We start from the raw sequence: 144179 nt of genomic DNA, 5'->3' as shown, positions 1-144179 counted from the left end.
CCATCTTGACAACTAGTCCGAAGCAGAGAACAACAGCCACCATTTATCGAGTGCTTACGATGGGCCTTTCTGAGCTCTTTTCCTATATGACCTCATTGAACCCTCCACCAACTCCAAGAGGTGTACTTTGTCACTCTCCACAGATTAGAGAAGGGGAAACTGAGGCAAGAAAATTTCAGTGATTTGCCGGAGGTCACACAGCTGCAAGTGGCAGAAATCCAAGAAAAGCCAAAGACGGTTGACTCTGGAATCACAATACCTGACTTCCGATCTAACCCCGCCTTTAAGACTGGCCAAATACGCTATCTCTTTAGAACGTTTCCAATTTTGTAATCTCGCTTCTGTTTGATTACCTGGTTCGGTTCTGGCCTCACAAGTTTTTCTCACCTTATGGACATGCACATTGTACCTACAGGTCCATACTATACTATAAATAATGAATTTCAGTGTAATACATTGCATAAGCCACATGTTATATGTCTATTAGCAGGGGTATATATATATACACACACACACACACACACATATATATACACATATATATCAAATATTTATTCATCTGTTCAAACTCTGAGGGTCCTAAAGGAGCAGAAGAGCTAAGCTACAGACACTGGCAGCCGTTGGGTGGAAATGAGCCATGGCTTGTTGCACGAGGCGGTGGCTGTGAAGGCCCTGGGGCGGGATGGATGTAGCTGTCCCAGGCAGACAAGCTCCTAAACCTCACAGGCTGCTTGGCCAAGACTGTGCTCGGGCCCAAACCACACACTAAGTCAAGCTTCTCAGATTCCTCTCAGAACCTTCTTTCTCTGCTCTGTTTCCTGGCGCTCATTTCAGGCCAGTTCCTCCCAGACCATCTTCCATAGTATCTGCTACATCCAAGCTTGGATTTACGCCCCCCCCCCGGAACAGCAGCTCCCTTGGGTTCACTGCCTCCTTCCTGCTTCTTCCGCAATATCTTTTTTTCTGACGGCTCCTTTATTAACAAGGCCTGAAGGCTGGAACGATTTTTGTGGGTTCTTTTTCAATCAGATAAACTACTTCCATGTTATTTATTTTATTTTGTTTCTGAATACTCCCACTTCAGCGGTGGTTTCTGTTGGTGTTTTCAGAGTAGGTTTTGGTTATTGTTTGTTTAAGGAAACCTAGGCTGAAGACACTGTGGTGTCCCCCAGGCCCTGCCTCTGGGCTCTGGAATTTTCCTTCAGCCCTGGCCAGCCACGCCCTCGGCTTCCTGTGGGCCCTGGCCTGGCCGGAGACGTGCAGCTGGAGCCTCCCGCTCTGCAGGCCTCTCTGGGAACCTTGAATACCCAAATTCCCATGCCCCTCCCCAGCCACGCTCAGGTCCCCAGCCTCCTCAGAGAATTTCCTATCTTTATTTTCCAGCACTTCATAATTTAAAGAGGTCGTTTTTCAGGGGAGGTGCAATTGATATCTTCCAAAATCAAAACCTTCTGGGGGAAGTCTATAAAATGAACACTCCTATAATACGGTACTTCCCCCTAAAATTTATTTTTTCCTTTAAGGACAAGGTACTGTTAACAGCACTAAAAACCCTTAACGATGGGGAAATCCTCTGGATTTCAATATGCTGGAATGAAGTACCACAAAAGCAGGGCCCTCTGCTTTCTACTGATATATCCCCAGTGCTTCACATTTAATAGACACTCAGGACGAAGTTTCCCGAAGGGAGGAAAGAACTCATTATTTAAGAGCCATTAATATAGACTAGGAAATATATGAGAGACCCACTGATATAGCTCATTAAGTATAAACACTGAAATGGTATAATCTATACCAAAGTCCTTGCCAAAAAAATAGAATTTTCTCTTCAACCTGTTGTCACACTGTGAATTTTGGTTATTTTAAGATCTATCCCACTCCTTAGTGGACTGAATTCCAACCAAGATGCCCCAACAAGGAAAAAACCCACAAGAATACAAATTTTAAGGGTGCTAATTATGAATCTGAACATTAAATTCTTATTATATACATACTCTTATAGTGCAAAAGTTACCTGAGTTTTCAAGATGAAGGCTTTTGTCAATGTTTAGGTCAGGTATATACATAATAAAATATGTTATTTGCTTAATGTCACTAATTCCAAGTCACTCCTGGAAAGTTTTCTGGCAATAAAGTTCTCTTCTTTCTTCTAGTAAAGCTGATGTTTACACAAAAATGTTGTGTTTAATATCTTTATGTTTATAGAACCTGGTACATAACAGATACTCAATAAATGTTTGTTAAGGGAATGACTTTAGTCATACTTTGCCATAGGGTTAAAAGTACGATCTTTTGAAGGCTAAATTTGACCAAATGGTCAGTAACATTGGCATACAAACACCATGGAGCTATAATCTGTCCCTGAAGCACCCCATATTTCAAAAAAGAACTAAAAAGATAGGCCTAGTTTATCTTATTTTGCAGAAAATGGGTTATAAGTCTTTGCCTACTTCAACATCTTAGAGAGGGAAGAGGTTGTGGGTGAGATGGAGTAGACTAGAAAGTTCCCTAGGTTTTCTGAAAGCACTGGATGGGAGTGGTGTTAAATAGGATTGACAAGCTCACTTGGTCTTAAGAGGGACAATGATACCTGGGGGAGGGACCTGGGAATCTACATTTTTAAACATGTTCCCTGAGGTGGATTTTTTTTTTTTTAATTTGCACAGGTGGCCAAAATTCTCCACCTTTCCCTGTACGCATGCCACTTGCCATCTTGCAAAGCGGTACTGAAGCTCCTCCCATGAAGACGTGAAGTCTATTTCCCCACCTTGAATTTGGGCTACTCGTTTGACTTGCTTTGACCAAAACAATAGACTTGCTTTGACTTGCTTTTTCCTTGTGGCAGAAGGAACAATGGGCCAGTTCTGAGCCTAAGCCTCCAGAGGTCTTGCTTGTTTCCACTCGTTCTCTTGTTTGCTGCTACCATGTGTGCAAGCCCAGTCTGGTCAGCTGGGTTATTAGAGACACGTGGCCCCTGTCACCCCAGTTGAAAACCACCAACCGTCAGACATAGGAGTGAGAACATGCAGTCTACCTGAGAGCTGACTGCACACGCACAAGTGAGCCTCCCCAAGATCAGCCCAGCTGATCTGACTGGCGGAACCACCCACCAGCCCACAGATTTGCAGGAGTTAAGGGATGACTGGTTTAAGCAACTGAGTTTGAGGGTAGCTAACCTATGCACATCTCTGCTTCTTATAATCAAGCAAGCTTGGAAATGTTAGTCTGCAAGATCTGCAGCTTTCTTGGAATAAAGAGATAAGTCTGAACGCCAACCTCTGTAAATCCCTTGATATTTGCCCATTAATTGAACACAAATGAAAATATAATTAGGAAAAGCCTACATTAACTTTAAATAGTATAAAACTATCCACTGAAAGTTGTCAAAAAAATAGCCAAGAATTATGACCTCCTGGGGAGGCTTAGGGTTAGGTTATGGAAATAACCACTGGTATTCAGGTGTATGATCTATGATCATCACAAACCCTCTAAAAATATATATTTCAGTTTCTCTATCCCCTGACCAGAAATGAAGGGCAGAATTGATATCAAAGCAAGTAATGGTTCTTAATTGTGTTAATCCTAGAGTGACAGGCTATGGTGCAATCATGATTTTTCAAGTGCAGAATATGAGCATCTGGAAATAGGTACTGAATTCTTTGTTTTCTAGCAATGGACACATTCTGCACTCCTTCTGATCCCTGGTCTAATAACAACACTGTGTATTAGTATAATGATGAATGCTTATTGTGGTGTATGCAGCTTGATGGCTTGATAACTGGATGGGAAATCCTGTGCATGTCGACAGGCAAGTTGCCTTAGTTTGTTATTAATCATCAAAAAGTGAACTGCACTGAGTCACAGCAGCAAATGAGAAAGAATAAAGGCTTAGTTATATTGATCATTTTTAATTTACCTTTAGGTCAGCTAGAACGCATAGGGCAAGGCATTATGAGTAAGTTATATCTAGTGAGGATACCAGGAGTCGAGATACCAGCCCACGTTTCCTTCTTCTTTGGAGGCTGATGAATGAGCTACAACATGATCCTAACGACCTGACAACAACAAGGAAATAGAACTACTTTTTCAATTAGCACATGGATTAAAGATTTCACATGTACTTTTATTCTCCTTTTATCTGCTAATAGGTTTGCTTATTGGAGAAAAAGGCAGCCTGGCGTAGGCTTGCCTACTACAGTATTTCACTAAGACCAGTGACATTTTGAAATAATAAAAAGAAAATAGCACCATAAAGGTGATCCAAAAAGTAATCCCCTTTAAAACAAATTTGCTTAACCATTAAAAAATCATATTATGTTTTGTTTAGCATAAAATAGGTTTAGAAGAGAAAGAGTCTATATTCTTTGAGAAACCTCCTTTATGAGCCAGGTTATGAGCTGAAATAACTATATTTCAAGTGGAAGAAGACTAAGGAAATAAAAGAAACCCTGGCTGTGTGTAACTTTTGGCTTTGTAAAGTCCTTTTTCATGCATATGATAATTTCCTTTGATCCCATCTAAAAAGTAGATAGGACATGTTTTATTACACTCATTGTACAGATGAATAAATTGATATTAACTTGCTAAGTACGCACGCTACAACCAATAACCAAGCATATTTAAAACAAGTAGGTTAAAATATACACATTACTATATATAAAATACATAACCAACAAGGACCTATTATATAGCACAGGGAACTATACTCAATATCTTGTAATAACCTATAATGGCAAAGAATCTAAAAAAGAATACATAGGGACTTCCCTGGTGGTCCAGTGGTTAAGACTCCATGCTTCCACTGCAGGGGCATGGGTTCGATCCCTGGTTGGGGAGCTAAGATCCTTCACGCCACATGGCGCAACCTAAAAAATAAAAAATAAATAAAAAATAATATATATTTATGTATATATACATATATATATGTACAATTGAATCATTTTGCTGTACACCTGAAACTAACACAACATTGTAAATCAACTATATTTCAATAAAATTTTAAAAAATAAAATAAAATTTAAAAATAAATAAAACAAGTAGGTAACTACCAGCTCAAAGTGGTGTATTAGACAGGTGCATCTGTCTCCTTTCTCATCTGTGCCTACACTAAATGTATTGCAATGGAATAATAACAATAAAAACAACAGGTGTAACAGTATAATAACAGGTATTTGTGTGTTCTTCTCACAACAAAGAGAAAGGGGAGACCATCAGTAGATTTAAGATTTGAATAAATTTCTAGAAAAATAGAAAGCAGATGCAGGAGTTGTGGATGATCCCAGTGGAGGAACTTGGAGTCAATAACAGGTAGAGATGGGTGAGCATCTGAAAAGGGAAATGATTGGCCCTGATTTCAAGAAGCACAGGAAAGCTTGAATTTGGGGATTCAAGGTACAATAGAGGGTCAGGGTGGGTCATGACAGGGGAACAATTGAAGTCTATAGACTAACAGGTCAAGCCAACCTTCACCCCAGGAGCAGGTGCCCAGTAGACAGGCATTTACCTACCCTTCCAGTAAGGAGTTCTTTTCTTAAAGATTGAATGGAAGAGTCAAGAGAACTAAGACCTTTATGTGGAAGATGGTACCCTAGAGAAATGTTCTGTACATTCTAACATTAGGGCTTCCAAAGCAAAAGAGCTGGCTCACCACTCTTCTACCCTAACTTAGACAGCAAACAAGCTTCACCCTTCTTCATAGAGCTGGTTAGAAACCCCTCTGGGCTATTTGACTTTTTAACTATATACAGTTATTTCTTTAACATTTTTGAAAGTTGGTTTCATAAATTTAGAAGTTAAAAACTAAAGTGACTTTCTTACTAAATTCTCTATCATCTTAGAGTTCATTTCCCATTTATGTTTACAATTTCATATGAATTATAAATCATAACATTTTATATTTTCCTGCCTTCAAAAAAATACCCTAAAGTAACTTTTTAAGAATGTGAGTTAGTTATCAGATTGATCTTCACAGCATTAAATATTAGAGAAAAAGAAAAAGTTTAAAAAGAAGACAATATTCAAATGATTAAATAAATCACTTGCATAAAATGAAATGCTCTGCAGCTAGTCAAATTTTTAGAATAAATTTTTTTCATAAAAATATGTTTATCATATATTATTGAATGAAAATAAGTTACAAAATATAGTATAAGGCATTATTATAGTTTTTATTTAAAAGTTATTCTTACATATGGGTACATACATTGAAAAAAGTCTAAAAAGGTATTTGACAAAATGGTAGCAGTGTTTGGCCCTGGGTGGTGAGATTATGCATAGTTTTTTCTTTTTCTTTTTTTCTTAATATGTTTTCTAAATTTTCTGTGTAAACATGTTATATTTAAGTAACTTAATAGTTTTTTCTTGTTTTTCTATTTAACATCATAGTATAACTTAGTCAGTGCTTTTAGTAAAAATGTTCTGCCTAATGTACTCAGACTCTTTTTTTTAAAAAAAAGTAGTATGTGTACATACTACTATATTACTATATCAAAATTTATTTAAACATTTCTCTATTGTTTAATATTTTTGGAATTATAAAAAATGCTAAAAGAAAAATTCTTATTTGAAAATCTTTAATTTCTGAGTTTCCTGAGAATGCTTTCCTAGAAGTAGAATTACTAGATCTAGGAATATGAATTTTACTAGGGCACATGGTATATGTCACCATATTTTACACTTGCAAATCTTTCTGCAGCTCTGTTTTTTTTCATAATTTCACTTCTTAGATTTAACTCTTTAACATTTTTGTCATAGCTGTAAGGTAAGATTATAAATTTAATTTTACCCCCAGATATTTAGTCAATTTTCCCAAGTGTTGTTAAAAACCATTTCCTTATGTTAGGTGCCATATCTTTATATGTACATGCTCAGTTGGTTACAGAACTACTTATACTTTTCTTGTGATCTTTTCATCAACTTTTGTTGCTAAGAATGACACAGTTTTGATGATCAAACTTTTAAAGTGAATTTTAATATCTCATATAATAAGTCCTTTCTTAATACTCTTTCAAAATTTTCTTCTTACTGTCTTCATTTTCTATGGCTGCATAACAAATGAACACAAGCTTAATGTCTTCAAACAACACAAATATATTATCTTACAGTTTTTATGTGTCAGCATTTCACAAAGCTGAGTGGGTTTCAAAGTGTCAGTTGGGATGTGATTCTCATCTGAGGCTTGGAATCCTCTTCCAGGTTCACTAGCTGTTACAGAATTGAATTCCTTGTGGTTGTATGACTCTATTTCCAGTTGTAAATTGAGCACTAATCATCCATGATGTGCCCTGGCAATGAAGACCTGCAAAATATCACCATCCGATACTCCTAATCAATGATTTATTACAAGCAAGGATCTGAGTGACTGCGGAGAGTCGGTCACCCAGACATTTTTGCCCTTTCAAACATTTGAACATTTTCAAATACTTTAGAACATTTTGGGCAAACTAATGAATATAATGAGATTGGCTGGTTGCTCCTAATTTTCAGGGACAAAGTGAGGAAAGAAAAGCATAAGCTCAGTGATTTGAATTCCCAGCTCTAGTGCCATGTAAGTGACCGGAAAGCTTCTGTATGTGCCCTGAAGGAGACCCCAACCTGCAGCTGCAGGGATGAGATTTAAAATGATGAGGTTCCAGTGTTATTTAAAACCCACTCAACCACACTGGGAGGGTCCAGAAGACATGCCTTTCACCACTACTGTAAGAAGTGTTCATGAGGGGAGCATCCTTTTTTTTTTTTTAATTGACGTATAATTGATTTACAAAGTTGTGTTTGCATTTCAGGTATACAGCAAATTGATTTAGCTATATATATTAATTTATATATATTTTGTATATATTTTATATATAGATATAAGACTGTGCTATACAGTAGGTCCTTGTTGTTTATCTATTTTATATATAGTAGTGTGTATCTGTTACTCCCAAATTCCTAATTTATCCCTCCCCCTGACCTTTCCCCTTTGGTAACCGTAAGTTTGTTTTCTATGTCTGTGAGTCTGTTTCTGTTTTGTAAATAGTTCATTTGTATCATTTTTTTAGATTCCACATGTAAGTGATATCGTATGATATTTGTCTTTCTCTTCCTGACTTATTTCACTTAGTTTGATAATCTGTAGGTCCATCCATATTGCTGCAAATGGAATTATTTCATTCTTTTTTTATGGTTGATTAGTATTCCATTGTGTGTGTGTGTGTGTGTGTGTGTATACACATATATATATACACACACACATACATATATATATATATATATATATATATACCATGTCTTCTTTATCCATTCATCTGTCCATGGACATCTAGGTTGCTTCCATGTCTTGGCTATTGTAAAAAATGCTGCAATGAACATTGGGGTGCATGTGTCTTTTTGAATTATGGTTTTCTCCAGATATATGCCCAGGAGTGGGATTGCAGGATCATATGGTAGTTCTATTTTTAGTTTTTTGAGGAACCTCCATACTGTTCTCCATAGTGGCTGCACCAATTTACATTCCCTCCAACAGTGTAGGAGGGCTCCCAGGGGCGCATCCTTGAAGAGCTCTGGGATCACACTTCTCAGTTACAATGGGAACTGTGATCACTTAGTTGGGAAATCTAAATGCAGTGAGAGTAATTGTATGGCAGGGGTCAAGTGTCAGCACTCGACTGACAAGGGCAAGGTGGAAGTGGTTGCTGTATTGACCTCAGAGTGAAAGCAGCATTCAGAATGGTCTGACTCATACAGACCTATGGTGTTGGCAGTTAATCATGGCATTTCTAGAAATAAAATAGATAGGAAGGCTTCTAAATTCTTATTTGATCTGTATAAGCAGAAAAGTTCTAGGTTAGGAGAACAAAAGTCTAACCTGAATCATAAAAATATAGAGTTACAGCCCCTCAATCAATTCCCAGACTTGAGCCAGTTTACAGACCCAGAACCCCTTGAATGAGGGAGAGGCTGCATCCCCCTGGGGAAAGACCCTGGTACACTGCCAAAAATTTATACTGTTAACTTTTCCCCAGCCTACTTGGAAGGGAGCAATGGGTTTTTACCAGGGTAATGGTACATTGGGGAAATAGAAATAATCAGATCTTTTGGGGGACTGCTGGACACTGGCTCTGAACTAACACTGATCCCAGGAGACCCAAAATGTCACTGTGGTCCACAAGTTAGAGTAAGGGCTTAAGGAGGTCACATCATCAATGGAGGTTTAAGTTCAGGTATGTTTCACAGTGGGACCAGGGCATTTCTGAACCCATTCTGTGGTTATTCCCCAGTTCCAAAATGCATAATTGCAGTAGACATAATCAGCAGCTGGCAGAATCTCCACATTGGTTCCCTGACTTGGGGAGTGAGGGCCATTATGGTGGGGAAGGCCAAGTAGAAGCCACTAGAACTGCCTCTACTTAGGAAAATAATAAACCAATAGCAATACCACATCCCTAGAGGGATTACAGAGATCTGTGCCACCATCAAGGACGTGAAAGATGCAGAGGAGGTGATTCCCACCACATCCTCATTCAACTCGCCTATTTGGTTTGTGCAGAAGACAGATCTTAGAGAATGACAGTGGATTACTGTAAGCTTAACCAGGTGGTGACTCCAATTGCAACTGTTATACCAGACATAATTTCATTGCTTAAGCAAATTAACACATCCCCTGGTAGTATCTGGTATGCAGCTATTGATCTGGCAAATGCTTTTTCTCCCATCCCTCTCCATATGTTTGCTTTCAGCTGTCAAGGCCAGCAATACACAACCATTGTCCTACCTCAGGGGTATATCAACTCTCCAGCCCTATATTATAATTTACTCTGATCACCTTTTTCTTCCACAAGACATCACAGTGGTCCATTACATTGATGACATTATGCTGATTGGATCTAGTGAACAAGAATTAGCAACTACTCTAGACACATTGGTAAGACATTTGCATGTCAAAGGGTGGGAAATAAATCCAAAGAAAATTTGGAAGCCTTCTATCTCAGTGAAATTGCTAGGGGTCCCGTGGTGAGGACTATGTCAAGATATCCCTTCTAAGGTAAAGAATAATTTGTTTCCTCTGACCCCTCTTACATCCAAAAAAGAAGCACAACACTTAGTGGGCCCCTTTGGATTTTGGAGGCAGCATATTTCCATGATACTCAGGCTCATTTACTGAGTGACCCAAAAGCTGCTGGTTTGGGAAAGGGCCCAGAACCAGAGAAGACTCTGCAACAGGTTTAGACTTTTATGCAAGCTATGTTGCCACTTGAGCTATAGGATCTAGCAGATCCAATGGTGCTTGAAGTATCAGTGGCAGAGAGGATACTTAGGCAGGCCTCTATAGGTGAATCACAGCTCAAGCCCTCAAAATTTTGGAGCAAAGTCCTGCCATCCTTTGCAAATAACTACTCCCCCCCCCCGTTTTTTTTTTTTGTCACATTCTAAGATAACTGGGTGTTAGGGCTTCAACATAAACATTTTGGGAGGGGGCACAATTCTACCCTTAACAGTGGCATGTACTCTGCTCTGTGCTGCTGATGTCTTAGCAGTTCTCACATTTGAGCCATCCCATTTATTTTATTTATTTATTTTTGGCTGTGTTGGGTCTTCGTTTCTGCGTGAGGGCTTTCTCCAGTTGCGGTGAGCGGGGGCCACTCCTCATCGCGGTGCGCGGGCCTCTCACTATCGCGGCCTCTCTTGTTGCGGAGCACAGGCTCCAGACGCGCAGGCTCAGTAGTCGTGGCTCACAGGCCCAGTTGCTCCGCGGCATGTGGGATCTTCCCAGACCAGGGCTCGAACCCCTGTCCCCTGCATTGGCAGGCAGATTCTCAACCACTGCGCCACCAGGGAAGCTCAACTACTCCCCTTTTGAGAAACATCTTGTGCCCTGCTATTGGTCCTTAGCAGAGACTGAACACTTAACCATGGGCCACCAAGTTACCATGTGACCTGCCCTCCCCATCATGAACTAGGTTTTATGTGAGCCACTAAGCCATAAAGTTGGGTGTACACAGCAACACTCCATCATCAAATGGAAGTGGCATAGATGTGATGGGGCCTGAGCATGCCCTAAATGCATAAGTAAGTTACATGAAGAAGTGACCAAAATTCCCATGGTCCCCACTCTTGCTATGCTGTCTTCTCTCTCCCAGCCTGCACCTCATGGTGAGTCCTATCAGCTGGCAGAGGAAGAGAAGATTCGGGCCTGTTTTACAGGTGGTTCTGCATAGTATGCAGGCACCACCCCAAAGTGGACATCTGCAGCATTACAGCCCCTCTCTGGGACATCCAGGAAGGAAGGTAGTAAAGGGAAACCCTCCCAGTGGGCAGAACTTTGAGCAGTGCACTTGGTTGTTCACTTTGCTTGGAAGGAGAAATGGCCAGATGTGGGACTGTATTCCAATCCGTGGGCTGTAGGCATTGGTTTGGCTGGATGGTCAGGGACACAGAAGGAACATGGTGGGAAAACTGATGACAAGGAAATTTGGGGAAGATGTTTGTGGATAGTCTTCTCTGAATGAGCAAAAAAATGTGAAGATGTTTGTGTCCTATGTGAATGCTCCCCAAAGGGTACCTCAGCAGAGGAGCATTTTAATAATGCAGTGGAAAGGACGAGCCATGCTGTGACTCCCATCAGCCTCACTCCCCAGCTACCCCTGTCATGACTTAACGGGTTCATGAGAAAAGCGGCCATGTTAGCAAGGAAAGAGGAAATGTATGGGCTTAGAAACATGGGCTTCCACTCACCACAGCTGATCTGGCTTTGGCCACTGCTGACTGCCCAATCTGCCAGCAGCAGAGACCAGCTCTTTACCCAATATGGTACCATTCCCTGGGATGATCAGCCAGCTACCTGGTGACGGGTTGATTATATTGGACTACTTCCATCATAGAGGGGACATTTTTTTGTGTTCTTAATGGAATAGACTTTTACTCTGGATGTAGATTCCCTACATGCAATACTTCTGCCAAACTACCATCTGTGAACTTATAGAATGCCTTTTCTACTGTCATGGTACTCCACACAATGTTGCTTCTGATCAAAGAAGACACTTCACAGCAACTGCAGTGCATCAGTGGGCCCAGGCTCACAGAATTCATTGGTTTAACCATGTTCCTCACCATCCTGAAGCAGCTGACTTGATGGAAATGTTGTAAGGTTTTTGAAGATGCAGTTACAGCACTAGCTAGGTGGCAATCCCTAGCCACCTAGTTATCCAGAAGGCTGTGTATGCTCTGAACCAACACTCAATATATGGTGCTGTTTCTCCCATAACCGGGGTTCAAGAGTCCAGGAATTAAGAGGTGGAAATGCGAGTGGCACAACTCACTATTACCCTTAGTGACACACCAGCAAAATTTTTGTTCCCTGTCCCTGTGATGTTATGCTCTTTTGGCCTAGAGGCCTTAATTCCAAAGAGAGGAGTGCTTCCACCAGTAGACAAAACAATTATTTCATTGAACTGGAAGTTAAGACTGCCACCTGGTCACTTTGGGCTCCTTGTACTTCTGAATCATCAAGCAAAGAAGGGAGTTACTGTTGGTTGGGGAGACTGATCCTGAGTGCCAAGGGGAAATTGGACTGAAACTCCACATGGAGGTGAGGAAGAGTATGTCTGGAATACAGGAGCTCTCTGAGGACATCTCTTAGGATTACCATGCCCAGCGATTAAAGTCAATGGAAAACTACAACAATCTACTCTAGGTAGGACTACCATTGGCTCAGACCCTTCAGGAATGAAGAGCTGGGTCACCCCTCCAGGTAAAGAACCATGACCAGCTGAGGTGTTTGCTGATGGCAAAAGGAATACAGAATGGATAGTGGAAGAAGGCAGTACAAATACCAGCTATGATCACATGACCAGTTTCAGAAACTAGTACATAATTGTCATGAGTATTTTCTCCTTACTTTGTTATGAATATGTTTGTGTGTATATACTAATATTTCTTTGTTTTCTTCCCTCTCTTATTCTCTTATCATGTAACATACGATGTATTGACTCTATATCATAATACTTAAGTATACTTATCATTGTAATTATTAATAGACAAACTTATCATTGTAATTTTCCAAATAAACTTCAGAAGAGTTTGGTTAAGCTCTAAAGCAAAGTCCCATGGAAATGTTTCTTTGCTTGCAGATGGTGTAAACATCTTATTAGTGTATACCATTCACACAGAAAAGTATACAAATCACAAGCATACACTCAAATTTTCACAAAATTAGTACTTCCCCAACCAGTTCCCAAATCAAGAGCCCCTAAAAGCATAGATTGGTTTTGCCTGATTGCAAACTTTATACATATGGAGCCATACAGTATGTACTATTTTATGTCTGGCTTATTTTATGTAGCATTATGTCTGCAAAATCCATCCGTGTTGTAATTTACAGTTGCTGATTCTCATTGCTGTATAGTATTCCATTGTGTGAATCCACAATTTATTTATACATTCTGCAGGATCATTTCCAGATTTTAGTTATAGTGAGTTGTGTGGCTATAATCATTCTTGAAGACGTGCTTTGGAGAACATATAGCCATGAGGATTTTAATTAGAATTTTTATAAACTCCATACATAACTTCAGCAAGAATTGAATACTTACTTTCCTTGATCCAGGAACTTGATAGATCTATCCATTTATTAAAAATTCAAGTCTCTTTCAGTAATGCTTCTTCTACACTCACCTAGTTTGTTGTCCATTGGCCCTGGTCAAAGAGATGGAAAGAAGAGAGGGGCAAGGAAATTCTGACCTCTCTTTTACCTGCTAATGATCACTGTCTTGCCAAAACATTGTTCTGGGCCATTTTTCTCATGTTCTGTTCTGGGAATAGATATTATGCCTTTTGTTTCCTTTACTTTTCACAAGTGTTCATTGAGGCCAGTCATTCACTTTCACAACATCCTCTTCACTTTCAGTCTTGGTTATCTCTTGCTCATTCAATTTTTTGTACATGACCTTTTAAAATGTACACTCACTGGAGAGCTCCCTGGGGGACTGTTTGGGTTGTTTTAAAGACTTCCTTTTCTGCCTCCTGCACTTTTAGAAATGCCCTTCCCTCTTGAGTCATACTCCTGTTTAGAATCTTTTCTTCACATTTAAAAAATATCTGCTACAGTAAAATCTTGGACACATGTCTTACTATGTCTATAATTCCTTCCAGATAATGAAGTAGTCATCAAGAAATGCCAGAAATTGACCAGATATCCTGCTTTAGGCAAACAAAGCTTCTAGCTGATGGTGTAGTACTAAAACCTACTGTCACTATCATATCTTACTTTGAGCTGAGCTGGTTTCATAAATCTTTGTTAGGAAAACATCTGCTAGACCAAATAGTCTGTAAGTGATGGGGTCTCGACATGAACTGTGGGCATGTGTTTTGGGACACTCAGACCCTTCCAACATTCTCCAGGTGGGCATCACCTCCCTTGTCACCTGGTCAGGAATGCAACTCTGTTCTTTCCTCCAACCTCTGTGCTCCTTGACCTGGAGCAACAAGAACCCCCGTGATCCTCTTCCGGGCCCTTTAAGAGCCACGGGAAATACGACTTCTCCCAGGTACACCAGACCACAGCCCAAACTCACCCCTTGGGCCCAATCTGCTCCATTAAGCATCCTACCTTCATATAATTCCAGGTGAGAAGTAGTTAATACCCTCCACGTTTTCTGATGACCCCAGGCTCCCCAGAACACTTATTAAATGTGTACAGTATCTCCCTCACCACACTCCGCTCCACTCAGACAGCTGCACTAGGGTGAACCACTCTGCAGCTCTGTCAGTCATCTCTCCAGGGAGCCAGTTTCCCCTCAGATAAAACCCCCAATTCTAGAAATAAGTCTCTTGGAGATTCCAGGGTCACTTGTTCAGGCAAGATGGTGGTGGGGGTGGACGAAGTAACCTCCCATCATTAACACAAGACCAGTGGTCCCTGACTCTCTCTCTGCCTCTCTCCCCCTCCCCTTCCTTTTCCAGAACCTCCTCCCACCATCTCCTGAGGGTAACAGGGCCGTATCTGCAGCTATTTAGTTAGACCCGGGGGAGGGACCGGCCCTGATTTTTTATGGCAATTTTTAGAATTCAGGTGTATATAACAAATGATTTGTCCTCAGCTTTGAACCTTAGTCAGCTATTTAAAAATAATATAAAAGGTCTCACTCAACGACAGGTTACAAAGGAAACATATAACAATGATCTTGGATGGTTATAAGTGCTATGAAGAAAATGAAATAAGGCAACATGACAAACAGCGACAGGGAATCACTTTAGATATGAAGGTCAAGGACAGCCTCTTTGAGAAGGTGGTACCCGAGTACCCACCAGAATAATGGAAATCACTGAGCCCTTTAGAGATATGAGAAAAGATGATTTCAGGCAAAGGAAACAGCATGTGCCAAGACTCTGAGGTGGGAGTAAGCTTAACGATTTTGAGAAACAAAGAGAAAGCCAATGTGCTTTACAATATGAATTTTGCCTGGACTGGGCAAGACTACACCTCCATCCTTAGTCTCCTACCCAATGACACAATTTTCTTTTCAACAAGAGCACATGGCAGTGCTTCTCGCAATAATAAAGACAGGGGATAGGTGATGTTCAGTGAAGCTGTTCTTAGAAAGAATGACCAAGAAGCAAGTTTGACATAAACACATCATTAACACTTGGACCCTTAGATATCACTAATGCAAAAATTATTCTTGTCTACTTTTAGGTAATATGTCTACTACTGGAAAGACTACACTGGAGTAATTATCCTCTGTTGATGTCTGGACGTTCTTTAAAATAAAGAAACTAATTGAAGTCTTCAGAAAGGTCCCTGGTACATGGGAAGCAGCCGTCTGCAACTCAGTAATATCATCAGGATGGCTTTAAACAGCTGGATGAACAAGACAAAGAAATGTGTTTCTTAGGATGCAATTTATCAGCAATAAAGCAAAATAAGCTGGTGAACATTTCATTACAACTTCTAGGAAGGAAACTGATAAAAATATTTCCAGGAGTAAAAGGTGGTAAAATAGAAATTAATTTCACAATTCCCATTCTTAGCTGGGATTATAAAATGTCATTGATAAGTCCTTAAAAATAAAATTTTTATTTAAAAAGAAGATTTTTAAAAAGCCACTCAAACTTATCTCCCGAATGTGGAGCTATCACCAGGATTCACAGTCAATTCACAGTGGTGGTGATGGGAAGCACAAGCTGAATCGTTCTTTTAGTCTCTTCCTCCACTCTTGGACACCCACTGACAAAGACAAATGAAAACAAAAGCTCTCTTCTTTCCTCCTTCAGTCAAAACAACAAGTCTCTGAGCCTATCAGCTTGTAGTCAAGTAATTCTCAAGCATAGTCCAAGTAGACTGCTTAATTGTCTAGCCTTCCTGCTCCACAAAGAGCAAAGTCTTTCAAAACTCGAATACTTACAAAGTTGTGGTACTGTTCACCACAATTCTAAGACAGTCCCCAAGGTCCTCTCCCCCAAGCCCTGTGTGCACCCTTTGCCTAGTTCCTGGGACTGTGAATACGATGGATTTTACCCTCATGATTAGATTACGTTATATGGCATAGTTGACCTTAAGGTAGGGAGATTATCTGAGTGGGCTTGACCTAATCACATGAGCCCTCTGAAAGCAGAGAGTTTCTCCAGCTCATCACAGAAGAGAAAGTAAGAGGTTGGAAACTGGAAAAGGATTCCATGCACCCTTGCCAACAGGCAGATGGCGGAGATCATGAGGCAAGGAATGTGGGCAGCTTGTAGGAACTGAGAGAAGCCTTTGGCTGAAAAAGCCAGCAGGGAAATGGGGACCTCAGTCCCACAACTGTAAGGACCTGAATTCTGCCAATAATCTGAATGAGCTTGGAAGTGGATTCTTCCCTGGAGCCCACAGATTAGAGCTCAACCTGACTGATGCATCGATTTCAGCCCTGAGACTCTTAGCAGAAACCCCAGCTGCACCGTGCCTTCTGTCCTATATAGCACTGTGGGCTAATAAGTGGGTGCTGTTATATGTCAATTATATCTCAGTTTTTTTTTAAAAAAAAAAGAAACAAATACATTATTTAAATGTTTATATTTTTCTCAAACATTTTTCCTTCTATTCTCTGATATGTAGGTAGGTATCTCTCTCATGGTCTAATTAGATATTTCCCTCACTTATTAAATATTTCCTTAGACATAAGAATCTAGCCTGTATTCCTTCTATGTGGGCTCAATATAGGAGGACAGAATGAACTGTGATGTTGTACGGCAGAGAAGAGGAAAGAAAGATAAGAGAGAAAAGAGAAAGAATAAAAGATAGTAGGAAAGGAAGGAAGGAAGAAGAAAGAGAAGGGAAGGAGGGAAGGGAGGAAAGAAGGAAGGGGAGAGGAATGAAAGAGGGAATGTTCTGGTTATCTCTAGCTGCATAACAAATCACTCTAAAACTTGCGACTTAAAACAACAGTTATTGTATTATTATCTCATGAGTCTGTGGATTGACTGGCTCTGGTGGGTGGCTCTTCAGCTCCGTATGATACTGGCTAGGGTTGCAGACATCTAGGGACTTGGCTGGGCTGGAAAGTCCAAGATGGCGCTGACGCGTCTCCATGCCAACTGCTGTCTGGGAGCTCAGCTGGGGCTGTAGACGGCAGCCTCATGGTTTTCCTCCTTGTAGTGTCTCCATGTGCGTTGGGTTCCTCATAGCATGGCTGCTGAGTTTCAAGAGGCTGGAAGCAGAAATGATCCATCTTGTTTAGGTCTGGGAGCAGCAGTCCAATAATGTCACATCCCCTGCATTCTACCCTGCACTAGTTATTCTTCATATTCCATTGTATATATGTGCCACATCTTCTTTATCCATTCATCTGTTGATGGACACTTAGGTTGCTTCCATGTCCTGGCTATTGTAAATAGAGCTGCAATGAACATTGTGGTACATGACTCTTTTTGAATTATGGTTTTCTCAGGGTATATGCCCAGGAGTGGGATTGCTGGGTCGTATGGTAGTTCTATTTTTAGTTTTTTAAGGAACCTCCACACTGTTCTCCATAGTGGCTGTGTCAGTTTACATTCCCACCAACAGTGCAAGAGTGTTCCCTTTTCTCCACACCCTCTCCAGCATTTATTGTTTATAGATTTTTTGATGGTGGCCATTATGACTGGTGTGAGGTGATACCTCATTGTAGTTTTGATTTGCATTTCTCTAATGATTAGTGATATTGAGCATCCTTTCACGTGTTTGTTGGCAATCTTAATATCTTCTTTGGAGAAATGTCTATTTAGGTCTTCTGCCCATTTTTGAATTGGATTGTTTGTTTTTTTCATATTGAGCTGTATGAGCTGCTTGTAAATTTTGGAGGTTAATCCTTTGTCAGTTGCTTCATTTGCAAATATTTTCTCCCATTCTGAGGGTTGTCTTTTCGTCTTGTTTATGATTTCCTTTGTTGTGCAAAAGCTTTTAAGTTTCATTAGGTCCCTTTTTTTTTTTTTTTATTTCCATTTCTCTAGGAGGTGGGTCAAAAAGGATCTTGCTGTGATTTATGTCATAAAGTGTTCTGCCTAGGTTTTCCTCTAAGAGTTTTATTGTGTCTGGCCTTACATTTAGGTCTTTAATCCATTTTGAGTTTATTTTTGTGTATGGTGTTAGGGAGTGTTCTAATTTCATTCTTTTACATGTAGCTGTCCAGTTTTCCCAGCACCACTTATTGAAGAGGCTGTCTTTTCTCCATTGTATATTCTTGCCTCCTTTATCAAAGATAAGATCCTTTATCAAAGATAAGGTGACCATATGTGTGTGGGTTTATCTCTGGGCTTTCTATACTGTTCCATTGTTCTATATTTCTATTTTTGTGCTTGGAAATTCTTACAAACTAGGTAAGCCCATCTCCTCCTCTTCCATGTTATTACTCCTTTTCAACCTTTCAGTCACTTTTGAGCAATCTTCTCTTGTTCTAAGTTGTGGTGTTTTGATTCGGCCAACAAATTCTAAAGGTCTAATCTAATCATAGCAAATTCCCTGTGAGCACTTGTACTATCAAATGAGAAATCCCTCCTTGTGTCCCCCTTTGAGTTTCCCTGATACAATAAGACTGCTGCTCAAAGCATCGCCAGGCTCTTCTAGAGTCTTCTGAATCATTAAGAGAATCAATAATGATCAGTCAAGTTTAGATGCTAAATACATTTCCCCCCTGCCAATTTCACAGAAATGGCAAGTCTGCATGTTGTTGGTAAGATAAAGCTCATGGATTGTAACCATGAATCATAAATCATGATGTTGATAAGCTCATTTGCTCTGTTCCCTAGTCCTTCTAGATAGATGAATGCCACTATTTTCTAGGATCATTCTAGTTGCTATTACTTAAATCTTGCCTCTCAGTTTAGGGTCAAGACAGGGGCTGCACACTGATATCTCATGTAACTAATGCAGCTCCCCATCTCCCCAGTTAGTTTTGTTTGGAAGACATAGTATAAAAACCTTTTTTTTTTTTTTTTTGCTTTTAAGTGATCAAGTGCTCCCCAGTTCAACATGGTTCCTACCACTCTCCTTTTCATTTTTATCCACTTATGCCACTGCCTGAGGCATCTGAATTGTTGAGCCCTGGAGAGATGTAGCAATTTCACTGGAAGATGTTCAATAGTGTTGGCTAATAGATCCACTGAGGGTTCTTAACGACTCCTAGTCTGCTAGGCACACCCATGCAGAGCTGGCTTGGTCATCCTGACTCATGGATTCATATTTCAAGTTTACTCAGTTAATTGACAGATTGTTTGACTCCAAGAACCAGACGCTAAATTGCATTGAGTTATGGCACGTTGACATTTCCTAAGTTGTGCCATAAAAACACCAGAAACAACATGTTTGAAATTTTCCCTCAGTAGAATATTTATTTTTTTAATTTAACATTTTAAACAAAATCTAAGCAGGCCCAATAAATCCCAGGACAAAGTGAAAAATGTACGCAGGAGCTTGAGTTCTTGTGGCAGAGCAAACACTAAACCAATATATCAGTCTTTCCCACGTGGGAAACTTGGTCTCAAGTTGGTGGGTGTTCTACAGAGCAAGGGTTCCTTGGTCAAATATACTGGGCAAACTGTCTCATAAATATAGGCAACTAATTTTTTTTTAGTGTAGGACCTGTGTTGTTAGTATGTTCCAAGAAAAGTTACAGTACATGTTATTTCCTAAATTTATTTGTCTAGCAAAATCTATGCACAGAACATCTGTTCACCAGTATTGCAAGGAACATCATTTTAAAAAGGCCAGGGAAGGCTAGTGGGCAGAATTTGTTACAAATACTTAATACTTCAGCATCATCCCTGTGACTGAGCCACCCCCCAAAAGTATAAGACCTTTATGAGACCTTGAGCAAGTCTCAAAACGCCTGTGAGTCACTCTTTCTTCATCTGGAAAGTGAATAGTTTAACTTCTCTTCCAGCTCGAATAGTTTCTGATTTGCCCCAGAACTTCATGATGTTGTATTTGGTCATTTTCACTAAATGACTAAAGGGGATGAAAAAAAGGAAAGCTATTCTATAAAACAGAGTTCTAGGACTTCCCAGACCCACCTGACTTCACAGAAATACAGTTAGGATTCCGAGGTTAAACAGGTTTTATTTTCCCAGAGAGCCACTGCACTGCTCCTTAAGTGGCATTTCAAACCTTTGAGTGTTAAGAACACCAAAAATGTCTGCTGATGGCTGCTTCAATAGTCCAAGACTTTTTATGGAATTATCACTAGAACTCTTACTCATTTGAGTAAGGAAAATGAGAGAGGCTAAAAGACTTTATTATTCAGTTTCTTAAATGTGATAGAAGTAGGTCTGAAGTTAGGACCCCTCCAGTGTTTCCAGTTTACCCATGTGTTGGGTTTTCTTTCTTCAGTACAGTGAACAGGGATGGAAAAGGAGGTCACAGGCCCATCTCCTCTCCCTCTGAGTCTTCACTTCCTGGGGTTTAAATCTAATGACTCATCTTCAGGATTGGTTTAAGTGGCCTGGCAACAGCCACACTATTTTCAACATTGATTTGTCTTTTGATGGTTCAGGAAGAAGTAGAAGCAGTTTGTGCAAATCACAAATACAGGCCACCAACCTCTCCAATTTATGACTCTTCTTTCTAAATCCAGGAAATAGAAACAACTATTTCTGCTTGTTTCTCAACCTAAGAAAAAAAATTGGTTTCTGGTTATGGATGAGAACAGAGCTTTTGCCTAATGTCTAATTAGGTAATAAGGTTGTAACAAAGTACATTCAAAAGGGAAATTAATTCCCATTATGCGACTCATTCTTAGCACTGTTTGTTCTTATCACAGATGCAAACACATGCTGTGATTTTTCTACTAGATGATAATCTGTACTTGAAGAGTTGAAAGTCTTCTGTTACAAATTTGAATGAGTCCAGGAAAGCTACCTAACTGTCCTACATGAGAAATTGCCAATGTTTGGTGGTGGATGGAACACATGCATGAATGTACACCTAATTTTTCTATCAGGGTTTGGTGAAAATGAAAAAAAAAATTTCAGAAGTCCTATTAATCCCTATCTTTTGGCTGCAGGAGATGGAAATCCAACTCAAACTAGCACTTCAGCCAAAAAGACAATGTGTTGGCTGGGAAGTCTGAGACATGTATCTTGCTTCAAGTATAGTGAGGTCTGGGACTCAGTTTGTCACACCTGAACTCTCTCCCTCTTCATCTCTCCACTCATCTTTGCTGGGTTTTAATCTCAGGTTCTTTCTCCATCGGACAGCAAGACATCTGTTCATAGCCCCAAGCACAGTTTGTCCTTCTATCTCCTGATTCTGGAAGAAGAAAGAGACTCTCTTCCAGTTTTCTCAGTATCAAACCTCATGGAAATGCTCTGGTGGGACTTGCCTGAGTCATGTGCTTATAGCTGAACCAATCACCATGACCAAAGTAAAAAGCTACTCTGATTGGACAATCGTAGGTCACGTGCCCACACTAAAGTCAAGGCAAACAGAGCTGATGTTCTACCACCATGGTGGGAGGGACAGTTTTCCAAAAGAAGAGAGGCTGGCAGGCACCCAAGGATGACTAGCACAAAAGACACTCACTTCCTGAAAACCATAGCACTGGAGAGCTGAAGGGAGCTTCAGAGCTCAGCTAGCCTCCTCTTCCTACACAAGACACTGCTAAGGACTCCTAGCAGTTGTGATATCCTATAGCTATGTGATAACCTATAGGTTTTACATTTGTAAAACCTCTTCCCCAACTATCTCCCCTCTCTGAGATGCCTGCTGATAGGAGACTTGAGACCCAGACACTCAAAAATGTAATAAGAATGAAAAGAAGTTTAGTGAGACAAAGTGCCTAGAATTGAAAGAAAACATTTTTTAGATATACTTATTGAAAAATTATGTTTCATTTAGACTTCAGGAATTTCCTTTATCCCCCCACCCTCTAGTTTTTGATTGCTTAAAATAAGGTTAAAGAAAATATTTTAAAAACACTATCCTCCTGTCCTACTCAAATGTCCCCCAGCCCAGGAAATAGTCAACTGGTATGAGAACTATAAATCACTTGAGAGTGAACACTCAATGCCTGAAAGCATGTGCTGAAGATTTTAGATAGTGTCAATGATTCATGGTTTAACATTCTTCTTAAAATTCCAACTTGCCCTCTGAGTCATGGTTTTCACACTTCCTATTTCCCTGCCTGGAACACCCATCTCCCTTCTCCCTTTCCTTTTCACCTCCACAAAGAAGCTCTCCTGCCTGATCTATAATAATAGATCACTCATCAGTTATTCTCTATCACAGAGCTTCATTTGCTTCCCTCATGGAGCTCATCACACCTGATTACAGTTTTATTTATTTGCCTGTTTCCTGTTGGTCCTAGATTTTAAGACCCATGAAGGCAGGGGCATGCTTTATTTGCTAACACCTATCCATCAACTAGCACAGTGCCTGGCACATTGTAGAAAAATAACTGAATAAAGTAAAAACCAGAAGAAAGAAGTAACTTAGGACTCCTCGGTTGTTGTCCAGGCTGAGAAAAGTAGGGGGAGGCTAACCTAGAAGGCACCAATCATTTCTTTCTGGCAGAAATTGAGAAGGTGATGAGATGGAGAATAGGGAGGGGACTGGAGGCTCTGCCTTATCCATCGTGTATGATTCCTCCCATCTCCCATTTCCCATTTCAGTATATATTCTCCACTCTCTGCACCAGCAAAACTTGCTCTTAGGAAGGAGTAAATAAACTCCTTCACTGTATTGCATGACTAAGAACAGCTTAACGTCAGAACTTTTTAATACAAATTAAGCCTCAAACTCTTATCTATAGATTTCAGCCATGGAGGCAGGGGAAGGTAGGCAATACATGAGGTGTCCTTGATTCCGACTCTGAATTGTTCCTAAGATGAGTCTCCCTTGCCCTTTGAGAAGTGGAAAAGTTGAGGGCCGGGTTAGCATTGAAGTGAAAGCCGCCCTGAGCAGGCTTCTGATCACAGCTTTCCCATCTCCAAGCTCCTCTACATCCTCCTCCAGCAGTTAACAGTGATACTGGCTTTGGAGCCAGACCACAAGCTTGGAAAACAGCATCATTCCCAGGAGGTCAACAAAATGTATACGTCAATCGACATAACTGAAAGCAGCATTAGTCACTCCTGGCAAATGCAAGATGACAAATAATTTTTGATAAATTTTTTATTTTGGAAAAGCTCTTTCTGCTCATTGCAACTGTTACTGGAGCTTTATAGGTTATAGCAACATTGAGATAAATTTGTGATAAACTTTAAAAATATAAATTTTGGGTTGTTTGGCCTGAGGCAATCCAGCAATGGAGGCTACAGGCTCTTTCTTGGGGCTAACGGTGGACTCTGGGAGGGCTCATGCCAAGGAGTACTTCCCAGAACTTCTGCTGCCAGTGTCCTTGTCCCCATGGTGAGCCACAGAAAACCCCACCTCTGCAGGAGACCCTCCAACATTAGAGCTGTGTGGCTGACAGGGTCTTGGTGCTCTGGCCGGGTGTTAGGCCTGAGCCTCTAAGGTGGGAGAGACGAGTTCAGGACATTGGACCACCAGAGACCCCCTGGCCACACAAAATATCAATTGGTGAGAGCTCTTCCAGAGATCTCTGTCTCAAAGCTAAGACCCAGCTCCACTCAACAACCAGCAAGCTCCAGAGCTGGACACCCCATGCCAAACAACTAGCAAGACAGGAACACAACCCCACCCATTAGCAGAGAGGCTGCCTAAAATCATAATAAGTTCACAAACACCCCAAAACACACCACCGGACACAGTCCTGTCCACCAGAAAGACAAGATCCAGCCTCATCCACCAGAACACAGGCACCAGTGCCCTCCAACAGGAAGCCTACACAACTCACTGAACCAACCTTACCCACTGGGGGCAGACACCAAAAACAACGGGAACTACCAACTGCAGGCTGGAAAAAGGAGACCCCAAACACAGTAAGTTAAACAAAATGAGATGACAGAGAAATACGCAGCAGATGAAGGAGCAAGGTAGAAAACCACCAGACCAAACAAATGAAGAGGAAATAGGCAGTCTACCTGAAAAAGAATTCAGAGTAATGATAGTAAAGATGATGCAAAATCTTGGAAATAGAATGGAGAAAATACAAGAAACATTTAACAAGGACCTAGAAGAACTAAAGAGCAAACAAACAAGGGTGAACAACACAATAAATGAAATTAAAAATTCTCCAGAAGGAATCAATAGCAGAATAACTGAGGCAGAAGAACGGATAAGTGACCTGGAAGATAAAATAGTGGAAATAACTACCACAGACCATAATAAAGAAAAAAGAATGAAAAGAATTGAGGACAGCCTCAGAGACCTCAGGGACAACATTAAACGCACCAACATTTGAATTATAGGGGTCCCAGAAGAAGAAGAGAAAAAGAAAGGGTCTGAGAAAATATTTGAAGAGATTAGAGTTGAAAACTTCCCAAATATGTGAAAGGAAAGTCAATCAAGTCCAGGAAGTGCAGAGAGTCCCATATAGGATAAATCCAAGGAGAAACACGCCAAAACACATATTAATCAAACTATCAAAAATTAAATACAAAGAAAAATATTGACAGCAGCAAGATAAAAGCAACAAATAACAAACAAGGGAATCCCCATAAGGTTAACAGCTGATCTTTCAGCAGAAACTCTGCAAGCCAGAAGGGAGTGGCAAGACATATTTGAAGTGATGAAAGGGAACAACCTACAACCAAGATTACTTTACACAGCAAGCATCTCATTCAGATATGACAGAGAAATTAAAACCTTTACAGACAAGCAAAAGCTAAGACAATTCAGCACCACCAAACCAGCTTTACAACAAATGCTAAAGGAACTTCTCTAGTCAGGAAACACAAGAGAAGAAAAAGACTTACAATAACAAATGCAAAACAATTAAGAAAATGGTAATAGGAACATATATATCGATAATTACCTTAAATGTAAATGGATTATTAAATGCTCCAACCAAAAGACATAGACGGGCTGAATGGATCCAAAAACAAGACCCATATATATGCTGTCTACAAGAGACTCACTTCAGACCTAGGGATACATACAGACTGAAAGTGAGGGGATGGAAAAAGATATTCCATGCAAATCGAAATCAAAAAGAAGCTGGAGTAGCAATACTCATATCAGACAAAATAGACTTTAAAATAAAGACTATTACAAGAGACAAAGAAGGACACTACATAATGATCCAGGGATCAATCCAAGAAGAAGATATAACAATTGTAAAAATTTATGCACCCAACATAGGAGCACCTAAACAATATGCTACTAAATCACCAAGAGATCACTGAAGAAATCAAAGAGGAAAGAAAAAATACCTAGAAAAAAATGACAATGAAAACACGATGACCCAAAACTTCTGGGATGCAGCAAAAGCAGTTCTAAGAGGGAAGTTTATAGCAATACAATCCTACCTCAGAAACAAGAAACATCTCAAATAAACAACCCAACCTTACACCTAAAGCAATAAGAGAAAGAAAAACAAAAAACCCCAAAGTTAGCAGAAGGAAAGAAATCATAAAGATCACATTGGAAATAAATGAAAAAGAAATGAAGGAAATGATATCAAAGATCAATAAAACTAAAAGCTGGTTCTTTGAGAAGATAAACAAAATTGATAAACCATTAGCCAGATTCATCAAGAAAAGAAGGGAGAAGACTCAAATCAATAGAATTAGAAATGAAAAAGGAGACGTAACAACTGACACTGCAGAAATACAAAGGATCATGAGAGATTACTACAAGCAACTATATTTCAATAAAATGGACAACCTGGAAGAAGTGGACAAATACTTAGAAAAGCACAACCTTCCGAGACTGAACCAGGAAAAAATAGAAAATATAAACAGAACAATCACAAGCACTGAAATTGAAACTGTGATGAAAAATCTTCCAACAAACAAAAGCCCAGGACAAGATGGCTTCACAGGTGAATTCTATCAAACATTTACAGAAGAGCTAACACCTATCCTTCTCAAACTCTTCCAAAATATAACAGAGGGAAGAACACTCCCAAACTCATGCTACGAGGCCACCATCACCCTGATACCAAAATGAGACAAAGATGTCACAAAGAAAGAAAACTACAGGCCAATATCACTGATGAACATAGATGCAAAAATCCTCAACAAAATACTAGCAAACAGAATCCAACAGCCCATTAAAAGGATCATACACCATGATCAAGTGGGGTTTATCCCAGGAGTGCAAGGATTCTTCAATATACACAAATCAATCAATGTGATAAACCATACGAACAAACTGAAGGAGAAAAACAATATGATCATCTCAATAGATGCAGAAAAAGCTTTCGACAAAATTCAACACCCATTTATGATAAAAGCCCTCCAGAAAGTAGGCATAGAGGGAACTTACCTCAACATAATAAAGGCCATATATGACAAACCCACAGCAAACATCATTGTTAACGGTGAAAAACTGAAACCATTTCCACTAAGATCAGGAACAAGACAAGGTTGCCCACTCTCACCACTATTATTCAACATAGTTTTGGAAGTTTTAGCCACAGCAATCAGGGAAGAAAAATAAATAAAAAGAATCCAAATTGGAAAAGAAGAAGTAAAGCTGTCACTGTTTGCAGATGACATGATACTATACATAGAGAATCCTAAAAATGCTACCAGAAAACTACTAGAGCTAATCAATGAATTTGGTAAAGTAGCAGGATACAAAGTTAATGCACAGAAATCTCTTGCATTCATATACACTAATGATGAAAAATCTGAAAGAGAAATTAAGGAAACACTCCCATTTACCATTGTAACAGAAAGAATAAAATACCTAGGAATAAACCTACCTAAGGAGACAAAAGACCTGTATGCAGAAAACTATAAGACACTGATGAAAGAAATTAAAGATGATACAAACAGATGGAGAGGAGATAAACCATGTTCTTGCATTGGAAGAATCAACATTGTGAAAATGACTATGCTACCCAAAGCAATCTACAGATTCAATGCAATCCCTATCAATCTACCACTGGCTTTTTCCACAGAACTAGAACAAAAAATCTTAAAATTTTTATGGAGACACAAAAGACCCCGAATAGCCAAAGCAATCTTGAGAAACAAAAACGGAGTTGGAAGAATCAGGCTCCCTGACTTCAGACTATACTACAAAGTTACAGTAATCAAGACAGTATGGTACTGGCACAAAAACAGATATATAGATAAATGGAACAGAATAGAAAGCCCAGAGATAAAGCCACGCACATATGGTCACCTTATCTTTGATGAAGGAGGCAAGAATATACAATGAAGAAAAGGCAGCCTCTTCAATAAGTGGTGCTGGGAAAACTGGACAGCTACATGTAAACGAATGAAATTAGAACACTCCCTAACACCATACACAAAAATAAATTTAAAATAGATTAAAGACCTAAATGTAAGGCCAGACACTATAAAACTCTTAAAGGAAAACATAGGCAGAACACTCTATGACATAAACCACAGCAAGATCCTTTTTGACCCACCTCCTAGAGAAATGGAAATAAAAACAAAAATAAACAAATGGACCTAATGAAACTTAAAGGCTTTTGCACAGCAAAGGAAACCATAAACAAGATGAAAAGACAACCCTCAGAATGAGAAAATATTTGCAAACGAAGCAACTGACAAAGGATTAATCTCCAAAATTTACAAGCAGCTCATGCAGCTTAGTATCAAAAAAGCAACAACTCAATCCAAAAATGGGCAGAAAACCTAAATAGACATTTCTCCAAAGAAAATAGACAGATTGCCAACAAACACATGAAAGGATGCCCAACATCACTAATCATGAAAGAAATGCAAATCACTACCATGAGGTATCACCTCACACCAGTCAGAACGTCCATCATCAAGAAATCTACAAGCAATAAATGCTGGAGAGGGTGTGGATAAAAGGGAACCCTCTTGCACTGTTGGTGGGAATGTAAATTGATACAGCCACTATGGAGAACAGTATGGAGGTTCCTTAAAAAACTAAAAATAGAACTACCATATGACCCAGCAATCCCACAACTGGGCATATACACTGAGAAAACTGTAATTCAGAAAGAGTCATCTACCACAATGTTCATTGCAACTTTATTTACAATAGCCAGGACATGGAAGCAACCTAAGTGTCCATCGACAGATGAATGGATAAAGAAGATGTGGCACATATATACAATGGAATATTACTCAGCCATAAAAAGAAACGAAATTGAGTTATTTGTAGTGAGGTGGATGGACCTAGACTCTGTCATACAGAGTGACGTATGTCAGAAAGAGAAAAACAAATACCGTATGCTAACGCATACGTATGGAATCTAAAAATAAAAATGGTTCTGAAGAACCTAGGGGCAGGACAGGAATAAAGGCGTAGACATAGAGAATGGACTTGAGGACGTGGGGAGGAGGAAGGGTAAGCTGGGATGAGGTGAGAGAGTGACATTGACATATATACATTATCAAATGTAAAATAGATAGCTAGTGGGAAGCAGCTGCATAGCACAGGGAGATCAGCTCGGTGCTTTGTGACCACGTAGAGGGGTGGGAGGTAGACGCAAGAGGGAGGGGATATGGGGATATAAGTATACGTATAGCTGATTCACTTTGTTATACAGCAGAAACTAACACAACAATGTAAAGCAATTATACTCCAATAAAGATGTTTAAAAAAAAATGCATGGGGTGTCCTTAGAGTCTGGGGGAAAAAAAGGCAAATATGCAAAATGTTCTCTACGAGATCCTCAATTTATAAAGAAATAACATAATATTATCTATGTTTCTTTACTTAATGGACATCCTGTATTTCCTATCTATATACATATTTCCTATAATATGTATATGAAGGGCAGGGCATCTTTAAAGCTAACACTTTTAGAAGGTTCTGGGGCTGAAAGAAAATAGATTCTTCTTGACTAAAATTCAGTAAGAAGCAAGGAAAATAGTCTAGCACCTGCAGAAATTTTCATAAAAGTCTATGGGTTAAGGGAGTGAGCAAAGTGCGAAAACACAAGACAAAGGGGAAAGAGGAGGAGGAGGACAAAGCCCTCTTAATCTTGATGAGTTCTAAAAGGAAGGCTGGAAGGAGATATTTTTGCCTGGAGCAGATCAACCAGAGTTTAAAGTGTATTTACTTACATGCTGGAACATTTTTTTCCTTTGATCTTATGGAGACTTGAATCTGAAGTCTGAATAAATCCATCCTTAACCACTGGCTCAAAGAATTGTTTAGCCAGTATCAATGGAATTCAGGTTTCTAAAAAAGTCTGCTCCTTCCGGGACACGCCCTATTGGTTTATAGGTTTTGTTAATCCCTTTTCAAATGCAGAAATATATTGAATCTCTCTCTGGGTGTGAGTCCAAACTGAAGGCCCTATCATGGTGCACTATTAATAAAGGCACTAAGTCATCCATGTTCACGTGGATGAAATCTTTACACAGTAGCCTGGCCAGTGGTGTAGGGACTCTCATTTCCAGATAGCCATTCTCAGCTAATGTGGTCTTTTGAGTCCTTGCAGCTGAGCTCACTTCCACCCTGTTACCTACCTCTCCAACTCAGCAGTTCAGTGCGCTGAGTACATTCATGCCAGTAAGTCAACTAAATGCTTGATTCCAACTTACTGAGGAAAATGTAAATAATGCTACTAACCATGATAGATGTTGGGACTTGCTTTTCATTTTTTCCTTCTGGAAGCCACCACTAGAGTTTTAATGGTGATGAAATGAATAGCTGGGTCCTAGCAAACATCTCGATGCCAGAAAAGACTTGCTGATACCACAGACACCAAGAGAACCAGACATGATTTCCTTCTACTTGTGGTACTGATGAAAATGACATTGATCTGTACAAAGGAACCTGAACCTGATGCTCAACTGGCAACTCATGTCTGGGTCATGTGTTTCCGTGAACCCTGATGACCACTTCTCTGTGGTCAAAGTATAAATGTAGTGGTAATTTTATGCCTTTGTCCTCACCAGCAAGTCTGTCAAAGGGATTTCTTAACTTTTCAATACATTTGTTTTTAACATGAGAGAACAAGTTGTAGATACCTTAGTAAATACTGCCATTGCTTCAAGCATTTGAAATATTTTGAACAGACCACAAAAGCTTTGAGTTTCCTGTATATTATTTGTAACCATTTTGAATGGACCCTACTGCTTAATTTAATTTGTATTGGGAATTTCTACACTGACTGACCATATTCTCTCTGTAAAGTGGTTTTAGAAATCGTGAGTACTGCAATTTAATTACATGAACGTTTTTTCCAATACGGACTTGTTCAGTGTTGGATATAGATATGCCTTGGGTCAAAACAAGCTGCGCTATGAAAAATAAGGTATATAAATCAGTTAGAAAGAGAAACTCCTGAGGTGAAGCTACAGTGTAAACTAACACACTCATAAAACTCCAAAATGTACCCAATCAGCTTCAGTTCTAGTCACATCACTGTGGAGTCAGAATGAACCTCTTCTAACCTTTCATTTTACAGACAAGGCCCAGAGAGATTGAAAGTTGTATCCAAAGTCAGGGAGCTGATTAATGGCAGAGCCAAGACCGACTCTATACCTTGGCACTAAAATGAAGCACTGCCTTTGCCTTAGGATCCTTTTCAAGCCAAACCTGTTCATTATGATTTATTCAATCGATGTAAGTTTATTGGCTGATCACGAGGTACCAGGCACAGGGATTTGACTGTGAAATAATGCAGAGTTGGTCACTGCCCTCATAGAGCTTACATTCAAGTGGTCGAAATAGATGAACAGATAAATAAGATGATTACAAAATTAGGACATAAGCTCTAAACAAAAACACTTAAGGGGTTGAAAGAGAATAACAGGGAGGTATCAACTTACCTACCAAATAATAACTCCCACCTTTGGACAGAAGAGGCATTTAAGCTCAGAGATCTAAAGGAAGAAAAGGAGATAGCCAAGAGAAGAGTTTGAAGGGGCACGAGAAGAAGATTCCAGGCATACAGAGGTGCTTTCAATGTTGCTGAGCATGAGGTTAGTCTAGACTGTTCTCTGATAAAGGACATATTTATGATGTCCAAGGATGAACCATGCCTGACCCCCATACATACCTGGTTCAACTCTTCACTCAACTCAACACAATGCTTCTTGTATTCATAAGAAGGGGTCTCCTCTTATTATCTAGAATGAGACCCACACGCTTATCCATCCTCTCCCCCATCCCAACCATCTGCCACAGACAACAGAAGGAGAGAGGCTGAGGTTGCTCAGATTCCTACCCCTAGCCCTGCTCAGACAAGCTAGACTTCCTCCTGATTAGACTGAGAGCAGATCTTCCTGGCAGGGGCAAACATAATCAAATATAGGGCTTAGGAAGTTATTCACATAGTTCATGAGCAGATGAGAATCCCACCCGCTCTCATCACTTACCGTATGCTCAGGCCACTCAAGATGGCTGTTTTCTTGCTCTTTGTACATCCCTGCTCTACCAGCCCCTGCTTCACCTGCACCCTACTCACATGAACATGTTTGCCCCTTGTCCCTTAGACCAGAATAGCTCTACCTGCTAGTTTGTTAAAGGGAAACATCTGGCCTCGTGATGGTCATTAACCTGAGGGGCTGTGAGGGACGTGCCCCTGCTGCTGATTTCCCTGGTAGCTGATGAGCCAATCTGATGTCAATTCCCCCTATAAATGGTAGCCTCCTTCTCCCCCAGGTAGCGAAGACTTCTGCTGTGTCCTGCCCGCTGTCTGCTGCACACAGTGTGGGGTGTTTCTCCCGGACTTGCCTCAGCTGTATAAGATCCCCATCTATTAAATCATTTATGTCTCTGTCGCTGTCTCAAGGCTCTTTCTTCAGTCTCGAGGCTGGGCAACTGCAAGGCTTGCAGGCCTGCAGGATGCAGCCCAACAGTTATATTTATCACATAATGAGCTTGGTTTTCCATATTTTACACACTAAACAGATGTATAACAAAAATGATGCCTAGAAAGTATAGTTGCATTGGACTTGCTCATTTGATAACATGGAAGTTTCTGATTGCATCTGAATCCATTGACCTTCTTCAAATTTGTCCCATTAAAATATCCCAGTCACTTATGTTCATTTAAAAAAAAAACCTATTCTCCCATTTGGGCATAAATAGGATTACTTCCTCAAAGTTTCAGTCAAACCCCACTAGACTCCCTAGTGTCCGACCTCACACACTATGATATAAAAGTTTTGTAGATAACAAGAATGTGAACCCACCCTGTCTGTCTGACTCAGTCAATAACTTGACCTCCCAGATAATCTTGGATTTGACTGCTGCAGCTTGCCCGAAGCCCAGTTGCTCTCCAGCCAGTTGATTCAGCTGGAATGGAAGTAATGAAGCTGGGGCTACAGATTCGGCTCTCCTGAGGACTAATTAGTTTCACACAGAGAAAAAATTCTTCCAAACTTCCCTCATAATCCCAGCCATCTCTTTTGGAAGTTCACTCACTGGGGGAGGAAGGACATTCTGACTCACTCTCTCCAAATCTACAGATTCCCTCTTCTTCTCAACAAAGTTTCTTGCAAGAGATGTTTAGACTCCTTAGCTCAGCCTCCTTTTCTCAGTTACTCCTTAAATGTCTGGATTCCTTCCTCCTCCCAACAATCCATTGAAATAATTCCTGCTAAAACCACCGACAATCTGCTAACTGCTCTGAGTAAGGACCATTCAGAGCCAATCCATTTCTCCAGGGAGGAAAAACAGTGGCAAACATAGTCTCACTCATGGAAGACAAATGAGCCCTAGTGGATGCTCTGCTGCCAGATCCTTCTCCAGCTGCTGGCAAGGTTGGGGACTGAAGGCTTTCAGCTAGATTGCTCTTTGGGAATCTGCATCAGCTGAAAGCAGCTGTCTGTCCCAAAGTCTTTACCTTTCTGGGGACAGCCAGCATGCAATGACTGGTTGGTGGGGGGGGTAAGTATAAAGTTTCAGCCCTCTTGCCTTAGATTAAGACAACCCTAAGGGGCCATTCTTTTCCCAAGCTCCCTGTGGGATTGGCTGAAGCCTTTGTTGCAAATGCCGTGACATGACACCATCTCTTGATGAGAACTACATTGGACTCCCCACCACAGAAGGGACAGAGATTGATTCTGACAGACATATAAACATATTTTGTGGGGTCTGGGTTTGCCCTTTCTTCCCACAGGACCTCAGCCAGCAACGCTGTCTGAGCATCTGATCCACTGATGTGGGTCCTACATAACATCATACTGGACCAAAGAACCCACTTTATTTTATTTTTTATAAATTTATTTATTCATTTATTTAATTTTTGGCTGCATTGGGTCTTCACTGTTGCATGCGGGTTTTCTCTAGTTGCGGCGAGCCGGGGCTACTCGTCATTGTGGTGTGCAGGCTTCTCACTGCAGTGGCTTCTCTTGTTGCAGAGCACAGGCTCTAAGCGTGCGGGCTTCAGTAGTTGTGGCGCACGGGCTTCAGTAGTTGTGGCTCACGGGCTCTAGAACGCCCGCTCAGCAGTCGTGGTGCATGGGCTTAATTGCTCCGCCGCATGTGGGATCTTCCCGGACCAGGGCTCGAACCCGTGTCCCCTGCATTGGCAGGCAGATTCTTAACCACTGTGCCACCAGGGAAGCCCAGAACCCACTTCAGAGCAAAGAGATGTTGCAGTGGTCATGTGACCATGGGCTCTACTGGCCCCATGACTTACTACACCACTCAGAAGCTGCTGGCCTGATAGAGCAAAAGGATGGATTTTGAAGGTGCAATTAAGGTTCTGTCTTGAAGATGATACCCTGAAAGGGTGCTGCCTTCCCTCCCCACCCCACGCCCCAGGATTCAGCATATACTCTAAATCAGTCACCATTACATGGTGTTGGCCCACAGAAGGTAGAACACAAGTATCCATAACCAACGGGGGTAAGTAGGAGTGGTCCCACCCACCATCGTGCCCGGTGACTTGCTCTTGGTCTTCAGAACTCTAGTTCCTATGGATTTAAAGGTCCTAGTTCCCAGGGTAGAAACATTTGCACCAAGGGACAAAGCAAGGGTCCCATTAAAATTTAAGCTACTGGGCTGCACCCAGTCACTTCAGTCTTCTGGTACCAAGAAACAAGAACGTAATAGAGCAAGTTGTCCACCCTGGCAGGAGTGATTGATTCTGTTACTCCGAGGAGGTGAGGCTCCTGTTACACAGTGGGGGGAGGGAGGATTATGTTTGGTACCCAGGTGAACCACTTGAGCCTCCCTTGGTACTCCCCTGCCCAGTTTTGACAGTGAATGGATAAACGTAGCAGCCACAGCCTGAGAAGGGCAGATTGACCAATGTTCAGGCTTCTCAGTGTTGAGGTTCTGGGTCATCCCACCAAGTAAACCACCTGAACCAGCAGAAGTGACAGCTGAGGGTGAGAGAAATCTCGAATGGGCAGATCATTTACAGCTTTAGGAGCAGTTCCATGTGTAGATGTATTTCTGATGTATCTGTGGGGAGGAAGGCGATCTCCGCGTCTTACTCTTCCGCCATCTTCCTCATTTGCAGTTTTGAGATGAGCTACAGTGATGGGTCCCATAGTTCATCCCACTATCCATTTTCTTATAATCCTGGGAGAGTTGGTCCCAGAATATCTTATATGAAAAAAACTGGATCCAAGCGGTGTCAAGGGTAAACAGCAGTGCACGTTTTAGCGCACCACGCAGATCCTCCCTCTCAAGATTCTGGTAACCTTTCTTCCAGTTGCTGCGAGTGTTGACAGCAGAAGACTTTCAGATGAGTTGTCCTCCAGAAATTGCCCTCGATTAAGTAAAGCCACCTCACACAAGACCATGCCTTCCTCTCACTGGCAGCTCATGTCCAGTGACTGGACAGTTCTGGGAGGGTATAAAGAACCACCCCCTTTGCCTCAAGGCAAGATGACCCTGGAGGACCACCTCAGTTTCTGAGCTCCCCATAAAACAGGATGAGGTCTTTGTGACTGTATTACAGTCCAACTTCTCCCTCTGACCAACACTGCTTTTGTCAATCCCCCATGAGTACTGATATTGGCGACACTCCCCAATGAACTTTCTACAGACCAGTCTCCAACTCAGAGTCTCTCTCCTGGGAAACCTAAGACAGAAGCTTGAATATAGGAAGAAGGTATCACATAGGGTTTAAGGAGAGTATGGATTTCGAAGTTCCATAGAGCTAGTTCCAATCCCAGCTTTCCATGTACTACTACCTGTGAACTTGTAAGCAAAGGCTTACATTCTCTAAGCTTCTGTTTCTGCATCTGTAAAGTGATAATAATAATATGGCCCTCAAATGGCTATGGTTGCATAACAGAACTCCTATATGTTCTCTGATGTTAATGATTATTGTGATTTTTATGATAATTACATCTTTGCTTTTACTAAAAAAAAAAAAATGGCTATGGTTGATGTGTAAATTAGCTATGATAAAGTTCTTAGCCCAGTGTTTCGCATAATAAGCACTCAAATGAAAGCAAATATACTTAAGTGTGTCTTCTGCTGGGTTCCTCCTGAAGCAGACCCTGAGCCTAGTATTTGAATGCAGGTAGTTTACTAGGGAGGTGACCCACAGGAAGCACTCACAGGGGGAAAAGGATATGAGATGGAGAAAGGAAAGAAGTCGATCCTGGGTATGTTAATGAGAAAGTTAAGGATGTGGGCAATTAGGACTCAGTCTCACCAGGGACCTCTGAAAGATTGGGTAGAACTTGCTCTCCTCAAGATGGGTAAGGAAATTGGGGTATTTGCCCCAAAATCCTATCCATCATCTGTTGAATGCTTTTCCCCAGAGGATTAATTCCTTGATCATTTTAGTTCTGCCTCACCTGCTCTGGGGGAAACACAATCCAGCAATGAGAGAAAACTCTTAGGCAGAGACTGAGAGGTGCCTTCAGGCAGGAGCCACTTGTTCTGTGGGAACGGCAGCGCTGTGGGGATGCGGCCAGGGCAATGAGAACATTTGCTGCCGGCTGTGTTTGCACATGTTATACACTAACAGCAATCTCCTTGCACATTTTCACTTTATTCATACACTTCCATTTTCTCTTGATCCTCTCACTGTTTTGTGTTTTGGAGAATATAGTGGATTGTATGGTGTCCCCCCAAAAGATGTGTCAACATCATAACCTCTGGGACCTGTGAATGTGAACTTATTCGGAGAAAGGGTCTTTGCAGATGTAAGTAAGTTAAGGATCTTGAGATATGGATCATCTGGGTGGGCCCTAAATTCAATGATAAATGTCCTTATAAGAGAGGCAGAGGGCTTCCCTGGCGGCGCAGTGGTTGAGACTCTGCCTGCCAATGCAGGGGACACAGGTTCGAGCCCTGGTCTGGGAGGATCCCACATGCCGCGGAGCAACTGGGCCCGTGAGCCACGACTACTGAGCCTGCGAGTCTGGAGCCTGTGCTCCGCAACAAGAGAGGCCGCGATGGTGAGAGGCCCGCGCACCGCGATGAAGAGTGGCCCCCGCTTGCCGCAACTAGAGAAAGCCCTCGCACAGAAACGAAGACCCAACACAGCCATAAATAAATTAAAAAAAAAAAACAAAACAGAGTGAGGGCACAATAAAGACATTTCAAACTCACAAGAACTCAGAAATTTAAAAAAAAAGGAAGAGAGGCAGAGAGTTTTGAGACAGAGGAGGAAGAGGCAGTGTGACCACGGGGTCAGAGATTGGAGTGATGCTGCCACAGCCAAGGGACACCTGGAGCCACCAGAAGATGGAAGAGGCAGGGAAGGATTTTCCCCCTAAAGACGGGAGGGGCCACAGCCCTGCCGACATCTTAGTTTTGGACCTCTGGCCTCCAGAACTCTGCAAAGAATCAATTTCTGATGTTTTAAGCCTCCCAGTTTATAGTGATTTGTCATAGCAGGCCTAGGAAATGAAAACAGGGAGTGTTCCATAAATTTGTTTCTGGATGTGTTTGGCATTCTTCAGAGAATGTCAGCAACCATGGCCTTAACTTAGCTTTTCACTAAAGAAGAAAGAAGCTTGAATGCAGACCAGTCCTCCAGCCCAAACCAGCCTCTCACTTGGAGGACCTATGCTGACTGCATTTCCCAGATTGGCAGATGCGCTCCAGGCCTTGGGAACCAGGGGATTCTCACCTCTGGCCCCCTCTGGTCCCCTGGCTCCAGACTATAACCACAACACTTCTCTGAGGTTCTCTGGCTGTTTCAGAGAAGCCACAGGGCATGAGATCTCTTCTGTACTCAGGCAGTCTGAAAAAAATGAAAGCTAGATTAAATTAAAGCTAATTGAGGAAGCTGATTACTCTATTAGAAACACTTCAAAATGCATTCTGCAAGTTGATGCGCAAGTTGGATATTTATTCCACAAACATTTATCAGTTTTTCTGGCGTACCAGGAATTTTTCTGGGTGCTAACAGAGATAGGAATCCTTAGGGAAAAGCAATGATTGTTTTATAAATTGCACATTTATTGAAGTCCGTATTCCCACTCCAGACAAGGTCTGTGCATGTGGTGTGTCAGCGTGGCAAAGATCCGTTTTTGACTCTGTTCAGAGTTCTGGCCCTCTGACTTGTTAGTTGGGGATTGATGATCCTCCCGTGATCCATTTTGTTCTGGATGTGCTGTCTTGGCATGATGTAGTGGGGGAGAACTGTCCCTAGGGGACACTGGATGCAGAGGCTACAATGCCCCCCTAAGCTCCTTTCACATTCTAGAGAACAACATCTACAGGTTTGAAACAGGAAAATATGATCCGGGACTTCCCCTGTGGCGCAGTGGTTAAGAAACCACCTGTCAATGCAGGGGACATGGGTTCGAGCCCTGGTCCGGGAAGATCACACATACCGCGGACCAACTAAGCCCATGGGCCACAACTACTGAGCTCGTGCGCCACAACTACTGAGCCCACGTGCCTAGAGATCATGCTGTGCAACAAGAGAAGCCCCCGCAATGAGAAGCCCGTGCACCGCAACGCAGAGTGGCCCCTGCTCACTGCAAATAGAGAAAGCCTGCGGGCAGCAACGAAGACCCAACACAGCCAAAAATAAATAAAATTTTTAAAAATAATAATAAAAAAAAAAGAAAAGAAAATACGATCGTTCCCACCCATCCTTCCTGGACCATTTAGTCCACCTCCTCCAAAATGCTTCCCAGACTTTTCTGGCCCAAGTAATCCATCCACCTATGATACTCTGGGTTGATCCACCCATGCCAACCCAAATGTCTATATTGTTACTTACCACCTTGTTAAGTGTTATCTCCTTGGAAAGCAGGGACAGGATCCAAACATTGTCCTAGCCCAGGAAATCTAATAGATATTCAATAATTTGTTTGAATGAGTATTGAATGAAATTCATTAAACAATTGGAAAAAATGAATGAATCTTGACACTTCTGCTCAAAGCCTCCTGCTGACTTCCTATCACACTCAAAGGCCAAAGCCAAAGTCATTACAGTAGCCCAAAGGCCCCCTGTGACCCAGCCATCTGCCACCTGTAGGACCTCATCTCCTATCAGTCTTCCCCTTGCTCATATCTCTGGTCTTCTGTTTCCTTGAACACACCAAGCATACTCTTTCTTCAAGCCCTAACATGGCTTCCCAGATTTAGCAAATAAAATACAGCATGCTTAGCTCAAGTTTAATTTTAGAATTTTTTTTTAGTATAAGTATGTCCCATGCAATATTGGGGATATACTTATACTAAAAATATTTTTTTTATCTCAAGTTCCACTTGAACTGGGCATCCTGTATTTTATCTGGCAACCCTATGTGGTGATTCCTCTGCACGGACCACGCTTTCCCAGGGCATCTACATGGCTCAGTCCCTCACTTCCCTCAGATATCACCCCATTAGAGAGGCCCACTCTCGGCACTCTGTCTAAAAGGGCACGTCACCATCAACTCCATCCCTCTCGATCCCCATTCCCAGCCTAATTATTCTTCTTAGTACTTATGACAACCTGACAGAGAGTATTTTTATAGGCTATTGTTCATCTTCCCCACCTTGCACATCCACCCCATATGAGTGGGAACTTGTTTCATTTACTGACATTTTTCTCATTCCAGGGACAGAGTCTGGCACAGGATAGGCTCTTAGTAACTACTTGTTAAATAAATAAATTTTAATAGCTTATAATTTGCTTTAAATTGTTGATTTCTATAGAGACGATTTGCAGGTACGAATTTAAGTTTTAATTTTTAATATTGTTCTCCTTCAAGAATAATACTCCCTCTCACCTCCCCTTCACTCATCATGACAGACCCTCTCAATATGAAAATGTCTCAAGCAAGAAGGGGATTTACCTTGATTCTTGGGCTTCTTCACTTGAATCTTTTCCCTTCTTTGTTCCATGCTGAATGCCAACTTAGAAACATGGAAGTTTTTTTTTTTTTAAATATAGTTGATATACAATATTATGTTAGTTTCAGGTGTACTACGTAGTGATTTAACATTTGCATACGTTATGGAATGATCACCACAGTAAGTCTAGTAGCCATCTTTCCCCATACAAAGTTATTACAACATTTTTGACAGTATTCCTTATGCTGTGTATTACATCCCTGTGGCTTATTTATTTTATAACTGGAGGTTTGTACCCCTTAATCCCCTTTAATATTTTGCCCACCCCATACCCGTCCTCTCTGGCAACCACCTGTTTGTTCTCTGTATCTATGAGTCTCTTTTCATTTTGTTTTGTTTTGTTTTTTAGATACTGCATATGAGTGAGATCATACCATATTTGTCTTTCTCTGTCTGACAGTCAAGTCCCACTGATACTTGAATTAGAGAACTCGTTTGACCTTGAGTTTTCCTGTGGACCAATTTACCTGTAATTGACAATCTGGGGAAGACAAAAATGAACACTAGTAATTAAGGGGATGACCCATGTTATTTCATCCCATGTTCCACTTTTCTATTTGTCCCTTGCCTGGGGATAGGGAGAGAATTGTCTTTTGTTTTATTATAGAGTTCAGGCAGAATGAAAATTGTAGCTGTTATACCAGCTGGTGGCTAAGGCCTACTGTTCTCATTCCTATTTGTCTAGCACTTGAAGGATGAGGCATTGTTTGGAAACATCTAATAGGCAGGTACCCTGGGTTCTGCAAAGTTGACAACAAGGAACGAGAATCTCGGTTCATCTTTCTAGTACCCAACAGGACAGCTTTTGCCTTCTGAATCTTTACCCAAAGCAGATATTCGAGCCAAGATCACACTGGTGGTCAGTTGACTAAATGGGGCTCAGAAGAACCCAAAACTCCAAAGCTCTCCAACACTCCAATAGTGAAGAGTCTCTGTGACTTTCTTCTGCCCCTACCACCACTACATTAGGCAGGGTTCCATCATCATGTACCTGACTCCCTGCCAACTGACACTTGATTCCAGGCTCTGCCTCAGGAATCTGGAGGTCCCTGCCAGGCACTAATCTTCACGATTTCTTTCACTTGTTCAGAAATTGTAGTGATAATTTAGCCTTGGCCCCAACAAGGGTCTTCTGCCTGGCTTTCAAAACCTTCCATCATCTACTTTTTCCCCACCAGATCAGCCTCCACCCACCCATCTCTCTAATTTCTACCTTCCTTTCTGGTCTACATCCCCCTCCAGGGGCATTCTTTTAGATGTTCCCTTTGCCATTTCTATACCCTGAAGCTCGCCTCACCTTCAAGATCCTCTTAAACCTTTATTGATCTTTCCTTAAAGGCCCCAAAATTCCAAATTTAGCATTTCATTATATACTTACTGCATTTTAAACATTTCTGTTGTCTTTTTTTCCCAAGTAAATTGTAAGTGCCTTGAGATCTTGAACATTTGTATGGAAAATGAAAACTATAGCTGATGATTTATTTGTAAATGGCCCCAGTGGCATAACACTTAACACTAACTCCTAAATTCATGGCTATACATTTGGTTCTCTCTTATAAGCAACTAGAAGAAGAGGGGTCTTTGTTGGTTCAGTGACTTCCTGACACTGGACTTTAGACAAGTTTATTTGACCAAAGTTGGGAAATCTGTAGTATCTTGACACTGGCACAATAAGACCTGGTTTGTAGTCTCTTTCTGAGGAGTCAAAAATAAACATGTATGTGCTTAACACTGATAATACATTATCTTTAATCCTTACTACAAACTTATGTAAAAGAATTGTTATCCTCATGTTAAGAGTTTAGAAAAGCTTAGTCAGGTAAGAAATGTGCCCAAGTTCACGTAGTTAGTCAGGATTTGAATTACAGGCTGGGCTAACTTTCAAAGCATCTCCAAGTCATTCTGTAGGTATTAGAGATCATAAGCACCAACACCATTATTATAGACATGGGTGAACAAAAGGGCGTGGGCTCAGAGGAGCTGACTGTCAAATGATCAAACAAACTGGCAGCATCATACGACTAGGAATTAGTCAATACATTATTTCTTTACATTCCCATGGATATTTGAAAAAACTCAAATCACAAAGTTTTCAGAGAACACCACATTCACTCAAAATTTTGGCTTGCTGAACCTAAGAGTGCTCAGGAGATATTCAACATCTAAATATGATTGATTGTCTTCTCTGGGGGGGCAGGGGAGAGAGAGTAATGTTTTACTTTTCCTCTAGTTTGATAGAGCCTTTTTTTTTTTTTTTTAAAGATCTTCCTTTAGAAGTCTAAATGCTTAATCAAAATAAGTCCTGGGACCCCGCAGAGCTTCATCTTACACAGTTGCATTTAAAAAATGCATGGCTCAATAGGCAAAAAAATCACTTAATGGAAATTTCATTCTTTACTTGCATCTCTTATAGAATATCAAAAGAGATCAAATTCCTAAATCATGGGAACACATATCCAAATCTTATTTCCTCTTACACCTATTTCTCTTCTACTCTGAAGCTGTTTTGAAGCCTCTCATTTACCAAATCCTGAAATTCTTTCTGACATTCAACCCACATGAACTCTCTTTCTCCTCCACCCTCCTCTCTGGTCCACTATTCCTCTCCACCCATTCTTCTCATCTGACACCACACACATACACACACACACACACACACAAAACCAAACTAGCAGAGTTGCAACATTCCTAAGTGTGGGAAATTAAAAATGGCCACAACTTTAAAAAAAAGTATTTTATTTATTTATTTGGCTGCACCGGGTCTTAGTTGTGGCATGAGGGATCTTTTATGCCGCATGTGGGATCTTTAGTTGCGGCATGCAAACTCTTAGTTGCAGCATGTGGGATCTAGTTCCCTGACCAGGGATTGAACCCGGGCCCCCTGCATTGGGAGCATGGAGTATTAACCACTGGACCACCAGGGAAGTCCTGGCCACAACGTTTTATGCCTCTCTATATCTGTACCTGTTGCAATGTGATTTTGTAGCTCCTCTTGTTGAGGTAGAAGTGACTGTGTGCCAATTCCGAGTTTAGACTTCAAAAATTACCTTGTCTGTTCCCTCTCTCTCTCTCTCTCTCTCTCAGCCCTGACATGACTATGTGAACAAGCACAGGCTAGCCTTCTGGAAGATGACTGGAGGAGAGCCTTGTTGTTCCATCTGAGAACATCCTAGACAAACATACAGCCAACCAACCACCAAACATGTGACATTATAGCCAATATCAGCAAAGCCAGCCAGCAGCCAGCCCACCAACCCATCACCTACGCATGAGCAAGCCCAGCCAAGACCAGAAGAGCCACCCAACGAACACACAAATTCATGAGCTAATTAATGTTTGCTGCTGTAAGCCACTGCCTTTTGGATTGGTTTGTTACACAGCAATAGCTAACTGATGCATTAGTGAAAGAGGGAAATCAAAGCTGGAAGCAGAAGGGAAATAGACAAGACTCATAAATAGATTTTGTTTCCTTCTGGTAGAAGCTGATATTTATCAGTGAGAATTTCTAACAGTCAGCGATACTGGCTTCAGTGTTATCATTTTCTTCTTCTTTTGGTCCAATCTACCAAAATAACTCTGGTCAAAAAAAAAGTATCCATGGACTTCCTATTACAAATGCAAAAAGCTTCTCTAGCCTCCACTTGATCATAACAATTTAATCTGCAATTTTCCTTATAATCCAAAGCAAAGGTCTTTTTCTATCACACACATCGCTTCTGGTCAGAGTCCGCTGCTTGAGGGTTTTGCTGAGAGTAGTGCCTACATATCAAAGAAGCATTTATCATAATCTGCGAAAGGTTTATGTGTGAGCAACAGCAATGTATAAGTCATTGGTTCCTGACAGAGCTGTAATAAAATCTACATATTGGCTGCATCCACTTAGGAAATATTCCCCTTCTAAGGATATTTGTTTGCTTTCAGACATTTTGGACATAAATTGTTTTGAAGTTAGGGTACATACCTCTGAGATATTGCCAAAGAACTGCTTCCATCACATCCAAATTCTATCCCCACGAGATATTCTATAGCTAGTTTTTTTTTTAAAAAGCAGAGCTATAACATAGTAATGATGATAAGGCATTTCCTCAAGATTTAACAAACACACATTCCAAGATAAATTGGGTTAGAAAATAGTATGTAATGTCACCATCTGGTGACTTCCTCAAAATGTTACAACTATCTCCATGCCAATAATCAACATTTTATTAGTGCCTTAAAGCAAGAAAAGATGATTTTTTAACAAGACATATGGGAATTGTTTTGTAATATTTGATAATCTATTAAAGAACAGTGTATTGGAGTGTCTTTGGGAGTTCTTTGCTTACAACACAGAAATCAGCTGTAACTAAATTAAACAAAAAGGAACTTGTTGAGAAGAATATGGGATGACTCTCACAATCAAAAGTAAAGCTAAAACAAACAAACAGAAAAACCCCACAGACACCTGAAAGGACAGGGAACAGAGCAGGCTCCAGGTATGAGGTGTCAGGCACTATTTAATGAGTCACCTGTTCAAATTGCCATTGTCATGATGAACAACCTCTGGCTGTTTTCGTCTTTTTGTGCCATTTTCTTTATGATTTCATTTCCAGGAAGAGAGTATCTACTTGGCCTAACTTGTGTCACCTACTCAATCTTGCCCAAGGGAGGGCTAGGCCGTGTCAATTGACAGTCCCATCAGGACTGCATCCAATGGGACAGAGTATGTGTAGAAGGAAAGGAGGTAGGTCCCCAAAGCAACATCAGGGTTCCATAATCTGAAGAATAAAAAATGGGTGCTGAGAGATCAAACAACAGACATCTACACAGATGTCCATGCTTAAAACACTTTGGGAAGCTGAATAAAACCTAAAGATCCCTCCCCATTGCTCTATCCTCTTCAGCTCTACGTAGAGGCTTACAAATATTGTTAAAAACACTCCATAGACAAGGCCTGGGGTGAAGGTGGGAGATATAATATTTTAAGGACAATTTGAAAGGAGAGAGGGTATTAGCTTTCAGCTTAATTGGGCATAAAAAAGATCTTGCTTTAGTCACTAAGGCAAAGTGAAAAAGGGAGTAGAGAATATGGGGAAGCAAAAACACACATAAACAATGAAAATCGGGGCTTCCCTTGTGGCACAGTGGTTGAGAATCTGCCTGCCAATGCAGGGGACACGGGTTCGAGCCCTGGTCTGGGAAGATCCCACATGCCGCGGAGCAACTGGGCCCGTGAGCCTCAACTACTGAGCCTGCGCGTCTGGAGCCTGTGCTCCACAACAAGAGAGGCCGCGACAGTGAGAGGCCCGCGCACCGCGATGAAGGGTGGCCCCCACTTGCCGCAACTAGAGAAAGCCCTCGCACAGAAATGAAGATCCAACACAGCTAAAAATAAATTTAAAAAAAAACAATGAAAAGTGAAGGAGATAACAAAAAAGAAGCAGACTCACAGATATAGAGAACAAACTAGTGGCTACCAGTGGGGAGAGGCAAGCGGGGTTACCATTGGGGTAGGGCATTAAGAGATACAAACTATAAGGTATAAAATAAGCTACAAGGATATATTGTACAACACAGGGAAGATAGCCAATATTTTGCAATAACTATAAATGGAGTATAACCTTTAAAACTTGTGAATCACTATATTGTACACCTGTAACTTATATAATATTGTACAGCAACTATACTTAAATTTAAAAAATAATTTAATTTTTAAAAAGCAGAGGGGGGCTTCCCTGGTGGCGCAGTGGTTGAGAGTCTGCCTGCCAATGCAGGGGACACGGGTTCGAGCCCTGGTCTGGGAAGATCCCACATGCCGCGGAGCAACTGGGCCCGTGAGCCACAATTACTGAGCCTGCGCGTCTGGAGCCTGTGCTCCGCAGCAAGAGAGGCCGCGATAGTGAGAGGCCCGCGCACCGCGATGAAGAGTGGCCCCCGCTTGCCACAACTAGAGAAAGCCCTCGCACAGAAACGAAGACCCAACACAGCCATAAATAAATAAATAAATAAATAAATAAATAAAAAAGAATAAGTATCCATTAATAAAAAAAATAAAAAAATAAAAAAAATAAAAAGCAGAGGGGAAGGAAATATAAATCTGTTATGAAGGAAAAAAACGCCATGGTAGTTACTTCTTCCCTGTGCGACCATACAGACTAGACAGACCCAGAATGGGTGCTTGCCTGTGGCAACATCGCTGTACTCTGCTGCCTAAATGTGACTTCAGAGATACCTAGAACAACCACGAGTTTTGTGTTTTCTAAACTGATTCTCCTAGAACTATCTCTGTCCTCTCTTCTCTGTACCTAAACTGACTTTTTCCTCTTATAATTAATTTAACTTAATCTTGTACTATTATTAGTGATGGTAGAGAATAATATGTTACTACCCTTCCTATAAACATCTCCTCATATGCTTACCATTCTTAAACCAATCCCAACCCTGCTGTGAACCAAGCCGAACGATCAAACGACATTCTCCCATCAGTCCTATGTACTCAGCCCTAAACAAGCTTTTCTGAAAGAAGAGGTGTCACCTACACTGGGTTCTCAGAAGAGGCAGAGGTCTATCTGTTCTCCGTTCAGAGTGGAAATGATTGTTTTTTAAATATTTATTTATTTGGTTGTGCCGGCTCCTTAGTTGTGGCATGTGAACTCTTAGTTGGAGCATGCACATGGGCTCTAGTTCCCTGACCAGGGATCGGACCCGGGCCCCCTGCATTGGCAGCGTGGAGTCTTATCCACTGCACCATGAGGGAAGCCCTGGAAATGATTTTTTTAAAAGGAAGAATCAGGGTTTCCCTGGAGGCGCAGTGGTTGAGAGTCTGCCTGCTAATGCAGGGGACACGGGTTCGAGCCCTGGTCTGGGAGGATCCCACGTGCCGCGGAGCAACTGGGCCCGCGAGCCACAACTACTGAGCCTGCGCGTCTGGAGCCTGTGCTCCGCAACAGGAGAGGCCGCGATAGTGAGAGGCCCGTGCACCGCGATGAAGAGTGGCCCCCGCTCGCCACAACTGGAGAAAGCCCTCGCGCAGAGATGAAGACCTAACACAGCCAAAAATAAATAAATAAAAAAATAAAAAGGAAGAATCATACTGAACTGATGGAATTTGATCCCCATCCTTCCTTTAAAATATATGCGTGTGAATATCCTCTCACACGAATGCAATGGCAGAGCTTCTCTAGAGCACATTAAGGCATCTCAGCCTGAGATATGTTAGCATCTCAGCATCCTAGTTTGGTGGAGAAAAGACAGAAGCCATAATAAGAAGGAGCCAGGGCAAGGGCAGCAAGCAGCCCCAGCTGTAAGACCAGCCCCGCAACCAAATCAGCCAATCATGAAATATAATAATAATATCAGGTAGTATTCACATGTGCTGGACCTCAGGTCAAGTGACTTACATGCATGGTCTCATTTAATTCTCTTATCCACCCTGGCTTTCAGGTTATTTTTCTCACCTACAGATGAAGAAACTAGGGCTCAGAGGGTGAAGAAATATATTCAAGATTACACTTTGTAGGAAGTATCAGAGCCAGAATTCAGACCAGGTAATCTGGCTCCAGGACCCAGATTAGAAATGGCTGTCCCCACAAGGGTAATACCCAATGTTGGAGGTGGAGACGGAGTGCCTACTACGGCGTGCAGCTGCCTGAGGGTTCTGGGGGAAGGAGGTGAAAGGCCAGCACCACAAGAGGAGGATTTCTGGACTGGGCAGGCTATCGGAAATCCTGCAGGGAGGAGGGTCAAATGGCTGGGGGGCCTGGTGTTAAGTCTCAGCAAAAATCCATAAGCCAGGGTCCATGTCTGACTGCCTCAGGCAAGTCCAGGATGAAGACCAGAGACTTGTTACCTGATGGGTGTGGTTCAGGCCAGGCTCACAAGCCAACGAGAGACGAGCCTGGCAACATATCCAGTTGCCAAACCATTAGGGCCATGCTCAGTGTCTGGCCCCGAGCCTAGATAAACAGTCACCTAAGAGACCAGAGCCAGAACCAGAACCTATGTACTCCCTCCAGCCCTGCTCACAGCCAGTACCGTGTGTGCCCAGTCACCGTATCCAGCCAGGTCCCGATCCATTCCCTGCTGACCGGAACCCTAAAAACCTGCTCAGCCCCTTCCCGTGCTCTTTTCTCTCCAGTGAGCTGAACTGTTCCTTAACCCAGCAGCTATTTGTCAGTAACACTGTTTCATTCCAAATACATCTCCCCCGGATTCAAAACACTACTAACCATTGATGCTGCTTCCCACGACTACTCAGAGATCTTATTACTGTACTCTCGGTCCCCAAACTGGACCAGTTGGCTGCTGATGCCAGGCGTGATTAAACCCAGTCTTTCTGGTGATTAAGATGGCTGGCTACCTTCTTGGGCAGGAGCTCCCAAATGGTCACTCCCAATTGTATCCATCCCTGCAGCTCTAGCCCAGTCTGAGTCTGCTTACTCCCCTTCCCTACCAGCCTATGGATGGGGTCCCCACATACTTGGGAACCAAGCTGGAACACGTCATCATAACACAGTTTGCAAAACAGAAGCCCGGCCTGATGCCCTCTCCTGCAGCACAGGTCACCAGGATAAAGGCCATGGTGAGCTAGCTGGCTCCACAAAAGCAGGGCTGTGAGTCACGGGGCCTCACGTGACCTCACTCCCTCTTGCATGCCCTCCCACTTCTCGGCATCTGTACTGGATGTTCTATTATTGGGGACCTGCCTCCTCTTACCCTTGCCCAGAACTCCCCTAGATACCCACTGGCTTTTCCCATTTTGAAACTGCATTTCTTCAGTGAGTATTGTTTCTGGAAAAAGAATAGTTATGAAAGTCCTTTCTGTGGCTGTCCCCTTGGACAGGGTCTCCACACAGGTGGGGCCCTGGTACTTCAGGCACTAGGCTATTAAAGCTGATGGCTTCACTCTTGTCAGGCAACATTGAACCACTCCAGGCAAACCTCACAAAGAATAACGTCAGCTTGGCTGTTGCTTAATAGCTATCAGAAGCTCGGATGAAGGAAGTAGTTTTTCCAAAGGTCTGTAACTCTTCCCCTTGAGCCAAGACTGTTAACCTCAGGAATGAAAGTGGGTTTCAGGAGTCTGCAACAGGAATAATTGTATTTATATAAAATGTTTTGAATGTGCATTTTCCTGAAAACAGGGTCCACAGCTTTGATCAGATTCTCCCCCTCACCCATCCTTCCTACGTCCTATCAATATTGTTCCTGGACTATATCTGCACCTGCATTCCTTCTCCATCACCCTAGTCCAAGCTATCAGAACTGCTGCAATAGGGGCTTCCCCGGTGGTCCAGTGGTTAAGACTCTGTGCTTCCACTGCAGGGGGCATGGGTTTGATCCCTGATCGGGGATCACGCCTGCCACGTGGCATGGCCAAAAAAAAAAAAAAAAAAACCTGCTGCAATAACTTCCCAGTGGCCTCCTGACCTATGGTCTTGCCCACGCTCAACCATCAGACTCAAGCTAGGGCCAGAATGATGTTTTAAAATGCAGAGTTGATGGGGGCAGCCTGTTAACTTAGAGGGTTCTACCCTTCCATTCCCAGTCATCCACTAAAATATTTTGCTTTTGCTGCTTTATTTCTTCCCTTTTGCTCTACCCTCTATGGGTGTTCTGCTTTTGCCAGCCCAATTCCGGTGATTATTGTGATCCTGAATCAAGATGAATATTTGGAGAGATGGTACATAGAGAGTAGGAGAAAAAGGTGAGGTCACGGTAAAGCCATGGCCCTATAGGCTGAAAGCTGGGGAAGAGTAAGGGTGAAAGAAGGAAGGGGGAGTGAAGAGGTGAGGGGTTCCAGAGCTGCTCTGGAATTGTGGTGGATAGACACGGTGGTTTCAAGAAGGGCTGCTGTGTGTTATAAATGACACTGTGCTTTAGTCATTGTGGGGGGGTTGAACAATGTCCCCCCAAAATGCATGTCAATCCAGAACCTCAGAATGTGACCTTATTAGGAAATAGGGTCTTGGCAGATGTGATTAGTTAGGATGAGGTCATGCTGGATTAGTGTGGGCTCTAATACAGCACTGGTGTCCTTATAAGAAGGCCATCTGAAGACACAGAAAGATGCAGACACACACAGAGAAAGAGGCCATGTGAAGATGGAGGCAGAATTTGGAGTGACGAGCTACAAGCCAAGGAGCACCAAGGATTACCAACAGCTACCAGAAGCTGGGAAGAGGCAGGAGAGAATTTGTCCCTAGACCCTTCAGAGGAAGCCTGGTCCAGCTGACACCTTGATTTCATACTTCTAGCCTCCAGAGCTGAGAGTATAAATTCCTGCTGCCCCTGGGTTTGTGGTACTTTGTTACAGCAGCCCTAGGAAGCTAATACAGTCGTATTACACTGCGGCAAGAAACAAACCCTGAAGCCTCAGGGCCTTAAAAGGGGGGTGATTTCTCACTCACCCAAAGTCTGAGGCAGGTCCCCAGCCCTCTTCCATCTTACATTCCAGAAAGATGACCTCCAAGATCATTGTTGCTGGTAAAGCGAGGACTGAAAGATCACACAAAATGTTTTTGAAAACCAGACCTGAAAATGACTTCCATCATTACTGCCAAACCCAGTCTTATGGTCCCAGCCAAGCTGCAAGACAGGCTGGAAAATGGAGGAGAGCATATAGATACCAGATGACCTCTAATGCTCTGCCAAAGATCCCCCTTAAAGGCACAAGTAATGACTAGAAGGATCTTTGGTTGCATTTCATTGACAGCGTGATTTGCATTTAAATGAGGTGCTGTGGCAAGACTGAGCCCTAGGGTGCCCAGAAGGGACTGGTTAGGTTATATAATCACGTCATTCCCAGATTAGAGCCCTTTATTTTCTTTCTTTTTTTCTCTTAGGAGAAAGAGAAAAAGCATTATGCTCTCCAAGATCTATCCTATGCCATCTGGACCCTGCTGACCTCTTTGGTCTTAGATGTGACACTTTCTCCCCCAGTCTCTCTCCCGCATCCCATAGATCTTCTTCAGTTTCCTCCAGGGCATTATGCTGCTGCTTTTCACACACAGTACTCCGTCCCCATACCTTCCTCCTCCTACACCTGCTTTCAGACCTCAGTTCACACACACCACTTGCTAAGTAAAGTCTTAACCTTAATACCACTCCTTCCCAGTCTAAATTGTATCCTTCAGTTATTCTCACATAGTTTCTTATACTTTCCCTTCTTATTACTTATCTTAGTTTGTCATGCTATGTGCATGTGATTATTTAATCAATCTCTCTTTTTTGCTGCCATTTCTCAGTAATATTGTATTTATTAAAAATGAATGAATGAATGGGTAAATTCTGAAAAAGACTTTGGATTCCCCAAAAAGTTAATCGCTTTAAAGTATTCTAAAAGATGTATTCATTATGATGCTTTTGGCTGCAAGTAAAAGAAATAACAATTCAAAATTCCCAAGACAACAGGGGCTATTTATTATCTTATATAATGAGGGTTTCCTAGATAGGGGACTGCCTGGGTTGGTTAATTCAGCAGCTCAGTGACATCATCAAAGACCCAGGTTCTTCCCATCTTGTGTCTCGTCCACCCTCAGCATGTAGCTTATTTCCGCCCGTAGTCACAAGGTGGCTGCAGTAGTTCTGGGAAACAAGTAGAAGAAGTGATCTCCTCTTTCAGTACGAACCTCTTTTATCGTCAGGACAACCTTTTTCAGATGCTTCCCTGCCAACTGACTTCCCTACAGGTCATTTCTACCTCTAAACCAAGCATTGGCAAAGAGAATAAAATTATTATTACTGGTCAAGATTAATGAGGATTTACTCCTAAAACAGGTATCAGAGAGATGGATGGGTGTCTGACCAAAATCCAGATTCTGCTAGCAAGAAAGAGGGATGGCATTAACAGATAAACAACCATATCTGCTACACATTGGTTGGCAACTTTACAGATGTATTGCCAAATTTTGATCTGAGTATAGAATGTATTATATGAATACTTATCTTGATATATTAATAGGTGTCAGATAAAAATGCTATGTTGAGCTAATTGTCTTGCTCTGGTACAGTACAGGGTATATTTTCACATGAATAAGAGTCAGGAGGCATCAAATGTTACAAAGATATGTGTGCTGGAACACATGAAAACCTTTTCTCATGAGTAAATCAGAGTAAATGTCCAGGACAATGGAGACATAGGGCTAAAGAGGCACCAAGTGGATTATTTCATATCTATGGTGTTGGGCTGCACCCCACAGGCCTGCAAGCTCTACTTGCCCAGCCTCAAGACCGAAGAAAAAGCCCAGAGTCAGCGACAGTTTAATGGATAAGGAGGATCTTACACATTGGAAGCAAGGTCTCGGAGTGACACTCCGCCCGTGTGTGGCAAATGGTGGGCAGGACATGGCAGTAGTCTTTGCTGGGGAGTGGGAGAAGGGGGAGAGGGAAGGTACCAGTTATAGAGAGAACTGATGCCAGGGAAACCAACAGAGAGGCACGTCCCTTTGATAAACTATCCTGGTGGAGATAGTTCTGATCTAAAGATTAGAACAATCACTAGCTGAGGCCAAGGGCAAGTATGTTGGCATTCACTGATTAGGCTCTATGATTAAGAGGGAAGTTCAGTCAGGTGAGTAGAGAGTAGAGTGTAGGTGAAGCAGGGGCTGGTTGAGCAGGGGATGTACATTGAGCAAGAGAACGGCTATCTGGGTGGCCTGATCATACATATGGATATAACTTATGCACTAAAACTTCAGCATAGGGGCTCTGGGAGTGTCCCATGCCTCAGTAGCAACAAACATACACAGTAACCAGATCTTGGTTTCTACAATAAATGCCATTCCCTAATAAAAGGAATCAGGGCTCCTTCAAGAAATGACTGATTCTAGGGCTGCGGAGAGAAAATATAAGATGAGCCTACAGCATCCTGTAGTTCCAGAAAGCAAAGAAGTAATCAAAAAACAAAAAGATGGAGGCATATCAAAGGGGCACAGGAAAAGCTCCCAGGAGCTAAGTCTGGAGCAACAAAATGACTAGTGTGGTATTGCATTATGATCCAAAATGTAAAATAAACATACATAAGTTCATTTGATATAAATAAATAAATGAATTAAATAAATACCTGGGGAAGAAGAGATAAACCTTCCCTTCAGAAGAATCCCATTTAATATAAGGAGACATTCCCACCTCCAGAAGGTGGACTTTGACTTCCCTGAGTGCGAGCTGGACTTAGTGAACTGCACCCTAATAGTACATGGAAAGGGGGAAAATAGTAACTTTTCAGTGGAGAAAAGGCAAATAACACCTTAACCACATCATCAAGGTTAACTTCACTGATGATATTGAAGAATGCAGCCCTGATCTAATGTGAGGAGAAGGGCACTTGGCCTGTGTGGTCCTCTTCCTCCAAACCCATAATTCCAATCTAATCATGAGGAAAACATCAAACAAACACAAGAAGAAGTATATTCTACAAAACACCTGACCAGGGCTCCTCAAAACTGTCAAAGTCATGAAAAGTAAGGAAAAACTGAGATCTATCACAGACCAGAAGAGACTAAGGAAACATGATAACTAAATGCAATGGATATCCTGCATGGGATCCTGGGACAGAAAGAGGAGGTGGGGGGAGGCGTGAAATCCAAATAAAGTCTGGAGTTTAGTTAATGATAATGTGCCAGTGTTAATTTCTATGTTTCCACAAATGTAAGATGGACTTTCCATATTACCTCTGCAACTTTTCTGTAAACCTAAAATTATTCCAAAATTCAAAATTAATTTTTAAAAAGTGTAATTAAAAAAACAAGTTGAGAACAATTGCTCTAAAATCTATGCTTGGATTAGGCAACAATATCAAAGAACTGGATTGCCTGGGTTCCTGAAGCAAATGGTGTTGCTACTCTGCCTTCACTCTCTCCGTTACAAAATTTTCTGATGGTGATTTGGTACAATTCCATCAACTCATATGAAAGGGTATTGCTGTTGTCTGAATGTTTGTGTCCCTCAAAATTCATATGTTGATTGCTAATTATTAGAGAAATGCAAACCAAAACTACAATGAGGTATCACCTCACACCAGTCAGGGTGGCCAACATCAAAATCTCTACAAATAATAAACGCTGGAGAGGGTGTGGAGAAAAGGAAACCCTCCTACACTGTTGGTGGGAATGTAAATTGGTGCAGCCGCTATGGAGAACAGTATGGAGGTTCCTTAAAAAACTAAAAATAGAACTACTGTATGAGCCAGTGATCCTATTTCTGGGCACATATGTGGAGAAAGCTATAATTCAAAAAGATACATTTGCCCCAATGTTCGTAGTAGCACTATTTACAATAGCCAAGACATGGAAGCTATGTAAATGTCCACGGATGTGGCACATGTATACATATATATATATATATATATATATATAAAATAGAATATTACTCAGCCATTAAAAAAATCATGAAATAATGCCATTTGCAGCAACATGGATGGACCTAGAAATTAGCATACTAAGTGAAATAAGCCAGACAGAGAAAAACAAATATCACATGATATTGCTTATATGTGGAATCTAAAAAAAAAAAAAAAAAAATGATACAAATGAACTATTTACAAAACAGAAGCAGACTCACAGACATAGAAAACAAACTATGGTTACCAAAGGGGAAAGGTGGGGGTGGGGGAGGGATAAATTAGGAGTTTGTGATCAACATATACACACTACTGTACATAAAATAGATAACCAACAAGGACCTACTCTATAGTACAGGGAACTATACTCAATATCTTATAATATAATGGAAAAGAAGCTGGAAAAGGACACACACACATATATCTGTGTGTGTGTGTTTATGTATAATTGAATCACTTTGCTATACACCTGAAACTAACACAACATTGTAAATCAACTATACTTCAATAGAAATTTAAAAAAATATTCGTATGTTGAAATCCTAATGACCTAGGTGATGGTATTAGAGGTGATTAAGTCATGAGTATAGAAACTTCATGAATGGGATTCATACGCTTATGAAAGAGGACCCACAGAGCCCCCTACCCTCTTCCACCATGTGAAGACACAGCAAGACACCTGCAATCTGGAAGACAGCCCTTGCCTAACCATGCTGGCACCCTGATCTCGAACTTCCAGCCTCCAGAACTGTGAGAAATAAATGGCTGCCGAACGAGTAGATCTTGCGATGGATTCCCAGGTGCATTTTTAACAAGAATCTCAAAGATAATTTTGCAGGCCATCTTTGGAATACACTTTAAGAAATGCTGGGCTGTTGATCTATAAGGTTCCTTCCTCACTTTAGAAATCTTTGAAGAGATGTTCAATGCTAAAATGACACAGGCATCAACAGCGTGTGTTAATAGATACAGTTAGTCAAAGCTCACACTTACAGATTCCTTCGAGGTTCAGTCACTTGTTCCTATATCGTTTAGGGTAGAAGTGTACAAAGTGTAGACTGGAGAGACTAAAGAGGGTTCTCCAGTGGCCCTTTATGGAATTATTACTTAAAAAGTGACAATGGATCTCTATGTCTGGGCTTTGGCTTTTTCTTTAATAATAACCAGTCTTTTCTCAAGGTTTCATAAGGATGGGGCATGGTTATCTTCATTAAATCTAAAACGGTGTGTAACGAGAGGTGATAAGGGGAAGCTGAGAGAGGGTGGAACACAGGGTCCTTCCCCACAGTGGAGATGTTGGAGGCCTGGAACAGCGAGAACCGCTCTAAGGGTAGGCAAGATGCAGAGCATAGCAGCTCCTGTCCTGTAACCACCACAAAGATGATTAAGCAGGGACTTCCCTGGCAGTCCAGTGGTTAGGATGCCGAACTTCCACCGTAGAGGGCATGGGTTCAATTCCTGGATCCTGCACGCTGTGCCGCATGGCAAAAAAAAAAAAAAAAAGATTAAGCAACCTGTGATTTAAAAAAAAATTTTTTTTTCTTTTTCACTCAGAAGCCATTCTTGAGATTTCAAAGCCTCGTTATTCTCACTCTGCAATCTGAGCCGCCTTTGATAATTCAGCGGTCTTCCTGAGCATTTGAAGACAGCTTTCTAACCTGGTATGAAGTTGGGAACCTAAACAGACAAATTCATTCCTTCTGTTTAGAACTGGAAATCTCAGAACACTTGTCTTTACTTTCCACTCCCCCAACATCTGTCCATAGGGACTAGGAAAACAATAATAAATGCTATTATCTATTGATTTCTATGATGTGCCAGGCACTACAGAAGGCACACCAGAAGGGTTGGTATAGAGCAGAATCTGCAAGGAACCAAGATAGACCAATGAAGATCAATGGTGTGCTTCAGAATTAACAATAGTAGTGTTATGGCTGAATGTTTATGTTCCCTCAGAATTAACAACAGTAAAGTTATGGAATGAATATTTGTCCCCGCAAATTTTATCTGTTGTAGCCCTATCCCCCAATGTGACAAAATTTGGAAACAGGGTCTTTATGGAAGAAATTAAGGTTAAATGCATGCGGGTGGGGCCCTGATCCAATAGGATTAGTTTCCTTATAAGAAGAGACATCAGAGTTCTCTCTTTCTCTCTCCCATTCATACACACAAAGAAGAGGTCATGTGAGTACACAGTGAGAAGGAGGCCATCCAGAACCAAAGGAGGGGAGAGTCTCTCCAGAAACTGACCATGATGGCACCCTGATCTTGGATTTCCAGCCTCCAGAACTGGAAGAAAATAAATTTCTATTCTTTAAGCCATCCAGTCTGTGGTACTTTGTTAATGACAGCCCCACTAGACTAAGGCAAGTAATAATATCTGTGAAGCTCTTTGGATTTCACAAAGTGCTTTCACCTAAATATCATACTCCTTTCTCATGACAACCTTAAAAAGGTATTCTTCTTCTTCTATCAGACTGAGCCTTGGAGACATCAAATGACTTGCTCACAAACACAGTTAAGAGGTGGCAGAATGGGACAGTGACCCAGGCATTTTGGCTCCCAGTGTCCGGTCTTCTAGTTCTTCCACGTGCAGTTGTCTAGAGAACCGGAAGAGGTGGAGGACTGCGGACACAGAAGAAGCAGTGAAGTGTGCAAACTGCCCAGGTGCCAAACCTAGTTGATCTGTGAGTGGCTGTCACTTTGGGGAACAGTAAAATTAATTGTATTTTTCTTCATTCAATAAACATTTGTTAGGGCCCCCTCTGTGCAAGGCACCACATGAAAACTTAAAGATGTGAAAAAAAAAATGGCTACTGCCTTGAGGTTAGAGCCTAAACCAAATGCTTACATCCAAGGAAGGATGTGGTCTTGTGAAATAAACAACCCATACTTAGAGCTACAGGAGTGCTGAGTGAGGAGATATCAACACCGGTGAGGCTGAGAGGGGAAAATTGTGAAGCATGAAAATTATTATTTCAGTGGCAGAGAAGGGTGGTGAATTAAGTCCAGAAATGGGTGCAATGATCCCTCCCTTCCTGCAGCCCCTTCTGCAATGTGATTTTTCTACTCCTCTTGTTATAGACTAGACTGTGTTCCTCCAAAATTCATATGTTGAAGCCCCAACCCCCAGTGTGACTGTACTTAACGATAGGGCTTTCAAGGAGGTAATTAAGGTTAAATGAGGACAAATGTGTGGGGCTCTTCTCCAGTAGGACTAGTGTCCTTATAAAAAGAAACGACACCAGAGATCTCTCTCTCTCTTTCTCTCTGTGTGCACATGGAAAGACCGCATAAAGACACAGTGAGAAGGCAGCCGCTTACAAGACCGGAAGAGAGGTCTCACCAGAAACCAACCCTAAGGGTACCTTGATCTCAGATTCCTAGCCTTCAGAACTGTGAGAGAATAAATGTCTGTTGTTTAAGCTACCGAGTCTGTGGTGTCTTATTATGGCAGCCCTAGGTGACTACTACATGTCTCATCAAGAAGTAGAGACTACATCTCCTTCCTCATTTGAGATAGTTCTGTGACCTGCTTTGAATGCAACAGATATGACATTATACAAGGCTAGTCCTTAAGAGGTCTTGCAAGTTCTGGTTTTACCCTCTCAGAGTCTTGAGCTATCCTGTAAAGAAGTCTGTGTAGGGACTTCCCTGGTGGTCCAGTGGTTAAGACTTTGTGCTCCCAGTGAAGGGGGCATGGGTTTGACCCCTAGTTGGGGAACTAAGATCCTGTATGTTGCACGGCGTGGCCGAAATATAAATAAATAAATAAAACAGTGGCTATGTAAATTATACTTCAACAAAAATTTTAAAACAAACAAACAAAAAGGCAGCCTGTGCACTGTTGGAAAACCAATGCAGAGAGAATCTTCTCAGTTTGAAATATGACAAGGGGGTAAAAGGCCCATAAAGATGAAAAAACTGGAGCAAAGAGAAGACAGAGTTCCAGCCATGCCTGCTCAGGGTCCACACATGTGAGTGGAGCCATCTTGAATCCTGCAGCTGTGCAGGTCAGACAACACTGGGTGAATCAGAGATGAACCATCCCAGCTGAACCCTGCCCAGCCGACCCATAAAATCAGGAACAAATAAAATAGTTACTTTAAGCCATTAAAATTGGGATAGTTTATAATGGAAGACTAGAAATTGATACAGGTGGAGTGAAAGAAGGGATATTTGGGGCAGAATGGTTTAAACAACGGCACAATAGTAGAAAGATACAATAGAAATTTTGATGAGTAGTTCTGGTTGGTAAAGCCTTTATGAACATATTAGAGAAAATGAGAGGACAAGGTTAGCAAGGTAGGTTAGAGTTAGACTGTGGAGAGCTTTCACTATAATAATTTTTTATTGAGCACCTACTATTTACATTCAGCTAAACCCTTTTCACAGATTAACTAATTGTCACATAACTCTATGTGTAGGTTATATGATTAGTATCCCCCATTTTACTGATAAGGAAACTGAGGCTCAGAGGTTTAGTTAATTGAAAAAAAATTATGTAGTGATGAGGCTGGTATTTGAACCCAGGCAATCTAACTCCAGAACCTGTGACCCCAACCTCTACAACAGACTGCCTAAGCCAAGGAATTCAGACCTTAGTGATAAACATGAAATTATTTTAAGCGTTGGAGTGGCATACTGAAGCAGTGCCTTAGAAAGATTAAGCTGGCAGGGGTGGATAGAATCTGGAAGCTGAAAGAATAGTTAGGGTATATTGCAGTGGTCCAGGGATGAAGTGATAAGTGTCTGAACTAATCTGAAAAAAACAAAATAGGAAAGGGATGAATAAGAGGGACTTAGGGAAGGAACTATTAATAGCACCAGGTAATGGCTGGATATAGGATAAAGGGAAGAGGAGTCATCAGAACTCATTCCCATCCTTCTGGTTTCAGTGACTGAGACGGCACTCCTCCCTCTAAAATCGTTATGGAGTTCAGGAGGAAGAATCGCTTCAGGAGGGAGATAATAAATTGCTTTAGACTTGTTAGGTAGGAGGAGATGGTGGAATATTTATTTATTTGTTCATTTATTTGTTTATTTGGGCTGTGCTGGGTCTTAGTTTTATCATGTGGGATCTTTGCTGCCCACGCAGGTTCTTTTAGTTGCTGCATGCGGACGTCTTAGTTGCGGCATGCAGACTCTTAGTTGCGGCATGCGTGCGGGATCTAGTTCCCCGACCAGGGATCGAACCTGGGCCCCCTGCATTGAGAGCATGGAGTCTTACCCACTGGACCATGAGGGAAGTCCCTGACAGTGGGATATTAAGTAGAAGTATCTGCCAAGCATTTGGAGATATGTGAGTAGGAACTTGAATAGGGGTCAAGGCCATCTGTAAATACAGGCTTAGAAATCATCCAGAACTAAGCAAAGTTACATGCATCTAGGATGTATCTGTTAAAGATTCTTGATTACAAGCAACAGAAACCAAATCTGGCTAGAAAAGAGTCCAGTGTGGACTTCCACTCAGAAGAGGCAAGGACCATGGTGGGAAGATGCAAAGCCCTTCCCAGATGGGAAGAATTCATAAACAATCTTATCAAGTTAGCATGAGTCAGCTCCAACTACTTTCCCCATTCCCTTCAAGTATTCAAAGTCCTGGGAGGGGATCCAGTGAGCTTGGTCATATGCCCATCCCTTGACTAGAAGAAGTAAAGACACCTTGTCATCCATTCCCAACAGGGTGACATAAAGCAGGAGAAGTGATTCTCCAAAGGAAAACAGATCTTGCAATCAAAAGACAGGGAATAGATGCTGGGAGGTCACAAACCAATCAGTGGTCACTCCACTGGGAGAGAGCGTGTGAAGGAGAGGAGAGAGCTGAGGGCAGACAATAATATAGCACCCACGTGTGGGAGGAGGAGGATTTGATGAGGGAAGGATAAAGGCTGGCTAAGGAATTGGAGAAGAGAGAAAACAGGCAAAGGAATTTCAAAAATGGGCAGAACACGAGTTATATGCTGCCAAGAGATCAAGGGTGATAAAGAATGATGAAAAACCACTGGGGTTGGCATTGGAAGTGATTGGTAACTTTTGAGAGAGAGAGAGGGTGGGGGGGTGGAGGAAGAGAGAGAGGGAGGAGACACAGTGATGCAGGTAAGAAGCGAGGGCAGAGAGAGGATAAAAGAAAGGGAGGCGGCATCCATGTTTGGTGGTAAAAGGAAGAAGAGCTGGGTTGTTGTTTGAAGGGGTCAGCCTCACAGTGATCCTCAGCACCTAGGGCTTTGCATCTTCTTTGGTCAAATATAAGCGGAAAATAATCCTCAGCCCAGCACTTACTGACGTCTTTTCTCGGAAGCCCTTGGTGAAAAGTAGCGATGATAGTGGGAAAGTGTGAACTGATGCTCTGGTTGAATCTGTTTCAGAAGTTACAGAAAGAGGAAACTGGATTTATTTGAAAGCCAACTTGAAAGGGAAATGAAAAGACAAAAAATACCTATTATAAGCTTAAAAAAAAAATCATACCAATGCAACAGTCCCAGAAACTAATTGTCTAAGTGAACTGTTATAACCATTCTCCTTTCCCCTGGTTGAAACAACCTTACGAAACAGCATTTGCATCTATAAAGTTGTGTAACAAGTCGTCTTGTGGTGAAATGTATTTTAAATAGGGGTTAGATAGGAGAGGAGCAACTATTATTATCTTATTATAGAAATATCAGTACCTCTTCCAGACAAAACACCATCACCCATTGGGAGCTAAGGATAGCTTTTACTTAAATACAAGGTCATACTGTTTGGGTGTATGAGGGAGTAGTTGGGGTGGGGTGGGGGGATTTTCATCTTCTTCCAAAGCACGCGAAGCTGGACCTCTTCCAAGAGAGGAAATGAGACTAAATAGATCATTTGTTTTATTCTGTTTGGGCATTTCTTGCGTTTCTCCCAACTGCGGCTTATGGACACAAAGCCAAACTCAGAGACCGGCTGGAGCTGGCTAAACTCCAGGTCACGTAAAAAAAAAAAATTAAGGAATAAACAATTTGAAGCTCTATCAGAGGATTAAGGCAAGCCACACAATTGAAGGACAAAATGAAATTCTGCTGTGAATATGAAGTTGTAAAAAAAAGAAGCAGGTAGGAGCGTTAAACGATTTGGATTTCTCAAACAAGACAGGAGGGAAACGCCAATTGAAAGCGCACACCTATGACAAATCCATTTCAACAAGGGTCAAACACCCTCTGGTGTTTGAACTGCCGCTTAGGGGCACCAAGTGAGGTAGGAACACAGCTTCTTTGGGGCAGCCCCTAATGATGGGGGTCAAAGTGCCTGGTCACTTGAACGTCGTGGAAAGCTTGGGAGATTGCTTCTGTACCCTCTTGCTGGCATTGGGAAGGCCGGTCAGCAGTCGCCGTGCACATTCTGTAACAAGCATAGTTGGTATTCCCAGCATAGCCCACTGGCAGAATGGGTCTTTGTCTTGAATCACTTCCCTCTGGGAGACACTCAGTGGCAGTCCCATGCAATGTCCAAGGAGAGAGAAAGGCCCATTAGTGGTTAGGCATAGTTTAGCATATTAGTTAACACTGCATCCTGTCTGATTTCAGAATTGACAAGTCATGTAGAGTATTGCTCAAAATGTTCCTTCAACAGTACTGGGTAGGGCAGGGAAGTGAACAGCCAGAGGTAAGTCCCAAAGATTTCTGACTGTCTTTTACAGATGAAGAACCTGGACCCTCATTATGCTCTAACTGGGAAAATAAAACATTCTTCCCCTTTAAAAAAAAGTTGGTTCCATTAAAACAAGAGACTTAAACCCTTTAACATAATATTTGTTCATTTCTGGGCTTCCCTGGTGGCTCAGTGGTTAAGAATCCGCCTGCCCATGCAGGGAACACGGGTTCGAGCCCTGGTCCGGGAAGATCCCACATGTCGCAGAGCAACTAAGCCCGTGCACCACAACTACTGAGCCTGCGCACTAGAGCCCGCGAGCCACAACTACTGAGCCCACGTGCTGCAACTACTGAAGCCCATGCGCCCTACAGCCCGTGCTCCACAACAAGAGAAGCCACTGCGATGAGAAGGCCGTGCAAGGCAACGAAGAGTAGCCCCCGCTCTCCACAGCTAGAGAAAGCCTGAGTGCAGCAACAAAGACCCAATGCAAAAATAAATAAATAAAATAAATTTATAAAAATAATAATAATATTTGTTCATTTCTTTCAAAATTTTAGAGTAACTTTACTAAAAATTCAAAATGGCAAATAATTACCCAAAGTGTTTGAGACATGAATCAATGTATACATGTTGATATACTGATTGTGATATTACACAGTAGTCTTGCAAAATGCTACCCTTGGGGCACACTGGACAAAGCATACAAGGGACCTCTCTGTGTTATTTCCTACACCTGCATGTGAACCTACAATTATCTCAATAAAAATGTTCAATTTCAAAAAGTGATAAAGATAGAAGTGGATGCAGGGAATCGGGCAGGCTTTCATAACCTGGCTTCACCCACTTCTTGGTTCTATAATAGTTTGTTTCTCCACTAGTCCCCTGAATGACTCCCTTCCATCTGGAAGACGCTGATCCTAGCTTCTCAAACACACCAAGCTCAATCCCACCTCTGGGCTTTCTGCTGTAGCTTCTCCCATTCCCACCTCATTCTTCCCAGCTCCAGCTTGCCTTCCCAGATGAGAACAAATGATAACACTCTCCCTGGAGCAGTACTTACCATGTTAACAGTCACTTGGCACTTGTCCACAAATATTTCTTGAGCAAAGACTATAGGTGGAGTATTGGCTCCAGGCACTAGGAACCAGGTGAGTTAGAAACCGCATTCAACTGGTTTCTCTTCCTTCCTTTCTGGGAGCATACATTCTAATGAGGAAGTGTGGAAAAACTAGTCAAGAAACAAAAAAAAAAAAAAAAAAAAAATCAAATCATGATGAGGACTATTTAGAATGTCATGGGTTGGAGAAAGGCGGAAGTGACTTTAGCTCAAGCGACCAGGAAAGGGTTTCTAGAGGTGACATGAGTTGTTGACCTGAAGTAAAAGGAAGCAGTCATCAGGAAGATGGTGGGGAGAAACAAAGCATTTCAGGCAGAGGGAACAACAAGGAAAAAGGATTTTTATCCTGCCTGTAACTGAATATGAATCACTGGGCATGAGTGTAAAGCAATGAAATGGGTTTTCTTTCTGTGGGCTGTGTTTCCTTTTAATTTTAGGGCCAAAACTCCCATAGCATGTTTCCCTATATGAGAGGCTGTGAATACCCTTCCAAGATTCCAAGTTGCTCTCATGAGTAGATGCAAGCTTAATTCAAGGCTGTGTTTTAGGAGATTTACCATATTTCTTTCTCACAGTCGGGGCCGTGGGCCTGTTGGTGAGGGTTCTGCACTGTCTAAGGGCAACATAAATTATGCCATTAAAGTTGGGTACCTACAAAACTAAGCTGATGCAAAGGCGGGCCGCATACGGGAGATCTGGGTCATACAGCTGGGAGCAGGACGGTAATTTGCCGCCGGCCTCTGGGGTCTGTGCTTCTCTGCGGCGCACGAGGTCCCATCGGCTGTAGTAACCGGTGTGGAAGGGCCGGATTCCCAGGTCTCTGCGGGGTACCTCTCGCTGTCACCGCAACCAGGAATCCAGTTTTCTGGATCCCCTGGTCTGCCTTTTGCCTAAGGCGACCAGCTGCGTCTCCTCTGTTCGCGAGGCCGGGAGAAGTCGGCTCTGGGGCACCCGGCGAAGCGCTTCGAGGGGTGATCTGTCCCTCCCCGGCCGCGACCTGGCACCGTTATCCCCATCACCCGGACCGGTAGGCACTGTCCCGGGGCGTCCCCCTGTTTCTCCCTGGGAGGGGGGGCAGCCCAGACGACGCGTCCCAGGGACGCGCCGCGAGCCCTTGGGTCCCTCCCCCCTCCCACTCCCCCCCCCCCTCCTCGCCTCCGAGCCCGGCGACCCACGTGCAGCTCGGGCCGGGCTGGTGCCGCAACTCGGGGTCGGCGCGTCTCCCGGCTCTTTCTGGGCGCAGCCCCGGGACGGGGACCCGCGGGGGGCGGCCTCGGCGGGACGCCGGCGGGAGCGGGGGCGCCCCGGAGTGCGGGCGCGGAGACGCGGCGGCCGCTGGCACACAAAGGAGGCGGCGGGAAGGCGGGGCGGGGCGGGCCGGGGGCGGGGGCGGCAGGAAGGGGCGGGGGCGGCGCGCGCCGCGATAAAGCCCCCGCCGCCGGGGCCGGCCCGCTAGCGCTGTGGGGCTGCCGGGCTGCTCGGGCTGCGCGGCGTGAGCAGGCGTCTCCGCCTCTTTCCTCCGCTGCCCCTCCTCGCCGCCGCCGCCGCCGCCGCTCTTCCTCCTCCGACTCCCCCGCCCCGCCGACACCCGGCTCCGGCTCGGGCCGCGCCGCGCTCCGCGGCCGCCACCTGGGGATCCCGAGCGAGGCGCGGTGAGTACGGGCTGCGCGCCCCACGGCCGATCGCGGGCGCCCGGGGCGGGAGGGGCGCGGCAGGCGCTGCCCGCCGCGCCGGGGACGGTCGCGGGGCTCGGCGCGCCGCCGGCTCCGCGCGGCGACCTTGCGCCGGGCCGGGAGGCTGCGGGGCCAGCGGGGCCGGGGGCGCCGGTGTCGAGGAGGAGGAACTTTCTCAGCCTCCCCCGGCCGGGCTGCCTCGGTCAAAGCTGCGTGCGCGCCCGGCACCCGTGCCCGGCCCGCGGGGAGCCCGAATACGCCCCGGGCGGGGCGCGGAGAGGCCGCGCCGGCGGGCCAGGTGTCCCCGCGGCCGGGAGTCCTGGGGCCAGCGTGTCTGCTGCTGCCGGCCCATCCTAGCGGGCGCCCGTGACCCTGAACCTGGGGTACCCAGGTACTCGCGGGCGTCCCCTTCCCCGTACTTTGCGTGTGCGCCGCCTGTTCGCGAAAGACAAACGGACTCCTACTTGTTGTTACCGCTGCCTGAGCGGGCTGGGGGTAACCGGTGGTTTGGGGGAGAGCCTTTAAATTGGCTTCTGGCAAACGATGTAACCCCATGGAGCTGATCTTTGCCATTTTCATCGTCTGTAGAAATGGGAATTGCAATGCTGATCAGTGCCTACAGGTAAGGTGAAAGTACTCAGAAATTCTGGGCGGAATTAGGTGTTTAATTTGCCTACAAACTGAGTGCGGAGGGAAGGCTTCTATTACATAAGACAGCACTCCACCTTCAGGTATTATGGAAGATGCTATTGAAGGTTTTAGTGTTTTAATGAGCAAAAAATAGTCTTCGTGTGTGTCTCTCTTGAGAAATCTCGAATGCTGCTGTGTCTTGCTTTGACTACTTCGCAGGGAACGTTTTTATATTTATATTATTTATATTTAGCATCAACATAAAAGCTGTTTGAAGGTTTGACTTCCTCTTTCAAGCCAGGAAGCAGTTTGCTCCTCTGAACTGTTCAGAAACAATTTACGTGATAATTTTATGCTTCGGAGATTTTATATCGGAAAGTTGAACACAGATAACTGGGGAAAAAATGTAAGCATTGCTAATTTGTATATCTAAAGCACACTTCAAAAATTGAAGATACTTTCAATGCTGACTGCATATCTAAATCAGTAATTATGTGCTGTTTGCAGTATTTCAGCAAAAATTTTCTTCAGCTATGCAAATGAAGGTGTTAGCCTAAATCATCGAAGGCTTCTCTCAACCCCAAGTTTTGAGGCTTTCTTAAAATCATGTTCAAAAATATTGTACAGTGCAGGACAATTACTGAAGGTCATCAAGATGTCATCTATCTCTTATTCTTTACAAAAACGAATCTATGCAGAAAATTTCTGCCTCCCGTGAACTTCACATATTAGTGTAATTTGAAAAGGACAGAAATGATTCAATCTCCAAAGGACAGTCATTTTCAGTTCCAGACATGAGTGATTAAATACTAGTCAGAGATTGTTTGAGGTGGCAGAGTGGGAAATGAGGTGATCACCTAGCCAGGTCCCGGCTACACTTCTCTGTGGCCATTCTCTGCCACAGTCACTCTCCTGCGGCATGGGAGACTTTGGCCCATGGGCTTTCTCTCCTCCCCTAGTCCCACAGTCCATGTAGGGGATGCTTCCGATTCCTGCTTCCTTGACCATCTCGACTCCAGGGACCTCCACCCACTCCAGCTACTGGGTCCTCTACATCCAAATCTTGCTTTCACCCAGAGATGCTCAACTTCTGAAATCAGCATCTCAGTATCTCTGCACCACAGGCGCCTTCCTTCCAGGTTGCAAACTGGTATTCCCATGGCAACTCTTCTTGAACACAAGAGATCTGTTCCCTTCCCTCCTTCCGGTTGGCAGGTGACTTTCATGGCCCACTCTACTGAGAAAGTAGGGATCACCGGATTGAAGTCTCCCCACGTCCTATCCCATTTCCTTCCTACAGACTTTTCCAAATTTACCCACATCCAAGAAATCTTCTTAAACATCTGTTGTGTCCAGGCACTTTGCTAGGCGCTGGTGTATGGTAAATATAGCAGGTCGCTGTTCTCTTGGAACAGTCTTTCCTGTGGCAGCAAGCAGACACAAAGAAACCTAACTATGCTCTGATAAAATAGGAATAAGGCAGAATAATAGAAATCAAGTTGGGGCGGGGACTTAGAGAAGGTTAGAGAGAAGACTTTCCTGTGGCAGTGCCTCATGTCTCCCAATGAACTCTTTTCTTTTTTAACAGTGTTTTTAAAACGCCATAACCTCCCTTGTCCATGCATGCCCAACTCACCTACGGCCACCACCTGTCTCCCAGGCTTCTTAAATGACTTAACACTTCCCCAGGCTTCCCTTTCTTCTTAACTCTCTGCAAGCTGGCCAGAGACTCCCCAGAGTAGGAGAAGACCCCACAACTCCTGAATGAGTGGTCCTGAGCATGTGTTCTAGACCTCTCTCAGCATCGGATACAGATCTTTCCTCTTTTTCTGAAGGATGCTTTTCTCCTTCCCTAGTTGCCACCTCCTCCTGGTTTGCCTTCTGCCACCCTGGCACCTCCACTACCTCCTGGGGTGACCCAGGGCTCTGTTCTTACCCCTCTTCAGCTTCAAGCGGAATGTTTGGGATACCACATTCCCACGGCTTCCACTTTCACCAGTACAAAGTGAGTCCCAGATTGGTATCTCCAGCTAGTTACCTGCAGTCTATGCCCTTTAGGCAGAAAAACCCACAGTAAGTCGAAAACTGATTTTAGTTCTCATCACCCATTCCGTACCTGCTTCAACCTTGACCAAAATTTGTCCTCTTTTTTTTTTTTTTTTTTTTGCTGGTGACTCGGCTGTTTACCAAGGTGCTAAAGCAGGAACCTCCCAGTGACGCTGGACTCCTCCAGCAACCGCCCGCCGCCCGCATCCAGACACTCACCGAGTCCTGCTGCTTCTCGTGCTGTGAAATCCCATAAACCTCTGCTCTAGTCACCATGGCCCTGCCCTGCTTTAGAGCCCAGAAGTGGCAAAATGGTGGCCAGTGTGCCAATTCCAGCTGGCAGATGTGTTGTTGGCTTGAACACAAGTATACAAAAATCGTGTGAATATTTGGAAATGTTAAGCTATCACTTGGATTTATAGCTCCTCTTAAAAATCAGGAGGCCTGGAACAGGAGGCCTACATTCCCACGTGGCAGCCCTTGGCTGGCACGGAGCTCCCCGTGCCTGGCTCTGCTGGAGGCGGCTTGCTTTCCGCGTCCCCTTGCACCCGTGGTGCCCCTTTACAGCAACTTCCTAGCTCCCGCGGGCTTCTGACCATAGGCTGGGGGCCCAGCAGCAGCCCGGGGATGCCGAGTGGCCGACTGCACCGTTTCCTGCCTGGTCTGTTGCACTAGCCTTGCACCCCTTTCAAACCGTCATCCGCATGGCTGCTGGGGCTACTTACCTCAGGGCCCTCAAATCCGAATCTGCTTGTGTCCCTCCCGATAAAAACTCAGCGCCTCCCTCTTGCCTTGGGGACAGACCCCGACTCTGAAGGAGTAGCTGTGTTGCGTCACAAGCTAGGTATCTCAGATAGAAAGGTGGGCTTTCTATTGACTTTTTAAGGTGATGTACCTGCATTTCTCAAAATGCTTTTGAACCTCTATAAGGAGGGTCGCGAATATGTAATTCCAGTGTTATCTCACCTTTACTGAGGTGTAGTCTCTGCTGTTTATAAACCGTTTCCACAGACCTCACCCCCTTCCCACTGCCTCATAACCACTCTGGAAGGAGACGGGGCAGGGGTGACTCCACATCCCAAGGCACGGGCTGCCCCAGAAGACCTCAGCCCTTGGAACGCGGCGGAGCCCATTTCACATGGTGCCCAGAGTCATACAGTATGTTCCCAAGGTCACTCAGCTGCCTTTGGGCAGTCCTGTCCCAGAAGTCCTCAGCGCTCAGCCAGGGAACTTTCCACAGTGTCCTGCTCTCCTCCCTAGCAACTCCCCAGACTGCTGGCCATTTGTAATGACAGAGTCCAAGCTTTCTTCAACCCTTTCCCACCTCCCTGCCTTGTACCCTTCCGCAAACTTTATTCTCTTGCAAAACTGAACTCCCTGCAGACTTCTCACACCATGGCGGTGCCCTTACTCCCTGCCTTGGCTCCTATTGGACCTCTGCCTGGAATTCTCTTTCTCCATCTTCTGCATTCATTGTCTGGCCAACTTCCCCTTTTTCAAGACTCATGTCTAGTATCACCTGTTCCAAAAAGTCTTTCCTGAAGATCAGTATCTCCCAGTCCTCTGTGGCACACGTGTGGTGTGTGCACACACATGTACATCCTACCAAGTGGATGCCTGTCTGATGGTGGTTACTGTGTCATAGCAACATACCCTACCCACCAGATTCTTAGTGCCCTGAAGTCGTGCCTGTGTTCTGGTTTCATTCGTACCAGCAGTGGTGCGTGAACCAAAGGCATGTAATGGATGTTGAACTAAACCATATTCATATTTTTCATAAGTTTGCTGCACACTTTATGAAAGAGAGCTTGTCTTTGGGGCTTAAAGAGGAGCTCTCCTTCCAGACCTCTAGCCCTGGTGCCGGGTACTTATGCAGTTAATATATATCTTCACATTTTAAAAAAAAATCTTTGATCAACCATGGCTTCTAAGACAGAACATTACTTAGAAAAAAGCAGAAGTCTAATACAGAAGTGCTTCTGTGTCTGCGTTCACTTCAGTTACCCTCATCCGAACCCTCTTTGGCTTCATTCTGTCTTCCTTGAAGTCCACTGGCTGTACTCCGTATTTCACGGTTTGTACAAGGTAGGAGAATACCTTCTGATTTATTTCCATTAACCTTCTCAGTGAGGGTGATACATGCCCTCTTGCTGACCCTTGTTTTTCGTTTTGTTTTTAAATTTTTGCCAGGGCAGTTTTTTGTCTAATGTCTTAAGCCGGGTTTGGTGGAAAGAGCCCTGGGTTGGGAGAGGGTCTGGGCTGTGCCACAAATGATTTATATAGTTGACTATCTAGAACTTAATTTCCTTGCCTATACAATGGGTGTGTTGAAATAGTGATCTCAAAGCTGTCTTATTTTAAAAATCAATTTAACTTCTTGGCTTATTTTCCTTTCTGATCCAGCTTTCTCATAAATATCAGGCCTAGATGAAATTTTTTCTTAAATGCATTGTTTTATGTTTATCTACGTGAAATTCTTCTCTTTCATTTTCTCTCTCTTTTAAACCTAAGGAATATATATTCAGTTTGGTTCTTCAGGACTTAGAAATAGCATTGAGGCCCAACATGAAGATTTATTTAGTTTGTATTCCCACTTGGAGGCATTTATAAAAATGTTAAATAAATTGGGTCCCATATACTTGGATCTTCTTTGTAAACCACTGTCTCCAACCATAAATGTGCCCGTCTTCTCTTTCCAAAACCATCTTTCCTCGTGAGTAGATTGCACGCCTGATCTAAAAATCAATATTGGGTTTTAAAAAAATACCCTTAGATATGAAATGGAGTGAAATGCAATAAACTACATCTTTAGGTTATTTCTTATCTATAAGTTCACAGTTTGTCTAAGAGCACTGAAAGACTAGGACAATTTTATTTCTCTTTTGAGAAATGCTACCTTTCACCCAATGGGCCAAGTCAATTTACACAGTAAATGATTCTCCCCTTATTCTGCTGTTAGATTTCTAGGTCTGGATGTAAGCCCAGCCCAGAGAAGTTGGCGTTCCTTCTGTGACTCTTTTTGTGCATGGGGATGGCCACGGAGCCTAAGCAGTCCTCTATTTGTAATTCCATTCATGCATCTGGACAAACATTTCATCTCCACTTCATCCTTGAATTCCTTCAAAGGTTGGGGTGGACACCCTAATTCAAGATCAGATGAGGAATACCCCATGCTCCTGCTTCAGTCTGACCTCAGACTTTGCCCTTTGTCTCAGAAGATAATTTGGAGAATTGGAATCCACTGTGCCTTTCTATTTTTATCAGTTAATTCTTGGGAGAAAGATAATGTGGGGGGGTCTTAATATAAAACAGAAAAATTTCTATGAAACGGCAGAAAGGATTTCTTATAGTGAGTGCAAATCTTGGTGCATGTACTTTGTTTTGTTTTTGTGATGCCTTCCCCCACCTACCAGCAGTGAGAAGTCCGGTAACCTGGGGAATTTCTAAGAACATGCTAAAAACAGCATCAGTACTTTCTCCCCCTTCTCTTCCCCGCTCCATTTAGTGCCAACTAATACAGCTATAGAAAACTTAACTACTTGTTTTTGGCCTAAGTTTTTATGGACCAAATCTTGAAAGTGGGTGTGGGTATGCGGGAGAGTTTAACCCCAAATACGAAGCCCACTGGAAAATGTATACGGTGACTGCAAATGAAAATAGATTTTTCTTCCTTTCTTTTGAGAAATCCATGCTATATGGATAATGGCAATGTTTGCATCTTCTACTAAAGAGTTTTTTTCTTTTTTTAACTGAGGAATCCACTTAGGAAGAAATTATTTTTATTGAGGATTTGGTCATTGATTGGATTATATGAGCTTTAACTACTATCTTATCTTTTGGTTATAAGGGCAGAAACCCCAATCAAAATAACTGACTCAGAAACACGGAGAGCATGGGGGGAACTACTGGCTTATGTCGCCGAGCCCGAGCCATGGCGGAGGTGCTTTGGCCTTGGAGGTGACTGGAACTAGAGACTCAGGGCCTTGGGCCTCTGTTCTCTCCCTCCATGTCTCTTGTCTCTGGACCACGACATGACTGCAGGCACCTTCAGGCTTATCTCCCTACAGCCTTAGGATCAAAGAGGAAAGATGAGCTTCCTGTCAGTTCCAGTGGGAAAAATCCTATGGAGGCACTCTGATTGGCTCAGGTTGGGTCATGTGTCTTTCCCTGGACCAATGGCTGTGGTCAGGGCAGTGGGATGCTATGACTGGCCAGATTCTGAGTCACGTGTTCAAGCCTGCAGTCAGGGGAGGAGGGAGTATTGAGAGGGTGTGCTGGACAGGCAAGTTACCTCAACTGTCATTAGTATTTGTTTGCAGTTGACAGAGGCACTGTGTTATCTCCTCCAGCCTCATGTTTGCTTGTTGGACAGATACTAATATTCCCACTCGGACAGTTGTGGAGAAGAATGTGGAGCTGCCCAGGTGTCCATGGTAATTCATACAACCTCTTTGTGTCAATGCCAGAGCCTGAACCCAGGACTGTAAATGTGTGAGTTGTGAGCTGGTACCATGAGCTGTCAAAGATTTATGACTCGTCAATATTTATAACCTCTCAAAAGGAAATTCCTGTCAAACAACGGGCCTCCTTTCAAGAGACCAGCTTCTCACTTTGCTGTATGATCTGCTTCAGTAAGACAACCAAAACAGAGATGGAAAGAGACTAATATATTTTTTTTTTTTTTTTTTAAATTTTTATTTATTTATTTATATTTATTTCTGGCTGTGTTGCGTCTTCGTTTCTATGCGAGGGCTTTCTCTAGTTGCGGCGAGCGGGGGCCACTCTTCATCGCGGTGCGCGGGCCTCTCACTATCGCGGCCTCTCTTGTTGCGGAGCACAGGCTCCAGACGCGCAGGCTCAGTAGTTGTGGCTCACGGGCCGAGTTGCTCCGCGGCATGTGGGATCCTCCCAGACCAGGGCTCGAACCCGTGTCCCCTGCATTGACAGGCAGACTCTCAACCACTGCGCCACCAGGGAAGCCCGAGACTAATATTTTTGTGTTATGTTTGAACTAATGTTTTTATACCTTTTGGCCCCTGGGCCCAGTTTTTCCTTAGATACTTGTTTTTTTCCTGGGACTCAGATGCTAAAATTAGTACTGACCTTTGGATTGAAAAGGTAGAGTACATATACCCAGAGTCCAGGGGAATAACTTAGGCTGAGCTGGATAAAACTCAACTGAAGAACAAGTGTGACATGATTTTTAAAAGATGTCTAATTGAACGCCACGAATGTGTGGAGACTTAGCTTAAAACATGGAGGTTTAACTTTTCTTTTTATAGTTTTTTTTACATTTAACTTTATTTCAAAGTTTGTCACATCAAATGGTATGTGCTCTCCTCCTCCTCCTCTTCTTCCACCTCCTCCCCCTCCTCCTCCCCCTCTTGCTTAGTATAGTGTAGTAGTTAAGAGCATGGAGGATGTAGAGACCAACGGGCTTTGGCCTGAATCTAGATTATATCGGTTACTAGTTGGAGACCAGGAGACCATAGCCAATTGACTAGACTTCTCCAAGCCTCAGTTTCATCATCTGTGAGTTGGGCATGAAGGTAACCACATCTTAAGTGTTGTGAGGGTGCAGTGGAGAGTATGCTTTAGGTGCTGAGCACAGGGTCTAGAATGGAGCTGACTTCCAGGGCACGAGGTGGCAGTGGGGTTCCAGGCAAACATTTAACTCCTCTGCGACTGGTGTTTTCATTGTGCCTTTGACCTGATGAATGAGTGACTTGCTCTCTGTGTTTGCATACTTAGTTTCCAGACCCCTTTTCTGTAAAACTCTCAGTAGGCAGCACTCCCAGTGATCAGCTGGTCATCTGTCCTTTCCACAGGCTTCCAGCTCCTCCAGTACTGGCCATGGAGCAAAGGATGGCTGACGCATGAAATAAACTCCCTTTTACTCCACCTTATGAGGAAATGTAAGCAGCAGTGTTACCAGAAGTTCTTTCTAGAGGCACATTGCAGGCTAGCCCTGTCAGGCTGGGCGCTGTGTTTTTTTGTTTTGTTTTTTTTAATGTTAGTTATGAAGAATGAATAAACTGTGCAGTAGGAAAAATCATCTATTTAGGTTTTTGCAAATGTAGCATCCAGAGTCTTCTCTTTTTGTTCTCATTTTTCCGATTGTGAAAAAGTCATTCTACTGTATCCAGTGATGTCCATATACCTAGAAATAACCATTTTAAACACACGCTGAATGTATTTAAAACACGTTTAATTATTCCTTCAATATACAAAAGAGTTCTATGAATGTTGGATTAACCACTGCCAACATCGTTAGATAGGAAATGTATTTTCTGCTGCCATTAGTATGATTTTTTTAGGATTTTACTGGCAGATATCCATATGGGACTTTATACAGCACTCAGTGTATGCCCACACGTGAATTACTGCTCAGACAATGAGATGGGAGATGCCAGGGAGATTCTATGTGATGACTTAATTATAAACAGAGTTTTCTTTCTAAAGGTGTGGATTTTCTCTTTGAAATTAATTTACTTGATAGACTCATATCATCTCTTGCCAAACCTGTGTTCATTTCTAGCAACTTGGAGGATTGGCCAGAGATGCCGAAGTATTCATAGTGAACCTGTTCTTGTGCAGCAAGGTGGTAAATCATGACTATCAAAGTGCTAATCATACTAATGTGAATTAATTCAGCAATTACTGAAAACAGAGTTGTTCCATGCGTGTATATCACTTATTAGTGTAAAATTTCTTTGAGAACAATATATTTTTTATGTATACAATGGCAAAAATGTGCTTTTCTCTTACTCTCTACCGTGTGTTCTAGTTATGTGTGTGTCTTATCCACCCCCACTAGGAAACCGCCAGGACTTTGTGGTCTCTCTTACTCCTCTGGGCTCCTTTCACAGTGCCTGACACAGAGGAGCCCAAAAGACGCTTGAAAGGGGAGAATGAAGTGCAAGATCATTGGATCATCAGGGTGTCAAGGGCTGTGAGGCACATGTTATACATGATCCTGTTGAATCTAAACAGCCCTTGTAAGGTAGAAATTAGTCCTGGTTTACAGGTGAGAAAACTGAGATTCAGGTGTGTGGAGCAACCCTCTGAGATTCCCGCCCATGGGGACGTTCTCTCCAGGGCTGGGTGTCTTGCAGAGGAGATTTTTGATTCTGAAACATTTTTTTCAGGGAATGACTGAGGCTAAACAGTGGTGATGGGGCAACAGAGCAGGGAACCACAGACCATTGCCGGATGGAGAATGACTTGGGGAGTCAGGTGGACCTGGGTTTAAATGACTATTCTACACTTAGTAGTTTTGTGTCTGCAAAATACTACCCGCCCCCAGTGTGCTCCATTTCCAAAGCTAGAGAATGGAGGTGATGAGGATTCAGCTTCCTTGCAGAGAGAGATAGTATTGTTCCTGTCTTACACACATGGAAATAGGAAGTATCACGAATTAGGTCACTTGACAAGCCTGAGGTCATTCTGTAGGTGAGGAACTCGGAGGCTCCATGAGGGTCAGGAACATGGGCAAGTGATGGACTGTGTCCGGGTCTCAATTTCCTCCCATGCGAATTGAGGGCTTTGATGCCTGGCTTGCCAGGAGCCCGAGAGGGTCAGCCATGCTGATGCGAAAGCCCTTTACACATAGGAGTTTCTTAAATGTCAGTCACTGGGTCAGGGCTGTGACTTAGGTCACTTGGCAAGGTCAGGGCTGTGGCCGAGTGAGGATTCACCTCTCTGCTCCTATCACTTGTCACCTCTCCAGACGCAAGTCTAGGTACAGTTTGGTAACAGACGGCCATGACCTGTCACTCACCCCTGGTTGGCCCCCAGAGCAGCCCCCTGACCTGCGGACTGTTATCGCTCATTCCTTAGGGCCACTGGCTGGTTCATGTCTCCCTTTCTCTTTGTTGTTCCCACCCATGTTCTCAAAGAGGATTATTCCCCGAGAGAAAAGGGGTTTCCCAACGCTTACTCTTGATGAACCTGCCCCACACAGGACTTCAAAGGAGCACGAGGTGCAGCCCTGTTGTATTTGGGTGGCATTCAGTTTGAGAGCTAGTTTTTGAGCACTTACTCTGTAATAGGTGCTCTGCGAGACACAGAAGTAGCCACAACATAGGTTGACCTTTGAGGATCTTCTCTATGTAGGTAGAAAAGGCATATCCGTGAGACTTTAGCAATTGAAGATAGTCTAGAACAGCGGTACGCCGTAGTGGGGTGGCAGCAGGGGCATTCAGGGGAAGCACTGTCTGTAGAGGATTTAAATGTAATAGGAAGTTACCTCAGGCTTGGTTTGCTTTTTATTATCACTGTGTGCCATTGTGATTAACTATGCCTCCCCTGGACCAGACCATCACCCTGCCCCTCAGTACTGTTCTGGGTCACTTATCCACTGCTGTGTAATGAGTGCCATGGATGAGATGCTCAGGACGTCCCACTGGACTGGTCAGTGTGCACTGAGTTGCTGGTGTGAAGGGACTCTAGGAGCGCAGCATGTGGCCCTGGAGACCGGAGCGGCCACTGGTGCCAGCCCAAAGCCACGGCCGTGCACTGCCTCCCTAAATCCACTTGGCAGCCCTGAAGGGCTGGAGGCCCGAGGTCGTTCTATGGATGCGGGACCCGGAGGCTCCGTGAGGGTCAGGAATGCAGGCAAGTGAGGGACGGTGTCCAGGTCTCGATTTCCTCCCACGTGAAATGAGGGCTCTGATGCCCACTTTCTAGCAGCCCGGGAGGCTCAGCCGTGCTGATGCTAAAGCCCTTTACACATAGGAGTTTCTTAAATGTCAGTCGCTACTAATCATGTGTGTTCGTGTTCGCGCACAGGCGTGTGTGTGTGTGTGTGTGTGTGTGTGTGTGTGTGTGTGTGTGTGTGTGTAGAGCTAAGTCTGTGCACAATGTGAAGCGTTGGCTCGTAGCTGATAAGCACAAATGTCCAGACAGCCCTCGGGGGTAATGCAGCCCTTTCTTTTTCTTTCATGTGACTCTCCGTGAAAACCATTTTGATCTAAATTGTGTAGAATTGCTATTTACTGGTTTGTATCAATAATAATGAGTTGGCCAGTTAGTCTCTCATGTGCTCTCTATGACTAAAGATGTGGGGATAACTTCTCCATGGGGGAGAAATCAGATCTCATAAAAAATATGACAGTTTTAGTGCACAACTTTGGAAAGTGTGAAACATTACTTGCATGTAACTTTTACTTTCATTAAATACTCAAGACTACAAGACACTGGAGGGTCCAGAACTGCAGTAAGGCCCGCTCTCTTCTGAGTCAGGCATGCACCCTGAATTGGTGCCTGAGAGATGCCTTAATGAGTCACTAAAAAGCACTAAAATGGTGGAATTTTGTCTGGGAAAAAGAGAGTGTCCTAGTTTAAACACTTCATGTCCGTGTACATGAATATGAAGTGAAAAATTTATCTGAAATTGTCCCTCAGAGAAAGAGAAATTTGCTATATATTAGGGTCCTTGCAAAATCTTCCACTTTACAAAGATCCTGATGTGTTTTTGGTCAGAGTTCACCAAAGCACTGGATGGATGAGACTCATGAGAACATGTGGGGGAGGCGCATTAGCCTGAAATCCCCTGTGTCAGTTCTTACTATGAATGCTTTTACCGATTGCATGATGAAAAAGTGTTTTTAAAAAAAAGGCAGAGAAGATGGTGGAAGAATACGAAGTGGAGATCACCTTCCTCCCCACAGATACATCAGAAATACATCTACATGTGGAACAACTCCTACAGAACACCCACTGAACGCTGGCAGAAGACCTCAGACCTCCCAAAAGGCAGGAAACTCCCCACGTACCTGGGTAGGGCAAAAGAAAAAAGAAATAACAGAGACAAAAGAATAGGGACGGGACCTGCACCAGTGGGAGGGAGCTGTGAAGGAGGAAAGGTTTCCACACACTAGGAGCCCCTTTGCGGGCAGAGACTGAGGGTGGCAGAGGGGGGAAGCTTCGGAGCCGCGGGGGAGAGCGCAGCCACAGGGGTACGGAGGGCAAAGCGGAGAGACTCCCGCACGGAGGATCGGTGCCGAGCAGCACTCACCAGCCCGAGAGGCTTGTCTGCTTCCCCGCCGGGGCGGGTGGGGCTGGGAGCTGAGGCTCGGGCTGCGGTCGGATCGCAGGGAGAGGACTGGGCTTGGCGGCGTGAACACAGCCTGTAGGGGCTAGTGCACCACAGCTAGCCGGGAGGGAGTCCGGGAAAAGGTCTGGAGCTGCCGAAGAGGCAAGAGACTTTTTCTTGCCTCTTTGTTTCCTGGGGCGCGAGGAGAGGGGATTCAGAGCGCCGCCTAAACGAGCTCCAGAGACGGGCGCGAGCTGCGGCTATCAGCGCGGACCCCAGAGACGGGCATGAGACGCTAAGGCTGCTGCTGCCGCCACCAAGAAGCCTATGTGCAAGCACAGGTCACTCTCCACACCGCCCCTCCCGGGAGCCAGTGCAGCCCGCCACGGCCAGGCTCCGGTGATCCAGGGACAACTTCCCCGGGAGAACGCACGGCGCGCCTCGGGCTGCTGCAACGTCACGCCGGCCTCTGCCGCCGCAGGCTCGCCCCGCCTCCTCCGTACCGCTCCCTCCCCCCGCCTGAGTGAGCCAGAGCCCCCAAAGCAGCTGCGCCTTTAACCCCGTCCTGTGTGAGTGAAGAACAGACGCCCTCAGGCGACCTACACACAGAGGCGGGTCCAAATCCAAAGCTGAACCCCAGGAGCTGTGCGAACAGAGAAGAGAAAGGGAAATCTCTCCCAGCAGCCTCAGGAGCAGCGGATTAAATCTCCACAATCAACTCGATGTGCCTGCATCTGTGGAATACCTGAATCGACAACGAATCATCCCAAATTGAGGAGGTGGACTTCGGGAGCAGCGATATATATATTTTTTTCCCTTTTTCTCCTTTTGTGAGTGTGTATGTGTATGCTTCTGTGTGTGATTTTGTCTGTATAGCTTTGCTTTTACCATTTGTCCTAGGGTTCTGTCTCTCCGTTTTTTGTGGGTTTTTTTTCTGTATAGTTTTTAGCGCTTGTTATCATTGGTGGATTTGTTTTTTGGTTTGGTTGCTGTCTTTCTTTCTTTTTTTTATTACTTTTTTAATTTTTAATAATTATTTTTTATTTTAATAACTTTATTTTATTTTATTTTTTCTTTCTTTCTTTTTCTCCTCCCTTTTATTCTGAGCTGTGTGGATGACAGGGTCTTGGTGTTCCGGCCGGGCATCAGGCCTCTGCCTCTGAGGTGGAAGAGCTGAGTTCAGTACATTGGTCCACCAGAGACCTCCCAGCTCCATGTAATATCAAACAGCGTAAATCTCCCAGAGATCTCCATCTCAACGCCAAAACCCAGCTCCACTCAACAACCAGCAAGCTATAGTGCTGGACACCCTATGCCAAACAACTAGGAAGACAGGAACACAACCCCACCCATTAGCAGACAGGCTGCCTAAAATCATAATAAGGTCACAGACACCCTAAAACACACCACTGGTTGCAGACCTGCCCACCAGAAAGACAAGATCCAGCCTCATCCACCAGAACACAGGCATTAGTCCCGTCAACCAGGAAGCATACACAACCCACTGAACCAACCTAAGCCCCTGGGGGCAGACACCAAAAACAATGGGAACTATGAATCTGCAGCCTGCAAAAAGGAGAGCCCAAACACAGTTAAGTTAAGCAAAATGAGAAGACAGAGAAACACACAGCAGATGAAGGAGCAAGGTAAAAACCCACCAGACCAAACAAATGAAGAGGAAATAGGCAGTCTACCTGAAAAAGATTTCAGAATAATGATAGTAAAGATGATCCAAAATCTTGGAAATAGAATGGAGAAAATACAAGAAACGTTTAACAAGGACCTAGAAGAACTAAAGAGCAAACAAACAATGATGAACAACACAATAAATGAAATTAAAAATTCTCTAGAAGGAATCAAGAGCAGAATAACTGAGGCAGAAGAACGGATAAGTGACCTGGAAGATAAAATAGTGGAAATAACTACCACAGAGCATAATAAAGAAAAAAGAATGAAAAGAATTGAGGACAATCTCAGAGACCTCTGGGACATTATTAAATGCACCAACCTTAGAATTATAAGGGTCCCAGAAGCAGAAGAGAAAAAAAAAGGGACTGAGAAAATATTTGAAGAGATTATAGTTGAAAACTTTCCTAATATGGGAAAGGAAATAGTTAATCAAGTCCAGGAAGTGGAGAGAATCCCATACAGGATAAATCCAAGGAGAAACACGCCAAAACACATATTAATCAAACTATCAAAAACTAAATACAAAGAAAAAATATTAAAAGCAGCAAGGGAAAAACAACAAATAACATACAAGGGAATCCCCATAAAGTTAACAGCTGATCTTTCAGCAGAAACTCTGCAAGCCAGAAGGGAGAGGCAGGACATATTTGAAGTGATGAAAGGGAAAAATCTACAACGAAGATTACTCTACCCAGTAAGGATCTCATTCAGATTCGACGGAGAAATTAAAACCTTTACAGACAAGCAAAAGCTAAGAGAATTCAGCACCACCAAACCAACTTTACAACAAATACTAAAGGAACTTCTCTAAGTGGGAAACACAAGAGAAGAAAAGGACCTACAGAAACAAACCCAAATCAATTAAGAAAATGGTAATATGAACATACATATTGATAATTACGTTAAATGTAAATGGATTGAATGCTCCAACCAAAAGACGTAGACTGGCTGAATGGATACAAAAACAAAACACGTATATATGCTGTCTACAAGAGACCCACTTCAGACCTAGGGACACATACAGACTGAAAATGAGTGGACAGAAAAAGATATTCCATGCAAATGGAAATCAAAAGAAAGCTGGAGTAGCAATACTCATATCAGACAAAATAGACTTTAAAACAAAGACTATTACAGGAGACAAAGAAGGGCACTATATAATGATCAAGGGATCAATCCAAGAAGAAGATATAACAATTGTAAATATTTATGCACCCAACATAGGAGCACCTCAATACGTATGGCAAATGCTAACAGCCATAAAAGGGGAAATGGACAGTAACACAATCATAGTAAGGGACTCTAACACCCCACTTTCACCAATGGACAGATCATCCAAAATGAAAATAAATAAGGAAACACAAGCTTTGAATGATACATTAAACGAGATGGACTTAACTGATATTTATAGGACATTCCATCCAAATACAACAGAATACACATTCTTCTCAAGTGCTCATGGAACATTCTCCAGGATAGATCATATCTTGGGTCACAAATCAAGCCTTGGTAAATTTAAGAAAATTGAAACCATATCAAGTATCTTTTCTGACCACAACGGTATGACACTAGATATCAATTACAGGAAAAAAAACTGTAAAAAAATACAAACACATGGAGGCTAAACAATACACTACTTAATAACCAAGAGATCACTGAAGAAATCAAAGAGGAAGTCAAAAAATACCTAGAAACAAATGACAGTGAAAACACGACGACCCAAAACCCATGGGATGCAGCAAAAGCAGTTCTAAGAGGGAAGTTTATAGCAATACAATCCTACCTCAAGAAACAAGAAACATCTCAAATAAACAACCTAACCTTACACCTAAAGCAATTAGAGAAAGAACAAAAAAACCCCAAAGTTAGCAGAAGGAGAGAAATCATAAAGATCAGATCAGAAATAAATGAAAAAGGAATGAAGGAAACAGTAAAACTAAAAGCTGGTTCTTTGAGAAGATAAACAAAATTGATAAACCATTAGCCAGACTCATCAAGAAAAAGAGGGAGAAGACTCAAATCAGTAGAATTAGAAATGAAAAAGAAGTAACAACTGACACTGCAGAAATAAAAAGGGTCATGAGAGATTACTAGAAGCAACTATATGCCAATAAAATGGACAACCTGGGAGAAATGGACAAATTCTTAGAAAAGCACAACCTTCTGAGACTGAACCAGGAAGAAATAGAAAATATAAACAGACCAATCACAAGCACTGAAATTGACACTGTGATTAAAAATCTTCCAACAAACAAAAGCCCAGGACCAGATGGCTTCACAGGCGAATTCTATCAAACATTTAGAGAAGAGCTAACACCTATCCTTCTCAAACTCTTCCAAAATATAACAGAGGGAAGAACACTCCCAAACTCATTCTACGAGGCCACCATCACCCTGATACCAAAACCAGACAAAGATGTCACAAAGAAAGAAAACTACAGGCCAATATCACTGATGAACATAGATGCAAAAATCCTCAACAAAATACTAGCAAACAGAATCCAATAGCCCATTAAAAGGATCATACACCATGATCAAGTGGGGTTTATCCCAGGAATGTAAGGATTCTTCAATATACGCAAATCAATCAATGTAATACATCATATTAACAAATGGAAGAATAAAAACCATATGATCATCTCAATAGATGCAGAAAAAGCTTTCGACAAAATTCAACACCCATTTATGATAAAAACCCTCCAGAAAGTAGGCATAGAGGGAACTTACCTCAACATAATAAAGACCATATATGACAAATCCACAACCAACATTGTCCTCGATAGTGAAAAACTGAAACCATTTCCACTAAGATCAGGAACAACACAAGGTTGCCCACTCTCGCCACTATTATTCAACCTAGTTTTGGAAGTCTTAACCACAGCAATCAAAGAAGAAAAAGAAATAAAAGGAATCCAAATCAGAAAAGAAGAAGTAAAGCTGTCACTGTTTGCAGATGACATGATACTATACATAGAGAATCCTAAAGATGCTACCAGAAAACTACTAGAGCTAATCAATGAATTTGGTAAAGTAGCAGGATACAAAATTAATGCACAGAAATCTCTTGCATTCCTATACACTAATGATGAAAAATCTGAAAGTGAAATTAAGGAAACACACCCATTTACCATTGCAACAAAAAGAATAAAATACCTAGGAATAAACCTGCCCAAGGAGACAAAAGACCTGTATGCAGAAAACTATAAGACACTGATGAAAGAAATTAAAGATGATACAAACAGATGGAAAGATAAACCATGTTATTGGATTGGAGGAATCAACATTGTGAAAACGACTATAGTACCCAAAGCAATCTACAGATTCAATGCAATCCCTATCGAACTACCACTGGCATTTTTCACAGTACTAGAACAAAAAATTTCACAATTTGTATGGAAACACAAAAGACCCCAAATATCCAAAGCAATCTTGAGTAAGAAAAACAGAGCTGGAGTAATCAGGCTCCCTGACTTCAGACTATACTACAGAGCTACAGTAATCAAGACAGTATGGTACTGGCACAAAAACAGAAATATAGATCAATGGAGCAGGATAGAAAGCCCAGAGATAAACCCACACACATATGGTCACCTTATTTTTGATAAAGGAGGCAAGAATATACAATGGAGAAAAGACAGTCTCTTCAATAGGTGGTGCTGGGAAAAATGGACAGCTACATGTAAAAGAATGAAATTAGAACACTCCCTAACACCATACACAAAAATAAACTCAAAATGGATTAAAGACCTAAATATAAGGCCAGACACTATAAAACTCTTAGAGGAAAACATAGGCAGAACACTCTATGACATAAGTCACAGCAAGATCCTTTTTGACCCACCTCCTAGAGAAATGGAAATAAAAAGAAAAATAAACAAATGGGACCTAATGGAACTTAAAAGCTTTTGCACAGCAAAGGAAACCATAAACAAGACAAAAAGACAATCCTCAGAATTGGAGAAAATATTTGCAAACCGAGCAACTGACAAAGGATTATTCTCCAAAATCTACAAGCAGCTCATGCAGCTCAATATCAAAAAAATAAACAACCCAATCCAAAAATGGGCAGAAGACCTAAACAGATATTTCTCCAAAGAAGATATACAGATTGCCAACAAACACATGAAAGAATGCTCAACATCATTAATCATTAGAGAAATGCAAATCAAAACTACAATGAGGTATCACCTCACACCAGTCAGAATGGCCATCATCAAAAAATCTACAAACAATAAATGCTGGAGAGGGTGTGGAGAAAAGGGAACCCTCTTGCACTGTTGGTGGGAATGTAAATTGATACAGCCACTATGGAGAACTGTATGGAGGTTCCTTAAAAAACTAAAAGTAGAACTACCATATGACCCAGAAATCCCACTACTGGGCATATACCCTGAGAAAACCATAATTCAAAAAGAGTCATGTACCACAATGTTCATTGCAGCTCTACTTACAATAGCCAGGGCATGGAAGCAAGCTAAGTGTCCATCAACAGATGAATGGATAAAGAAGATGTGGCACATATATACAATGGAATATTACTCAGCCATAAAAAGAAACGAAATTGAGTTATTTGCAGTGAGTGGATGGACCTAGAGTCTGTCATACAGAGTGAAGTAAGTTCAGAAAGAGAAAAACAAACACCGTATGCTAACAATATATATGGAATCTAAAAAAAAAAAAAAATGGTCATGAAGAACCTAGGTGCAGTATGGGAATAAAGACACAGTCCTACTAGAGAATGAACTTGAGGACACGGGGAGGGGGAAGGGTAAGCTGGGACGAAGTGAGAGAGTGGCATGGACATATATACACTACCAAATGTAAAACCGATAGCTAGTGGGAAGCAGCCACATAGAACAGGGAGATTAGCTCTGTACTTTGTGACCACCTCGAGGGGTGGAATAGGGAGGGTGGGAGGGAGGGAGACGCAAGAGGGAAGAGATATGGGGATGTGTGTATATGTATAGCTGATTCACTTTGTCATAAAGCAGAAACTAACACACCATTTTAAAGCAATTATACTCCAATAAAGATGTTAAAAAAAAAAAAAAGGCAGAGAAATCGAATACAGGCTTAGTCATTACTGCAGAGGTCATGACTTCACAGTCGCCAAATGTTGAATGTTGGGTTAGTTAAGGTCATGCTAATTGCCGTAACAAATAAACCCAAACGTGTACCGTGGTTCAAACATGATGGAAGGTTATTGTCCATTTGCATAAAGCCCCAAATGGGTGTGTCACTTTCCTGGTGCGGACCTGGTGATTCAGTGACCCAGCTTCCTTCCATCATGTGGCTCCACTTCATTTAACATGTGGGTTCCCAGGGCATGATGCTTGTCAGCAACAAGCTGGTGGAAGCAGAAAGGTCCTGGCAGATTGCACACGGCAGGTCTTGATGGGCCAGGCCTGAGGGCAGCATACATCACTTCCACTCCCATTTCGCTGACTGCGTTTCAGTCACACAGTCACTCCCATCTGTAGCACAGGCTACAGTCCTATCTTCAGAAGAAGAGGAAATGGGTTTGCTGAGTAGGTAGCTATTCTGTCAGATGAAATTTTATCAAAACCACAAAGGGTCACTTTAAAATGGAACACAGTAATGTGCTGTGGGGATCACAGATATATTTTTTACCTATGAGGGCCACTGGCCTGATGCTCTGTGAAGGGCTTCTTATGGCTTAGGATAGATTTTTTCCATGGCAGTGTCACACATAGATTTGGAAAGTGCGGTATCACAGGCAACTTGGAAGAAAAGTGGATAATGTGCTCGGGGAAATCGTTAGACAACACAAAAAGCGATGACAGGCATGTAGAAGATGTCTGGGGAAAATGCTGAACTAAATTGCTTCACAGAAGGTGGAAATGGAAAGAAAGGTTCTATTTCTAGAGTCACATAATATACGTGCTTTCACTTATTAGTCATAAAGTTTACTTAGTCCTGTGGACCAAAACTTGGGTCGGTTGGGGAGGAGGTGTCGGGATCTTCTTGTTGGGGAAGAGGGCTGTCGTCTTTGGGAGATACCATATATTCAAGCACATATTAGAACATAAAAAGTAAAGACTCTCATGATGGAAGAAGGGGCGCCTCTTGCAGCTTGGGAGAGGGTCGTCGGGTGTGCCCAGAGCACCATTCTGCAACCGGGAGCAGAGGGCGAGGCGAAGCTGGGGGATGGGACCAATGCCAATCCTGAGCGCTGACGGGGGGTGGGTGGGGAGATGGGTGAAAGAGGACCCGGAGGGATAGGACAGAGGGGGAGGCAGTTGACAGCGTGACGGGAGCATCTCTGCCCTCCCTCTGGAAGAAGCCTCTGGCAACATCTGTCGCGCCAAGGTGGGCATATCCACGTGGTCCTCGCCTCTTTCTTGCTGTGTGACGTGAGGCAGATGCCTCAACCTCTCTGCATTTCTGTTACCTCAACCGTATCCCGAACGGCTCATGTGAGATTTAGTAAGACGATGTGCTCACAGGGCTGGCTGTACACACAGGAAGAGCTTTATAAACAGCCTCCCGTCTCCTGAGCAGCGACTCGCTGGCTCCACTGTTGGTGAACATCGTCTCCATAACTGGCCCTGAGAAACTGGGGAGGCGTTCTCCCCCTGCAAACTGTGACTTCATGACAAAAAGAAGCTCGGCCTCCTCCATCCCGAAAGATTCCTCAGTGCAGTGCCTTATAACAGAGGTTAGGCAATGGTGAGAACTTTCATTGTCATTGATTTTTTTTTTTTTTTTGGTATGTCTGGTATTGATTCTTTTTTTTTTTTTAATTTTATTGGAGTATAGTTGATTTACAGTGCTGTACACCTGAAACTAAAAACTAACTTAACGTTGTAAGTCATTGATTTTTAATTCCTGAAATCCTTGTTCTACCTGAGCATTGTATAAAGGCCGTTCCTATGAGGAAGAGTCCTGTGGGACCTGAGAGCTGTCATATCACTTCTCAGGACAGTGTTTCATGTGTGTACCTTCTAAGGTACAGAATGAGGGAGAGGCGTAATCACTGATTTGATAGATGAGGAAGCTGGGACACAGAGCAGGGATTTATGCTACACAGGCAGGCCTAGGGCTAGACAGTCCTATTGCACCATCGTTTCAAAGTGGACACAGGTTAGAGCAGCTCCCCTCCCCCTACCAGATCCCTTTGGAAGGCACCAGCGGAGACCTCAGTGAGAAAAATCAAGTCAGGCTAAAGGAAGAACCTTGGTATTTGAGTAACTAAAGCCAAGTTTGGAATTGTGCTTCCCATAACTTCAGGTGGTTTCTAAGCTTTGCAGAACATTGCTGGTTAGATGGTTGCTTGCTGGGAAAAGAAAAACCAAAAACAACAACAAAAAAAACATGTAAGTATAGAGTGGTCATCTTCTTAAATATTCCTTTGGGATTTTGTTTACAAACTCATCTCTCTGCCTTTTGGGAGATATTCTCTGGGCCACAGAAGTTTGAATCGGTCAAGTCTAGGAGTGTTTGTATTCCTTTTAAATCCATTGTTTTAAAAGTTACTTGGAGCAATAAAAACCTCAATTCCTAGTGTGAAAACTTAGGCATGGTAGAGGCCCAGCAAGCAATATTGACTTAAGTGTGCAGAACACTTTGTGACAACGCTTGATTGTACATTGTAAAACAGGGGATGCATGTTGAAATTCCTCCTGGGTGCTTTAACTCGTGCATTATATGTGCAGTATTTTCAATTAGCTACAGAAAAAAGTACCTTCGTTGTGAGTCTATTTTTACAGCTGGGAATTGCCCTGAAAACACAACTGACTATTTCATACATGTGAGATTTATTTCAATGACTCATGGGGCATTTGCAGTTTAACCAATAATTGAAAACATTATTGCAGTGTGGCAGGTAAAAGTAGGAAGTCATTTTGCATTCCTCCGAGCTCAATAGGCTTATGTTAGTCCAAGGGGCGGGCAGTGGACAGCGGGTGAGGGCAGCGTTGAGACTCGATCCTTCCTATTTCATTCCGTTCTGTGCTACACCATGGAAAGAAAGAGACCGCCTGGCCTAAGGATGCCGTGAGAGGGTGTCTCAGCAAGGACCCAAAGCACTAAGGTGTTCTCTTGTGTCTCTCTCCTGTTTTCATGTACCAGACGCAGATGGAAGGTCCGATCATATGTGAGGAGCCCCATCCTTCCCCTGATTCTTCGCCGACTACCTGTTTCTTCCCTACCATGCTTTTGCCCCCTGTTTCACATCAGCTGTCACCCAGCTCACCAAGGCAGGAAGCTAGCTTGAGACTCTCAGGATGGACCAACCAGCCCCTCCATGGTGGTTCATAAACATTACTAGGGATTTGGAATATGTGTTCCCGCTGAAAGGATGTTGTAAATGGTGGTTAGGTAATGCTGTATTAAAATACATTCTTGCTCCTGTGATTCAATCAAAGCATGGGTTAATTAGGTATTCTGTGGGCAGAATTAAAATCCTAACCACCAATTTTTAATTTTTCTCTGGATCAACAGTTCTTAGCCAGGGGCTATCCCCCTCTCTCCCAGGAACGTTTGTCAATGCCTGCAGACATTTGGTTGTCACAACTGGGTGAGCGGTGCTACTGGCATCTAATGGGGAGGCCAGAGATACAGCTAAACATCTCACAATACACAGGGCAGCCGCTACGACACAGAACTAGCCAGTCCCAAACGTCAATAGTGCCAAGCTGTGAAAGCTTGCTCTAGAAAAAAAGAAATAACTTCCCCAAAGACTTTACGATCCCAACCTGCTTGTAAGATGGTGGCTTCTGCAATCGACATTAGTATGTGAGGTGAATTCAGGTGCTCGCCAAAGGGCTGGCTTCTTCATCGATGCCCTGGTTACAGAGTCCCTTGGTGTCCCTTGTGCGGCGCTGGACACTGGGGAAGCTTGGTGAACAGGACGGAAAATGTCCCGCCCCACCCACAGTCAGAAAGAGCAGGATTATGGAGGCTGGAGGTGGGAAAGAGCCTGGCAGCTTCTGCAAACTGCCAGGGGGGAGTGTATCTGTCAAAGGAAGCCAAATCCGAGCAGGCTGGCCAGGTCGCAGGCTGTGGGAGGGTAAGAGCTCAGGGAAGCCACTGCAGGTTTGATGCAGGTCTTGGTGCCGAAAGTCAAGGTCAGCCTTCCCTATCGGCAAGGTCACTGGGCAGTGCAGACGGTGGGTTCGGTGTGGGAGACTGATGTCTTCTTCCAGGAATGTCGGTGGCTTGCTGAGCACAAAGAAGGCAGAGAGAGTAGACCGTTCAGGAACCGTCTCCGAGGTGGAGAGACAGAGCTTGTTGATGGTTCAGTGGGGCCGGGGAGAGGCTGGAAGATGACTCCCACACTTTCCGCTTAGATTCTTGAGTGGGTGGGGACCGCACTTACGGAGATGTAGATCCTGGAGGAACAGCACGTTTAGGGAGGAGGAGTCCTCTTTCCTCCCATTGCAGAATTTCTATGAAAACGGATAAGGGCACTTTCTCTATATCTTTCTACCCAATGTTTCTTTTGAAAAGAAGCATTGGGCTTTAGAGTCAGCTCTGTTAGCTAAAATCTAAGATATTTCTCCTGGATTACCTCTTCTCTCCAGTTCCCATCATAATAGGCTTTCCACTGTAGCTCAGAGTTATTTCTAAATGGCTTCCTTGGGCAGTCATCAAGCATTTTCTGTGTGAGATATTCTCTCCATCTAAGCAAATAAAACAGTAATGAGACTCCGATCACCATCCAGGCTTCTGAGACGCAGCTTGTCTGGCTTCGCCACACTAAAACTTTTTAAAAACTGTGATAGTCTAATCCTGCCCTATTTCATTTTCAGCTGGTAGGAAACCCTTTTCCTTATTCATGAGCCTGGCAGTCTCGGAAGAAGCGCCAGGAAATCATCAGAGCCTGATGCCCGTTTCCTGGGTCCCTCAGTGACCATTGGTCCTTTCCTGACGCCAACACCAGGGCCATTCAAGGAGGCTGCACGGGGCCCAGCTGCTGCCCCGGGAGGACAAGGCCACTCAGGTCACGTTCCCTGAGGACTTGTGACCAGAGGTGAAACTCTGATAAAGTCACATGGTAGACCCTTGAAGCCCACCTGCAGCAGAAACATGAAGGAAATGGCCCACAGTTGAAAAAAGACCACCAGTAAATAGAAAAGGCAGCTTAAAAATTCCCTTTGATTTTCAGAAATTGGAATTTGGGGAAATTTTGCCTCTGAGGAATCTGTTAGGATGGGCTGGTGAGTCCACCTTCAGAGGCTGAGGAGAGAGACCCCAGGACTCCTCGACCCTCTGTGATAACAGCAGTCATGGCAGAGCCAGCTTGGTTGAGCCCTTGGTGTTCAAGAGCTGTCCGAAGAACCTGAGATGTATCACCCATTTTTATTCCTCACATCAGCCCATAAGGCAGGGACTACTGTTTTACCTGTTGTACAGTGGGCACAGTGAAGTGTAGTGCTTGTCAAAAGTCATGCAGTGAATTGGTGGGGGACCTCGTCTGAACTTGGGTAGTTTGTCTCAGGAGCCTACAGAGGCCAAGATGCCTAAGAATTGGTGCTCTCTCAAAGAGTTATTAAAAGGCACAATTATGCAAAAACATATTTTTGGTATCTTTTTTAGAATATTGACATTTTTAATGTGCCTTCAGTAATTGAGAAAAGAAAGTAAATAATAAAAAGATCTGTCTTAAGGTATATTTGTTTGCTGACTAAAAGTTTTAAATAAGGGTTTTTATTTTTTACTTTTTATTTGAAGGTAGTTGTAGATTTTTTTTTTCACATCTTTATTGGAGTATAAATGCTTTACAGTTGTGTTAGTTTCTTCTGTACAACAAAGTGAATCAGCTATATGTATACGTATATCCCCATATCCCCTCCCTCCCACCCTCCCTATCCCATCCTTCTAGGTCATCACAAAGCATCGAGTTGATCTCCTTGTGCTATGCATATGACCCAGCAATCCCACTCCTGGGCATATACCCTGAGAAAACTATAATTCAAAAAGATACATGTACCACAATGTTCATTGCAGCACTATTCACAATAGCCAGGACATGGAAGCAGCCTAAGTGTCCGTCAACAGATGAATGGATAAAGAAGATGTGGCACATATATACAATGGAATATTACTCGCCATAAAAAGGAACAAAATTGAGTTATTTGTAGTGAGGTGGATGGACCTAGAGTCTGTCATACAGAGTGAAGTAAGTCAGAAAGAGGAAAACAAGTACCGTATGCTAACACACATATATGGAATCTAAAAAAAAAAAAAAAAAAGGTTCTGATGAACCTAGTGGCAGGACAGGAATAAAGATGCAGACGTAGAGAACGGACTTGAGGGCACGGGGGGAAAGGGGAAGCTGGGATGAAGTGAGAGAGTAGGATTGACATATATATACACTACCAAATGTAAAATGGATGGCTAGTGGGAAGGTAGTTGTAGATTGATATGCAGTCATAAAAAACAGTAGAGGGAGATCCCATATAACCCTTCACCTAGTTCCCCCAAAGGTATCATCTTGCACAACTAGTACACAGCAATAAATACCACAACTAGTACATTAACATTGTATAATCCACCTCGTTCAGATGTCAACAGTTTGACATGTACTCGTGTGTGTGTGTGTTTGTGTGTGTACTTATTTCTATGCAGTTTTATCATATTGTGGATTTGTGTCACCACCACGGTCAAGACGCAGGACAGTTTCATCACCAGGACCCCTCATGCAAGCTTTTTATAGTCACATCCATCCACCTCCCTCTCAGCTCCCCTAATTCCTGGTTGCCACTAATATGTTCTCCATCTCTCTAATTTTGTCATTTAAAAAATATTTTATAAATGGAATCATACAGTATGTAACCTTTTGGTTTTTTGGGGGGAGGGTTTGTTGTTGTTGTGTTTTGCTTTGTTTTGTTTGGCAGTGCAGCAAGGCTTGCAGGGATCTTAGTTCCCTGCCCAGGGATGGAAGCTGGGCCCCGGCAGTGAAATCGCCAAATCCTAACCACCGGAACACCAGGGAATTCCCCAGTATGTTACCTTTTGGAACTGACCTTTTTCACCAGCATAATTCCCTTGAGAGGCATCCCAGTTGATACATGTATCAATAGCTCATCCCCTCTTCCTGCTGAGTGGTGTTCCATGTATGGATGTGCTAGAGTTTATTTAACCAGTCACTTGTTGGAGGACATCTGGGTTGTTTCCAGTTTGGGGCTATTACAAATAAAGCTGCTACCAACATTGGTGCAGGTTTTCGTGTGAAGATGAGTTTCCATTTCTCTGAAATAAATGTCTAAGATTGCTGGATCATATGGTTAAATGCATGTAAGAGACTGACAAACTGTATCCTGGAGTGGCTGTACCATTTTACATTCCCACCAGCAATGTGTGAGTGATCCAGTTTCTCTGCATCTTCTCCAGCATTTGGTATTATCACTAGTTTTTATTTTAGCCATTCCAATAAGTGTGTATTGACAGCCAGTTGTGGTTTTAATTTGCATTTCCCTAATGGCTAATGATGTTGAACATCTTTTCATGGGCATATTCGCCCTCTGTATGTTCTCTTCAATGAAATGTCAGTCTGTGTCTTTGGCCCATTTTCTGATTGACTTGTTTGGTGTTTTTTACTTTATGTTGTGAGAATTGTTTGTATATTCTAGATAGTGTATCAGCCTTGTGTCAGATATGTGGTTTGCAAATATTTTTTCCTAATCTGTAGCTTGTCTTCTCATCATCTTTGCAGAGTCCTTTGTAGAGCACATATTTTTAATTTTGATGAGGTTGATTTATCAGTGTTTCCTTTTTGGGGGTCAGACTTTTAGTATCAAGTCTAAGACAAAGTAGGGTTTTGATTCCTGCCTCCTCTAATGTGCAGTGTCTGATCATGAGAAAGAAGGCGGTGGGGCAGGATGGACACTGGAGTGTGAAGGGTTGTTCTTCCAGCCTCTGTCTAGTTTGGACTCTGGTGTGTGTCATGGTGAGTTGCTGCTCAAGGTTATGGCCCCAGGGTAGACCTGGTCCTACAAAGACTGTAAGATGATGATGGTGTAAAGCAAAACTCCCAAAATCTCAGTTTCCAGAACCATACGTGGTACCTTCTAACACAAGGCCTTTTTGCACATGAGATCCTCTGTCTGGAGCACTCTCCCCTGCCCCCAGCCCCCTCCTGCTTTGTCATATAAAGTTCTTCCTCCAAAGCTGGCCTACCCGGCCCTTCCTCAGAGTACCTCCTCAACCCCTGCCTGCCCCCCCATCCCCCCAGGTGTGTCTCGGCTCCCTTTGTTGTAAATTTCACTTGCTGTCATACCACTTGGGAAGCAAATGTGTCAAAATGAATGTCAATATCCATTCAGTATTTATGATGATTTCATTAAAGTCTGTTTCCCTCTAGACCAAGGTTTCTCAGCCTCAACCCTATTGACATTTTGGAGGCGACAGGTCCTTGTTGTGCAGGGATGTCCTGAGCCCCGTAGGGTGTTGAGCAGCACCCTTGGCCTCCGTCCACTATATGCCAGTAGCACCCTCCTCCTACGCCCAGTTGTGACAACCGAAAACGTCTCCAGATGTTGCTGGATGTTCCCTGAGGGACAAACTGCCCAGATGGAGAACCACGGCCCTAGACTCTCAGCTCTGGGAGAGTAGGCACCAAGCCCATTTGTCCGTGTTCTCTCCCCAGCCCTGTGCCTGACACACTAGTGTTTCATTAATATTTGTTAATGAAATAAATGAATGGACGAACAGTACCTGCTATCGAACAGTTCTTTACGTGGCAACCTTGGAAAGACCACCTGATTCTTTCAAAAGAATCAAGTGGGTTTCATTGTGAATTTGAGCCTCAAAATCTAGAGTTCCTTTCTTCATAGTTGAATACAGTTTCCTTGCCCTCTTCCCCTGCTATCTGAAATAAAGATGCAGGAGTCTTCGAGTTTCTGCTTGATTAAAGCCCACATCCTCTGTTAACACTGCCAGAGCACCTCCATCATTCACAGGGCTGGGAGGCCTCCCACTATCTCTGAACGCTCCTTCTTCCAAGAAAAAGAGGACATCCCTGCCGGCAGAATGGGAACCTCGTGCAGGTGGCATTTTGCCGGTAATTTGGCTCTGCTGGAGACGCAGTTCAGCATTCGTCTGCTGAGTCTCCTTCCCTCTCTGGCCTCTGCTCCCTTTTCATGAGGAAAGGGAGGAAAAGAGAGATTTGGGCTCAGTTTTGCTTAGCTAAGCATGTAACTGAATATAATTAGTTCAGAAAGTTCCCAGGGAGTAAGTACAGTAGTCGTAAGAATAATTTAGGGATGTGTGAGCATTTTAGGTTTTTCTCTGTACCTGGCAGTTTGGTTCCCTGAATGATAGAGCTGACTTTGCTTTGGGTGGGAGGGAAAGGGCTGCTGGGCATGGGGGAGCAGGCAGTGGGTGGGGAGGAGAGGCTGATGGGAGTAACGGCTGGGTATGCCAGCCTCGGATCCCTACCGCTGCTTTATGGGAGGGGTCTCATTGGTACTCAGAGGTGCCGCAGCAGAGGGAGGCCGGGGTTGGTCCTCCCCCGCGCCGTAGAGGAACAACTGGGCCCGCTGTAAACGCCTTCCCTGCCCATCCTTGCGGGAGGCTCGGCATGACGCAGGCATTCTCCACTCCAGCCGCAGAACATCCGCGGGCTGTAGAAGAGCCTGATTTGATAAGGTGGGCTGACAGGCCAAAGCTTTAACTACTGGTACCACAAACCTTCCCTTCTGGGATTCACAAAGGGGATGGACTGGATCCCTTCCTCTCTCGTGGGTCGAAAGTTCCAGGGGGGACCGCTGTGACGGTGTGAGCACAGTTGTTGCTTTGACAAGAAACAGTCTGTGACTTCCGACTGAAGCCTCGATTCTAAGTTAAGGAAAGTCAGTTGTGACGCATTGGGGAAGAGTGGAAATGTGTGCTTTTTTGTGCTCTAGAAGAGCCTTCCTTATCCTCAGCACAACTAGCGTTTGGGGCTGGATAATTCCTTGAGGTGGTGACCGTCTCCTGCACCGTAGGACGTCTGGCGGCATCCCTGGCCTCAACCCGTGAGAAGCCAGTAGCACCCCGTCCCAGGTGTGACAACCCAAAACACCTCCGGACGTTGCCAAATGTCTCTTGGGGGGCAGTGCCGCTCCCCCTCCCAGTTGGAACCACTGCAGTAGAGTAACAAGCTTTCTGTTCAATTCCTGTGCCCTGTAGAGCTGTGGTCACTTGTTTACTCCAAGTATTTGGTGATTTAAGCACAGGACAGAGAGGTAGAAAGAAGGCAGTGTTTCTTTACTTTTTCCTTGGTTGACCCTTTAAACTCCTGCACAAGAGTCAGCATGATATATTGACTAAAAGTGTCAGTTTTCAGACGTCTCTTCACCTTGTATGATCTGTATGATCTGGGCAGGTCATTTAATTGGGCCTCAGTTTTCATTATCTGTAAAATAAAAGTACTAATGCCTACTTCTTAACTTGAGGATTCAGCTAGACGTTGAATATATAAAGCTCCAGGTACAGTGTCTGGCATATAGTAGGCATTCCATAAATGATGGCTAGTATTCTTGAGTACTTAAGAATGTATTTTACAAGTTTTAAACAAATTGGATTTTTTTTTGAGTTAGCAAAAGCAGTTGCTGCTGCTACCTAAACTAGTAATGGGAACAGTTAATTTCCATAGAATTACAGCTTATTTCATAAACATTATGGAGTTCCAACTATATAGTAGGTACTATGCTATATATGCAGGGAATAAAAAAATTAACTGTAATCCCTGCCATTAAATATCTAATATGTAGATTTAGCCACATAAATGGGTCAAATCGTGTTCATCAAAATAAAGCCATCGCTTACTGAAAGAGCTCAGCATGAAATGGTCCATGGGTTGTAATGGGGTGTAGCATTCATTTTAGTGTAGATAAAAGGATCCCAACATATTTCTCAACTCTCTCATTTTCCAATAAGTACCATTTTTTATTCAAGTTTTTATGATCCTGTGATTCAACCACTGTGATTTGTGTTCTGTAGCCTTCTCTGCTCCCTCTTAGTACACATCTCAGCTGAGCTATCTGGAATATATTACCATATCTTTAAGTTTTCTTCAAGGATAGTTTCCTAGCTTCTGAACGATACTGTGTTGGATGGATGTCATGAACTGTCCTTTACTGTTGGGTGTTGTAAGTTGTGCCCTCCCAGATGTAGTCCCTGAGTCAAGGATAAAGTGTAATTGATTCATTGAGGAAGTGCTCCCAGGTGAAACAGTAAAGGAATGGAAGAAATGGGACTTAGAAAGGGAAGCAGCCTATCAAGGGGCAATATCAGATGAAGTCCTACATCAGCCTAATCCCACGGGGAGCTCTAGAGAGTCTGTTGCACCTTCAGGTGGTCTGTGCCACCTTGAGGCAAAGAAGCTGGGCTTTTGTACTCCTGACCAGTAGTCAGTGGCTGTTGACCTCCCAGATGGCAGAATGCTGTATGTAAACTCCCGGCCACTTAGAACCCACTAAGATCATGGGCTCCAACTCACAATAGCAAGCCTCTGAAAATAGCAGGTGCAAATGATTAGCAACAAAGAACACAGACGCTAGAGGAGAAATGCACAAAGCTGATAAGAGGTCACCCACGGTGTCCCTTCATTGGAAATTTAGGTCGCAGTGATCATTGTTATTGCAATTTATCTATTGCAAAGAATATTGCAGTGATTTTGCTACTAGAAATAACTCCACAGTGAACATTTTTAGACTCAAATCTTTTTTTTTATTATTACCTTAGAACTGAGTGATAGAAGGAATATTACTTTTCCAATAGGTATATACATTTTAAAGAATATGCATATGAAAAATTGCCTTTCAGAAAGATTTTTATCAATTTACACTTCCAACACTTACTGTTCATTTTCTTTTTTAGCAACAATCTAGAGAGCATTGATTTCTCACCTATGAACTGAAGACCTGTAGACAACATCAGAGTTATTCTCAGGGGTCAGAAAAGTCATGTTCCTGGTCTAGCTTTGAGTAGAGACTGAATAAATGATATCTCAAAATATGATTGTTTTGAAATGTATCAAGATGCTGTTATGTATAGATAAAAAGCATTTGCATTTTATTAGTGTTTATGAATTCATGGTAGCATTTTATCATGTATTTTCACCAGTACTAAAAATATAACTAGTCGTGAAGCATCTGTAACACTTTTTTTTAGGTCTCAAAAAGGTGCTACCTTGTTTTAAAGATTGAGAACCACAAGTCAATACCACTATGATGTCTTAGGACATGTCTTGACTATTGATTAGAAAATCACCCATATAAACTGTTTTGTCTTAAAGATTTGTCTGTAAGAAAGTCCATACGACTTGGCACCATACATATAAAGCAGACTTAATGACCCAAGTCAACAGACTAAAAAGCACATCTCAGAACCATGAAAGGTTTTTTGGAACATACCTACCTACCTCCACCCCTGCCATAATAGAACCCCTTCTTTCTCTTATAGGGGTAAGGGAACACACCAGCATTGTCTTATTCTGTGTTTTAAATAGTCTAAAGAAATTATAAAGACACAGACAGGGCTATATCAAGGTGGAAGTATTGTTTGACCTGTTTTCTTAGCTCTGTCCTTGAGGCTTTCTAAATAGCTGTTGAAGTAAAAATCAGAGACTGTTTCGGGTCTTGAGCATTGAGGAAGACAAGGGCGACATTTACTGAGCCCCTACTCTGAGCCAGATACTGTGCTAGTTCCTGTCTGCCTTTCTGTTGTGAATATGGAATTCCCATGACCACCCTTGAAATTTGATTTCTAATACAGTAAAGGAGAAAGCTGAGGTTGATAAAGATCGTGACTTGCCTTGGATCTCTTGGTTAGTAGATGGTGAAATTGGGATTTGAACCTTACATGAATTTCCCCTGAGACTTAGAGGAAAATAGAATAAATGTCCCATAATCTTGTATTTTAAAAGATGGACACCTCTCAATTTAAAAAAGACCATAAAAAAAAGATGGACAACTAACAAAGCCCCAATTGCCTTCTTCCTCATAACCTTCCCCTTTCACCTCAAAAGAGATTTCAGAATGAATGGTTATGTGGATGAAAGACACTTGGATATCAGTTAGAGTGTACTTATAATATGTCTCTTTGTTGAAGGAACCTTTTAGACATTGTTGCCATACATTTCAGTAGCTGAACATTTCTTTCCTGGGTATTTTTAGGTTCCTTTCTGGAAAAATTAATTAGTGTCATAGATCAAGCATATACTTTGAAGTCTGATAAAAATGTAAGAAAAAAATCCAAAGAAGTCTCTAAGTCTCTCTCCAGTAACCTGAAAGAAGACATTTTAGAACCACCAAGCTACTGTCACTTTGATCAGTTGGCATTTCCTGTTTGTTCTCTTAAGTCTTAAGAATGCTAACTCATTCAGATAATACTCTGTACACTTCCCAAGGGTATCAAGAGGCCCTTTAGTTTTGCTTGTTCATCTCATTTTCTGACTTAAGAGAATGTGGTAGATATTTGGAAATGAGGACAGGTTCTGGTGGATGTAGTTCAGTAATGTTTGTAGAGGCTAGAGGGACTAGAGTCCTTCTCTCTCCATTATAGGACCAGACCTGAGGCTTAACCACAGTTATTTGTTCATTAGCAACTGCAGTCACTTTGCAGATACAGCCTTCACTTCCATAGGTCAACTCCTGAAGTTCTCCAGAATGCCTATTGCCAAACACCCTTAACGGTGTTAGGCCTTTGCCTGTCGGCAGAGTGTTGGTGAGAAACATTTGGCCTGACTGCTGGACAGCACAGTCCTACTTAAGGCCACTTAGAAGTCTCAGTTCGGCAGCCTTTCCTTCACATTTACTTCTTTAGGAAGCTCTGTCAAGAAAGCTGTTGGGAGAGGTCATGATTCTAATATAATCTGGTGTGCTATTTTTTCTCCTCCTCCTGTAGCCCCCCCTAGAAGAACTGGTTAATCCAGAGGTAGATTAATAAAGGATCTTAGTTTCCAAGAACCAGGATCCTAGGAACACAGAGACCAGAAGGATATCAACAGTTTCCCAGTGCCTGAGAACATGTCAGCTTTCATTGACGGGAGGGAGCTGGTTGTCACACCTTGCCCCCCACCAAGATAAACTAGGGGACTGTCCTTGTCATGCTGTGGGCCAGTTGTCCATTCCAGGAGCTTGCATTGTTAGGACCTCACTCAGGATGGGGTTGATCCAGGAGGCTCAGTGCCTTCACATGAGGGTGATTCATTTTGATTATCCTAGCCCAACTTTTAATGCCCAGCTCACTCCCCCATATTTTCATTATCTAGTGTGCCTCCCCTATGCCATACAGCCCTGGGAGGCAAACCAATTACAGGGTAGCAGTCTATCTTCCATAACTTGAATTTCAGTGTTCGGCTATAGTCCAGAGAGGGATGTAAGTGGATTTTGGATTTTTCTACATGTCTGTTGCCCAGTATCCCCACAGTTAACTTAGGGTTTATTTGGTCAAGATACTCAGATTGTGGTCTCTAAATACTGTCTCCCACTAAAAGGAACCAGAGTTCCCTAGAGAAGTGTCTGATTCCAACTGGGTATGCAAAATGAGCCTGGAACATCTTGCCAAACCAGAAACAAGGAAGCTATTGAGACTACAGGGTCACATAAAAGGTTCAGGAGCCAACCTGAAGAGGCTCGTTCTGAGCTTCAATAAAAGTAATAACATTTTAGTAGATCAAAACCCTTAAAATATGTTGAGAAACATGAGTTTGTAATTATACTAAGCAGACAAACAAAGAAACCCCCTCTGGTCAACACTAAGAATTCTGGGTAACCAAGTCATTATTTGGAGAATGATACAGGGAATGGATCTTGCCTTTGCTATACAAACTGAACCTCAAGACAACCAAATCGTTGGTTATGGGAAATTTCTTTTTATAGAAATATCCCAACCAATAAATGGAGAAAGAAAGAATTACAAAAGCACCATTTGGCAAGCCATAATAAAACAATGCACTTAGGCAATGATCATGAGTAACTGCTAACGTCACAGAAAAGAGACAGACAGCCGCTGTTTCCTGATTCCAGCCTCCTGGGCAGTACCTCTGTGAAATACTCTTGCAAAAAAGAAATTTGAATCTGATCAGCCTCTAGAGCAGAAGTTGGCAAACTTCCTGTGAAGGGCCAGGTAGTAAATGTTTCCTGGCTTTGCAGTCCAACTGGGCAGCTGTCTGTTCAACGCGCTGTAGGAGCCTGAATGCAGCCAGAGACAAAACAAAAACTGTGGCCAGATCTGGCCCAGGAGTCAGCAGACTGCTGTTCTAGGTCTAACTACCAGTTTACAGGAAGTAAGGAAGACAGAGGAGCTTGCTAAACAGCATCACATGAGTGCAATTAGCAAAATCTAGACTGGGAAACTCTACAGGACAAGTAAGCTGGTTTCTTCAGTAAAAAAAGTTCCAAGGAAAAAGTTAAAAATAAAGCAACTAGGGGAAGATTTTTTAAAAGACAAGAGACATATCAACCAGTTGCAATGTTTGGAGCTTATTTAGATCCTGATTCAAATAAACTGTAAAATAGAAGGCAATCAGGAAAATTTGGACACTGACTAGATATTTAACATAATAAAAAGTTATTAATTTTTGAGTGGGATAATGATATTATCTGTGTGTGTATTCCTTAGGTTTAGAGTATATGCTGAAAATATTTCGAATTATATGCTATCTAGAATTTGCTTCCAAATAATCTTTGATTCTGAAAGAAATAAAATAAGCCACAAGTTGATAATTATTTTTTCTGGATGTTGGGTATTGAGGGTTTATCTTGCATATATTTGAAATCTTTTATGATATAAAAAATGTTTAAATATATACATTTTACAAAATATATCACTTTAAACATTTTTTAGAGAAGAAGAAGGGATGGAGTATTTTCTGTTAGGCACTCCTGGGTCCTCCTAAAACTGGTGGGAATCATCTGGCTAAGAGTTGGCGCCAGAAGAGTCTTTCCAGTGTTTTTTCCCCCCGAAACTGTTTTCACACATCTTATTTGTTATTCTAAATAGACTCGACAGATATCATATTATTTATCATTTGCTCATGTGTTATATGTAACAGACATTTTGTTTTGTAAAAAAAGAATTTATAAGGTTGAAAGTAAGCTTCATCTTTTGTGACCAACTATACTAGGCTCCCATTGTTTAATCGATGAGCGTTTGTTCAGTGCAGGAGTCTGGCCACAAGTGCTTTTCACAGCCTGGGGAGGTAATGTGAGTGATGGCAACTGGTGGGGAGCAGAGGGGGCATGTAGGAAAGCAGGCGCCCAGCTCCTGGGGCAGTTGCTATGCAGGATGTCTGCCGTGGGAATGAGGGCCCTGTGTTACCAGAACACCCATTCATTTTCCTTTTTCCTGAGAAGAGCTCTAAATCTAGATTGTATGTGACATTATCTAACTTTTAGTTGCTTAAAATATTTCTACAATGCCTTGTCTTCCAAACCAAACACTTGCACAGCTGGATTAGACCTCTGATTTAGCGTCTACGCAATGGCAGGGCCCTAAATGAGAGCCTGTGGGCACCAGGATTCTAAAATGCCCTGGCCCTGCTTTCTGTGAGCTTCCAGTCTAGTTGGGAGGAAAAAAAAAATACTTGAAAAATAAAATGAGAGGTGTAGATAGGAAATGCTATGGGAATTCAGAGAAGGGGGTGGCTAACCCCATCTGGAGAAATTAGGGAAAGCTTCCCACAGGCCACAGAAGGAGTTGGGGGAAGCCCTGGTGTTCTAGGTGGAGAGCCAGGGAGAGAAGCAATGTCACGGACATGGGCAAGAGCAAGGCCCAGCAACAGGAAACCAACCCTTTAGGAGGAGAGTCAGTGGCCCTCCGTAGCCCACCCATGAAGGATGTTTCAAGACAAGATTGTGTTCTGTACAATCAGGTGAAAATAGGCAGCAAACAGAGGAAAACATGGCACTGAAACTCAGCTGAGGATCTGAGCAGCAGATCAGAGTATCATCTGTCTAGAAGTGATGGTTGACGTCATGGGGCCTGTAGAGAGTGTGTTTCTTTAATGCCTGCCATTGGCAAGTGGTACATTTATATTGGTGGTAGGGATGCTCTCTGAGTCTGGCATTTCAAAACTACCAACCCATTGTTTATAACACTGAATCTTACTTAAAGCTCAAAGCAGCACCCAAATACTTCAAAAACATTCCCCACGCTGGAAAGGAAAGGTTTGGAGTAAGTGAAACTAGAAGTCCATGGGGAAAGAGAAGCCCACATATGGAAGGATATGCCTGTGGTAATGGCTTTATTTATAGGTATATGGTCTCCCTCCAAGGATGGCCTAAAGTAGAGACTTTTTCACTGTTAAGAAAAGATTATTCAAGAAATTGAAATATTATATAGATTATGATTGTCCATATTAATGCTATGTAATACATTTGAGCAACATCTTTATTCCTTCCCTTAATTGAAAGTTTAAAGTGTAATTTCTCTTAAAAAATAAAACAGGATGTTATTATGTTCTTCCCATAATGAGAATCTCTTCGTTCTAGAGAATAAGCATTTCAAAGCCTGATAACTCCAACAGTTATTTCATGTAAAAGACTATCTATTTGGACATGAATATGTGTTAGTATTAGGAATGTTATCAGCCTATAATAATGTATGGATTAATACCCACTTGCCTGGCTACTGAACTTTGGAGAGAAGTGAAAGCTTAGTCTTGGACGTGTACACAAGCCAGGTGAGTTTAGACCACTGAGCATTTAGCCTAGGAAACTGAGGCCAAGAAGAAGTTAAGCCCAGAACATCAATCAAAAATAGCTCTGATGATTCATTCGGAGATTGGTTCAAGATGGCGGAGTAGAAGAACGTGCACTCACTCCCTCTTGCGAGAGCACCAGAATCACAACTAACTGCTGAACGATCATCGACAGGAAGACACTGGAACTCACCAAAAAAGACACCCCACATCTGAAGACAAAGGAGAAGCTGCAGTGAGATGGTAGGAGGGGTGCAATCACAAAAAAATCAAATCCCATAACTGCTGGGTGGGTGACTCACAAACTGGAGAACACGTATACCACAGAAGTCCACCCACTGGAGTGAAGGTTCTGAGCCCCACGTCAGGCTTCCCAACCTGGGGGTCCAGCAACAGGAGGAGGAATTCCCAGAGAATCAGACTTGAAGGCTAGTGGGATTTGATTGCAGGACTTTGATAGGACTGGGGGAAACAGAGACGACACTCCTGGAGGGCACACAAAAAGTAGTGTGCGCATCAGGACCCAGGGGAAGGAACAGTAACCCCATAGGAGACTGAACCAGACCTACCTACCAGTGTTGGAGGGTCTCCTGCAGAGGCAGGGGGCAGTTGTGGCTCACTGCAGGGACAAGGACATGGGCAGCAGAAGTTCTGGGAAGTACTCCTTGGCATGAGCCCTCCCAGAGTCCACCATTAGCCCCACCAAAGAGCCTGTAGCTTCCAGTGTTGGGTTGCCTCAAGCCAAACAACCAACAGGGAGGGAACTCAGCCCCACCCATCAGCAGACAAGCAGATTAAAATTTTACTGATCTCTGCCCACCAGAGAAATCCCCAGCTCTACCCACCACCATTCCCTCCCATCAGGAAGCTTGCACAAGATAGCCTCATCCACCAGAGGGCAGACAGCAGAAACAAGAAGAAATACAATCCTGCAGGCTGTGGAATGAAAACCACATTCACAGAAAGATACACAAAATAAAAAGGCAGAGGACTATGTACCAGATAAAGGAACAAGATAAAACCCCAGAAAAACAACTAAATGAAGTGGAGATAGGCAACCTTCCAGGAAAAGAATTCAGAATAATGATAGTGAAGATGATCCAGGACCTCGGAAAAAGAATGGAGGCAAAGATCGAGAAGATGCAAGAAATGTTTAACAAAGACCTAGAAGAATTAAAGAACAAACACCTAGAAGAATAAAAGAACAAAGAAACAGAGATGAACCATACAATAACTGAAATGAAAAATACACGAGAAGGATTCAATAGCAGAGTAACTGAGGCAGAAGAACAGATAAGTGACCTGGAAGACAGAATGGTGGAATTCACTGCCACGGAACAGAATGAAGAAAAAAGAATGAAAAGAAGACAGCCTAAGAGATGTCTGGGACAACATTAAACGCACCACCATTTGCATCATAGGGGTCCCAGAAGAAGAGAGAGAAAGGACCTGAGAAAATATTTGAAGAGATTATAGTCAAAAACTTCCTTAACATGGGAGAGGAAGTAGCCACCCAAGTCCAGGAAGCACAGAGTCCCAGGCAGGATAAACCCAAGGAGAAACACGCTGAGACACGTAGTAATCAAATTGACAAAAATTAAAGACAAAGAAAAATTATTGAAAGCAGTAAAGGAAAAATGACAAATAACATACAAGGGAACTCCTGTAAGGTTAACAGCTGGTTTCTCAGCAGAAACTCTACAAGCCAGAAGGGAGTGGCATGATATACTTAGAGTGATGAAAGGGAAGAACCTACAACCAAGATTACTCTACCCAGCAAGGATCTCATTCAGATTTGGCATAGAAATCAAAAGCTTTATAGACAAGCAGAATCTAAGAGAATTCAGTACCACCAAACCAGCTCTACAACAAATGCTAAAGGAACTTCTCTAAGTGGGAAACACAAGAGAAGAAAAGGACCTACAGAAACAAACCCAAAACAATTAAGAAAATGGTAATAGGAACATACATATTGATAATTACCTTAAATGTGAATGGATTAAATGCTCCAAGCAAAAGACACAGGCTTGCTGAATGGATACAAAAACAAGACCCATATATATGCTGTCTACAAGAGACCCACTTCAGACCAAGGGACAAATACAGACTGAAAGTGAGGGGATGGAAAAAGATATTCCATGCAAACAGAAATCAAAAGAAAGCTGGAATAGCAATACTCATATCAATAAAATAGACTTTAAAATAAAGAATGTTACAACAGAAGGAAGGACACTACATAATGATCAAGGGAACAATCCAAGAAGAAGATATAACAATTATAAATGTATATATGCACCCAACATAGGAGCACCTCAATACATAAGGCAAATGCTAACAGCTATAAAAGAGGAAATCAACAGTAAGACAGTAATACTGGGGGACTGTAACACCTCACTTACACCAATGGACAGATCATTCAGACAGAAAACTAATAAGGAAACACAAGCTTTAAATGACACAATAGACCAGATAGATTTAATTGATATTTATAGGACATTCCATCTGAAAACAGCAGATTACACTTTCTTCTCAAGTGCACATGGAACATTCTCCAGGATAGACCACATCTTGGGTCACGAATCAAGCCTTGGTAAATTTAAGAAAATTGAAATCATATCAAGCATCTTTTCAGACCACAACACCATGAGATTAGAAATAAGTTACAGGGAAAAAAATGTAAAAAACACAAATACATGGAGACTAAACAATACATTACTAAATAACCAGAAGATCACTGAAGAAATCAAACAGGAAATCAAAAAATACCTGGAGACGAATGACAATGAAAACATGACAATCCAAAACCTATGGGATGCATCAAAAGCAGTTCTAAGAGGGAAGTTTATAGCAATACAATCCTACCTCAAGAAACAAGAAAAATCTCAAATAAACAATCTAACCTTACACCTAAAGGAACTAGAGAAAGAAGAACAAACAAAACCCAAAGTTAGTAGAAGGAAAGAAATCATAAATATCAGAGTGGAAATAAATGAAATAGAAACAAAGAAAACAATAAAAGATCAATAAAACTAAAAGCTGGTTCTTTTAGAAGATAAACAAAGTTGATAAACCATTAGCCAGACTCATCAAGAAAAAGAGGGAGAGGGCTCAAATTGATAAAATGAGAAATGAAAAGGGAGAAGTTACAACGGACACCACAGAAATACAAAGCATCCTAAGAGACTACAGCAAGCAACTCTATGCCAATAAAATGGACAACCTGAAAGAAATGGACAAATTCTTAGAAAGGTATAACCTTCCAAGACTGAACCAGGAAGAAACAGAAAACATGAACAGACCAATCACAAGTAATGAAATTGAAACTGTGGTTAAAAATCTTCCCACAAACAAAAGTCCAGGACCAGATGGCTTCACAGGTGAATACTATCAAACATTTAGAGAAAAGCTAACACCCATCCTTCTCAAACTCTTCCCAAAAATTGCAGAGGAAGGAACACTCTCAAACTCATTCTACTAGGCCACCATCACCCTGATACCAAAACCAGACAAAGATACTACAAAAAAAAAAGTTACAGACCAATATCACTGATGAATATAGATGCAAAAATCCTCAACAAAATACTAGCAAACAGAATCCAACAACACATTAAAAGGATCATACACCATGATCAAGTGGGATTTATCCCAGGGATGCAAGGAATCTTCAATATATGCAAGTCAATCAATGTGATACACCATATGAACAAATTGAAGAATAAAAACCATATGATCATCTCAATAGATGCAGAAAAAGCTTTGGACAAAATTCAACACCCATTTATGATAAAAAATCTCCAGAAAGTGGGCACAGAGGGAACCTACCTTAACATAATAAAGGTTATATATGACAAACAAAGGAAACTATAAACAAGACGAAAAGACAACCTTCAGAAAATATTTGCAAACAAATCAAGGACAAAGGATTAATCTCCAAAATATATACACAGCTCATGCAGCTCAGTGTTAAAAAAAACAAACAACCCAATCAAAAAATGGGCAGAAGACCTAAATAGGCATTTCTCCAAGGAAGACATACAGATGGCCAAGAAGCACATGAAAAACTGCTCAACATCACTAATTATTAGAGAAATGCAAATCAAAACTACGAGGTATCACCTCACACCGATTAGAATGGGCATCATCAGAAAATCTACAAACAACAAATGCTGGAGAGGGTGTGGAGAAAAGGGAACCCTCTTGCACTATTGGTGGGAATGTAAATTGATACAGCCACTATGGAGAACAGTATGGAGGTTCCTTAAAAAACTAAAAATAGAATTACCAGACTTCCCTGGTGATGCAGTAGTTACGAATCCGCCTGCCAACGCAGGGGACACGGGTTCGAGCCCTGGTCTGGGAAGATCCCATATGCCGCGGAGCAATTACGCCCGTGAGCCAGAACTACTGAGCCTGTGCTCTAGAGCCCACGAGCCACAACTACTGAGCCCACATGCCACAACTACTGAAGCCCACGTGCCTAGAGCCCTTGCTCTGCAACAAGAGAAGCCACTGCAATGAGAAGCCCGTGCACCGCAACGAGGAGTAGCCCCTGCTCACCACAACTAGAGAAAGCCCGTGTGCAGCAACGAAGGCCCAATGCAGCCAAAAATAAAATAAATAAATAAATAATTTTAAAAAGTAAATAAATAAGATAAAAATAGAATTACCATATGACCCAGCAATCCCACTACTGGGCATATACCCAGAGAAAGCCATAATTCAAAAAGACACATGCACCCCAATGTTCATTGCAGCACTATTTACAATAGCCAGGTCATGGAAGCAATGTAAATGCCCATCGACAGATGAATGGATAAAGAAGATGTGGTACATATATACAATGGACTATTACTCAGTCATAAAAAGAATAAAATTAGGTCATTTGCAGAGATGTGGATGGACCTAGAGACTGTTATACAGAGTTACGTAATTCAGAAAGAGAAAAACACATATCGTATATTAACGCATATATGTGGAGTCTAGAAAAATGGTACAGATGAACCAGTTTGCAGGGCAGAAGTTGAGACACAGATGTAGAGAACAAACGTATGGACACCAAGGGGGGAAAGCCACCGGGGGGGTGGGGGTGGGGGTTGGATGAACTGGGAGATTGGGATTGACATGTATACACTAATATGTATAAAATAGACAACTAATAAGAACCTGCTGTATAAATAAATAAATAAAATTCAAAAAAATTTAAAGAAAGAAAAACTGCTCTGATTCCAAGTTCTGCACAGCCCCTGACACTGTCCGAATGCACTGTTATGAAACTACACACAGACATCTCACAAAAACTTCCCAAATCCAAGGAACTAAGAAAAACACCCCTGGCAGCCTTCCCCCACTTTATAATGAAACTGTTGTTTTAGCAAAAAATTCACAACCAAGAAAAATTCTGCTAAATAAGGTGCGTATTTATTTGGGAGACTGTCTTTGCTGATTCCAAGACCTTGGAACTTAGCTTTCTCTCGTTACTGTTGTTTTCTACCCGTTTTACAATCTTCTACATAAGTCTATAGTATGTGGGTGAATCAACTTTAAGCTATCAGAGGCAAAACCAATTTGATGTCCTTTATGAGTATGCAGATTCAAATGTTTATTCAAATATTTGCTGATCCAGGAGGATTTCTTTGGGAAGCTTGGGGAGAATAGCTAATGGCACACTGAAGGCAGATGCCAGAAGCCATCGTAATGCAAGAGTCTACAGTTCAGATTGATGAAGTTGGTGCCAGTCACCGAATTTGGCCATTTGTAACAAAGAAGGTACAAATTGTTTTATACTTATGATGGCTTTGTAGTATATTAAATGTTAAAGAGGAAGTTTATTTCCAGAAAGAAAGAAGCAGGGGAGTGGACACAATGTCTAATTTTTAGACCAAATGAGTAGAACTTCCATTCAGGATTTGGAAGCGCTCCATTATCCAACAGGCTGAAAGTAACTCAGGGGATTGTCATGGTTTTAGAGACAGTCCAAGGTGCCAAAGTCAAAACAGGCCACGCTGGCCATAGGAAAGCCCCAAGTGGGAGTGTATGTAGGTCACTTACATGTTTTGAATTTAGACAGGCTGTGTTTATACAATCATTTTACAATTAAGCGCTGGATAAATTCTGAATGTTCTAAATTTTTGATAATGTGCTTTTTTCCCAACATATAAGAAAATTACACCATCACCTTGAACAATGATGTCTTTAATGGTTCACCTTGGGGCCCTGAGTGTTTGGTGGAGCACGGGCGGGGAACTCTGCCTCTGCTGACAGGCCTCTTCCCACCCCAGTGAATTTCACTCTGCTTGAGAAGTGTTTGGAGCTAAGAGTGAGTGAGGCTCAGGACTAAATTAGTCACGCTCAATAAACATTATTTTGATGCAATGAAAAAGAATGAACAAAAATAGAATGTGTATCAGCCATCAGGTTTAATCCCACACGTATTTACTGAACATCTACTTGGGGGGAAGAAGGCCAAGTACATAGAGAGGAAGGCAAGGGAACACACATGCCCGTTTTGCCCGATGCTGTCCTGGTGCCCTTTCTTTCCCTGGAGCATATGGATGTTATTTCCCCTCGCTCCAGGTCTCCTCTCTAAAAGGCTCCCCTCTTTCTTGTTCTCTGCAGACACCCCCAACCTCCCCCATGTAAATGCACATAACAGGAGGACAAGTTGTTTCCTGGGGAAACTTGTGCTGATCAGAAGCTCGGGTCTATAAGGGAGGGACCAAATTAGCCACATCTCAAATTCTGCTTTTGTTTTACCAGCTGCTGCTTCTAAGGTCTTATTTAATGAAAGTATTTGCTTTTCCATAAACACATGTAAATTTCCTACCTCTTGCTTGTCACAGCCAAAGAAAGCTCAGTAAGTGGTAGTCAAGGAAGAAAGCATATTTCAAAAAAATCACTGTAACTGAGAATATCAGTATAAACAACGCCATCTTCACAATTGATGAATTTGCCAATTGTTCTGCCCTCTTGTAGATTTAAGGGTGTCACTTAAATTTATTTTCATTATCAATTCATTAATTAAGAAAGTTATATATATGGTAAAAAAAAAGAAAGCGTGTAGTTATAAGATAATCACAGCAACCCAAGGGATTCACTCCCTTATTTCAAACTCTCCAGTGCCTTCTTTCTTTTGTTTTTTTTCTTAATTTATTTGATCGCACTGGGTCTTAGTTGCGGCTCACCAGCTCCTCAGTTGCGGCACGTGGACTCCTTAGTTTTGACTCACGGGCTCCTTAGTTGCGGCTCACCAGCTCCTTAGCTGCGGCACGCAGCCTCCTGAGTTGTGGCATGCGAACTCTTAGTTGGGACATGCATCTGGGATCTAGTTCCCTGATCAGGGATCGAACCCGGGCTCCCTGCATTGGGAGTGCAGAGTATTAACCACTGTGCCAGCGGGGAGCTCCCTCCAGGGGTTTCTCATGACCCCTAGAATGAAATGCAAGAGCCATACCTGGTGTGACAGGCCCTTCAGGATCTGGCCCCTTTTTCTTCTTCACCTCCTCCCCCACCTCTCCCCTCCATGTCCCTTACATCGCTGGCACACCAACCTCCGACAATCCACCTCTGTTCCCACCTCAGGGCCTTTGCCCTGCCGTCCTTCTGCCTGGCACATCCTTCCCCCCTTTCTCGTCACTCAGCTGTCAGCACACGTGTCCCTCTGCAGAGGTGGCCTCCCTGCCTGTCCTGTCCCATGCTCCCCCACTCCATTCACTCACTTCACCGTGTCTTATTGTTGTGGCCTGATCCCTCTCTGAAATGACTTTATTGCCTCCTGGTTTACTTTCTGTCTCCCCTCTAGAATATAAACTCCAGGAGGGCAGGGGTCTTGGCCATCTTACTTATATTTCTATGCTCAGCACTTAGACGAGTGCCTGGCACACAGCAGGGTCTCAGTAAATATTGGTGTGATTGGATGAAGGGTGGTAACAAGGATGAAATAATGATTAGAACTGTGCCTGGCACAGAGTTGGGACCAGCAAGTGGAAGTTTCCTTCCTCTCGCTCCCCATCCCCCTAACAAAATATACATAAAGGAAAACAATCTAATCTACACTGTTGTGTCTTGAATATATTAAAGACATTCAGTTACACTGAGTATAGTAAATCATATCTAGCTGAGTACAAAGTAGCCTCCAAAAAAGTATTCATTAAATGTAGAATGTAAATATTTTCTTGATTTCATTTTTCAGGTTGTCCTTGCCAGAAGGAACCATGAATTGGCATTTTCCCTTCTTCCTCGTGGCCACCGTGACATTGCCCTCTGTGTGCTCCCAGTTCAATCCCCTGTCTCTGGAGGAACTAGGCTCGGACACAGGAATCCAGGTGTTCAATCAGATTGTCAAGTCCCGGCCTCATGACAACATCGTCGTTTCCCCCCACGGGATTGCGTCTGTCCTGGGGATGCTTCAGCTAGGAGCCGACGGCAGGACCAAGAAGCAGCTCACCACGGTGATGAGATACGGCGTGAATGGTGCGTGCGCCTGGGCCTGGCTGGCGGGCCTTGCAGGAGTCCCAGTCTGGAGGGCCCCTGGCTTGGTCTTTGCTTACCGCGGCGAGGAGCAGAGCAGCTGGGAGGGGTCTTGCTTGGTGCCCCCTGGGCTTGAGGGCCAGTCTCCTCTAAGGGACAGTGGCAATGCTAGGAGTCAGGAGAGCTGGGTTCTGGTCTCCGTTCGGTAGCTGTGGGACTTTGGGCAGTCACTTGACCTCTTGAATGCCCCTGTTTTCTCATCTCTAACAAGAAGACTTCCCGTCTGCCCCCTCTCTATGTTGTACAGGGCTCAGAATGCATCATGGCTGTGAACGTACTTTTAAATCCGTAATCTGGGGAGGTGGGTGGGTGTGACCATGGAGGGCAGCCCGGGTCAGCCTTATGCTGATGGAACCGCTCTGCGTCTCAGTTGAGGTGGCGGACGCACGAATCTCCATGGGGGGTAAAATTGCATAGAGCCACACACACACACACACACACACACATGCACATGCATACGTATGTAAAACAAGTGAATGAGCTCTGGGGACTGCACCAGTGGCAGTTTTCTCGTTGTGGATCTGTACTACCATCATGCAAGATACTACCGTTGGGGAAACTGGGTGAAAAGTGGAAATATACAGGACCACCTTGTATATTGTTTTGCAACTTCCCGTGATTCTATCATTATTTCAAAATAAAAAGCTATAAAAGAAGTTTGTTTAAAAGTAAGGCCCGGGGCTTCCCTGGTGGTGCAGTGGTTAAGAATCCGCCTGCCAATGCAGGGGACACGGGTTCGAGCCCTGGTCCGGGAAGATCCCACATGCCGCGGAGCAACTAAGCCCGTGCGCCACAACTACTGAGCATGCACTCTAGAGCCCGCGAGCCACAACTACTGAGCCCGTGTGCCACAACTACCGAGCCTGAGCTCTAGAGCCCACGAGCCACAACTACTGAGCCTGCGTGCCACAACTACTGAAGCCCACGCACCTGGAGCCTGTGCTCCGCAACAAGAGAAGCCCCAGCTCACCGCAACTAGAGAAAGCCCGCGCGCAGCAAGGAAGCCCCGACACAGCCAAAAATAATAAATAAATAAAATAAATAAATTAAAAAAAAAAAAGTAAGGCCCAGTAGGAATGGTTTCGTTTTCTTGAAAGAAAGCCCCGTTTTAATTACCTGTTTAAGCTTAAGAGCTTACACCCCCTAGTGCTGTCCCTCAGCTTTAGCTCAGGTTTCTCAGCCGCGTCCCCTCCCACCACCCTCTCCACAGTGCTGGGCATGGGCCAGCGCTAGCCTTGGAGTCCTTCCTTGGCACCAGCCTGTGTCGTCACCTTGACAAGTCACATCTCACATCCAGGTTTTAGTTGCTTTACTGGGAAGCGAGGATGTTTTCCCACCCACATTCCTCCACTCCCACTGGCCATAAAGTTCTAGGAATCTTGACCACATTGGTGCCTTCGCTGGGAGAGGAGGAGAGATGGGGGTTTGCGTACTCCAGGACTCCCCTCTGTGCCCCAGTTAGATCCTTCTCAGTGTAGCCCCCGGGGGCTGCCAGCACCAGATGCCCACCCGCCCCGCTCTGTTTACAGGGCATTAAACTGTTGCGTGAGTTTGCGGTTTGTTCACCTGTTGGAAGCACTGGGGGACTAAATATTTGGAACACACCGTTGTACCCTTGCTTGGAAGCCCACAGAACTCTTGGTGATTTATAACTTCATAGTGGATCACCCATGGGGTTCCTGGCCTCTCCCAGCGCCACCCAGGCCCTGTGGGCCAGCACCATTCCAAAAGAGCAACCGGATTGTCCTTGTTTGTCTTCCCGCTGAGCCACATTCATTTTAAGTAGTGTTTCTAAAGTTTTGACAACATTGGTCTGTTGGCAACTCCCCCCAACCCCCATCTCTTCTTCCTCCAAAATCACTAGCAGTCGAGTTGTGGAATGACTTCAGTTCACATGACAGACTCACCAGGGGAGCCCGGGTGGGTTTTCATGCCCTGCTTTGGGCTCAGCCTCTGAGAACTTAAGACAGCGGCACTCTGGTTGAGGGCAGAGGCAGGACAGTCTGGGGCACAGGAGGAGGATCTGCCCTGATCTTTTCTGGGCAGGAGACTGGGGACCGTGGAGGAGTTGAAAGGGACAAGTGCCGCGATTGGGCTCTGAAGTCTGCTGGTCCCTTCGTTGTACAACGTGCCTGCCCACTCCTGCTGGGCCTGCCCCACAGAACCCGTGAGGGGTGCAGTCTCCAGAGGCCTCACAGAGGGCCAAACCGTGGGGCTCTTACCTGCCATTATTTAAGAATGACAGGTCAGCTCTCCAGGGTACCGTCAAGGTGACTCTGCCGGTTGTTTTAGGACAGTGTCATTTTGAAAGGACCCCAAGCGAGTAAGACAGATCTGTAATTCGAGCTCTCTGTAGGAACATATTTCATCCTTTATAACTTATTTCCCTCTTTTCCATGCTCTGAAACTAAATGGAGCGTGTATGAATGGCCTGTGTGAAATAAAGCTTACGTTGCCGTAAAACTAATTCCCTTACTTTGTGAGCTTCGTATCAAGTAAAAATCACCTTGTTCTTGGATGGTGGCACATGGCCATTTTTTATAGTCTTTCTGATGCTCAACTTTATGCCTTTTTTTCCCGAAAATAGAGAAAAATCGTGTTGTTACATCTTTGGCAAGAAAGGAAATAGCGCTTCAGATTGTTAAGAAAGACGAGATTAGGAAGAGTCCTTTGGTTTATTCCCCCATGGCTACATAACTGAAGAGTTTTCCAGTCTTCCTATTGACCTGGTGCCAGGAAAGTCTTCCAGGAGAGCGAGGTCTACTTGGGGAAGTTGTGGAGAAGGCCTGGAAGATGCCTGCTTTGAAGCTAGAAGCGCAATTGCTCTTTAGGGGCTATTAATAGTTATACTTCATTCTACGCCCTCCCTTTTCTTAACAGAAGGCCACTGAGAAAGCAGATGACTTAGTCTCTTGCTACTCGTACTAGTTTTGCTTATACTGTTCTTATTTGCCATAATATAGAAGATATTTAAAAAAAAATAACCTTCCTACATTCTTGCGGAAATATTGTTGCATTTTCTCCTTTCTCCTTCAGGAGTCGGTAAAGTGTTAAAGAAGATCAACAAGGCCATCGTCTCCAAGAAGAATAAAGACATTGTGACGGTGGCCAATGCCGTGTTTGTGAAGAATGGCTTTAAGATGGAAGTGCCTTTCGTCACGAGGAACAAAGACGTGTTTCAGTGTGAAGTCCGGAACGCGAACTTCGAAGACCCCGCCTCCGCCTGTGACTCCATCAACGTGTGGGTTAGGAACGAGACCAGGGGTGAGTGGCCACGGTTCCCGGGAATGAGGGGGCGTGATTTTCCACTTTGTGAATGAAAGCGTGAGTTGGGCTCTGAGACCCTCACTGGGGCCTGCGTGTCCAGTGGCCCTTCTGTTGTGAAAGGCCTGGGCCCACTGACTGCTCCGCCCTTTCTCTCTCAGGGACCCCACGGCTCAGTCCGCCTTCCTACCCTTTTCCTGCCGCCATCCCCTGTGCCCCCCGGGGACTTGTCTCCCTGTGGCTCTCGGGCAGCAGGGCGGAATACAGCTCTGCAGACTCTCTTCTTTCTCCGCAGCGTCTCATCTCCAGAGTCCCTGCCCACAGGCCCTTGTCTGTTTCGAAGGTTTTAGTGCTCATTCCTTCCTACTTCCGTATCCACATTCCCTTTGCCCAGAATGTGCTTCTCAGCCTTTAAGATTCGGGATTGAGCTCTCCCCACACCTTCCTTGCCTCTTTCTTTTTACATTGAAGTATAATTGACGTACAATATTATATAAGGTACAGGTGTACGATGCAGTGATTCACAATTTTTAAAGGTTATACTCCATTTATAGTTATTATAGAATACTGGCTGTATTCCCTGTGTCGTGCAGTACATTCTTGTAGCTTGTTTTATACATAATAGTTTGTTCCTCTTAACCCCCTGCCCCTGTGATGGCCCTCCCCCTTCCCTCTGCCCTCCCCTTCCTCATCTCTTGCTTCTGTCCTCCCAGGAAGTAAGTGCCTCCCCCGGTTATGATGGGCATATGCTTATCCACGACCGCACCCTTCGTTAGAGCACATCCACACTATGTAATTACTTGTGTACGTGCATCTCTCCCTCCACGAAACTCAAGAAATGTCTAACATCAGTGTTTTTAGCCTGTTAATTTGTAAACTTCAGGTTCAGGTGGAAATATTCAGAGGGAGAGGTAGGTCCAGAACATCAGAGGAGAGTTAAGGCTAGAAATAGAGATTTGGGAACCGTTTTTCACCGAAGGGGAGAGTTGAAGTCACAAGAGTGGAAGCAAAAGAGACTCAATAAGGAGAGTAAGCCCAAAGACAAAACTTGGGGAAACTCTGGCTTTTCGGGTCATGTCTCTCAAAGCGTGGTTCCTGGGGCATGTGTTTAGAATGCAGATCTCTGGGGAATTCCTTGATGGTCCAGTGGTTAGGTCTAGGCGCTTTCACTGCTGAGGGCCCATGTTCAATCCCTGGTCAGGGAACTAAGATCCCAAGCAAAAAAAAAAAAAAAAAAAAAAGAATGCAGATCTCTGAACCCCAATCTACTGAGGCAGAATCTCTGAGGCAGGGGCCTAGCATTCTGCACTAAAGCAAGTCCTCCCCCAGTCTCCCTCCAGACTTGTAGATGTGCATATTTGCAAACCATGTGAGGGGCTAGAGGAGAGCCGGATGGGGAATGCTCTGGAGGGTGGAGGAGAGCCAGCGTGGGGTTTTGGTAAACCTGTGACATCCCTTTTCAACAGGATCCTGCACGGTGCAGCCTGGGCTCCCTTCCTGAAACCACGAAATGATCAGGAGACCAGCAAATGGGAGGGGGTTAGTGTGTTTTTTTGAGCCTATAGGGCTAAGAGCAGAGGTAGGAAGCTGATGGTCCTCAGATGCGGGTAGCTGTATGATGTGACGTGTCAGCGCCCACCCAGCCTTCTTCTTTGCTGTGTCCTGGGAGTAGTAAGTCCCTCAGGATGCCGCCCGACCGTTTCAAACCACTTGAACACACACTGACTCAATGCATTTCTCGCAGCAACCGGGGAAGGGAAAGCGATGAGACTAGAAAAGTGATTTTCAACCCTGCAGACCTAACTCCCGCTGTTAAACAAAGATTTTCACTCTGTTTACTCTCTTGAAATGAAACTCATAGCTCATATAACCTATGCACATGTACACAAATTTTTTAAAAAATAATATAATGCCAAACTGTAATACCAGGAAAATCAAGAGTTATTTACAGATGTAGTTCAGCAGGTAAACCCTGGGGTACAGCCATCCCTGAATACGTAACAGTCAGATTCTTAGAATAAGAATCGACATTCACATTGCCTGTGAACTGACAGCCAGAAAAGCAGACGGAGACAGGCACACTGCACTGGCGACACGAAAACCACGGGCTGTGTTACCATCGTTGAGGCAGTTTTTTCTAAAACGCTGCAAAACTCTTGGTAAATTTCCGAGCAAAACAAGTACAGGTTCCACTTGGTTTGCGTGGTAGTCGCATTCCTGACAAATTCAGCATACATTAAAAGTATCCAAAATAAAAGATACTTTGTGTTTACACCAGAAAAAGAATAAGGTTCTGGGCTCAGATGACAAGGAGCAGGTTTCTCACGAACGTGACTACGCAGCGGGGCGTTTGAAAGCAGGATAGTTCATTGTTTGGGCTGTTTTGAACACTGCAGGACGTGTAGCATCTCTGGCCACTGTCTGTGCAACCAGAAACACTGCCACAAATTTCCAAACTGCCCGCTCAGAGGCACTTGTGTATATGCGAGGTGTCAGAAGGACCCTGCTGATCAAACTGTCCACGTGTGGAAGACTGCTGCGTGATGACAGATCCTGCCCTGCAGAGAGTGGTGGTGGGGGGGCCTTTCCAGTGTGCTAGGGATGTGGTGATGGCCTGGCTGGGGCTGCCCTGCCACCTCTCTGCGGCCTCAGCCCCAACCACGCGGGCTTCCTCCCAACTCTCACACTTGCCATCCTCTCTCCAATCACAGGAGCCCCCCCAGCCCCTCCCCCGCCCCGGTGCATCCTGCTACCTGGAATGCTTTCCTTCCCCGTTGCCCCTTGCCTATTCATTTCACACTATCTCATGAATGGCATAATAGTTACAAGCGTGAGAGCCCAGTTTGAACCTCGGTTCTGCCACCTGCTGGCTGTGTACCATTAGGCAGGTTACTTAACCCTGTGCCTCAGCGTCCTCGTCTGTAAAATGGAGATATAGCAGTGGTACATACTAGAATTGTTATAATAACATTAAGGTTGTTATGGGACTATAAATAATAAGCATAAGTCATTCAGCAAGGTGGTTGGCACTTTGCAAATGTTCAACGAATGTGAGCTATTTTTATAGCTATTGGCTCAAGTAATACTTCCTCAAGGAATCCATCCATCCCTGACCTCATCCACCAGATCACATCCCCCTCTTATTTGCCCTCACATCCTTAAGTACTTTCACTTGAAGATATTTATTACAATTGCATTTCCAAGTCACTTATATCAGCCTCCACTTCCCTCTAATCTATAGCTTTTGGAAGGGCGGGTTTTATTTTTATTTTGTTTTGTTTTCTCAGGTAGACATCAAAGACTGGATACATGGATGGATGGATGAATAGGTGGGTGGATGGATGGGTGGATGGGTGATGGATGCATGTTTATGGCAGTTATTGATGGCAGGTCCCCCATGTGCCTCCTTGCCTCTAAACCATGCATTTCTTACACTTCTCTTTTATCCTTTCTTTTTATTTCTTTGTGCCCCCTTATTATATCTTAGTTCTACCAGTGGCAATAAGAGGCTTTATTTACCTTAGGAAAAAAGGGCAGAAGAGATTCCTTCAGACTCTTGGTGTGCTACAACAGAATAGTGAACATAGAATCTTAGGTGTGATTTTTTTTTTTTTTTTTTAAAGATTTATTGATTGATTGATTGCTACGTTGGGTCTTCGTTTCTGTGCTAGGGCCTTCTCTAGTTGCGGCAAGCGGGGGCCACTCTTCATCGCGGTGCGCGGGCCTCTCACTATCGCGGCCTCTCTTGTTGCGGAGCACAGGCTCCAGACACGCAGGCTCAGTAGTTGTGGCTCACGGGCCTAGTCGCTCCGCGGCATGTGGGATCTTCCCAGACCAGGGCTCGAACCCGTGTCCCCTGCATTAGCAGGCAGACTCTCAACCACTGTGCCACCAGGGAAGCCCTTAGGTGTGATTTTAAAAAAATGAATGACAGGGTTCTTGCTGTTGCGCAGCTCACAGTTTAGTTGAGGGAGACAGATGCTACATTTGGCTAGAATAAAATACCGCAGTGTAACGATGGTGCTGAGCATTGGGCTTTATGGAAACTCCAGGAGATGGGGAGGAGGGACAGAGAAGAGATATAAGAAGAGGGGACCACTGAGCTATGTCTCAAAGGCAAGTAGGAATTGGACTGCGTAATTGTCCCAGCAAAGGCAAAACACAGCCTTCGCTATTGGGAAACCAACTCTCAAGAGCTTGCTATCGCTGGAGCACAGAGTTTTCACTTCCTTCCCACAGGACAGAGTCTGTTCACAGAAGCCGCTTTGCTTTGAGCGATGGCTATTTATATCGCATGTATTTTCCTTCCAGATCCTGATGTAAGGTGGCGTTGGTGCCCCCTTGTGTAAGTAATGAGCAATGATGACACTGTCTTGCTGGGCGCCCTGTGGGTCAGGGAATCCTCGAGTGTGCTTCTTTACCATGACTGACGTAAACATCTGTTTATTGTACCTCCGAATCTTCTTGAGCTTCATTTCAAAGAACTTAAAGCTCTCTCTGCTGAATCAGATATTCTTGCTTCTTCAGAAGCTGTTGGTTTTATTCTCACCATTTAATGTACTGTAACTTGCATTTATATTATGAACTTTTTTAAAAAGTTGGACTAAGAGCTACACTGAACTAATTTTTAATAGCTTTAGTGTTAGTGATCTCTCTTAAACCCATATACGCACACACACAGACACACATACACACAGACACACACACACACAAACACACAGTTGAATCTTCAAAAACCAAGCAAAAGGAACCTAAATGAAAATTCAAAGCTTCCAGCACAGGTAGCACTTTAGAAGGGTGTTTGTGACTTCACAAGAACATCCTGAAATTGCAACAGTTGTGTGTGCTTCATTCCTGCACAAACAAGCTGGACCATCCTGATATCTTGTGAAGAGCATCTTCCTTAACAATTAATTATTCTAGGAGAGACCCCATTTCTTTTTATCTCTATAATATGAGCCTAAATGGATCCCTGACCCATAAATATAGATACCAATTTTAGTCTCAACTCTTCTTTAAGTAGTTATGTAATAATCAGGGATTCCAAACTAATGCTCAACATTCCTAAAATCTTAAGAGAAATTAAGCATTTGCCTTTGATAACATTACACAGGCCGAAGTGTTCCTTTATTTTTAACTGGGATTAAATCAACCCAGTAGTTACAACAAAGCAACACGACAACTGTTTATCTTGTGCCGACCAAAAGCCCTCACTGGCAGTCATACATGTCAGTTATTATCAAAAACAGAGAAATTAATTATGAATTAAGTATAGCTTATGCGGATGAGCAAAATGTTCTTAAAATATGGGGTTTATAGGGAATTAGTTATAAAAGAATTTCTTGATGAAAAGTTTGGTAACCCTAAATAGAGGGTCTCTGAAGTCTTTTCTGGTCCTCTGATTTTTAACTTGTTTTCAGCTTTTAATTTTTAGTGAGGAAAAAAATTAGAAGGGACAAGAGGATATTGTAAAAGTTATTTTTAAAATGTTGGAAATTTTAAATTTTACAAATCTTTGAATCTTAAAATTTTACAAATCTTTGAATCTTAAAATTTCTCAGATTTTTCATTCCCCCCGACCCTGCAGCTGCCTTTTGCCCCCACGCGGACTGCCAATCCTGAGTGTCCTCTGTGTCTGTTCTCTGACTGCCCAGGTATGATCGACAACCTGCTGTCCCCGGATCTCCTCGACGGTGTCCTCACCAGACTGGTCCTGGTCAATGCAGTGTATTTTAAGGGCTTATGGAAATCACGGTTTCAGCCTGAGAACACAAAGAAGCGCACGTTTGTGGCAGCCGATGGGAAATCCTACCAAGTGCCGATGCTGGCCCAGCTCTCCGTGTTCCGGTGCGGTAAGTTCACACTCGGTGAGGCTCTGTCCTAGAATGTGCCAGCCGCAAGAAAGGCCCTCGGGTGCTGTCACTTAGCTCAAGAGCAAATCTGCCTTTTTATTTTTTATAAAGGGCAGGGGAGGAGAGGGCAGGATTTTTTAAAAGCTCATGGTAAGTCTTTGCATTATTTACAAAGGTTATGGATTAATGTATAACACATGTAATGCTCTTAGGTTGAAATTTAAAGATGACAGGACAATTCACAAAATGAGAATTATCATGGACATGAAACATATTGCATGTATTGTCAAGTCATCATTAGCAATCTTACATTACCAAATCGAAAATAAAAGTAAAAATTAGATCTCTTTTCCACTGATCAGATTAGCAAAAATTATGAAGATTGACGAAACCCAATGGTGGCTCTGGTGTGGGGGGCACGTGGGCACCCTTGGGTGCTGTTGGTGGTGGGGAGCCGTGGTCTGGAGGACTTTCTAGAAGCCCCGCCTCAGCAGTCTCATGCCAAGGAATTTATAATATGAAGATAATCATACACTAGCAAATAAATAGAAGCCATATACGTACATGTAGTGGAACACACATGATAATTAGATTTATATAAGTAGAGAGTTATATAATATGTGGTTGATTTCAGAAAACAAGTTACAGAACAGCAGATGCTGTTTCATCTCATTTATGTAAAATACTTTCTATATATTCATACAGACATGTCTTGGAGGATGTTCAATAAAATGTTAAGTGGTAGTATTTCAAATGATTATTTTTCTTTGTTTGAGTTTGAAATTTTTTTGAAGGAACATGTGTCAGTTTTACATGTGTCAGTTGGGGGAAAAAGAAAATGACCCACCTCTGCAGTCATTACCACACATAGGTAAGGCTGGTGACTGTTTTTTAAACCTGCTTTCACTGAAGTATCAGTGGTCCAGTTTAAGTTAAACTTCTTTTTCCTCTATAAGTTAGCCTTTATGTCTCCAATCTATATGTGGACATGTGGGTCCCAAGTATTCCCTTTGCATATACAGTATATATTAGATCAAGCACTGCTCAACATTTCTCCAGCTGCCTAATTCTTTAAATTCAGAAATGACTCATGCGAGGGACACAATAAAGTCACTTTCCTTCTCCCATGTCTTTCATCAAACGTCCAGGTAGAATTTTGTCATTCACTCAATAAATTTTATCAAGATAATAGGTATTTAAAAGCCCTGCAGAGGGACTTCCCTGACGGTCCAGTGGTTAAGACTCTGCGCTCCCTATGCAGGGGGCCCCAGTTTGATCCCTGGTCAGGGAACTAGATCCCGCATGCCGCAACTAAGACCCGGTGCAGCCAAATAAATAAATAAATGTTAAAAAAAAAAAAAAGTCCTGCAGAAAGGTAGCATGCTAAGCAGCTGAGACCAATGAAAGGCTCTTTTTGTCCAGAACACATTCTCAGGTTACGTTGCCCAGGAAGACGTCATGGAATGCTAGCGTGGCCCCCAGCTCCTATCCGAAGCACAGTTATTTTATTTTAGGTCAATCTTTGTACACATTCTAATAAAACAAAACGCGAGGAGGCCTCATTTACTGTATATTTCTGTTGCTGAAAAATAATAAGTCAGTAAAGAATAAATCAGCAAGGCTTCTGTAGGCATTCCCATGAAAGATTAAAATGTTTGTAGGAATGGAAGATGCTTTTCTTGAGTATATAGGATGTTCCCAGAGAGGGAGTTACATATCCAGGTGGCTTTTCAATTAAGAACTGATTTGTCTAAGAATCTGTGGTGTGCCTTATGGAAAGTAAGACACACATACATTCTTATGGTCCAAGATTCAAACTCCACAGCTCCACAGTGTGGGGGATCTCTTCCCCCGCCTTCCCTGATTCATGCCCTCCCTTCTCCACCCTCTTCTGAAGCCCCAGGAGACTGCATCAGTGGGCTCCCTTTTCCCCTGGCTTCCCGTTGGCTGGCTAGTGCGGTGAACCAGCAGGTGATGGGGTAAGGGAGGAGAGTGCGCTTGGGCACTGGCTTCCCAGCCCTCTCCCTGCATCGCCAGGGCCGCAGCATCCCTCCACCCAAGGTCTCCTGCCATCAGGACCTGCCCAAAGGCTCTTTCTCTCTGGGCCACCAGCCACTACCCTCGGCCCTCCCAGGCTAAGGCTGGTAATGGTGCCCCACTGTTTGTAGCCCAGGGTACCATTCTTAATGGCTCCTCTGTACCCTATCCTTGCTTTATAAGTGGTCCCTTCATTAAACTCTGCTGAATTGACCCAGTTTGGTGTCCTGTCTGTTAGCTGTCAGACCTTGATTGATCTGTACTGAATTCAGAACAGAACGTGAAAGTCCCCTTGCTCTCATTCCCTGCCAAGTACACACTGTTAAGTGCTCTGGGACCATCCTTCCTGCCCCCCCTTTCTACGCTGTCATGGGTTTTTACTGAGTAACTTGGGGTTGGAACCCAGCTCCTTCGTGGGCCAGGAGACAGAGTCCAGTGGTGTCATCGACTCCCAGGTTTCCCTCTTTGGCCGGCAGGGAAGTTTTTCATGGAAAGACGAGGCAGGTTTGTCTTCTGGAGAAAGCTCAGCAGTCTGTGGTGGCCCCAAGAAGTCATTTGTTTTCATGACCATAGACCACACAGCTGGTCACCCATTTTCGTCCTGTCTCATCGCAATCTGGCCCACTCGACCAGCCAGCGATGGGAGGCAGGTGGTCCTGACAGCTGAGCCAGGCCAGGCTGCCTGAACTTACTCACTCAGGCTCTGGTGCCACCTGCCCAGCGCCTCGTGAGGCCTCAGCCAGGCCTCGCCATCTTTGGTCACTTTGCTGAAACATCGTCCTTCCATTTACCTGTTTTTCAGCCTTCCTGACTTTTCCTCCAAGATAATCATCAAGGTCTCTGAGAGGATTTCCTTAATAACATTAAGGGAGAGGGTAGAAAATAGGAGGGGAAGACTCTTCTGACTTAAGCCCCATAAAGTGTAAGCACTTTGAGGGCAGAGACTTTTCCATTAAAAAAAAAAAGCCTTAAAAATTAGTAGAAATGTATTTCATATTCATTGCAAAGTCCTCAAATACAATGGTATATAAGGCAGAAAGTAAATGTTACTCTATATTCCCATTTCCCAGCATAAAAACCCCTATTAAGTGCTAGGCTTTTTGAGGCATTTTCTATGGATATCATTTGAGGCTTTTTCTATGGATATGTAAAATTTGTCTATCCAACTTTTTTGCATACATAGGATTACACTATAATTTCTATTTTGTAATCTGTTTATTCATTAGACAGTCTATCTTGGAAAACCTCTTATGTCAATTCTTGTGGATCTACTTGATACTTTTATCAGCTGCATAACACTCCATAATGTTATAAATGTATCATAATACCTTAGGGATGGCCATTTACTTTTTTTCCTATAACAACACTACAGTGAGCATTCTTGTACATAAATCTTTAGATATTTGTGTCAGAACTTCTAAAGGTAATGTCCTTGGATAGGAATTGCTGAATCAAAGTTGTTACAAATTTTCTGTTTTTATGGTTATGGATTTAGATTTAAGAGACTTTTCTGCTTTGAAAAAGACCACAAAGAATTCCAAACATACATATGTATGTGTATATACATGTGTGTCTATGAATATACAGTATGTTTCTAGCTTCCACTTTCCTCTGAGCTTCCAACTCATACCTACATATCCATATTATGTCTCTAATTAGTTGTCTATTAAGTTCTGGTTCCACAGATAAATATACTCTTGCCCTTGCCACCTAGCTCTCCCCGCAGTGTTCCTTCGCCCAGCAAATGGCACCAACACTCACCCAGTTGCTTAAACCACTCCTCCTTTCCCATTAACTCTCCCCAAACTCCCTTTCTACTGCAGCCTGAATATAGACTACTATATACAGTGGGTCTACTTGTTGTGGTTCTTTTTTTCAAATGTATATTTCAATTTCTACTTAAATATAGCCTGAACAGTTCCTTAAGACTCAGAAATCCACAAAGCTGCTTGTAGTAGAAGGTAATTAAAGGGACTTTCATCTATAAGGCTTTCCTGATACTGAATATTTAAAATATTGTCTCTGATTTTACAGGCTGAGAAGAGTTCTTTGCACTTCAGCAAGCCTAGCTATCAATACAGCCTCCCTTGTAGCACTTAAAATAGGAATCAGAGTATTTTAGGGGGCTTTCCAGAAAAACTGGACCATCCCCAAAGCACCACCTACAGAAAGTTTTACATCTTCTCCATATTTTCAATACTTGATTCTTTGCCTGTTATGTCTCATTAAAGGTTTTTGTTGAACATGATTCATCTAAGAGAAAAGACCGATTTTCCCCTTTCACCTCTTCCCTTCTTTTTAGAATGAATGGGCCTGCTCCATTCACATCTCTATATATTGCAGGAGTTATCTTCATTAAAGAACACTCAGTCTGCTTCCCAGATGTTAAAGGATGGAGGGCCTGGGGCTGGAAGAGGTCTGGCATGATGACAGGCTTCCTGCTCTGACACAAGGTTCCCAAATACCCCTTCCCTGCCTGGTTCATTCCACCCGGGATCTGTGCCCCAATGCAGCAGGTGTGGTTTCTCTTGGTGGATCGATTCTGACACTCAAGAAGCAAAGTATCTTACAAAGCTGCTCACACCCATAGATGAAGGTTTTTTGCTGTGTGCAGCCACTGGGCTGAGTTCTGGGCGTGTATTTTCTCATTTAATTTTCACAACAGCTCTGTAAGGTAGTACTAACATCCCATTTTACAGATAGAGAAACTAAGACTTGGAGTTCAGGAACTTGCCAAAGTCCCAGAGCCAGGATTTGAATCCAGGTCCTGTAACTCCAGATCTTGTGTCTTTAACCTTTGTCGTCTAAAACCATGCTGTGAAAGCAGTACCTCTGTGATTGGGTGGACGGAGAGGAAAGGGGTTATTTTGTAAAGATAAGCATGGAAGGGGCGCGTGTACGGAGTCAGCTGAGCCAGCATTTGTCATCAGCTCCCGTGATCAGAAGTAGACCTGGAGCCGGGGAGAAATGGACCGTCAGGAAGATGTGGGTGACGAGATGCAGAATGGTGAGCAGTTATTCACCTTACTGACCAGTTAATGATGGTCCCGTCGAGGCTGGATTCCCTGGTAGAATGAGCAGCTCTCGCCCCACCTCGAACACACCCCAGCTTCTAACTTTTCATTTTTCATGATCCTGACCTTTCAGAACAGTAAACAGTTCTAGAAGTGGCTAATGAATGCTTCCAGGTCCTTATTTCATGCCCCGGAGCAGTCATTTATTAACAACTTCCCGCATTTCGCAGTTTCTTTTTTTTTAATTAATTAATTAATTTTGGCTGCATTGGGTCTTCGTTGCTGTGCACGGGCTTCTCATTGCGGTGGCTTCTCTTGTTGCAGAGCATGGGCTCTAGGCATGGGGGCTTCAGTAGTTGCAGCACGTGGGCTCAGCAGTTGTGGTATGCAGGCCCTAGAGCGTGCGAGCTTCAGTAGTTGTGGCTCGCAGGCTCTAGAGCACAGGCTCAGTAGTTGTGGTGCACAGGCTTAGCTGCTCCGCGGCATGTGGGATCTTCCCGGACCAGGGCTCGAACCTGTGTCCCCTGCAGTGGCAGGTGGATTCTTAACCATTGCACCACCAGGGAAGTCCCTTTTTCACAGTTTCTAAAAATGAGCTCTACCAGTGTAGGAACCTAATGTTTTCTTTGAGGATTAAAGGGCTTATTAGGAAGTGGGTTTTTTTTCTCACTTTTCCATCAATTTTTCAGTTTCTGCTGAGACCATTTTATCATGCAGGGTAAAAGTAAAGGTAAAGACTCCCATCTTGGACTCTCAGGCAGCCCCAAGACGGGACCCAGGCGAGAAGGAGAGTCCACGTGTGTCTGGAGCTGAGGCCAGGCACCCTGGGTACCTGAGCAGCCCTGCAGGCGAGGACGGCACGTGGGGACAGGAGACATCGAGCACCGCCATGAATTGCCCGCATATTTCTTCCTCAAGGAGAAGCTGTCGTGTCATTCTGTAGCGTCATGCATTCTAAGAGCTTCACCGTTCTTACCATATTTTACAGCTAAAAGTGTTTGTTACGTAACGAAGACACAGTACGCTGTCTCTCTCTCTCTCTCTCTCTCTCCATCAGTGCCTCCCTCCCAACCCCTGTCTATGGACAACTGGCTTACTGACGTTCCTTGTCTCAGATGCAGTGATTAGCAAAGTCATCCCCAAAGAAAAGACAAGTGACAATCTTGAGAGAAACTCACTTTCTCTTTTCTCTCGTTCTTAAATATGTTGTCCTTCCGGGTCATTCAGAGGAGGAGGGAGAGGGAGCCAGTGTTCACTGGGCACCCACCGTGGGCCAGGCCCTGCTGAGTACCCTATACGTGTATGTCTTCTAATTTCATCATCACAACAATCCTGTGAGCCACACACTTTCAATATCCCTGGTCTCTCCATTCTCCAAACCAGGAGGCACACGGAGGTTAAGTAACCTCAGCAAGATCACCGAGGTCTTCTTCAAAAGTTGGAAGTGTTTCAGAAAACGTTTCAGACATCCACCGTCATCTAGAAATGCTGGTTTTCCATTCACCTGGTTAATTCTTACAACTCTCCCATCGCATGTCTAATGTAAAGGTTCCGTGGGCTCCTAAGGCATGCTCTGTGGAAGGCTTTTTCTCCTGGGAGTTCATGGCCCCTCTGGGCCCCATGCTTATGCCCTGGGCTTCTCTCCAGTGCCCATCATGTCTGCACTTGTGTCCACTCGGATGGGCAGTGCTCAGCTGTGCTGCTCAGTTGCTAAATGTTTTGAACATTTTACGTGGGGATAAAAGGGTTCTAAGATCAAATTAGTTTGGGAAACCTGAGAATAACTAGAGTTAAACAGTTTTCTTCGGGATATCTCAGAGCCTTTCTATCATTGGTATATATTATGAATCTGCAGGAAGAATCAAGTGTCTGGTGCTTCCTCTACTTCCTGGGATGTGGAATCCGTTTTGTCTACCGGACGTCTTGCAGGTTGTGTGTTCTCTAGATGACATTCTGAGAAATGCTGGTTTAAATCCTTCTTGGGTTTTCATCAGTAAGCACAAGTACCATAAAGTATCAAAAAGCCCTAATGGTAGTTACTGGAATGAATGAAGAGTGAGTAGGAAGTCAGGCAGTGAAGGAGGATCATCTTTTTTTTAAAAATTTATTTATTTATTTATTTATGGCTGTGTTGGGTCTTCGTTTCTGTGCGAGGGCTTTCTCTAGTTGTGGCAAGTGGGGGCCACTCTTCATCGCGGTGCGCGGGCCTCTCACTGTCGCGGCCTCTCCTGTTGCGGAGCACAGGCTCCAGACGCGCAGGCTCAGTAATTGTGGCTCACGGGCCTAGTTGCTCCGCGGCATGTGGGATCTTCCCAGACCAGGGCTCGAACCCGTGTCCCCTGCATTGGCAGGCAGATTCTCAACCACTGCGCCACCAGGGAAGCCCCCAAAGGAGGATCATCTTTGGCGTTAGACGTACTGAGTCCGTACTGAGTCCTGGTCCACTTTTAGCCATGTGTCCCTTGGTAAGTTACTTAATTTCTCTAATTGTAGCCTCCCCAGCTGTAAAATAGGACTGCGTATACCTACCTGGTGGGGCGCTGTAGATGCTAATTGCGTTGGGGTGGTTGGTGTGGGCCTGGCACAGAGTGGACCCTAAACAGTGGAAGCTGTTTACCCCCTCCCTTGCTCCCTCCTCTTCACGTGCATTCGGAGACGCCACCAAAAGAATCATTCTTAGCTCAGATTCATTCCTTCATCCATATGATAAGGGTCAACTTGCAAAGCACTATATTCTAAGTGCCTTGTGATCTAGTTAAGTTCTACTCAACAGAATTAGTATGACTTTAGTGACAGCCAAAGGCATTCTGTTAAGACATGTCTAGACTAAAGAATTCTTTACCAGGGAAGGAAGAAATAATTGTCCTTATCTTTGACTTTCTAAGCAAGCTATTTTTATTTTTTATTTATTTTTGAATTTTTGAATTTTATTTTATTTATTTTTTTATAAAGCAGGTCCTAATTAGTCATCAATTTTATACACATCAGTGTATACATGTCAATCCCAATCGCCCAATTCATCCCACCACCACCCCCACCCCCCGCCGCTTTCCCCCCTTGTTGTCCATACGTTTGTTCTCTACATCTGTGTCTCTATTTCTGCCCTGCAAACCAGTTCATCTGTACCATTTTTCTAGGTTCCACATATAGGTGTTAATATATGATATTTGTTTTTCTCTTTCTGACTTACTTCACTCTGTATGACAGTCTCTAGGTCCATCCACGTCTCTGCAAATGACCCAGTTTCATTCCTTTTTATGGCTGAGTAATATTCCATTGTATATATGTACCACAACTTCTTTACCCAGTAATCTGTTGATGGGCATTTAGGTTGCTTCCATGACCTGGCTATTGTAAATAGTGCTGCAGTGAACATTGGGGTGCATGTGTCTTTTTGAATTATGGTTTTCCCTGGGTATATGCTCAGTAGTGGGATTGCTGGGTCATATGGTAATTCTATTTTTAGTTTTTTAAGGAACCTCCATACTGTTCTCCATAGTGGCTGTATCAATTTACATTCCCACCAACAGTGCAAAAGGGTTCCATTTTCTCCACACCCTCTCCAGCATTTGTTGTTTGTAGCTTTTCTGATGATGCCCATTCTAACTGGTGTGAGGTGATACTTCATTGTAATTTTGATTTGCATTTCTCTAATAATTGGTGATGATGAGCAGATTTTCATGTGCTTCTTGGCCATCTGTATGTCTTCTTTGGAGAAATGTCTATTTAGGTCTTCTGCCCATTTTTGGATTCAGTTGTTTGTTTTTTTAATATTGAGGTGCATGAGCTGTTTATATATTTTGGAGATTAATCCTTTGTCCGTTGATTTGTTTGCAGATATTTTCTCCCATTCTGAGGGTAGTCTTTTTTGTCTTGTTTGTAGTTTTTGTAGCAAATGCAAGCTTTGCTGTGCAAAAGCTTTTAAGTTTCATTAGGTCCCATTTGTTTATTTTTGTTTTCATTTCCATTACTCTAGGAGGTGGATCAAAAAAGATCTTGCTGTGATTTATGTCAAAGGGTGTTCTTCCTATGTTTTCCTCTAAGAGTTTTATAGTGTCCGGTCTTACATTTAGGTCTTTAATCCATTTTGAGTTTGTTTTTGTGTATGGTGTTAGGGAGTGTTCTAATTTCATTCTTTTACATGTAGCTGTCCATTTTTCCCACCACCACTTATTGAAGAGACTGTCTTTTCTCCATTGTATATCCTTGCCTCCTTTGTCATAGATTAGTTGACCATAGGTGTGTGGGTTTATCTCTGGGCTTTCTATCCTGTTCCATTGATCTATATTTCTGTTTTTGTGCCAGTACCATATTGTCTTGATTACTGTTGCTTTGTAGTATAGTCTGAAGTCTGGGAGTCTGATTCCTCCAGCTCCATTTTTTTCCCTCAAGATTGTGTTGGCTATTTGGGGTCTTTTGTGTCTGCATACAAATTTTAAGATATTTTGTTCTAGTTCTGTAAAAAATGCCATTGGTAATTTGATAGGGATTGCATTGAATCTGTAGATTGCTTTAGGTAGTATAGTCATTTTCACAATAGTGATTCTTCCAATCCAAGAACATGGTGTATCTCTCCATCTGTTTGTATCATCTTTAATTTCTTTCATCAGTGTCTTATAGTGTTCTGCATACAGGTCTTTTGTCTCCCTAGGTAGGTTTATTCCTAGGTATTTTATTCCTTTTGTTGCAATGCTAAATGAGAGTGTTTCCTTAATTTGTCTTTCTGATCTTTCATTGTTAGTATATAGGAATGCAAGAGATTTCTGTGCATTAATTTTGTATCCTGCAACTTTACCAGATTCATTGATTAGCTCTAGTAGTTTTCTGGTGGCATCTTTAGGATTCTCTATGTATAGTATCGTGTCATCTGCAAACAGTGACAGTTTTACTTCTTCTTTACCAATTTGTATTCCTTTTATTTCTTTGTCTTCTCTGATTGCTGTGCCTAGGACTTCCAAAACTATGTTGAATAATAGTGGTGAAAGTGGACATCCTTGTCTCGTTCCTGATCTTAGAGGAAATGCTTTCAGTTTTTCACCATTGAGAACGATGCTTGCTGTGAGTTTGTTGTATATGGCCTTTATTATGTTGAGGTAGGTTCCCTCTGTGCCCACTTTCTGGAGAGTTTTTATCATAAATGGGTGTTGAATTTTGTCCAAAGCTTTTTCTGCATCTATTGAGATGATCATATGGTTTTTATTCTTCAATTTGTTAATATGGTGTATCACATTGATTGATTTGTGTATATTGAAGAATCCTTGCATCCCTGGGATAAATCCCACTTGATCATGGTGTATAATCCTTTTAATGTGTTGTTGGATTCTGTTTGCTAGTATGTTGTTGAGGGTTTTTTAAGCAAGCTATTTTTAGAATAGGGAAGTTCTCAACCTGAATTGCTCTCTTCCCTCTGAAGCTACCCTGGCGATCAGCAACCATTCGTGCCCCTTCTGGAAGTCACCAAGGATGCACTGAACCTGCCTCTGATTTCTTTAGGGTCTACAAGCACCCCCGGTGACTTATGGTACAACTTCATCGAGCTGCCCTACCACGGGGAGAGCATCAGCATGCTGATCGCGCTGCCGACAGAGAGCTCCACCCCACTCTCGGCCATCATCCCGCACATCAGCACCAAGACCATAGACAGCTGGATGAGCACCATGGTGCCCAAGAGGGTACAGGTCATCCTGCCCAAGTAAGTAGCCCCTTTCCCTAAAAGAGAAAACAACAGGACTACTCGACCCCTGGGAGTGATTGTGTCAGATACTGGCCAACTGAAGGCTGAAATAGACTCATCATGAAACCTGCCTTATTTTGCAGAAATTGCATGGTGGGACTACAAGGCTGTGCTTTTGTAAAAGTTGGTTTTCAATCCCTGTGCCTCTTATATGGCAGGATAGTGATGACGGGGAAGGAAAGAAGGCAGCCTGGTCTCTAAGCCTCCACAAGACTACAGCTCTTGTGCCACTACAAGGGCTTTTAATATAGGTCACTATTCAAAAGACTGAAAAGCAGATGCAAATCATCATCTGATAGTATGCTGAAAATACAGTAAAGTTTAGTAGTGCTCTGTTTGTTTTGATAAGGAGTTTCATTCTAGGTACTTAAGTTTTAGCTGGAAGTTGCTAAAGACCAAGGTCCAAAAGGTAGGTAATAAGGAAATATTTTGAAGCTACCCAGGCAGAGTTCTTACATTAGTATCTAGGGCAGTTTTTCTATTATACCCTAAAAGTATAATATAGATGAAACCTGAACTGTTAGGACTTGAAACCAAGGGGAAAGGAGTCCCAAATTCTGTCTGATTCCTAAATTTCTAACAGGTCAGAGAATACTTTGCCCAGATCTGTGAAGCAGGCAGTGAATGTCCCCTTTTTATAAACTTTTCAACATTACTGTTTTGTCAGTATCCAGGGCTTTAAACCACCCAGGCCTCAGTGGTGGTGGCAATACCTTCCAGTTCTAATAGCTTTTAATTCTCTAGCCACTGAGTTAAGTAATCAGAAGAGTACATTCATAATAAATATTAGTAATTCTTATTAGTATTAGTATTAGTAATTCTCCCAAGAGTATTTCTTTTTGTTGTAAAATAAGCCTTCACATAGGCAGTGCTTGCCATAAATGAAGAAGCTGGTGATGTACATAAATTATAGTTATAATGGTAAATTACCATATAAATTACCATAATAGCCCATCTGTGATGAGAATCTGCTCACTTACCCTTGCGGCTTTCCCACAGGATGTGATAAAATCTGGTAAAACATCCTCTGATGATAGATTTAATAACTGACATTTACATATCTATAGCTCTAATGCCAGATAGTCCACAAATATCCAAGAAATCCATATCAAACCCAAATGAATACCATTCCTAATATTTGCCCCAGTTTTAATGGTAAAATGCTTCCAGAATCCCAACACGAACCAGCAGGAATGTATTTCCTCTCTTTTGACCATCCCCAATCCCAGTAAGTATGGTGGCTCTTACAGCAGCCAAGATCATGGCTCTGTGGTTGGGTATGGGGAAGAGCCCATAGATAGATATTCCAGAATACCAGACACTCATCAACACCCTGTTACCGAGTCCAAGCTTGTATTTCTCGCCGCATGACAGACCAGTAAATCAAGAAATATCAAGGAATAGCAACTTTATTCAGAAAGCCAGCAGACAGAGAAGATGGTGGACTAGTGTCCCAAAGAACCATCTTCCCCGAGTTAGAATTCAGGCTTCTTTTATACTAAAAGGGGAGGGAGCAAAGTCAGACCTTTCCTGGTTCCCATCAGCCTCCAGAGGGGATGTGTTCATTTCTTCCTTCCTGCAGTCATTCACAGGCGGGCCTGGTCAGGATAGTTACTGTGAGCTAAACAAAAGTATTTTAGCTTAATGCTCATTACCTGGGAGGCAGGGTTCCCAGAGATGGGCCATTTATGTGTAATTTAAGCTTATAGGCAACATCCCTTTAATGATTAACTTGTAATAGCATACAGAGGTTCTTCCCTATTGCAACCCTGCGTCTCCCCATCAGCATAAGAGAAAGTGCTTCTGTAGATCTTCCTAGGACCGGAATGGGGAGCCTATTGCCCATGAGGGTAAGGACACCCCTACTTGCTGATACTGTGCCATTTTGCCAGGTATGTGTTTGAGAGACGAGTTGTTCTCTACTTACCTGGTACTTAAATCTTGGGATTAAAATTAAAGATATAGGTGTTCAGAGTGTACTTTAAAAAGGATCTGTTTGTAAACCTTTTTTCCACTGGCACTGATTATATCATTTTATATCATTTATAGTGTATTGATTTTCCCCCTATTTTCTGCTTTCGTGCTAGGTTCACAGCTGTAGCACAAACAGATTTGAAGGAGCCGCTGAAGGTCCTTGGCATCACCGATATGTTTGATCCATCAAAGGCAAATTTTGCAAAAATAACAAGTATGTTCAATGTAAAACTTGCTCCTAAACTTGTGGAGTATGTTACAGATTGAGTCTCTGATTTGTTCAGAGAGAAAAGGTCAAAATTAGGGGTGTGCTGCCATAAAACTCTCCAAGGTTTAATCTGGTATATCACCAAAGTATGCTGTTGAGCCTTCATCACTTAAATCAGCATAAGTCATCCATCCCTACATTTCACATGTACGTTTCATGTGAAGCCCACACGATCCCACACATTTAAAGAAGCATTTCACGTGTTATCTCTGTTACCTAAAAATTTGGCTCTTAATTAGATATTAGTCTCTTCCTTTTCCAAATGCAAACTTTTCCCCTGTATTTTCAAATTTTCAAAATCAAGATTTTTGAGCTCTCAAATGCTTACTTCCACCAAACTACAGCGGGCACCACTATATTCAGATAGGTATTTTGGCATCTCATCACCCATTAATCTGAAATAATATAAATTCAAAGGAGTCTGATTAGAGCTTTCCTTTGCCAAACCATCTAGGACACAGCTGGTATAATATCCCTTCATTTGCCAGTACACGTAATTTTTTCCTAGAGTCATATTTGAACGGTCGGTCCTTTGTCTTTTTAAGTTAGAGCATAGCCACCTCCTGCCAAAGGCATGGCTTAAACGTGATTTGTGCTCCGTGTTGTATTTTTCCCCTGAGTGATAAGCAAACAGTTCATTACCAACCTCAGTTGCCTGCTAGTGAACACCTGAGTACCTGTGCTGGGGATTAAGGCGACTTCCCTGGTGAAACTGAAGCTCCATGGATGTTCTGATACTCTCATCCCTTTTGAACCAAACTCTCTTCCCCCATCCAGCGGCATTAGCATCCCCTTGTTTGAAATTCACAATTTTGGGTCTGACCCAGACCTACTGAATCAGCGTCTTTGCTTTAACAAGATTCCTCATCCCAATGAAGTTTGAGAAGCACTGTTTTGGTTTTTTTTTTAATAAATTTATATATTTATTTATGGCTGCATTCGGTCTTCACTGCTACATGCGGGCTTTCTCTAGTTGTGGCGAACGGGGGCTACTCTTCCTTGCAGTGCACCGGCTTCTCATTGTGGTGGCTTCTCGTTGCAGAGCACAGGATCGAGGCGCACGGGCTTCAGTAGTTGTGGCACTCGGGCTCAGTAGTTGTGGCTCACAGGCTCTAGAGCGCAGGCTCAGTAGTTGTGGCGCACAGACTCAGTTGCTCCGCGGCATGTGGGATCTTCCCAGACCAGGGCTTGAGCCCGTGTCCCCTGCACTGGCAGGCGGATTCCTAACCACTGCACCACCAGGGAAGCCCTGAGAAGCACTGTTTTAACCTGCCCTTTCCCCTTCAGGATTAGCTTTGTAGCTTAAGTACTAGAGAGCAGTCGCAGGGCATTCACAGGTGTTCAGAGGGAGGACCAGGTGCCAGAAATTCTCCTGAGATGTTCTGTTTAACCGTGCAGGTGACGTGGTCCCTGCAAACGTGCCTCTCATTCATGATTGGTCACATTAGAGCCGAGCATCGGTGCAGATGACCCAAAAAGCACTTTCTCCATTTGCATCAGACCTGTGTCCCATCAAGGTCACCATTAACTTCTGTTTGCATTCTCCTCGAATGCTAACCCCAGTGGGCGTTGCTGGAATGGTAAGATTTGCTGAGAAGGAAAGTGAGTTCACTAGAAGGTCCCAGAGGCACGGCTGCATTTCTGAGACTGGCCCTCCAGAGCAGCCTAAACTCTGCTTCTACTCTTCACTAATACGCCTGTAAGATGAGTGACTTTTGTGATGAAAAGACAGCACTGGGCTTCCCCTGGTGGCACAGTGGTTGAGAATCTGCCTGCCAATGCAGGGGACACGGGTTCGAGCCCTGGTCTGGGAAGATCCCACGTGCCGCGGAGCAACTAGGCCCGTGAGCCACAATTGCTGAGCCTGCGCGTCTGGAGCCTGTGCTCCGCAACAAGAGAGGCCGCGACAGTGAGAGGCCCGCGCACTGCGATGATGAGTGGCCCCCGCTTGCCGCAACTAGAGAAAGCCCTCGCACAGAAACGAAGACCCAGCACAGCCAAAAATAAATAAATAAATAAATAAATAAATAAAATGAAAAAAACAAGACAGCACTTACCATGCCACTAATTAGCCACTTGATTGGGGGACAGATTTCTTAACACTCTGGGCCTCGCTTTCCCCATCTGTAAGTGCCATATTTTTTCTGGATCTGACATTCTGTAATTGAAAAATAATATTTTTGGCTTGCTTATTCTGGAAAACTGGGCTACCTTTTTAAAGCCCTGCTCTTTTCATTTTTTAATAAAATCCTTAGTGATCAGAGTTGAATTGATAGAGTCACTAACACATTTGGGGTCCGGGACTCCCTCCTCTGAAGTGATGTCACAGTTCAATTAGCAGAGACTGAAATTAACCGTGGGTGACCCTACATACAGCCTTCAATCACCAGGACTGTAAGAGGTCACTTCTTCTGACACCTTTTAAGAATTGGAGCTTGCCATGGCTTTGAGGTTACTTCCCCCACTAACCCGATGGCCTGCATATCAAATAAATGCTGTTTTTGTTTTATTTTCTGGGAACAGGGTCAGAAAACCTTCATGTTTCTCACATCTTGCAAAAAGCGAAAATCGAAGTCAGTGAAGATGGAACCAAAGCTTCAGCAGCAACAAGTAAGTAAGCCCTGGGTCAGCAAGTAAGTAAGGCCTGGGCAGGACTGGTCCTGGTGAAGGGAGCAAGTGTACCCTGGTCCACTCATCAACTAATGTGTCCTGAGCCCTATTTCTAGCCAGGCACTGTGGACTGACCCTCGGGAGACAGTGGTGACTTTAGGAGGATCTGCGTCCATGAAGCTCAAGAGTCTGTTACATTAAGGAAAGCACTTCAGTAGAAATTCCTCTAGGACAGGAGTTGGCAACCTTTTTCTATAAAAAGCTAGATAGTATATAGTTTCTGCTTTGTGAGCTATACAGGGTCGCTCACAACTTCTCAACTCTGCCCTTGCAGTGTGAAAGCAGCATAGACTATACAGGCAAATGGGCGTGGCTGTGTTCCAATAAATCTTTCTTCATAAAAGCGGGGCCCCTCAGACTTGGCCTAAGGACGGTAGTTTACTGACCCCGCTCTCAGAAGGATGAAGCATATTGTGGATTCGTATCGACAGAAAAGACCCATCTTCACATTAAAACATAAAATAATAGCAACTACTAATAGGAAAATAGCCAACTGGGTCTGGACGAAGGACGAAGTGAAGAATTAACAAGCAGGGCTTCCCTGGTGGCGCAGTGGTTGAGAATCTGCCTGCCCATGCAGGGGACACGGGTTCGAGCCCTGGTCTGGGAAGATCCCACATGCCACGGAGCAACTGGGCCCGTGAGCCACAATTACTGAGCCTGCGCATCTGGAGCCTGTGCTCCGCAACAAGAGAGGCCGCGATGGTGAGAGGTCCGCGCACCGCGATGAAGAGTGGTCCCCACTTGCCGCAACTAGAGAAAGCCCTCGCACAGAAACGAAGACTCAACACAGTCATAAATAAATAAATAAATAAATAAAAGAACATGAATTTCTTTAAAAAAAAAAAAAAAGAATTAACAAGCAACTATTGAATTACAGCAAGATTGCTATGCAGCCTTCCTCGATAATTAGAACATCCACATTTGCTTTCTCCTCAATAGCTTATATAATGGAGAAAATAGAACAATTTTAGGTTGGTTTTTATACCCCCTAATTATCCACATGAGATTGGATGAATAGATCTGGCCAAACTCCGTGAATTCGTAAAGTGAATATCTTAGCTATACCTGTAAGTAGGTCAAATATTTCTGGTCATTAAAAGGTACCATTTATACTCAAAATAGACATTTTATTGCCTTTCTAGAATAAACATTTAATTTTTATTCCTTTAAAATAGGGTTTAAAACAAAGACCTAGAAAGTGACCTCTAAATTTTGCCAACGTTATTGAGCAACTTTGCCAAATTGGTATAACTATCGGGACTGACTACTTAAGATGCAGGGCCCTATGCAAAATGAAAATATGGAGCCCTTTGTTCAAAACTTATTAAGAATTTCAAGACAGCAATAGCAGAGCACTAAACCAAGTGCAGGGCCATTGTGAGTGTGGGGCTCTTGTGACTGCCCCGGTCACATGCCCTTGAAGCCAGCCCTGCTGTATTAGTCTGCTAGGGCTGCCATAGCAAGGTACCACAGACTAGAAGGCTTAAGCAACAGAAATTTATTTCTCACGGTTCTGGAGAATAGAAGTCCAAGATCAAGGTGTTGGCAGGGTTCCTTTCTCCTGAGGCCTCTCTCCTTGGCTTGCAGACGGCCACCTTCTCACTGTGTCCTCACATGGCCTTCTCTCTGTGTGCTCACATCCCTGGCGTCTCCCTCTCTTCTTATAAGGACACCAGTCCTATTGGATTAGGGCCCTACCTTCATGGCCTCATTTAAGCGTAAAGACTTCCTTAAAGGCCCTGTCTCCAAATACAGTCACATTTGGGGTTAGGGGTTCAGTATACAGGTTTTGAGGGGGTACAATTCAGTCCATAACACTTACTAACTGTTGATTTAATTTTAATAACCCTGGGTTGAGCGGTTTACCCAAGCATAGGTGCAGATGTTTCCCTTATAACATCAAGTCCAAGTCGTTCATGCTTCCCAGGGGATTGAGGAAGAAGACTGGGTCATTGCAGCAAGCGTGGGACAGTTATGCCAGGAATCTACCCTCCTGCAAGGCCTTATCACTGGCTTATTAAATCAAAGCTACCATTGGTAAATGGCAGAGTAAACATGTGTAAGACCATAAGCCTAAATAAGTTTGCTTTCTAAGTCCAATGTCTACACCAGGTGAGTTGAACAGCAGTATAAGGTAGTAGGTCCCAGATGAGCAGTCTACACTGCCAGTGAGAGGACAGTCTAGATGATGTGCTTAAAGAAGGCACAGACAAAATGGATGAGACGTGAGTGGGTCCTTGATGCAGGATTTGGAGAGGCTAAAAGGCCCAGGGACCAGGCAACAGCTAGGAAGATGGTATGAATGAAAAACAGCTAATAATAACGGTGAATATGCGTTGGGTGTTTATTAAGTGGCAAACACTGTTCTAAGAGCTGTAATGTGTTTCATTTAATCCTAATAACAACCCTACAAGGAGTAGGTACATTTATTAAAGGAGATGGGGCTTGTGTGGACTAAAGGAGGACGGATGGAAAGGGCCTGGCCCATGGCAGGTGTGCCATCAGTGGTGACCACTGGGCCTGTTATTACATGGCCAGCCTGTGGGACAGGCACCATGTCCTGCCTTGAATTACGTGCTGCCTTGCTGGCCTCATGCTGGGCATACAGTGCATTTTCCTTTTCCTCCCGCAGCTGCGATTCTGATTGCAAGGTCATCGCCTCCCTGGTTTATAGTAGACAGACCTTTTCTATTTTTCATCCGACATAATCCTACAGGTAAGTGATTCTCCTCCTCTGTTGTTTGCTAGCTGTTAGTTAACTCCAGCAGCGCTGCTTTTAATCCTTGTCCCATGTGTCAACAAGTGCCAACGCTTTCAGTAATGTACCCACGCCCCTCGCAGAGAGAGGAAAATCAGGCTGTTTTTACAGAGTGTGATGGCATTTTTCAAACACAGAATTTTAGGTTTTGTTTTGTTTTGTTAACATCTTGAGAGCTCTGCAGCCCTTTGGGGCATTTTGATGTCTACTGATTTTTTTTATAAATACAGTAGGTAAATTTTGCAGGAAGCTACGTGTCTTCAACCTTTGTAAGGGCACCCTGCTGTTATGACCTGAGAATTGTTAATTCAGTCTATCTTAGCTCCATGAGTCATGGGTTCAAAGTTGGCTCTGTCCTTTAGCTTCATCTTTAAAATTAGAATAACAATAATTCCTACCTCTTATTACAGTTACGAAGAATAATTAAGGCTGTCTTGGTGGAGACGTTGTCGTCATGTTGGTACAGAGTAGAAACTAACGCAGTCTAGCTTTTACTCTGCTTTTAATCAATAACATAAGCTAGTTCCTTATCCTTTTATCTCATTGCATCTTCATTGTTATAATTAGTGTGCTCCCGGGCCACAGTCCAATATGGGAGCCTCTAGCCACATGTGGATGCTTAGCTTTTTAACTTTAATTAATTAAAATGAAATGTAATTAGAAATTCAGTGTCTTAATCACACTAGCCACATTTCAAGGGCTCAATAGGCACATGTGACCAGCGGCTACCATATTGGACAATGAAAATACACACATTCCCATCATTGCAAGAAGTTGCATTGGACAGCACTGCTTAAGAGCAGTGGGTTAAACACAGCCCAGAAACCTCCCCTTAAATATACCTTCCATCTTCTTTTAAGGATTGTTTTTTTATAGAGTTAAGTGTTGTTTCCTTTTAATTCTCTAGGTGCTGTTTTATTCATGGGGCAGATAAACAAACCCTGAAGAGTATACAAAAGAAACCATGCAAAGCAAAGACTACTTTGCTATGAAGAAAAGACTCCTTTCCTACATCTTTCATAGTTCTGTTAAATATTTTTGTACATTACTTTCTTTTTCAAAACTAGTTCTTAGGAACAGAGACTCAATGATGCAGCATTTCTGTTCTGGGAGGCGTTAAGGGAAAAAAGGGCAAGATGGCTGGAACACTGTACTGAGAAATGAATAGAAGGCTTCAAAATGTCTAAAAGATTCTTTAAACTACTGAGTGGTTACCTAGGTCAACAACCCTCTTGAGTATTTACTGTCCGAACAGTTCAGGATCTTTGTTTTGTTTTGTTTATATGTGTGGCTTTTCAGAAAAAAAATTAATCAGTGTGATGGGAGGGGAAAAAAGGACATTTTATGGTAGCTCTTACTTTTATATGAAAAAAATATTATTGGCCTTTTAAATTTTTTTTTTTTGTCTCATCCAAAGTCTTGATAGTAAGAATTACTTTGGGGATAGAAATAGCGAAATCTCTAGGCTCTTTGTGTGTTTTTGTTGTTGTTGTTGTTTTATATAATGCATGTATTCACTAAAATAAAGTTTAAAAAACTAGTGTCTTGCTAGACAAGGTTTGCTGTTGTGCAGTGTGCCTGTCACTACTGTTCTGTACTCTTTGGATTTGCATTTTTGTATTTTGTACAAAGTAAAAATAAAGTGTTATGAGTAGTAGAAAAAAAAAAAAGCCATTTCTCTGCTATTTGAAAATACAACAAAAGAAATAGCCTTTTAAAAATACCTCAGCCTCTTCTAGTAAACCTTTGCACTTAGGCAAACAGCAAGAAACCCCTGGCCTTCCCTTCCCTTCCCTCCAAACCTAGCAATCAGACCCTGTTCCCTGCCCCAGCACTTGACAGTTTACAGATCACTCAGGGGAGCCACTGTCACAGTAAATCCATCTCTGATGTCAGCTGTGGTTCCTCAGATGAGGGCTGAGGCTTCTCAGCAAAGGTAGGGATTTTGTAGCGAGAGCAGAAAGAAGTTACCTAGTGAACAGTGACTGTTTCATTTTTGATGATAGGCCGGAGCTTTTGTTTTTCGAAATGACAAGCTTTTGGTCTTTTGTGTTTTTGGAGAACTCATCACAATTCTATTGTTACCATTTTTTATTTGCCTGTTTTTTTGTTTGTTTGTTTGTTTACTAATTTCCTAAAGATTTGGGTAGTCTTATCTAAATCAGAATGCTTTTAAAAATATTTCTTATCAAAACTTTGAACTTTTTTTTTTTAACCTTCAAGCTCTGTTCCTCTCTCTTTATACATTTAAACCTCACGTTCAGCTCTCCACCAGTTTGCCATTTGTAATTTTTATTCGTCAAGTGGACTGAGTTTTGCTGTTTGCAACTGTTTAAGTGTGGATACCTTGGTTAACCAAGAGAGAATGGAGAAAGGGGGCAATTGTTTTCCTGATTTAAGAGTAAATGCCAAAAAATCATTTTGAAGGGTTACCTGAGACCACTTGCATTCTAGCAAACATGCTAGTATAGTTATTAATGCCTCTAAAGTAGTTTTACTGGTTTTCCAGTTTTCTGATCCCATTCAGTTATATTATTTTGAATAGTTTAAAAAAGGAGTAGTGTTAGCAGTAACTCGAGAATTATACACTTCATTCATTCATTCGTTTATATACCTATGGGGTACCAAGTACCAGGCGGTACAAAGATAAATATGTCCTTTCCCTAAGTGACTTGATTTTGGAAGGGAAAGAGGGAATCCTAGCCCAGCAAAGTATCTAACTATTGCAAGTGTATTTACAAGATGTGGAAGTAGGATCAAGTGGTCATTAGTCCAGGAGAGAGGATATAAAAGTGGCTGCGGGGTCAAGACTAGATCCCTGGGCTCTTGACTCCAGCACTGCTCATTCCAGAAAGGACCAGAAGAGTTTGCCTTTCAATATAGTGGCCCTGTACAGGTAGTCTGCTCCCCAGTAAAAATAAATTAGTCAAATTTTACTGGGCACATTAAATTTTGAAGTATCTGGTCCCATTTCTGAATGCCTCTTCAATAGATTATAGCAGTTCAAATTTATGATATACAAAACTTGGAAACATCTCATGGAAAATTCATAATATCAAGGTTCTCAGACTATATATATCCTATTTTTCATTTGATCCTCCCAACCTACTACTCATCTTTAGCCTTTCCTCATGTTGACCTAAAACACGTAGAATGCCAGGTGTTTCTCCAGCAAAGATGGGTTTATTCGGGATCAGCAGGGAATTAAAATTCGGGGTCTGCAACTCTGGGGAGCCTCGTACGGTCCACGCCAATGGCAAGAGAAGGAAATGCTTTTATAGAGGAGAAAAGAAAGTTGAGCGGCTGTGACAACAACAGCCTGTGAAACAAAGGGTTCATGGCTTCCCACTGGCTGAGTCCTTGCGGGGAAAGGAGTCTGTCTTTTCCCTGTTGGACTCAACTGTCTTCACAGGGCGTGAGAGCTCCCCCTTCTGGTCTCCAGACTCTAGTGCAGTTTCTGTTTATTAACTTTTTACACTTACCAGTCAACATCCAGATTCTGACCCTGGCTGACTCTTAGACCCTGTTTATAATCTCTGGACTTGGGGAAAAATTTCCTTTCAAATTATTATTTTTCTAAAATTCAACTTTTATCTTTTGAGATACTTAGTGGGTCTGTCGGCCTTGTCTCCAAAATGATAAAGTTTATGAAAACTCCTTTGCTTGAGGGAAACGAATAAATTTAAAATATGGAGACTGCCACAAAAATGACATACCTGGGGTAAAAGATCATGTTTGCTGTGCTGCTGCGATTTATAATAAATATATATTTGGTCTTCATCTCCATTTCTGGCACAGAACTGCCAAACCCTTTGGAATTTCTTAAGTGAGGAACACAAAAAAGGGGTCTTTTGTTATGTTAATGAGGTAACTTTTCCTGCTCCCAAGGATGGGGGTTGGTCACCAGGAGACCCAACCACGTGATTGGAGGGGGGTTGGAACTCTTAGTCCCACCCCCCTGACCTCCTGGGACAGGGTGAGGGGCTAGGGGTTCACACTGATGGCCAATGATCTAATCAGTCGTATTTATGAAATGAAGCCTCTGAGAAAATCCAAAATGATGGTTTGCAGAGCTTCTGGGTTGGTGAACTGAACACATGGAGATACAGGGAAAGCGGCATGCTCATTGAGAGCTCCTCGCCCTTGACCTTCCCCCAGACTTTGCCCTATATATCTCTTCCATTTGGCTGTTCCTGAGTTATATCCTTCTGTAAGAAACCAGTAATCTAGTAAATAAGATGTTCCTCTGCATTCTATGAGCTGCTCTAGCCAATTCATCAAACCCAAGGAGGGGGTCATGGAAACCTCTGATTTATAGCCAGTGGGTCAGAAGCACAGGTAACAACCTGGGCTTGCAATTGGCATCCGAGGTGGGAGGCAGTCCTACCGGCCTGAGGCCTTAACCTATGGAATCTGATGATACTCTCTCCGGGTAGATAGTGTCGGAATTGAGTTGAATTGTAGGACACCCAGCTGGTGTAGGGAAAACCCACACACACTGGAATTGGGTGGCGGAATCTTTATTTGCTATGTAGATATTTGAGCAAACAATCTGCACATGGATTAGATGTCATACTGAGTTCAGACAGGAGACAGGCTGCAATTTCCCTGAAGTAACAAAACGGTAGACTTCTGGAAAAGCTGGGTACAACAACCAGTAAACTCACTCCTCTGACACTTAGTGAGATGGGGACTTTCCACTCTTTTTTTTAGATTCATTTATATTTATTTACTTATTTTGGCTGCACCAGGTCTTAGTTGTGGCACACAGGCTTCTTAAGTTGCAGCATGAGAACTTTTAGTTGCAGCATGCATTCGGGATCTAGTTTCCTGACCAGGGATCGAACCCGGGCCCCCTGCATCGGGAGTGCAGAGTCTTACCCACTGGACCACCAGGGAAGTGCTGGAACTTTCAATTCTGCCTGAGACACAATGAAAAAAAGAGAAGGCACTGACCCAAATAAGTTGAAAGCGCTATGTCTTGTTGGCCTTCGAGTCTTTGTTTTCAAAAGGAAATGATGACAGGTGACCTGAAAAAAATGCCAATCATAAGAGAACTTTACAGAAAGACACAAGGGAGTGGCTTTTGTACCCGCAGCTCTTTGTTTTCCTGAAAATAAAAAACTGAAGGACACATGCGCTCCACATTAAGGGACCTAAGAAACTGAAGGAGGAAGGGCAGGGATTTGCTCAGAGCCGGCAGAGTAAATGTGATCGGCGGTGATTGACCGGGAGAGGTGAGGTTTGGGTGAGCTGGTGGACGACTTCTATGTCCTTGACCTCCCGTGAATGCTGAAAGACACTGTTTCCTACCAAGAGTCCACTTCGGGCGGCCAAAGAGTGGACACCATCACTGGCTCCAAAGCCCTGTTTCTTTCACGATTCCCCAAACTGCCCCTTTGACCCTCTTCCAAACCTTGAAGAAAAAATGATGCAGATGTTGTGATTTAAAGGAGAAATTTGCTAGATGAGAAACCACTGCTCTACACGGTATCAGGTATGTTGTTTGCAGATTAAATTGTTGTATATGAGGTAGTAAAATGGAAATGAGTTTTTTAATCCCTTAATGTTATACCTCCTTCATCTGCAGTTTATAATCCCAGCTACCAAAGGTAAAGAGAAGCGTGGCAGACTTTTGTGCTTGTCCTTTCTAGACAAAAAACAATCCCAGGACCAAAACCTGAGTCCTAGTGACAGGTTGTCTGGAGCCTAACTAATGGTCATCATTGCCAAGTTCATCTGTGGATGGTCAGCTGATTTTTGACTGTATGTGTCTTGTTAACTGTAACGTCTGCTGGTAAGTATCTCCTGGCCCTTGCTGACATGTTTTCTTGCTGTGGAGGCGCTGATATCAATAATTTATGTAGAGGAAGTGCTATCAGAAAGTCAGGTAAACCCTTCCTCCTCTGACTAGAAATGTCCTTCTCTAGCTGACAATGACCTCATTCCTCATCTCTCCTGCAAAACTCATTAAAACAAATTCACTAGTTCATTGTGCAGTTTTAATGTACAACAGACATGGTAAAACGGTGTTCTGTGAATAATCAAATTAATGGGGTTCTTCCTCAGTTGAAGGGGGAATAAGCTAATGTATTTAATTTTCTCAATCGTTTTTCTCTCGGAAAATTTTCTTAAAACCCTTAGTCTTCTGTTATTGGTGAGCACTAACAGGCAGCCGGATAATTGAACAGGAGCAAATGAGCGTCGAGTGGAAAGCACAGACACTACTGATGCCGAGACAGCTTTCTTTTTTCAGGAGCGTGTGTGCTCGTGATTGTGATTTTTGACTGCATGAATTTTCTCCTGAAAAAATTGTTCTCTGTTTGCAAGGTGCGACTCAATCTAGCCATCAGTCTTGGTATCCTACAGAGAGAACTGTGGCTTTCAAGTGCTCTGATAGTCAACCAAAGTTGCGAACCACAGCTCTAGGGCCTAGCAACAAGGGTGGAGGGCCTTACCAACTGAGAGAAGACTCAGGGGTCTGCTGAGGGGAAGAGAAAAAGTGGGCTTAAGGATGCAGATGTGGGCAGCATGGGGGCACCCTCAGCTGGGGAAAGTTGTGAGCTGGAC

The 144179-nt window shown here is 43.0% G+C and overlaps 1 protein-coding gene and 1 long non-coding RNA gene across 3 annotated transcripts; one reads left to right on the top strand and one right to left on the bottom strand.

The window, feature by feature from the left end:
- Positions 1-60745: 60745 nt before the first annotated feature.
- On the bottom strand, positions 60746-63426 carry LOC309662214. The gene is made up of 2 exons (XR_014264587.1): positions 62725-63426; positions 60746-61485 (listed from the first exon to the last, which is right to left on the bottom strand). It is a non-coding gene; the product is annotated as an uncharacterized lncRNA (long non-coding RNA).
- Positions 63427-63468: 42 nt separating this feature from the next.
- SERPINE2 (serpin family E member 2) lies at positions 63469-139149 on the top strand. 2 transcript variants are annotated; one of them, XM_082464679.1, is made up of 9 exons: positions 63469-63808; positions 109698-109978; positions 113072-113299; positions 118954-119151; positions 129696-129894; positions 132024-132124; positions 134702-134788; positions 137484-137567; positions 138517-139149. In XM_082464679.1, the coding sequence occupies exons 2-9, from the start codon at positions 109720-109722 to the stop codon at positions 138552-138554; spliced, it is 1194 nt and encodes a 397-aa protein (XP_082320805.1). In that variant the 5' UTR covers positions 63469-63808; positions 109698-109719; the 3' UTR covers positions 138555-139149. The 2 variants fall into 2 exon arrangements, with proteins under 2 accessions (XP_082320805.1, XP_082320806.1); XM_082464680.1 differs by lacking the exon at positions 63469-63808 and adding an exon at positions 64219-64433.
- Positions 139150-144179: the final 5030 nt, after the last annotated feature.

This window comes from Balaenoptera physalus, assembly GCF_965194825.1.
Source record: "Balaenoptera physalus genome assembly, chromosome: 6".
In the NCBI taxonomy this organism is placed as follows: Eukaryota; Metazoa; Chordata; class Mammalia; order Artiodactyla; family Balaenopteridae; genus Balaenoptera; species Balaenoptera physalus.
Note: the sequence above shows the minus strand (reverse complement) of the source record. Positions and strands in the feature narration are given on the sequence as shown.

Bases quoted from the DNA above. Each gene is read 5' to 3' on its own strand.
- SERPINE2 (XM_082464679.1), top strand. From the start codon at position 109,720: ATGAATTGGCATTTTCCCTTCTTCCTCGTGGCCACCGTGACATTGCCC. The intron at 129,895-132,023 runs GTAAGTAGCCCC...CTTTCGTGCTAG, and splicing joins GTACAGGTCATCCTGCCCAA to GTTCACAGCTGTAGCACAAA. The intron at 134,789-137,483 runs GTAAGTAAGCCC...TTCCTCCCGCAG, and splicing joins CAAAGCTTCAGCAGCAACAA to CTGCGATTCTGATTGCAAGG.